The sequence below is a fragment of the Martes martes genome (genome assembly GCF_963455335.1).
Source record: "Martes martes genome assembly, chromosome: 10".
Taxonomy (NCBI): Eukaryota; Metazoa; Chordata; class Mammalia; order Carnivora; family Mustelidae; genus Martes; species Martes martes.
This window is the reverse complement of record NC_137898.1, coordinates 27,575,016-27,719,194: the sequence shown is the minus strand read 5'-3', so window position 1 is coordinate 27,719,194 and position 144,179 is coordinate 27,575,016. Positions and strand designations below refer to the sequence as shown.

The following is a 144,179-nucleotide window of genomic DNA, read 5'->3' as shown; positions in this document are numbered from 1 at the left end:
ATTTTGACAATTATTGCCAAATTCCTCTCCATAAAGACTGGGCTGATTTGTATTTCTTCCAGTCTCTGCTCTTCTGCTAATGGACATTTACGTTATTTTTAATGTTCATAAAAAAACTGCTGCAATGAACATCTTTTTAATTAGTTTTTCAAAAAAGACTTTAAAAAATAGTTTGTCTTACTAGTTAATAATTGTATACCTGATAAAAAGATAGTCAGATACTTGCTTTAATCAGAAACCCAAAAATGACCCAAATAAAAACAAAAATAAAAACAGGAACTGTTGGCTCTTATAACACAGGAAAGTTTGCAATTTTTATGTTGCCCACCAGTATTAAGAGAGGCTCTAAAGTTTCAAACAATTCATTCATTAAATTAAGCTTATGATGTTATCCCAAATTTCCAGGAAGCCAGGGTTTCTTAGAAGATTCACAATGGCAGAAGAAAAGATCTGCATGTGTATTAGTCAGGACTTGTTATGGTTTTGTGGGACAGAAATCCAATCAACTTAGCTTAAGGAGAAAATGGAATTTCTTGGCTTTTATAATGGAGAAGCCTCTGAGGTTGTAGCTTATTTCAGGCATAGTTGGATCCAGGAGTTTAAATGATGTCATCAGTTCTTTCTTACTGTCTCTTTCCTTCTCCTGCTTACTTGGGTTTCATTCCCATATAGATTTTGTCATAAGGTAACATGATGGCCTTGGCAGCTACAGACTTATGAAATCCGTTGGGCCCACAATCTTGGAGAGAGGAGGGTGGTCCCTCTCTCTCAGTTGTTCATATCCATCTCCCAGAAAGACTCTACCTTTGAGGGTCATGTGACTAACTCTGGCCAGCCACTGTATCTAAGGGATTGGGAAATTTGTTTGGAGCTGACCTTGGCTCGGTGAGGAAATCAGGGCTGTGAGACTGACCACCATGGTAGAGTCACTATAAGTGGGGGAAAGGCTGGCCTCAGTTGGACAGACAAAAGAACTGATATCAACTTTCTTATAGAAACTCAAATTATAGTCAGAATGTTGCTTGCTGAAAATCTAACCAGAGCAAAAGATTTAGTGGGATGATTCAAAAGGGTAATGATTTCAGGCAACGATAAGCTTGAGGTGTTCTTCCAGTGATAGGAAAGTGGCATTTTTGGGACTGACAGCCTCCTTTTTTGGTGAATATATGTGCATATTTGTAGGTCTTTCTGACTTCAACTTTCTAAGTTTCCATTAATGACTACATTTATTTTCTAGTGCTACCGTAACAAAGCACTATGGACTGAATGTTTTAAACACCAGAATTTACTTTCTCACAGTTCTAGAAGCTTGAAGTCTGAGATCAAAGAGTTGGCAGGGTTGGTTTCTTCTGAGTCTGGTTTGCCCTCTCCTTGTCTGGTAGATGGCCATCTGCTCCCTGTGTCTTCACATGATCTTTCCTCTGTGTGTGTCTGTGTTCTAATCTTTTCTTGAAAGGACACCAGTGCTTTTGGATTATGACCTTATTTTAATTTATCTCTTTAAAGACTCTGTCTCCAAATATAGTCAGTTCTGAGGTACTAGGCATTAGGAATTCAACATATGAATTTTGAAGTGACATAATTCAGCTCATAACAATGACCAGCCACCTCATTAAATTCTTTTCATATTCTAATATCTGTCCTCAAGTTTTGTTCAGCCTGGAAACTATTGTATTTTCTCCCTTTAAAAATTAAAAAAAAAATTTTTTTTTACAAACATATAATGTACTATTAGTCCCAGGGGTACGGGTCTGTGAATCACCAGGGTTACACACTTCACAGCACTCACCCTAGCACATACCCTCCCCAATGTCCATAACTCCACCACCCTCTCCCAACCCCCCTCTGCCCAGCAACCCTCAGTTTGTTTTGTGAGATTAAGAGTCTCTTATGGTTTGTCTCCCTCCCGATCCCATCTTGTTTCATTTATTCTTTTCCTACTCCCCAAACCCCCCATGTTGCATCTCCACTTCCTCATATCAGGGAGATCATATGATAGTTGTCTTTCTCCGATTGACTTATTTCGCGAAGCACAATACCCTCTAGTTCCATCCATGTTGTCTCAATGTGTTTTCTCCTCTTGATGTGACTTTCCACATCTTTGTTCTGATTTGTTGTGGATTAATTTTATAGTGTAACTCTAAGAAGGCAAACTTAATTCAAATTTTTTTAGGGGGTGGATATTTCTCCAATATACCCATGTAGCTCCCGATGTTTATTAAATGCCTGCGTAGCATCAGACTCTGATCCAGGCACTTCCTCTAATTATTTAATCCTCATAGGGATTCTAGAAAGTAGGTGTTACCCATTTTTACATAAGGCTAAACTGAGAAAGTGTCGTTACATGAATGGTTCAAGGTCACAGAGCTACAGAGTGACAAAGCAGAAAATATGTCTCATATCTCTCGACTCTTGATTCATAATCTCATAATCTACCAACAACTCTAGATTTGTTTATTTTAACTCCACATTAGATTGCATGTTCATAGAAGTCAGAGGCAGCTGTGATGTTTACTTTTATGTGTCAACTTGGCTAGATCCAAAGTGCTTAGATATTTGGCTAACCACTCTTTCCAGCTGTGTCTGTGAGGATGTTTCTGGATGATATTAGCATCTGAGTCAGTAGACTGAATGAATGAAGCAGATTGTCCTCTTCAGTGTGAATGGGCATCATGCAATCTGTTGAGGGCCTAAGTAGATCAAAAAGGTAGTGGAAGGGAGAATTCTCTCACTCTCTCTCTCCTTGACTGTTCCAACTGGGACATCAGTCTTCTCCTGTCCTTAGACTGGGTCTTACACCACTTGTTGGCCTGGGTCCTAGCTTACAAATGGCCGATCATGGGACTTCTCAGTTTCCACAATCATATGAGCTACTTCCTCATAATAAATTCCTCTTCTGGATCTCTAGAATAGAGATACCTCCTATTGGTTGTGTTTCTCTGGAGAATCCTGTCTAATACGGCAGTGTCTAATGTAATATTTCTGGTAGAGAGGATAGCAAGCAGAAATATATATGGACTTTCTGGAGAGCAGCATAAGGGTCAGTGTGACTGTAGTAAGTGGGGGAAAAAAGTAATGCTCCTTGTTTGTTCTTGTGAAGTCTTTGGCTTTTGCTCTCACCAAGATGGGGAACTACAGGAGGGTTTTGATCGGAGAAGTAAAATGATCTGACTTGTAATTTTAAGAGGACTAGAATTTGTTGACTTTGTTGTGAAGATTTGGAGAAAGATAAATGAAGGATGACTTTAGGCATTTACGTTGAACTAAGGAGTTATTTGCTTTTAAAGAAGATGAAAAAGACAGTGAGGAGAGAGGGTTTTGGGGGAGGATGGGGAGTTCTTGAGGCAACACTGTGTTTAACTGAGGGCTAAGCATCTTACATGTATTAGTTCATTTAATTCTCCTAAGAACATTACCAGGTACTACTATTTTTTTAAGTAATATTTATTTATTTATTTGACAGAGGGGTTGGGGAGATAACAGAAGGGAGAGTGAGAGGAAAAAGCAGACTCCCTACTGAGCAGAGCGACCAATGAGGGACTCAATGCCAGGAGCATGAGATCATGACCCGAGCCAAAGACTCACTGACTGAGCCACCTGGGTACCCCACTAGGAATTACTATTATTCTCATTTTCAAATAAGGAAATAGAGTCAGAGAGGTTAAGAAGTGTGCCCAAGATCCCACAGCTTTCAAGTGGTTAGAATTTAAACTTTGGTTTGTGTCAGTCCAAAGTCTGCAGTACCCAGTACCACAGCCCAACACCATACAGATAATAATGGCCATGATAGCCATATTTGCTCATGAAGACTGAGGCCTAATGAATATCCTTAGACTTGACCATCTAAGGAGCTTCCTCTTCCTTGGGTAGGTGGATAAGAAAAGTGTCCGTGATAAGAGACATGATCCGTACCATAAGAGTCTGCTTGGGTTGCCATAACCAAATACCACACAGTGGGTGGTTTATACAACAGAAATTTATTTTCTCACAGGTCTGGAGGCTAGAGGTCAGAGGTCAAGATGCCTCAGGTTTGGTTTCTTCGGCTTGCGGATGGCCCCCTTCTCTTTGTGTCCTCATGTGGCCTTCTCTGCTCCTGCATTTCTAGATGTGACCTCATTTCTTTTTGAAAGGATATCAGTCAGATTGGATTAGGGCTCACCCCAATGACTTCATTTTTTCTTAATCACCTCTTTAAAGACTCTCTCTCTAAATACAGTTGCACTGGGGTTACAATTTCATCACGTGAATTTTGGGAAACACAGTTCAGCCCATAACACCTTCAGATCAACATGCATAAAACACAAGTTATCTTAACACTTTATTATGTTACTAATTGTTACCAAGGAGAAATAGCTTTGTTGGAGAAAGGGAGTCATGAGTCCCCGCTGCCAAAAGGCCATTGAACCTGGAGTTGATTCCTGGTATCTTACACATAGTTTCTACATAACAGTTTGTGGGTAATGAGAAACAGAGAAGCCACAAGAAGACTTAGGAGGTCTAAGAACCCTTCATGATGTCATGTTATTGAGAACTTTTTTTTTTCTTTTCTTATATATGGCTAGTGAAAGATAATCAAGGGTTTTGTTATGGTTGGTGATTTTTGGGGAGGCAAGGGGTATTGAAGAGTTTGGAAATGTTAAGAGAGGTTGGAGGAGAATGATGATATATTCTTTTTTGCTAGAAGTACAAAGGACGGCAAATCTCAACTAAAGCTCAATTCAGCTAGTCCCTCCCTTCCTGTCACAAAGCAAAGATATTTTTTAAGATTGACATGAAGACAGGAAAGAGTAGAATCCAGATTGGTCTTTACAAAACTTATTTAATGAAGTAAATTTTTACTACCAATAGCCATCCCTAGATGTGGAAATAAAGATACAGACATTTCTCTTTTCTGTAATGATAATGGCAAAGTGAAATTTTACTTGCATTTCGAAACTGTGCTCTTTGTTTGAGTGGGAAGAATGTCCCAGGAAAAGTATATAACAAGATAAACATTTAACTCACATAGTAAATGATAAACTATTTTTTAAGAAACACATTACAGACAATTCAAGGGCAGATTTTTGCATGAAAATAATTAGGAGTTGATTCTACCTTTCCATCTCTCTCTAAAACCACTATTCATAAGTTGAAAAGAGCAGTTTTCATTAACATTTATTAAAAACATAGCAATTTTTCTCATTAAATAGAAAATCGAACCCCATAGTAACTATAGACAGAAAGACAGTTAATTTAAATTGTAGTTTAAGTCTCTTTGTTTAAAAGTATCTTTTTTTCACCCTCCAAAAATCATTGTGAAATTTTGGAAACCCCCAAATTGTAGAGCTTTTTGTTGTCCAGTGTGGCTTTTTGTAAAATTGTCAAATTGTCCTGTGAGTACTAATTTCAGGCTGTTATGTTTACTCTAGGCGGAGAAAGCTCATTCCTCAAACTTGAATTCTAGCTTTAAGAAATTTCGATCAAATTCATCCTACACTGATATTGTAACTCATCCTTAGACCCTGACAGCTAAATATGACAAGGAAGAAAGAAACAACTTCTTATATTTGGGGCTTGAAGATGGGTCAGATGCCTGCAAATCAGAAAGGATGTCTAGTAGAGTCCTAAATACTGGACATCATTCTCAGTTCCTCAAACTCCCTCATGAGGGCACGGTCTTCACATCTTTACTCGTTTGCAGAGGGAGGAGAAGGTATTTATTACATGTTTTCTGGGGCCAGTTAGCAGTGCTGAATTTCATGTTGGACCTCCCTTGACTTCAGGGGAAGACTGCAGTTAGCTAGGTGTGGGGTCTTGAAGAAGTTGATTGGATTGCCTAAACTTTTGGCATTGTTTCTTCGTCTATAGGAATTACGAGGGAATCCGACGGAGGTAGGGGGTGGTGGAGGGGAAGGTTAGGGAGGATAGAAGTTGGGGCGCCTGGGTGGCTCAGTGGGTTAAACCTCTGCCTTCAGCTCTGCCTTCAGCTCAGGTCATGATCTCAGGGTCCCGGGATCGAGCCCCGCATCGGGCTCTCTGCTCAGCGGGGAGCCTGTTTCCTCCCCTCTCTCTCTGCCTGCCTCTCTGCCTACTTGTGATCTCTGTCTGTCAAATAAATAAATAAAATCTTAAAAAAAAAAAAGAAGGTTCTTTGCTAAAAAAAGAAGAAGAAGAAGAAGAAGAAGAAGAAGAAGAAGAAGAAGAAGAAGAAGAAGAAGGAGTTGGGGATAAGGGGAGGAAAGAAGAGAACCAAACTTAATGACTCCTGGAATCGGTTCATGGATCCAATTTCAGACTTTTTTAGGCTTAAGAATGGCTTTTTCCTGAGGGACTTTTTTTGCCCACACGATGGCAGTGGTTGTTTAGAAACAGCCTCCCGGACATCAGAAAGCCCGCTGCGGCACTCTAGAATTTGTGGAGAATGAGCTGCAGCTGACGTTCAGAGCAATTAATAACACATTAGAAAATTTACTAACAGGGATAATCCACATTGAGTTAATTAGAAAGTAATTTCAAGACTGGGGAGGTGGGGGAGGAATGAGCATGTAGAGATGCTGGCTTTCGGCTCCCGGCACTGGGGCAAGTTCGCATTCTCACGGAAGGCTCTCATCTAGCAGTGACCTATTAAGACTCTGCTTCTTTGCCAACTCAAGTTCCTTTCCAGGCTAAGGGAAGTCAGATGGCATGGGGGCGGGAGAGGGAGGAATGCTCCCTTTCCAGCGCGTTGGAAAGAATCTTGTCCTGGGATCCTAGAGACCTGGTCTGTAATGCTATTTCTGCTTCTAATTCTGTCTTGTGACATTGAGCAAGACACTGCCCTTCGGGGACTGTTTCTCACCTATGAGATGTGTTCATCGGGTCCGATAACCTCCAAGTTCCCTTTCAGCTCTGGCGTTCGGGTTGGTGATGTTAGGAGGCAGGAGTTTTGCAAGCTGGAGATACACAGATACAAGCTTATACGTGTAATCACGATGTCAGTGAAGAGCATCTGGTGGATTATGATAAGAGCGCAAAACGCCGCCTTCACACACTCAGACCACGGCTGCGGGAGCAGATTTTGATTGGTATCAACAACTGGAGCTCATGGCTGTCTGGGAAGAAATTGAATTTGCAAAGTTCTCCTCAAAGAGCCTGCGGAGAGCCAAGGGGGGATAAATGGAGGCAACTTGCTGAAGAGAGTTGGGGGCTCAGATGGAGAGGCTGGGGAAAGGAGGGCCGGCCGGCCAGGTGCACGTGCCCAGAGGGAGCCAGGCCAGTGCAGGGCCTTTGGACACTTCCAGAATTAACCGCAGCTAATCACTCAGCGGGGAGTGCCGGGCTCAAGGCTGGAAACGGGCATCGAATCGTCCAAACGCCAGTTTGGCCTTTTTGTGCTTTTCCTCCTGCTAAATTAGGCCAAGATCTGTCAGCAGTGTTTTATTTTTAATTTGCTTGGAACAACGTGGCATCCTAGGCAGCTCTGACTTTGCTGTTTTATGACGGAAGTCCGAGTTTGCGCCAGGTGGGGTTTGTCACGTGGGAAATTGTCACGTGACCCACTGACACTGTTTGTTTGGACTTCAGGAAAGTTCCAGAAAATTGGGATGGTTGGCCACCTTAGTATCGCTTAACTTCTAGGTGAGTCTTTAGAACTGAAGGCTCCCTGATCCTTGGAAGCTGGGACTCCCTGCTTTTTCTAATTCTGTGATAATTTCCTATTTCCTTCAACATGAAGCAAGAACATCTGGCCCTTCCTCTTTCTGTGAGTCCAGGGAAGATGCAGGGTTTTGGACCATGGGAGGATGGATGGGAAGGGCATCGTCTTCCTGTCTGCTGCGTTGTCTCCTCTCTACCTGACCCCACTGAATGAAGGACTTAAAGACTATAAAGCCCACCCATCCTGCAGGTCCTACTTCCTGCTAATCTGAACACGGACACCGTCTTTAGGGAATTCTTAGCTCCCACCTGCCCTGTCTCAGTGTCATATGGACCTCAGGTGATGGGTCTATCCCTGTGAGCACAAACACACCAAAGCACGTAGAAGCCACAGGCCATCTCTCCCAATATGATTGCAGTGGCTCCTGATCTGTCTTTAGCTTAGGGAGCAGGAGCTGTGTGCCTAGGACTGCTGTGCGGTTAGATCGGCTCAAGTGCAAAATATTGGAGATATGGGGTGCCTGGGTGGCTCAGTGGGTTAAAGCCTCTGCCTTCAGCTCAGGTCATGATCTCAAAGTCCGGGGACTGAGCCCCGCATCGCGCTCTCTGCTCAGCAGGGAGCCTGCTTCCCCCTCTCCCTGTCTCTGCCTGCCTCTCTGTCTGCTTGTGATCTCTCTCTCTGTGTCAAATAAATAAATAAATTTAAAAAAATTACATTGGCTATAACTAAAAAAAAAAAAATACTGGCGATATAAGAGGAGTGTCTTAGAGGGCAGCACAGCACAGCACAGGTAAATCCTTGCACCTGCCCCTTTGACAGTTTTTGCTAAGAGAACATAGAAGTTTTTGCTAATGAGAAGCATAGAAGATCCCTCACATACTAGCTGGACAGAGACGTACTTTGGGAATAAACCTGGCGTAAGAACTAAGAATGGGGTTTGAAAGATATGGTGTTAAGTAAACAGAAGTATATTCTTTTTTAAATTTTTATTTATTTATTTATTTAAGATTTTATTTATTTATTTGACAGACAGAGATCACAAGCAGGCAGAGAGGCAGGCAGTGAGAGAGAGAGAGAGGGAAGCAGGCTCCCTGCTGAGCAGAGAGCCCGATGCGGGGCTCGATCCCAGTACCCTGGGATCATGCCCTGAGCCAAAGGCAGTGGCTTTAACCCACTGAGCCACCCAGGCACCCCCAGAAGTATAGTCTTGAGTCATCTCCCCCTACGACTACAGATTGGCTTTTATTATTCCTTTACAGGGAGTGGGGTGCTTAAGGAACCCGCATTCACCAGCTAGTAGCTGTGTGACCCTGGATGGGTTCTCCATTGCTGTAAACTTGTACTGCTCCTCTTTAGAGATAATAATGTCAAATGGATAGATTGCTGGGACAATTAAATAATGTGCAAAGCAGTCAGAAGCCTAGCCTATTGCTTAGGGCTAAAATGATCAATCCAATGTGTAGATGAGGAGATTCTGGCTCCCAAAATTTAAGTAACATATCGAAGACGTGAGGCATGATTCAAATCCAGGCCTGTTGACTTCAAAACACTAGTCATGTTTAAACCCAGTGTGGTTGCAAGGAGCACAACCTTCCCTGAGAATTGACCAGGTAGGAGGATTCTGGGATGGGTTTGGATCTTATTTCAAAATAAGAATAAAAATAATCACAGAGGGGCGCCTGGGTGGCACAGTGGGTTGAAGCCTCTGCCTTCGGCTGGGTCATGATCCCAGGGTCCTGGGATCGAGCCCCACATTGGGCTCTCTGCTCTGGCGGGAGCCTGCTTCCCCCACTCTCTCTGCCTGCCTCTCTGCCTACTTGTGATCTCTCTCTCTCTGTCAAATAAATAAATAAAATGTTTAAAAAAAAATAATCACAGAGTTAGTATGTGGTGAGTTTCTACTAAAGGCAGACACTGTCCCCCACATTTTCCTGTGATAACTCTCACTGTATAATGTTGCTGGCTCTGAGGTATATGCTATCAGCATTTCTATCTTACAGATGAGGAAACTGAGGCACAGGGCCATCGCATCTTTTGGCAGAAGCCAGAACTTCTGTTGACAAGTTCATGTCCAACCCAGACAGTCTTGGGGAGTGAACTGGCAGCTCTGGCCATGTTCCAGCACATGCCTATGACCCTCGGGTCCCCAGCGAAGCTCCCTGAAGGGCCAGGTGCCAGCTGGAGCTGGAGGCTCCTGGCCTGTGATTGGCTGCTGGCTTGTGTGGTTAGCCCTCTGTGGTGGGGGGAGGCTGGGAAGGGCAGTGGAAGCTGATAAATAATGCAGCTGTCTGCTCTGGGGGAGCTGAGAGAGCCAAGCGGGGGAGGAGGGCACACTTGGCCTTCTCTTCGGTTATCAAGTCATATCAACCGAATTACAGACATCCCAACCCTTTGTCCAGACAGCCCGCCGAGCAAGGTAACACTCATACTTTCATGCCCTGAGCCCCACAATATTTATTACATTTTTATGTTTCTAATCAGAAGGACTTGGGCTTCTTTTCTTTGCAGGGGATGAGGGGAGGGATCAAGGGAAGCTGACAACAATTTAATTTTTCTTTCTAATGTGTAAAAACTGGAAAGGGATAAGAAGCCAAGTTTAGGAAGACATTGTAGGTTCATAGAGAAGATACAGATCTCCAAATTGCTGTAAATGAATATGGTGGGCAGAGGAAACCTTTAAGGAGTGCTTCTCGCATAAATGAGTAAATAAATTATCAGAAGGAAAGGTGTGACTCTTGGAAAGAAATGTTGTGCTTGTCTAGGCATGGTAAGTAATCAGCAAACGAATTTCAGGGTGGGAGAAAATGTAGTTTCCCAGGTACTCCCAGTATTGCTAGCAATTTCCTGAACGCGACTGGAGTAAGTAGGACACCAGCTTTTCTCAAAGTGTGATCGTGGGCTACTCCTCACAGCAGAATCCCTGAAATGCTTAACAAATGCGATTTCTGGACTCCATGCTTGATAAACTGAATCAGAATCTCTGGAACCAGATGATCTGCATTATTATTTGTTATTTTACACAAGCTCCCCAGTGATTCTAATACATAATAATTTTTAGAATTGCCACTGTAGAGAAGCTACACAGAGATTATGTTCTTGAACTGGGATTCCAGACTAGGGTGTGTGAACGTGCCCTTCTGTTTCTGAAGTAGTTCAAGCAAGAAGTTGCCTGGAGGAAGGGAAAGAATCCGAGGATCATTTTGTGGATGCCTGAGACTTATAGAAAGGCTGCTATTGCTGCTGACTTTTTGATGACGGGTGTTGGGCAGAAAGTAGAGACCAGTATTTATGGAGTGAATGGTTGGGTGCATGAGTGCATGAGTGGGATAGGTGTGACAACGAGGGGTCACACTTGGGCATGCAGTGGTCACTTGGCCATTGTACACAGACCAGGTCGAAGATGTGAAGAGGGGAGATTGTGGGTCAAGGTCTTGGATGTAGGCGTGTGTAAGGTGGGGGCCAGGCTGGGAGTGGGAGGTGGTGCTGCCGTGTGACTCAGCCTCTGAAACCAGCTTGTCACGCACTCACCACACTGAAGCTTTTATCCGGGCCACACTATCCCAGCCTGGTTTGTCCAAATGAATCTGTGCCCTGTGTTGACAAAGACCCCACAGCTGTGATGGCAGGTGACAGCCACATTGAGATGGCAGTGCCTCATGGGAAGAGAGCTGAGCCTGCAAGCGAGACTGGTCTGCTGCTGAGATCTTTCGTTAGAAGAGAGATCTGGCATTTGTAAGATTCCCGAGTGTCAAACAATGACCACACAATAACTCTTACATAATCCCAACTTCGTGCTCTATTGAGGTCCATATTTTTGTTGCCTTTCTACTCATTTACTAGAAAAGAAAAATGAGGTTGCTGATCAGATCTGAGGCTTAGCCAGGTCTTAAAACTTTGCCGGGGGGGGGGGGGGGATTTAGGAAGAAATAAAGAAAAATGACAATGGGAACATATAAATCTAGTTTTAAAAACATTTTTTCCCTAAAGTAAATTGATCACAAAATTTAAAAAAATAATACATGTTTGTGATAAAAAATTAAAATGATGTAAGAATGAATAAAATGGAAAATTAAGGAGACCTTCTTACAGTATCTCTGTTTTTGGAGAATAAACATTGTTGAGATTTTAGGGTGTATCCTCCCAGAAAGTGTGTACTTGTAGATGTGGGCAAATGTGTGTAAATGGAATCCTGCTAGCTCTTGTTATCCTGTCTTCTGCATTGTCATGTGGGTATCTTTCCGCATCATTGATGCATAGAGAAATTGCACATATGCATTAAAGCATATGGCAATGTTAAATGTCTGTGTTGTTTTCCATTGTATTTCTGGACCAGAGTTTCCTTAATAATGTCCTATTGGTGATTATTTACGCTATTTCCTGTTTTTTTAAAAGTAACAAATTTTTTTTTATATAAATCTCTTTCTTTGTCTCCATCTCTCTCCATGCAATATTCACTGTGGGAATAACTTATGGAATATTTTTATTCCCACACAAGAAATAACCTGTGGGAATGTTTCTCTAGAATAACTTCCTAAAAGTAAGTTGATTGCATCAAAGACAAGATATAGTTAAACTTTTTAAAAAAATGGTTAAATTGTTCACTAGAGATATTATACCAATTTATAGTCCTCCCAAGAATATATGAAGACACTTGCATTTCCCCATACCTTCATTAATGTTGAGTAGTAGTGTTTTCAATCTTTGTTAACCAGATCGATAAAACATACCTCATTAGATCTAGTTATTAAAAGTTCTGTCTTCTAAAAGTAATACATGTTTATTTCAGAAAAGGTAGACATCATAGGTAAGATGAAAAATATAAAACATCTATAGCTGTGGTTGACTGTCTGGCTCAGTTGATGGAGTATATGACTCTTGATCTCGGGGTTGTGAGTTCGAGCCCCACGTTGGGTGTAGAGATTACTTAAAAATACAATCTTTAAAAAAAAAATCTATAACATCCACAGATAATCACGATTAGCATCTTGGTGTATATTTCCCTCAAAACAAGAATAACACATCCCTCCTACTCCCTTCTTGCTTCTAGTTTGGATAAAGTTTTAGCAGTAGAGTTAAAAACAACAAATACATTTGATTTGGATGTCAATGGCTAATAATTGGTTGGTGATGGTATGCTTTCTCTGGGAGTATTTAAATGAATGTATTTTGGCAGATTTGGACATAACAGTTCAGGCCGGTGGGAGTCAGGAGGGGAGTGGGTAGGGTGGGGAGAGAGTTCTAGAGATCCCTCCAACATGGTTGACTTACTCATTATGAAAGTTCATTATTTAGCTCCAGAGACGGTGATACAGTTTTTTAAAATAAAAACTCAGAAGACTATCTTGGAAATCCAGAGAACAAGCTTGATAGAAAAAGACCGGGTAGAAAAAGTCTAATGGAATGAAAGGCATTTGAGAAGGAGTTCTAGCCAATGGGGCAGGGGAGACCTGGGAGGTCTTCACACCTGACACAGGACAGAATTTAGGAACATAACTGAACCCTAAACAACAAGCCCAGTGTTTGCTGGGCTGCAGGTGAAATACTTTTGAGATTAATGAGACCTTGGAGATGGTTGAAACTGTTTAGATTTGACAGGGTCCTGCATATAGAACAATTTAACAGGATTTCCTTTTTAGCCATGTCTTGGAAATTGGCTTATAGTTTTCATGAAAAACATCAGCCTCTGAAGCCTAGAGCATGCACGATGGACCAAACTTCAGTAGTTTAAAGGGATGACTTGAAAAGAAGCTTTGGTAGAGCAGTCAGGATTGGCCGCTGAACCTCCCTCCCCCCAAGCCCCACCTACCTAACTGTTCATCTGAGGATTAGCCTCCATGACCACGTGACTCTATAAAAACATCATCAGCTGCACCTGGGTGGCTCAGTCGATGAGCGTCTGCCTTCGGCTCAGGTCATGATCCCAAGGTCCTGGGGTCTGGCCCCACATCGGGCTCTCTGCTCAGTGGGAAGCCTGCTTCTCCCACTCCCCCTGCTTGTGTTCCTTCTCTCACTGTGTCTCTCTCTGTCAAAATAAATAAAATCTTAAAAAAAAAACCCCATCAAGTTGGTTAGTTAATTTTTTAAAAAAGATTTTGTTTACTTATTTAGAGAGAGAAAGAGCCTGAGTCCGGGGTGGGGGTGGGGCAGAGGGGGAGAGAGAAACTCAAGCAGATTCTGTGCTAAGCACAAAGCCTGATGTGGGGCTCCATGCCATGACCCTGAGATCATGACCTAAGCCGAGATCAAGAGTCGGATGCCCAAGGGACTGTGCCACCCAGGCTCCCCAGTCTAGGTAGCTAATTAATTCAGGGGGAAAAAGTGTTGCTTCACATAATTTGTGGGTCAAGAGTGTTAACCCCAGCACATCTGGGAGAAATAGATTATGGATTGAAACACAGTTGCTGTTTTTCCAGTGATGTGTACTAAGGAATTTCGAAAATACTGGGCTAATAGGAGCAGGAGTGGACTCAAATGGCATTTGCAGATTTTTTTTCTGCAGCCCTACCCAGATTGGTAAGGTTTCCTAGCAGATCAATTGCTAACATTTTTTATCGGAAGAAAAATATTACTCCTACCTCTTCTTATTACAAACTATCAAGCTAATGACCATTGTCTAGTAATGACTTCCAGGATGGCCTGTGTGATTTTTTACCTGACACTACTTGAATTTTTCATCTTAAAAGTCCTTGGGGATCTTTGTAGGTTCATACTATGGTAGGTTTAGTTAGAGAGTTCTGTGGTATTTTGTTTCTAATGTAGACACAGCCTTATCATTTACAGCAGTGTTCACTAATTAAAATTGTAAGCATAATTACTATCTGTGATACTTATTATTAGTTAGCATTCATAAAGCCTCAAAATTCACTTCATCCTTTCAAATGGTGAGTAATTAGTTTCTTTGGGTTTGTAGCTTTATCATCCCTTTATGACCCACTCGGAAGAAATAAACAAACAACTTCCTGGGAGACTGCTTTAAAAAGCTGGAAATATATTGTCCAGCTAGTGCAATGAGGCTAATACAATGCAGGAAATATGACTTTTCCGTGGTTTTACTAGCCAGTTTTTCCTTGTATTTATTCCGCAAATAACTATTCAGCCCTAGTATGTACTAGGAATGTTGGAGAGATAGAGATGAATCACTTAGAGATTCTGTCCTCAAAGACCTTAAGGTTTTGGTGCAAGAAAATAAGATCATACAAATATACATAAAATGAACCACAGTGGTGTATGTTGGTAAAGATGACCATGGACACGGTCAAAGCAGAGGGTGACTGTTCTCTGCTGTATACTCAGCACCTAACAGAGTATATTAAAATAAGAGGTTTAATAAGTAACTTTTTGGATCAATGAATGAATGAATAATTGAATGTATTAATTTGTATTCCTTCCAAGATGCATCAGTGGGATATTGAATTTTTTCTTCATCTGACTTTTTTCATTGTTCTCAGGAATCTCAGCCAGCATGGCTGTCTCTTTGCCACCCACCCTGGGACTCGCTTCTGCCCCAGAGGAAATTCAGCACCCGTATATTAAATTTTCAGAATGGAAATTTAAACTATTCAGGGTGCGATCTTTTGAAAAGGCACCCGAAGAGGCTCAAATAGAAAAGAAAGTTTCCTCTGAGGGGAAACCCTGTCTGGAGCAATCTCCAACAGTCTCGGACAAGGCTGATGGTCAGAAGCCAGCTCTGAGTCAACCAGCAGTAAATCTTCACCCTAAGTTTCTGAAGAAATCCCATGATGACGGAAAAGCAAGAGACAAAGCCATCCACCGAGCCAACCTTCAACATCTCTGCCGTATCTGTGGGAATTCTTTTAAAACTGATGAGCACAATAGAAGATATCCAGTCCACGGGCCCGTGGACTGTAAAACCCAAGTCCTTTTACGAAAGAAGGAAAGGAGAGCTACATCCTGGCCAGACCTCATTGCCAAGGTCTTCCGGATGGATGTGAAAGCAGATGTTGACTCCATCCACCCCACTGAGTTCTGCCATAACTGCTGGCGCATCATGTACAAGAAGTTCAGCAGTGCCCCATGTGAGGTTTCCTTCCCAAGGAATGCAACCGTGGAGTGGCACCCCCACACACCATCCTGTGACATCTGCCGCGCTGCCCGCCAGGGACTCAAGAGGAAGAGCCATCAGCCAAACCTGCAGCTCAGCAAAAAACTCAAGACCGCGGTTCACCGAGCTAGAAGAGCCCGTCGGCACAAGAGAAGAGCTCAGGCAAGGATTAGCAGCAAGGAAGTGATGCAGAAGATTTCCAACTGCAGTCATATACATCTGAGTACCAAGCTTCTTGCCGTGGACTTCCCGGCACACTTTGTGAAATCGATCTCTTGCCAGATTTGTGAACACATCCTGGCTGACCCTGTGGAGACCACCTGTAAGCATGTGTTTTGCAGGATCTGCATTCTCAGATGCCTGAAAGTCATGGGCAGCTACTGTCCCTGTTGCCAATATCCCTGCTTCCCTACCGACCTGGAGAGCCCAGTGAGGTCCTTTCTGAGCATCTTGAATTCCCTGATGGTGAAATGTCCAGCCAAAGAGTGCAACGAGGAGGTCAGCTTGGAAAAATACAATCACCACGTGTCAAGCCACAAGGAATCCAAAGAGACTTTTGTGCATATCAACAAGGGGGGTCGGCCCCGCCAGCATCTCCTCTCCTTGACCCGAAGGGCTCAGAAGCACCGCCTGAAGGAGCTCAAGCTCCAAGTCAAGGCTTTCGCGGACAAAGAAGAAGGTGGAGATGTGAAATCGGTGTGTCTGACCCTGTTCCTGCTGGCGCTGAGGGCCAGGAACGAGCACAGGCAGGCTGATGAGCTGGAGGCCATCATGCAGGGACGGGGCTCTGGCCTGCAGCCAGCTGTCTGCCTGGCCATCCGTGTCAACACGTTCCTCAGCTGCAGTCAGTACCACAAGATGTACAGGACTGTGAAAGCCATCACCGGGAGGCAGATTTTTCAGCCTTTGCATGCCCTTCGGAACGCCGAGAAGGTCCTCCTGCCGGGCTACCACCACTTTGAGTGGCAGCCGCCTCTGAAGAACGTGTCCTCCAGCACCGACGTGGGCATTATTGACGGCCTGTCGGGGCTGTCCTCCTCTGTGGACGACTACCCCGTGGACACCATTGCGAAGCGGTTCCGCTACGATTCGGCTTTGGTGTCTGCTCTGATGGACATGGAAGAAGACATCCTGGAAGGCATGAGAGCCCAAGACCTTGATGACTACCTGAACGGCCCCTTCACCGTCGTGGTCAAGGAGTCTTGCGACGGAATGGGGGACGTGAGCGAGAAACACGGGAGCGGGCCCGCGGTTCCAGAAAAGGCGGTTCGGTTTTCCTTCACGGTCATGAAAATTACGATAGCACGTGGCTCAGAACATGTGAAGGTGTTTGAAGAAGTCAAACCCAACTCCGAACTGTGTTGTAAGCCCCTGTGTCTCATGCTGGCAGATGAGTCTGACCACGAGACCCTGACGGCCATCCTGAGCCCTCTCATTGCTGAGAGGGAGGCCATGAAGAGCAGCCAGTTAATGCTTGAGATGGGAGGCATCCTTCGGAATTTCAAGTTCATCTTCAGGGGCACCGGCTACGATGAGAAACTCGTCCGGGAAGTCGAAGGCCTCGAGGCTTCTGGCTCAGTCTACATTTGTACCCTTTGTGACGCCACACGCCTAGAAGCGTCTCAAAACCTCGTCTTCCACTCCATCACCAGAAGCCACTCCGAGAACCTGGAGCGCTATGAGGTCTGGCGTTCTAACCCGTACCACGAGTCCGTGGAAGAGCTGCGGGATCGGGTGAAAGGGGTCTCGTCAAAACCTTTCATCGAGACGGTCCCTTCCATAGATGCGCTCCACTGTGACATTGGCAATGCAGCCGAGTTCTACAAGATCTTCCAGCTAGAGATAGGGGAGGCGTATAAGAATCCCAACGCCTCCAAAGAGGAAAGGAAGAGATGGCAGGCTACACTGGACAAGCATCTCCGCAAGAAGATGAACCTGAAACCGATCATGAGGATGAATGGCAACTTTGCCAGGAAGCTCATGACCAAAGAAACAGTTGAAGCAGTCTGTGAGTTAATTCCCTCTGAGGAGAGGCACGAAGCTCTGAGGGAGCTGATGGACCTTTACCTTAAGATGAAGCCTGTGTGGCGATCGTCGTGTCCTGCCAAAGAGTGCCCAGAATCTCTCTGCCAGTATAGCTTCAATTCACAGCGTTTTGCTGAGCTCCTCTCTACCAAGTTCAAGTATAGATATGAGGGCAAAATCACCAATTATTTTCACAAAACCCTGGCACATGTCCCTGAAATTATTGAGAGAGATGGCTCCATTGGGGCATGGGCAAGCGAGGGAAATGAGTCTGGCAACAAACTGTTCAGGCGCTTCCGAAAAATGAACGCCAGACAGTCCAAGTGCTATGAGATGGAAGACGTCTTGAAACACCACTGGCTGTATACCTCCAAATACTTGCAGAAGTTTATGAACGCTCATAATGCGTATAAAAACTCCGGGTTTACCTTAAGCTCGCAGGCAGGCTTAGGGGACCCCTTAGGCTTAGAGGACTCTCCGGAAACTCAAGATTCGATGGAATTTTAAGGAGGGCAGCTGCTTTTGAGTTGGTTTTGCAAATCAGTTTTCCTCTGGGTTGCACTGAGACTCCCTCCTCACATGCTCCAGTCCTGTGTGTAGGGTTTCGCCACCCAGGCAGTGGTAGATGGGAGAGGCCCGCGGCGCTGCATGCATGTCAGGAATGGATAACTGATGAGCTGATTGCTGGAGCCGTTTAGGGAGTTCAGAAAAGCAACAGGAGAAATCAGTTATTTGAAAGCTCAGTAACTCAGAACAGGAGTAACTGCAGGGGACCAGAGATGAACAAAGATGTGCATTGTGTGTGACTGAGTGACATGGAAAATCATAGCCAAGGTTGTCAAAGAACAGCCCAGGAAGCCAGGAAAGGAATTTGTTTTGTGGTTTCCATTCTCTACCCCTTCAATTTATTATACTTTGTATTGAGACATACATTTTTTTTATACCATTTCTGGAGAATTCTTTATTTTGTAAATTTCGCAGATCTGGGCTTGTGCCACAAGATTAAAAAATCTTTAAAAGCTTTTCAGATTTCTCTAATAAGAACATCTCACACACTTGTATGACATGATGGCCTTCGCAAAGTGCCTCAGTGCATTTTCTCACTTGGCACATTTATGCAGAAATACCCTAAATCCAGGAAAATTTTGGGAAGTCAGCCCTTTTCTGGGTTTCAATGATGTCACCATGGAGTGACCTTAAGAGTTTAGGAGGTCATCTGTGACTATGAATTTTTTCAGTAATAAAGTTGGAAGAATAAAACTGTTATCTACAGTTATTTATTAAGTCTTCTGATAATTCATTTTTACTTAGCCGTCAGTAGCCAAGTATGATTTTTATTTTTGCTTTTTAATTTCAATTAATTTAGCATCTCCGATGCTCATATAGAATCTTAAAGCCACAGAGGCTTTTAAGATATGGGTTTACTCACTGTGTAAAAACAGGTTTAATGTCTTACCGAAAATTTCTTCCAGATTTTTCTCCATGTGAAACCTGGGTCAGCTTTACTAAATCCAGATTTCATGGAGTCTTTCCCTCTGAAGTGTGTTACTCTTTCTATTAAGATCAGTTTACTTTCAGCACATTCAGATTTTTGGAGCAGGATACCTTTGTACTTTTCTTACCTGCTAAATTTAGACGAAGCCTGTTCATAACACAAAGGAAGAGTTAACATTTGTAGAGTGTTTTTTTCCCTATTTTAAAATATTTTTACATTCATTTTGCTTTGTTTCTCCTCACAACAACTCTGGGAGGGTAGACATTGTTACTATTCCCACTTGAGGGAGGGTTAAATAATCTGTCCAAAGTTACAGTGATAATAAATGTCTAATCTGGAATTTGAACTCAGGCCTTTCGTCTCCAAATTCCATACTTTTTCTACTAAAAAAATTAACCACCGCCTTTTTTTTTTTTTTAATAAGGCAGTATCATAATTTGTTTAGGATCGCAAACTAATCACTGCAGTTTACAATTCTTGGGAGCGGGGATGGTGGGTTTGATAAGTCATGATTGTGCTTTGGGCCTTTTGATAGGAGAAAGTGATGGGAAAGCTCCCGAGAGCCCCCCAAAATCTGGGGTGGCTCCAGTTATTTGGAAACTATTATCTTCATCCTTAGAAATTTGGGAATTGCCAATTGCTGGCAATTTCGAGCCGGCATAGGATTTTATATGCTAGTGAGTCATAATGATATGTTAGTGTTAATTAGTTTTTTTTTCTTTCTTTGATTTTATTGGCCATAATTGCCACTATTCATACACAGTATATCAAAGAGCTGTGTAATTTAGTTGTCAAACGTGTGTCAGAGGCATTATCCTAAATGATATGCATTTGGTGCTTTTGCAGGGATTGAACCCCCCATTTTCCATTAAAAAATACAGCAGTTTTCCTTGCTTTTTATATACAACATATATAGAAATTACAAAGACATTTGTAATTTAGTTGTCAAAAATATATACACATTTTAATTGTATTTTTCTCGAAAATGTCAAGTTTTGTATTTGGCAAACTAATGGGCTTCTGGGCCACCCCTTCCCTTCCTCTCAGTTAATCCTTACAGCATGTCTCTGCACTAATAAACAGCTAAATTCATGTAATCACTCATTTCCTGAAGCATGCTGGTGCTGGTTATTTGTAGACACCGCCCCCCCCGCCCCCACCCCGTTTCCACTCTGTTGCCTGATTGGTAGCACTGTAAGTACTTTCCGGTATTAAATTCTCCTTTTCTAGCATTGTAGGAACTATTTTGAATGCATATGGCACACCGTATGATTTACAAAACAACCTTCGCAATAATCTCTTAATCAAATGCCGTTTTGATAACCCCCAGGAACATCTGGCCGCAGACATTTCAGGATGTAGAAATGCTGCCTATGGTTGTGTTAGCCCTCCTTGTTGAGATTGCAATATCCAAGGCCTGGTTTTATTCTCAGGTTTTATTTTTGACAATGCCCATTGTAAATGTGGTCACATACTCCAGGGAAATTAACCACACAGGATAGAGCTTTTTTTTTTTTTTTGAGTATAGACTGGGGCTTCAGAAGGGCAATGCATTTTCCTCCCGTGAAACCTGATTCTACAAGTTTTCCTGCCAACCCACGGAGGCACACTGCAGGGACCAGTATAATGGCTGATGAAAACTGAGGAATGGTCCAAGGGAGGTCAGAAAGTGCTCTGGGATTCATAAACAAGCACTGAGGTGCCAGAGCAGGAGAAAAGATACCTTTTTCCAGGTGAGCTGGAATTTAGTTTTGGCTCAATTTGTTTTCACACAATATAGACGAAGATAAAGATTTTGTTGGGGCACCTGGGTGGCTCAGTGGGTTGGGCCTCTGCCTTCGGCTCGGGTCATGATCCCGGGGTCTTGGGATCGAGCTCCGCATCGGGCTCTCTGCTCGGCGGGGAGCCTGCTTCTCCCTTCCTATCTGCCTGCCTCTCTGCCTACTTGTGATTTCTCTCTCTGTCAAATAAAAAATTAAATAACTTTAAAAAAAAGGGCAGAAGCAATAATATTAAAAAAAAAAGATTTTGTTGGTTGAGTATGCAGGTCTTGCATTATATCAAACAGAATTCAAATTCTGCACAACCAGGAGACGGCACCAGTGGTGTTTGGGAGGAGCAAATCACCAAGTGATGCAAGGGATTTCTGAGTGTGGATAATGTATGTCTCTTCAGTTTTTGTATAAGCGATGCTCCATTCTTGTACTGTTAAGACATTTTAAGTAAGGGTGGATATTTTGTTGTCTTTTATTTTATTTTTTTTCTTTAACCATAGTAATCTACATAAATACACCTTGGAAATCATTTTTGGTAAGATTTTTGTACAGAACCACCCTACGGTTTGTTTTCTTAACAAATAATTATAAAGTTTGTTTAATGGCTCCCGAGAGCCTTCTTTTTTGTGTTTTAGGGAAAGTTCAGGTGCCAGGATGCAATGGAATTTATTTGATGTTGGTGACCTGTGTTTCCATGTCAAATGTTTTGAAATTAAATAAAGTATGTGTTTCAATACTTACTTTTATATTTTAATATTTTTTCTTCTTATTAATATTATGGTTATTGTTAACAATTTTATGCTTAAGTATTTGAAATAAAGGTTTAAATTTTGGAAATGAGTGTGTATTGTGATTTATATTCAAATAATACTCTTGAGTGCAACGTTTGAAAAAATGAAGTAACGCGTATTTCCTGAGGGAAATACAAAATAAATTTGGTGGCCTTTAGAATAAAGGGCAACAGAATAGTGATTAATAGATATCAGCTGAGACCATTTGTTTCTGGATATTTGAAGTGAATAGTAAGCTTTTTGAAAATGTAGAATTTAGGGGCACCCAAGTGGCTCAGTCGTTAAGCATCTGCCTTTGGCTCAGGTCATGATCCCAGGGTCCTGGGACTGAGCCCCACATTGGGCTCCCTGCTCGGCAGGAAACCTGCTTCTCCCTCTCCACTCCCCCTGCTTATGTTCCCTTTGTCACTGTGTCTCTCTCTGTCAAATAAATAAAATCTTAAAAAAGAAAAAAAAAGAAAAGAAAATGTAGAATTTGAAAATCAATAGTTTTTTTTTAAAATATTCTATTTATTGGGGCACCTGGGTGGCTCAGATGGTTAAGTGTCTGCCTTTGGTTCAGACCCACATGGGGCTCCTTACTCAACAGGGAGCCTACCTCTCTCTCTGCCTGCTACTCCTCCTGCTTGTTCTCTCTCTCTCTCTCTCTGACAAATAAATAAATAAAATCTTAAAAAAAGAAAAAAATATCCTAGGATCATGACCGAAGACAGACGCTTAACCTAAAGAGCCACCCAGACACCCTGAAAATCAGTAGTTTCTGACTCTTTTTGAGAAGCTGATAAAAATATGGGCCTGTTCCCCAGAAAATTCACATTTTTCATATACTCAAAATTTTGATCGGAGTGGTTGACTTGTCCATGGTCACAGAGATAGTGGTAGCACAGAGCTGGATCCCATGTTCTTTTGTCCAGTGGTGTTCCTGATGGCAATGATGACGGTGATACTACTACTACTAAAACAACAACATCTGCCCCTTAGCGAACAGGGTGGAAGGAATTGCCATTGGTTTTCTCATGGATCCTCCCTGTTGTGTGCGTGGTCACTGAAGCTCATCTCAGCCTGTGTGGGGGCAGAGCCACTGCTCCGGTTTCCCCATCCAGTCCTGCCTGCCTTACCGTCACACGACTGGATGGCCTCCTTGTCATCTATGAGTGTTCAAGCATCTCAGCACCACCTTTGCTGGAGAGCTCTCAGCTCTCTCCTGCTCAGAACAGTGATTCAGGCTGGTGCTTCTATGCCACCGTGCCAGTTTTTAAAATACGGAAATATGTTTGTACTTGTAGGCAAATAGCTTGTGTCCCGAAGGCCCCAGGACCCTTCCCATTCTGGCAGCCTGCCCCATCCTCTAGGAACTCAAGATCCAGCAAGTAACGGGTTAATCCCAGCACCTCAGGGAGCCTTCAGGACTGCTCCTGCACTGTTTTCTTGGCTTGGTTTCTTTTTTAACTGTTATCCTTGCCTCGTTTTATTTTTTTTTTCCATTTTCATTGAGACGTAATTAACAAACAGAATTATATATCGCATGTATGACATAATGATTTGATATGCATTGTAAAATATTTACCATAATCGAACCAATACATCCTCTCACATCATTACCTCTTATTTGGGTGTGGCAAGGGTGTTTAAGATCTACTCTATTGAATGTCAAGTGTATAATACAGTATTATCAGCTGTAGTCACGACGCTGTTCTTAAGATCCTCAGAACTTACTCATCTTATCATTGAAAGTTTGTGTCCTTTCACCAAGTATTTGAATGTTACCGCCGCATTTGAGAAGGAGGCATCTCTTTGCCCTTTAAGGCCCAGCTAAGTTCTATATTGTTCCTGGTACCCTTTCTAACTACTTCAGCCTTTATTTTATTTTTATTTTTTTAGAGAGAGAGAGAGAGAGAGTGTGTGTGTGAGTGGGGGGGTAGGGCAGAGGGAGAGAGAGAATCTCAAGCAGGCTCCATGCCCAGTGCAGAGCCGACACGGAGCTCCGTCTCACGACCCTGAGATCATGATCTGAGCTCAAATCAAGAGTCAGACACTTAACCAACTGAGCTACCCAGGCACCCTTGAACCCCTCAGTCCATATTTTAAAGAAATATGTATAGGATGTCTTCTGCGACAGGCAGTGTGTGCTTGGCACTGGACATACAGTGGTGAACAACACAGTTTCTGCTCACAAAGAACTAGGTGGAAGTAGAAATTAAAACCACAGTAAGCCTAATAAATGCATCACAACACACTCTAGTAGGTGTTAGGAAGAAAAAGTACTGAGTACAATCTGAGTACAGTAGGACAATGGAATTTAAACTGGGGGATCAGAGAAAGTATCTTGGAAGAAGGAACCTTGAAGGAGAGATGGGTAGAGGGAGCGAGGTGGGGGCAGATGAGGAGGGATGGACCTAGAGCCGACTTAGCCTGTGGGAAGGCTCTGAGCTGGAGAGCAATCAGTGGGGTCTAGGAACAGAAGAAAGTTCCCTCTGGCAGGGGCAGAAGGAGCAAAGGCAGGAAAGAGGTTGAGTGTCTGGAGAATCAGGCAGAGGCCTCGTTATGCAGGACGCGTGGGCTGGGAGAAGACTTTGGACCCTACCCGGTGCAAATGGAAATCTTTGAAGAGTTTTAAGCAGACAATGGATGTCATCCATGCCAAGTCAGGGATGGGACACGAGTGAAATGCTTTCAGAAGGTCTAACTGTGAGGGGATTTATCCAAGATTGAGAAGGGTCACTCATATATATTTAAATGACAGAGTAGTAATTTCAAACTTTTTTTTTTTTAATGTCAATTATACATGGCCTGCTAATTCACATATCTCACTCCCTCAGACAACTGTGGCCAGCCCTAGGCAGGAGAACACGAAAGGAGGTTTGGCTGTACCATCATCTTTTCATGAATTTAGCATTTCTTCCCATGACAGTTTTCCTTCCTTCTTGTGGGAAGTTCCTTTTCTCCTTGGCTTCTATACAATCCTTTTCCTCCTCCTGATAGTGACAATGTATCTCTTCCCTTAGAAAATACACACTGAGTTACTTGCAGGCCAAGTATGTGTATTTTTATCCCAAGGTCTGATCGAGGTCTAAATAAATACCTTGAGGTCTGTCACGTATCTTTCCATTTTTGTCTTCAAGAAGTTCATTGATATGTTTTTCCCCACAGTAATCAATTCTTCAATTCTCTAATACCAACTGGATGTCCCATAAGTCCATTCAATTCTGACATTAACTATCCAAAGTTAGCCCAGACTCCACAGGTGAACGGCTCAGTCCCGTAAGACTGCCCCCCCACTTTGGTACCAGCCATCAATGAGGTACCCAGTCTGCCCACACTTCTGCCGGTCAGCTACAAATCTGGAGGACCCCACAACCCTTTTAAAAGGCTGATGAAGGGCACCTGGGTGGCTCAGTTGGTTAAGCGTCTGCCTTGGGCTCAGGTCATGATCCTGGAGGAAACAGGGGATCCATAGAGCCCACATTCTCCTTTTTATTCTAAAAATTATAATGTAAACCAATACACGTTTACTGGGTTAATATCTAGAGACAGAATGAGGTGTTAGCTCTCTTAGAAATAAATGTGCTTTATTAGATGTTTCCTGGCAGAACTAGGTTTGGGGAAATGTGACATCATTTATGATAAATTCCAAGTCCAAAGGCAATATTCTATACTACAGTGGAATTTGGTGGCATATACATAATGTGGAATTCTTGTCACTGTAGATTAGAATGGCTCCTTATTCAATCTAAATTTATCATGAAATGCTCAAGGGTGGTACAAAAACAGCCGAGTCCTAGGTGGCCTCACAGAGAGAACTGTGGCCACGCTTGGAGAGGAAGGGGCAGAATGATCTTATCATGTGAGCCCACTAGGGACCCAAAAGCAGCTAAGAGAGAACTAGATCTAATGATTTCTTGTGGTTAAGACTGATATACAACTCAGGAGTCATCATTAAGCTGATATCCTCAGGCCCCGTGGGAGCGTGAATGTTGTAGCGGAAGCTAGTGAGAAGGATGATGACCTTAAGAACCAGACGCTTCACCCCCACTCACTCCTATTCCTGGCAACCAGGCATTATGTTTCTCCCTGGAACTCAGAAAAAAAGTTGGGTGAAGAAGGAGGACCCTAATTTTATTGAAATTTAATTTCCAAATCACAATAAAAAGGATGCATAATACAATGTAAGTTACAGAAAAATACAGTTTTGTTTCTTATACTTCTCAGTATATAAGCAGAGATTTGCTAGAGCCATCAAGGAGGTGATGGGGTTCAGAGCAGTCTTCCTGGGGAGCAGGCATCTGAACTGAGATGTGGAGTGGGCAGGAATGGGCCAGCTGGGCTAAATATTAGCAGGAGTGATAAAGCACAAGGGGAAAAGGTATGTCCAGCAGAGAGGATGGGTTTGTCTAAAAGCCCTGGGTACCGAGACAACTAGGGGTTCTCACTAGAAATGTTATCAGTTTAGCATTTCTAGAGATTGAGCACGATGAAAGAAAGAAAGTAGTGAAAGAAGTAGTGAAACAGGAGGTACAGGGGACAGGGCAAATACTGTGAATGAAGTTGTATGTGACTTTGTTTTACTAAGGAAAACCACAGGGTGCTGGCCCTTGCTTCTCTCTTTAGGCTCAGGACATTCCATACTCCCCTTGTTTACTATGTTTTAGCCAGACTGACCTTTCAGTTCCTCAAAGGTGATGACCTTCACCTCACCCCAGGGCCTTTAGACTATTTCTTTTCCTTATACTTCCCTTCCTCCTGACACATTAAATTCTCTTGTACTTGTAGACTAAAATGATCACCTCGGAAAGCCCTATACTTATTTATTGATACTATTTTGTGTAAACCATTTCCAGACTTATCTTTAGAACTTATTTATGAGCGCTATCAGAAAGCCCATCTTGTAGCTTGTACTCAGGCTTTCTTTTTCTTTTTTTTTTTTTTACCTAAAGTGGTAATATAATATTGAGCATTAGACCCTACTAGGCTTTGGATGATGTTTGTCTGTTTCTAGAAACCAACTCCATCTCAAATGGTGGGAGAGGGACAGTTGTTAAATTTCTTCAAAGAAATGAACCAAGAGGGGGCACCTGGGTGGCTCAGTCGGCTAAGCGTCTGCCTTCCACTCAGGTCATGATCCCAGGGTCCTGGGATCAAGCCCCACACTGGGCTCCTTGCTTAGTGAAGAGTTTGCTTCTCTCTCTCCCTCTGCCTGCCGCTCTGCCTACTTGTGCTCTCTCTATCTCTCTGTCAAATAAAAAAGAGAAATCTTAAAAAAAAGAGAGAGAGAGAGAGAGAGAGAGAGAGAGAGAGAGATGAACCATAGGCCCTGAAGGTGACTGAAATGTGAGTCCTAGAAATGTTTTAAGTATGGGGCGCCTGGGTGGCTTAATTGGTTAAGCTCAACTTGGTTGAGCTTGGTTGAACTCTTGGTTTCGACTTAGGTGATGATCTCATGGCAGTCGTGGGACTGAACCCCGCATTGGTCTCTGTGCTCTGTGTGGAATATGCTTCAGATTCTTTCTCTCTCCTCTTTTACTCCTCCCACTCACTCTCACATGCTCACTCTCTCAAAGAAACAAACAAAATCTAAAAAAAATAGAGAAATGTTTTAAGCAAAAGCAGTACATCACTGAAGTGAGTACTCTTCTAATGTGATTCATTTGAATGTTTGCATGTGCTTATTAGAGCAGAGCCTCATTATCTTTAATGTCACATCTGATGGACTCACTGGTGAGGTGACTTAAAAAGACCTATTTTTACTCAAATATATGGTAAGCAAAACCAAAGTACTTGCTTTTGTAACATACATTCATATACCACACACACACACACACACACACACACACACACACACACACCCCACAGAAGAAGCTATGCTGGTGGGATCTGAGTTTAACTACAGAAGCCAGTGAGTTCAGAATTAAATCACTGGTTATCATATCTTCATCTCACTGCCTACAAAACAAATGTGGTAATAATTCTTTAGGCGCTTAGTCACTATAGACAAGTCAAGATAATAGAATGTATCTACCTCTTGAGGAAGTAACTCTTTTGAACTCTATGAGGGTTATTTCAGTTTTAACATCTACCACTTCCTATTAATGAAAAAAAGAAATCAAAGTAGAATGATCCTGAGAAAATGAAATAGTAAAATTTTGTCTCTAATTGGGAGAAGTAATAATTGGAGGAAATCAATACCAATGGAAGACATTTTAATGTTCTATTAGTTTTACATTGGTGATAAAAACAACAAAAAATCAAAACTGTGTTATAATAAATGGTTCAAAAGGAATATTCATTAAGCAACATTACTAAAATGAACTGAACGTGATTTAATTTATCCAAGTTACTTTTAGTATCCAACACACGGAACTGGTGCAGATGAACTTGTGTTCCGGGGGTTTATCTCCTATATGGTCACATATCCCCTATATCTGGCCATAGTAATTCACACATACGCTGTGGACTTTCAGTGAAGATTGATGAATAAGAAGCCATGGCTTAAGCTCTTAGGATAAGGTGAGAAGCTCTGCCAGAAAAATACTCCAAAAGGAACATTTCTCTAAGGTCATCTGATTATCAGTTGATGTCTTGGACCCTCAAAATGAAGTCTTTTTAATTTTGTTTCTAGAAAGTATCTAAATGAACCATTGTAAGCTCATTGATTTTATAATTTTCATTGGCAGCAAATTCCACATATCAATTAGACGCAACACACACAAATTTGTTTTTCCCCATTTAGAATCATCTACCTATTAACTTTAGAAAATCCTTCGAACTTTTTTTATTTGGGGGAGATAATACCGTTGTTCTTTATGAGATTTAATCAGTGGTCCTTTCTTAGTGTGCTCTCACTTTTATTCTCTTTTCCCAGAATTCTAAGTAGCAGTGGACTTCAGTTTTCATTAAATCTCTCAAAAAGAATTTGTTCAAGTGACGGGCATTGGTTCATCTTCCATGCACCAGATGGTGGGGGGATCCTCTGAAGAAAGTTCATGCAGGTAACTTGATAAAATGTAACAAACTTGCTGCAGATGCCTTTCTCTTCCTTCATGTCAATGGAGGCTGTCTGTCTTATAATTTACATAAGCTATAGGGACCTTCTTCTGTTCACAGGCATAACTAAGAGGCCAGTTTACAGTTAGAGGTATACAAAGAGCACTAGCGTGGGATATAAATGATCTTGGTTTTAATTTTTGGCCAACCACCAAATTGTTATATTGTGCAAAATAATTCATTCAATTCCTTTGGGTGTTAGTTTCTTGAACAGTTTAACTTCGTCTTAAGTACCCTATAGCTTACTTGTAACCAAAAATCCTGTGAGGGATATAAGTATATCTTGATTATTATTAATGCTTCTGATTTAAGGTTTCCTGGATGAAAAAATTCAGGTCAGAAATTCTCATTTAAGATATCTTTGAGTAAATGATTTTCAAGTATTTAGCATTGTATTATGAGCACGTTTCCTTGGCACTTAATTCATAAAACTAAAAAAACCCAAGACATTTTCAATTAAAAAAATAGAAATTTAATTTTCATCATTGTTATGATTCTTTAAAATAGGTTTAAAAATTTGATGCATGTGAATTTGAAAGGCTTTTGTGAAACTAATCAAACAGCCTTCTAAGAAAAGATTTCTTGGCAGGAGTAATAATTTTCCCAGAACCTTTTTTGTGGAGAGATTTCAGTGGGGGCTTTTTTAAGGGTAGGACTCTTTTGGGGGTTTGTAGTGCTCTTGCTATCTTCACATGCTCATTGCAGTAATATTTGTTGCTTCCTTCTGACAGTTGAATGAGTGTGCGTTCTGCCAGATCCATGCACTGGGCATGGACCCAGTGCCCATCTCCATGAGAGCAGTAGATCATGGCAGGTTTGTTGAGCTCAGTTGAATAAAATGGTACCCAAGTGTTGATATCCACATCACAAGTAGGGCAGCATGTAATCCAGTAGCCTGTCTCAGACTCATCTTCCTCATCGTCTTCATTATAGGTGTCAAACTCATCATCACCATCAAAACTACATGCTTCTGCACTGAAACAAAATTCTTCAGAGTCTTCAAAGGGAGTGGAGTCCCCTGGGTCTTCTGTTGATGTCTGACTATTTGTGAGTGTTTTCTGATCTTCATTCACATCATCTTCAGCACATTTCAACATATAGAAATAGAAAGCTTCTGAAGTAGCCTGTTTATTGTCTCCTGGTATGCCAAGGAATACAGTTCCATTTCCCATATTGCTCCCAAACCAGATCTTGCTGTGCTTAATATCTGGGGTCCAATCTGGGGTCTCCATCTCACGAATGTCTATCCTATTATCCTCGAAAGAGACGATGTTGCATACCATTCTTTTTTGATTTTCAAGCTGATAGCCACCAACAATAACAAATTCATCATTGTTTGTTTGAGTCAGGATTGCACTGGAGACAGAGATTCCTCCTGGCAAGACTGTGCAGTTCACAGCTGGGCTACCCAGTGGGAGATCAACCTTTATTCTGTATAGGTTGGCAGGGCGGATGTTATTGGCAAGTGAATGTCCTCCTAAAATATAAATGGTATCATTTCTGGCAATGGAAACATGAAAAGACAGCCCATCCTGAAGTTCTGGAAGTAGGTATGATGTAGAGCACCCAAATTCAAAATCCACCAAGAAAACATGGGGCAGACAGTCAGCTACACTATTCCATTTTTCTGTGGTTCTTTGGGCAGAAGGAATGTATGACCGTCCTCCAAAGAGAACACCCATACTTTTCCCTCGACTATACACCACATCAATGGAATGACCGTATCTGGCTTCAGGAACATCTCCCACCAAGTCTTTCTCTGTGCAGCGAAAAGTAACCTTCTTGTTATTCTTGCCAACAACGGACATGACATAAATCTTATCCGAAAGCTCATTGTTTGGTGTTTTCCCTCCATGGATGATGTACTGTTGCTTTTCAGACTCTACGCTGCTTCTGAATACACAAGTGGCCGGGTAACGAAGAGGAGGAAGGTAGCAGGAGTCCTTAGAGAAGACCACAGGCTTCAGTTTGAGATGGTTATGCTTTACATCAAAGTGGAAAACTCCAGTGGGGCAGGACCTCTTTGGCCAGCCTTTTTGGCCAAAGAAGAAAACTTGCCCATCAAAATTCATTAGTGAGAAGCCTGGTTGAATTAAGGCCATGTTATTACTGACTGTTACCATCTGTAGTGACATATTTTCTGGTCCTGTGTAGATTTCTTATCTGAAAGAATTAGAAAAAAAATGGCATATATCTCTTCAAACAAATCACTATGTTTGGATCACCTCATCTGTTAAGCTTGTTTAAAAAAAAAAAAAAAATTCTTCCACAAGCTTGCAGTGGGACTAGCAAAACCCAGGGAGCTAGAAGCACAGAGCCACAGAACCTCCCTTCCTAATAGGATCCAAGCAACTGGGACCTGTTTTAGACATGGACTGGTCTCCCTTAGATTTCTGGGAATTGTAGTCCTTTTTTCCTCACAGATTCACCGCTTGTTGGCAGAAAGAACTACGTTTCCCAGGAATCCGTTCTCCTTGGGCTACGTAGCTACGATTGTTTTTGTTGCTCCAGGAGGGGAGACTCTTAGGATGCCTCTCTGAATAAAGGCGCTCAAAGTGCGAAGTGACTAGATGGGAGCCAAAGCGGAACACTAGGGAATGGGAGGTGAGAGTGGCCGACGCAGACCCAACATCCGGGTTCTCGGAAGGCCGCAACCCCAGGAGGGGCGTCAGGCAGCCCGCTGCCGGGTGTTGCCGGGTCCTCTCCAGGGACTCTTAAACGGGTGACCCAGTAGGAGGCACAACAGCTTCTGGCTCCGGTGGTGTTGCCTGGAAACCGCAACCTGAAGGGACGCCCCGGCCGAGGCGTCTTTGCAGACTCCTCCCGCCGGGATTCTTTGGGGGACTGGATTCAGTTGCACCTCTGAGTGTCCCTAGGTTGCTGGGACGGGGGGTGGGGGAGGGCGTGGGACGAGGGGGGACACCGAGGTCACAAAAGTTGTGATTGTTTGACTATTTCACGGCAGCCAAGGATCAGCCTCTGAATACCTGGAGTGCAGGGTAGAAATTACCAGATAATGATTCAGTAATGGAAACACTGTAATTCGATTTCAGCAAGCGTCACGCCTTGCTAAGACTCCTTATTTTCCTCAGTCGCTCTTGCTCCGGTTTTTAGGATTCTTTTAGCGAAGCAGAGAAGATTCCTAAACGCCTCCCTCCCTCCTCCATTCTCTCTCTTCTTCCCTCTCCCATTCTCTCTCTTGGAAAAAAATAATGGCTGTTATTTCAGATTTCTCTCTCCAGCTCAAGACATTTGAAATAATTCTTAAGTAACTCTGTAGTAAGCAGGCGCCAAGCAAAGAGGTGCCAGAATTATTCAGGATTGATACTAGTATTAGTACTTTTTAGAAGGTATTTACTACATGAAGTAAACCTGATAAATTTTTATTTTATTACCGTTACTTACCTTAGAGAGATTCCAGGAGCTTAATAATATCCTCCCTGTTTGCAAAAGTGAAGTCCTAGACACCAAAGTTTAGAGGAAACAAAATAGTACAGATTCCTGACTGTTAAGAGTAAATTGTTAATATGCTTCAAAAACAGTTTGAAACAGTGTCTCTGAATATGGCTCTCAGTACTTAAGAGTCTGGACTCTGCAAGCTGATGGACTGTATTCAAATCCCGTCTCTCACTACTATCGCTATGAACTTGTGATTTTACATCTCACTGTCTCAATTTCCTCATCTGTAACATGAGATAATTACCTACGTCCTTGGTCGGGGTTAGTTATGGTTAGTAAATTAATACATGTAAAGCACTTAGAGCAGGGCTTTGCACACTGTGATAGTTTTTATAATTATGCTTTAACTTATCAAAAGTAAGGTTGTGGGGCGGGGTGGGAGGATGGGGGAACCAGGTGGTGGGTATTAGGGAGGGCACAGATTGCATGGAGCACTGGGTGTGGTGAAAAAACTATGAATACTGTTACGCTGAAAATAAATAAAAAATTGGAAAAAAAAAAAAAAGTAAGGTTGTTAGTACACAATTACCTGCAGTCACGGCAGATGATATTTATAACGTTGGAGATGGTTGGAAGGGAGTTTGGATCTGGGATCTGGTCCGTGGGTTTAGACTGATTAACTTTTTTGACTAATGAGAATTGGATAAGCATATCAGTGGAGGTGCTGCTGGTGAGTTCAATTTAAGTAATAGGAAATAATTCATTTATTCTTCTGTTACCCTTTCTCTAAACACTCATTAAATAGGCAGACTTTGAAGTCTGAGTCCAAATCTGGGCTCTGACACTTAGTTGCTGTGTAACCATCTTGGGCAAGTTATTTTTTCTCTGTACTTTCTTTCCTGTAAAATGGGAATCGTATTAGTACCTATTCATTGGATTGTTTTGAAGGCTAAATGGGATAACACGTGTAAGTCACAAAGCACAGTGCCTGGCATATAATGAGCATTTAATAAATGTTAGTTGACACTGTATTTTTATTCTCCCTGTAAAGATTTCTTGGACCATTTAGAATCTATGGTCAGTCTTAATGGCATCTTGGAGGGGGGTGTTTTTGCCTTGAAGCACTTCTGTAGATCAGATGTAATTAATTGCTAAATGTTCTCTTCTACTTAGTTTACTTAGGAGATTCCTCAAGATGTGATATTTTAATAATCATCTTGTGGGGTTTTTTTTTTTTTTTCATCTTGTGGGTTATTAAACCAAGTGAGGACATGGTGAGTGAGAAGCATTATTACTAAAGTAGCAAAAGCAAGCCTGTTTCTTCTTCAGACCACAGTGGTTTATAGGTTCAGCAACTTGGCCTACTTACAAAATAACAGGTGTTTTCTTTATTGGGGGCCTATCCAAGTATACATAAGAGAAGACTTCTGGGAACTAAGAAAATGCTCTCCATAGGAATTAAAAGGAAATATTGTTAACCCTCAATTCATTAAATGAAAATCATAAGTGATTATACTCAGCATGATATGTGATGATTGTCAGAGAGTTGTCCATTTTTCAGTGGAGTGAGCATTGAAGCCAAAGCCTGTTTATTTTAAGTACCTCTGAAGACTGTTACTGGGATGTAGAGCAAGCCATACAGGGATAATGCATTCTAGATCCCAAGGGATGAACATACACCAAGAGCACTTGCTTTTAAACAGCAAGCTTTTTTTTTTTTTTTTTTTTTAAGATTTTATTTATTTATTTGACAGAGAGAGGGATTACAAGTAGGCAGAGAAGCAGGCAGAGAGAGAGGGGGAAGCAGGCTCCCTGCTGAGCTGAGAGCCCGATGTGGGGCTCGATCCCAGGACCCTGGGATCATGACCTGAGCTGAAGGCAGAGGCTTAACCCACTGAGCCACCCAGGTGCCCCTAAACAGCAAGCTTTTTTTTAAAAAAAAGTTTTCATTGTGGCCTATTGGCTTCATTTTAAGGTGGTCATAGGGAATTTGGCTTCTCATAAGTGAAAACATGATTACTGTAGATTAACAGATACATTTTCTTAGGCAAGGCATAAAAAATACTACCCATTTTTTTGTAGCTTAGTTTGGGTCCCTAAAGATTTCTGACCTGTCCTTCTTTTGATGCCCCGCTCTTGGTACACCTCATGATTTCAGGGTCCTAAAAACAGTCGTGAGGCTTATTACTATTAGGATGAATTATGTCCTCTGGTGACACACTTCAAGTATTTGTGCATTTAATTTTTAGAATATCCATTTTAAACCATGACCAGATGACTTAGGTATTGAAAGAGTGAACAGGAATATTGAAACACTGAAAGTGTTTTCATATTATTTTGCCATATGTATTTAGTTTTTGAAATTTGCTTTATTAACTTAAATATGTTTTCACTGGAGTAGACTATTGTATATTTCCCATGGTCTTAATATGACTATATTAGTCACATCTTGGTTTTTAAGAGTTTTTGAAAGGTTATACTAGAGCTAAAATAATCTACTTTCTTTAAATAGGCTAGATAAAAAAGGTAGATTTTGAGAAAGAAGATACTGTTCTTCAACTGAAGGAAGTTTCAAAGTCAACACATGAAAGATTCTTTTTAAAAGACAGAAATAGAGGACCAATAAATTTATACAATTTCCCAACCCCATGCTAACATTCCTCAGCAGGGAGGTTTTCATTTATTCACTGTGAAGCTAGGGCATAGTTGAGAATCAAAAGAGAACTAATGGTGTGAGGTCTGGGTTTGTAGTTTCCTGTGTCTGAACTAACTCTTTTTTCCTTCCAAAGAAAGGTACTGTACTCAGAGGCGTTAAATCTTACTGATCAGTGTTGCCCATGTTTTCCCGATGACTCCAAAATAGCAGGTAACCTCATGTAACTGTAGTCATTCCATCCATGAATTAACACTATCTTGCACAGCTAATCAGGTTCCAGGCTTATATTATTTGATTTTTTTTTTTTTTTCTGGCACTGGAACCAGGATTAGGTCTTTTTTCTGACACTTATGCCAGAGAAACAGTTATGTACTAAGATTAGCACATGGGCTCTGATGCCACAGGAATTAAATCCTTGCAGTAGCCTGACACCAGAAAGCCCCATAGTTTCCAAATTTTACAGCATCCCCTCCCCATCTGGACACCCAGTCCATCTGTGACTAGCAGACTGTACAGGGAAGCATCACCCTTCCCTGAAAGTTGACAAACGTGGGTGCCCATCTTTTAGCTTTGGTAGAAATGAAGGTATTGGACCTACCTGAAGGCCAGAGGGGCTGCTCACCCCTCTCTGAATCTTTGCTGCTGCCAGGTATTAAATGTCAGCACTTGGGGAAGATTCACTGACTGCCCACTCTGACCGTGGCAAGCAGGAGGCTCACAGTAAAGAGAGTGTGTATATGCGCCTACAGATGTTCCAGTGAACACTGATCTAACGGGAGTAACTGACTGTGACTTTTTTTTTTCTTGTCTTTAGATGGTTGAGGGAGATATCCACCAGGGTATAAGCTCAAGATTTAACTATTTCCTTACTGAGCAACAATAGAAACACAATCCACTCTTTGTAAAGACCAAAAAAAAAAAAAAAAAAAAAACCACCAACTGCCTACAACCTGATTTATATTTTTATTAAAAACATCTTAGAAAAATATAGAAAAGAATGAATATAATTGCTGTGACTTAAATAATACTATTAGGAATACAGTGGTAAATTATTTTTCCTAAAGCAGAGACCACTAATACCAATGCCAATCAGTTTGATTTTGAACTGCTCTTCAGTAGTCTCATTTTGTTTAATGCAAAGCTCAGAAGTCATTCCAATTATTGGAGGCCTCCTTTGTACAATTTTATACAGGAGCTGTGGTGTAATATTGTACAGCAGAATGATTAAGAGAATGGGCTTTGGAATCAAAGTGATGTGGTTTTCTTTGCCAGCCTGCCATTTGCCAGTGGAGTCATCTTAATCTCAAAGCCTCTGTTTCTCTGTCTCTGAAATGGGGATAATAGAAGTAGTCACCTCAAAAGATTGTTACAAAAAGATTAAGTCAGATAATGTCTTTAAAGTGCTTAGTGCCCAGTAACAATGAATGGGAGTTCCTGTTGCTGTACATCCTTGTCAGCATTTGGTGTTGCCAGTGTTCTAGATTCTGGTCATCCTAACAGCTGTGTAGTGATATCTCATTGTTGTTTTAGTTTGTATTTCCCTGATAACGTATGATGTGGAGCATCTCTTCATGTCCCTTTTTTGTCATCTGTATATCTTCTTTGGTCAGCTGTCTGTTAAACTTCAGCTCATTTTTGTTTTGTTTTTTAAGATTTTTATTTATATATTTGACAGAGGAGGAAAGAGAGATCACCAGTAGGCAGAGAGGCCGGTAGAGAGAGGGGGGAAGCATACTCCCTGCTGAGCAGAGAGCCTGATGCCGGGCTGGATCTCAGGACCTGAGATCATGACCTGAGCCAAAGGCAGAGGCTTAACGCACTGAGCCACCCAGGCGCCCCTTCAGCTTATTTTTAAATCAGATTGTTTGTTTTCTTATTTTTGAATTTTAAGAGTTCTTTGCATATTTTAGATAATCAGATGGGTTTCTGGCAAATATTTCTGGCAAATATTTTCTCCCAGTCTATGGCTTTTCTTTTTATTCTCTTGTCAGTGTCTTTGGCAGAGCAGAAGTTTTTAATTTTAGTAAGACCATCTTATCAGTTATTTCTTTTATGAATTGTACCTTTGGTGTTGTATCTAAAAAGTTGTTGCCATTCCCATGAACTATGAACTTTATGGTTTTGCATTTTTTTGTTTATGTCTGTGGTCCATTTCAGCTAATTCTTATGAATGGTGTAGGTCTGTGGCTAGATTCATTTCTTACCTATGGAGATACAGTTATTCCAGAATCTTTGTTGAAAAGACTATCTATGTTGTACTGTATTGCCTTTGCTCTTTTTTTTTAAAGATAAGTTAATTGTATTTATGTGGGTCTATTTCAGTGTTCTCTGTTTCTATTGATCAGTTTGTCAATTCTTTCACTAAAACCACACTGTTTTGATTACTATAGCTGATTTAATTTTAAAACAATTCATTAAAAACAGTTACTTCAGAAAAAATCTATACCACTCATTAGCCCATCAACTAATCATAAAATTTTTTTATTGATTTGTTCTCTATTATAATGTTTATCTAAGTATATACACATTTTACCTGGTTATAATGAGGGTACATTTAAATTGTATTTTATCTTTTTAATGTAACATTTCACATACACTATAAAATGTATATTTTATTTTCACCTTTATAATTCTTAATAACTTCCTAGAATTCCATTAAGTAAATGGAATTGTTGGTCATTTAATCAGTTTCCATGTGGCTTAGATGATAGAATGCGTGATCAAAGGAAGACAGGTCTGACTTTGAGTCTCAGTTCTGCCACTTACTAGCTAAATGATCTTTTTGAGCTTCAGTTTTCTTATTTCTAAAACAGAGATGATACCTGCCTTATTGTAAGGATTAATGGATATAAAGTGTTTGGAGAGTGTACTCAATAAATCTTGTCTGATGATGATGATACTATAAATACATTTGAACAAGTGACTATTTTAATTCTTTGCAAAATATTAGGATATAGTGTCAAGGTTGACTTTTTAAAAACTGATCAGTAGCTCAGTTGTTTGGCTGGTTTTCATCATTTGAAGTGTTGGTCCATCCTTTAAAAAAGCCTCATCATCTCTCCTAGTTACTTCCATGATGATTTTTTTCTTTGTCTGCAAAAGAGTATTGGATTATTTCCCTAACCTGTTTATTGTGTTATATAATGATTGTAGTACTTGAAATTCCAGCATCAATGACAGCTGTCTTAAAATTGACATATTGGATATCTCCATAGTAAATGCAAAATAAGAAATGTAACACAGAAACCATGGGTATGTTTACGCAAGTATTTTTGCCTTTGTATTTTACTACTAACATAAAAAAACAGGCAGTTTGTTGCTGAATGGGTTATTTGTTTCCTGAAGCATCTGGAAATTAGCAACACGTTTGGAAATGGGTTTTAAAGCCCTCAGCCTTTGCCACACCATTAGGAGGGCATTGAACTTGCAGTGATCTTAGTCAAGATCCTAGTTTGCCAAAAGTGCTCAGCATAGAAACTAAATGTGAAATAATCAACAGTATTTACTGATCATCCACTATGTACAGAGGCATTGGAGAATTAGAAAAATTATCACAGACACAGGGCTTGCCTTTAAGGAACATACATGGTAGTAGGACGAAGCAACTTTACATCCTTCTTACACTCACCCTTAAAATTCTTAAAAGTTCACCAAGAAATCATAATTATAGGTTGCTCAGCTCATTCTTAAACCTTGAGGCAGAATCAAATTTAAACTTCTACTGAAATACATTGATTTGCCTACCTTACATCCAAAACCAGTGGGTAATTAAAGAATGCAAGTCAGTGCAATTACAGAATAAAATACTGTTTATTTAGCAGCAGGGAGATGAAAGTAACAAGCTGTACTGACATAGTAACTGAACAGTTAGGAAGCATAGTTGCAGAAAAACAGAATGCCAGTGATGGAAGACAGCTTCACCTCCAATCCCTCTAGTTTTGCATTCAAACAACTTAAGGCCAGAGAAGTTAAACCATGCGACAAGAATAACACAGCTGCAGGGGTGTTATACATGGTGGGTTGAGGGGAGGCAGGGGAGAAGCACTCTTGTGTGAACTCATGACTGTTTTGGTGCAGAGTGCCTCTCAAGCATTTCCATCCCCGTTTTATAAATGGGGAAACAAATTACATGGTTGCTTGATGAATTAGTAAGTGTTAGTGACAACTTTTCATAGCATTCCGATAGGAATAGATAATTTTTCCTCTTTAAATAAGTGGCTGATTTTTAAGGAAATAATATAAATAGCATAGGAAAAGAGATACTTGTAGCTCCCATAATGGGAGCTACAACTGAAACTGGCAAAGAGGAGAAAAGAGGAAGGAAGAGGAAATATATAGAAGGAAGCAATCTACAGTTAGTATGATGGATTGTCAAGAGAAGAACATGACAAGTGACTTGTCACTTTTTACTTAGGGCAATTAATTAAATATGGCCACCTGACTAGAATGACTGGTATTTTCCTATGTTTCATTGTTCTGTGATTTAAGGTGCACTCTTTGCCATAAAATAAAATGGAGAAAAATTTCAGAGGTGATTTACAACGTTGTACTAGAAAAAAAAATTCACTTCAAAAATTTTTATTTTTAGAGAAGGAGGGATTTTATGTTTCTTAGTTACTATCTTTGGGTATAGAAGCCATGTTGGTGTATATGTGTTACGCTGTATATATTGAGGTAAAATTACAAATAAAATAGTGAGATTAATTGGAATCTGGGAAAGCACTGTACTACCTCTTAAAGCTCATTTATTATTCCAGGCATAGGAATTTAGAATAAAAAATAGTTGGGAAATGCATCTTTAAAATCCTGTTTCTTTTAAGAGAATGTCAAATGAAAAGGTCGATTTTATTAGCAAGATCTGGCATTTTGAAACACTCAGAAATTAATTTCTGCAAGCAGGCTTGATTTAGTTGGGTTTGTCTACACCTGCTCCTGACTAGCTGTGTGGATTTTGCTTTAAAGCAAGCTTTCTGGTGTTATAAAAGTGTTGTGCAGTGTGCAGGTGGTTGACAGGAAGCTGGCTAGAAGGGGATAACTTTAATTAAGAGCGTATGCCTTTGTGTTACAGTTGTTCTGCGGTAGAGAAGACATAAGCATTAATGGGATATTAATGCCCCACATTAATGGGGCATCCCATGTGAAGATGGGATTACAACTGAGCTAAAAAATCTCCTATGATTGAAATACTAATGACTGATTATAGAGCTCTGAAGTTGACCCAGAAACTCTACTGCATCTACTGGATTCACAGCTTTGTTAGGATCCTTGTTCAGTGAAAGACTTAACTGTTTTCATTCGTAACTCACTGATGTAGTTGATTACATTTCTGAAGATAGGAGATCAGTTTTGAATGTGGTTGAAAGATGTGTATCGAACATTTTTCTTGATAAATGTGCTAGTCTAGAGTTAATGCACTTGTAGGAGGTTTATTAGGGGGTGAAGATAGGGTATTTACTTGGGATCATCCATAACTTGGAACTTTTTCAACAAATGGAATAAACAAACGTGATAGTGAAAAAGAAGTCTGATTTCCAAAATAGTAGATTTTCTGAATTTTGTCTTATGGGTATATCCTTCAGATACCATATCCACTGGCAGTCTGCTTTTTATAAAACAATAGGGGTTGAATGGGGAGAGGAAGTTTGAATGCTTAACGGTTTGCATTTTTTTTTTTTGTTTAATGGAATTAATAACTGTGTAATTGAAAACAGTCTAATACTCAGTTGACCTGCCTCGGTGAGTCAATGCAGACATTTGTGGATTGGCTTAAACAGCTTGAAGGAAGAGTATATTTTGGGGAAATAAAATTGATTTTATACAATCTGCTGATGAACAGCAAGGCTTAATGAATGATAGCCTCAAGAAATCTCATTACGGTAGCTTGGATGGATGAGCTGGAAAGGCAAGCAAATTTTTCAAGAGGAAAGTTCCTGCTTAAACATGTAATTTTATAGATTGGTGTTACTCCCATCCCCCCAGAGCTTTCTGCAGGGGGGGAAGACAATCAACATGCTTGAGTTCCAACATTCTTGGTAAACTTTTAGTGATGATTTTCTGAAGTCTTTTTTGCCTTAGTTGACTTAGCCGCCTTCTCCTGTTCCTCTTTCCCTGCCATCTGAACTTTTAACTTCAAGATAATTACAGATCACAGGATAGACTCATGTAAAGTGGCAAAAAAAAAATGCGCAGGGACATTTTATGCACCCTTGTTCCAGCCTTTTGCAGTGTTAACATCTTGTATATCTGTAGTACAGTATAAAAATCAGAAAACTGATATTGGTGCACAGCACAAACATATTCAGGCTTCACCAGTTACATATACACTAATGTGTGTGTGTGTCGTTGAACTATATCATATGTGTAGCCTTGTATAACCACCACCACAGTCAAGATACTCAGCTGTATTACCACTACCCCACTCATGTTACCCTCTTTATATCTGTATCCATCCCCTCCCCCATCCCTAATCCAGCCACCATTAGTCTCTCTCCGTCTTGATAATTATGTTGTTTCATGAATGTTACATAAATGGAATCATACAGTATGTATGTAGCCTTTCAAGATTGGCTTTTTTCACTAAGCACAATTTCTTTGAGGTTCATCCAAGTTGTTGCTAAAGTAATAGTTTGTTCTTTTTTATTGGTGAGTAGTATTCTGTGGTATGGATGCACCATGTTTGCTTGACTGTTCACCCATTAAAGAACTTTTGGGTAGTTTTCTGGCTTTACCTGTTATGAATAAAGCTGCTATGAACATTCATATACAAGTTCTTGCAAGGGAATAAGTCTTTATTTCTCTGGGATAAATACCGAGGAGTGAAATTGTTAGTTTGTATGGTATGTCCATTTTTAGTTTTGTATATGTGCTGCCGAAGCGAGCACCCATTTTTAGTTTTGAAAGGAGCTGCCAAATTATTGTCCAGAGTGGCTGAATCCTCACAATTTTTCTGAAGATTTTTCTCATCCATTTTGAGGAGTATGTAGTGATAGCTCATTGTGGTTTTAACTTGTATTTCTTTAATGGCTAATGATATTATCTTTTCATGAGATTATTTGTCATTTATATATCTTCTTTGGTAAAATGAGGATGTCTCTAGTTTTTTTAATTTGGATTTTTCTTGAATATTGGGTTTTGAGAGTTCTTTAAATGTTTTATGTGCTAGTCCTGTATTGTATTTGTAATTTATAAACATTTTCTTCTAGTCTGTGATTTTTCTTTTCCTCTTCTTCACAAGATCTTAAAAAGATCTTAAAGAGATCTTCTTAACAAGATCCTTCATAGAACAAAGTTTTGAATTTTGATGTGGTATAATCTATCACTTTTTTTCTTATAGAGCATGCTTTGAGTGTCAAGTCTAAGAACTCTTTGCCTAGTCCTATGTCCTAAAGATTGTCTATATTTTTTTGTGCTTCTCTTATAAAATCCACTATTTTACCTTGAGGTGTTTTTATTATTCTTACTCCTATTACAGCGTTCATTTAAAAATACTTTCACTCCATTCCATATTGCTCTAATGTAAAAATAATCACAACACGGGTCATCAGAGTCATTCCTGTTCCAAAAATGGAGTCCTGTATAGGATGCATAGGTTATAATCCTCTTTAGGATAAGGAACAAGATCTGTTCCTATCAAGGCAGCTTTTGTGGGATCTGTGTTCATGGTAAGCATGTACTTAGTCCACATTTTTTTTTTTTAATTGGATGAAGTTTTTAGAATGGGTGTCTCCTTTTTCTCTTTTCCTCACGGTGAGATTTTGTCAAGGAAAAAAATGTACCTGAAAATGCCTACTACTAAGGCCTTTGCATGGACGGCAGTACTGCTTCTGCCTTCATAAGCTCTGTAGTCAATAGTAATCTCCAAGCTTTTCCCAACTCCAAGTGTTTCCTTTAAAATTCACTGCAGAAGTGTACTTAGTGGAAGCGTTTTTTGTTGTTTTTTTTTTAGAGAGGGAGGGAGGGAGAGAGGAGAGAGAGAGGAAGTGGCTAGGGACAGAGGGAAGAGAGGAAGAATCTTAAGCAGGGCTCAATCTTACAACCTTGGGATCATGACCTGAGCCAAAATCAAGAGTCGGACACTTAATGGACTGAGCCACCCAGGTGCCCTGGGGAAGTCTTTATATAGAGGTCAAGGGGCGCCTGGGTGGCTCAGTTGGTTAAGTGTCTGCCTCCGGCTCAGGTCATGATCCCAGGGTCCTGGGATGAGCCCCACATTGGGCTCTCTGCTCAGCGGGGAGCCTGCTTCTCCTCCTCCCTCTGCATATCATTTCTTTTCCTGGTGTTCTCTGTCTCTGTCAAATTAAAAAAATAAAATAAAATCTATATAGAGGTCTAGATGCTTATGGCAACAACATTTTGGTGATAATGAAGAATTCTGTGCCTTTAAGTGTTAGGAAAGGGTCATAGGGAAAAGTTTATAACTTGAAGTGCAGCATATTCTTTGATGCTAGAATGGTATGTTTTTATCTCATGCTGATAAAACAAAGTAGAAGAGTTACTGTGCCCGTGCGTGCACGCGCGCACACACACACACACACACACACACACGCTCTTTGCCTTTCTTTTCCTCAAGGTGTTTTGCATGTTATTGGGTACAGAGTGTTGTTGGAGGCCTGGGTATACCCATCTGGGTGAGATTGCTGCCTTTTCCTTAATTTCCTGCCAACTTTATGTATGCCTGGAAATTCATAATCAGAAGAATGCTATTACTACTTTTGTTATGAGAACCACATTACTGTTTCTCATCAATAGTCATTACTTGACAAAAACCCTACCCAAAGTGTCTTTTTCAGATTTATTCTCTATCACTGGATTAGATGACCTTCAGGTTTCTCTCAGCCCTGAGAATCTGTGACAATTTCAGTCATTGGATTTCTTTCTCTCTTTTTAATACGATCTGAAAGACATGAAAAATATTAAAGGATGCAAAATGGGTGTCGTTCAGTCAAGGAAGAGGAAATCAGTTCATACTGGGTCTCTTCTATCCCATAAATAAATCTGTACACTTGCTATGTAATTTGGTCTTTTTGAGATTTGCCCATTTTCCAAAATATAAAAGGAGACCCATCCTGTGAAGTACCAAGGTTGTTGGTTTCATTTCCGTAGGCAAGGTGAATTCTTTTGATAATATTCCATCTTACCGTTCAGCACACCAGGAGATTCTTATTGAGCCGAACTATGAAAATTTGAGAAAGTGGATTTTGACAGCCTCTGCACAACTCTTTAAAAATGTGTTATTTATTATTTTAGAATATCAGCAGTAAACCTTGCAGTTTAAAAAAGACAGCCCTATTTTTACCAACACACAGCTGTCTGTGCTGTTAAAAAACAGGTTACACACTTTGAGAGGAGACTAGTTCATGGCGACTTGTTTCCAAAGATTTAACCACTCTGGGCTCTGAAAGTTGCATTTTCTTTAGGTGGGTTGCATTAAGCAGAGATCTGAAGATAAACATCAAAGATGCGTTAAATCTCAATGGTGAGAATTCCACATGCCGTATTTTCATAATGATGTCCTTTCAGAGAGCGCAGAACACAAACTGATTCGGGTGGTGGTTAGTTTCTTTATTCTGTGGTAGGACCAGGACTCCAGGAAGGTTAATGTGATTTTTCTCTCCATTTCTCAGTGACTGGAGAGGAAGAGAACCAAACCTGTGGTCTTTCTGTGAAATTTAGTAGTCCAAGCGGAGCAAAACATCCTCCCTGTGTCCCCTCCTAATAGCTGTGATTGTGAAAGTGTTATGTGTGATTTACTGGTCATTATTTCTACACATTTACTTATCTTCACAATATGTTCTGGGTCTTTCATGAAGAGCTCTAAGCCTCAAAACATAAAAATCAAACCAAAACAAAGAGCCCTACTATGGGCAAGTGTCTCTCTCTCTCTCCCTTTTTTTTTCCTTTAGAAAAAATACTTCACGATAAAAACACAAGCATACATGAATGGCAACTGAAAAAGCATTGCTTCCTTCTACAAAACCACTGGGATTTGCATAAACCACTTGGCTGTCTGGCAAATGATTATCTGCTCTGTCAGTCCCTGGGGACTTTCAACATTAGGTTATTTTTATTTTTATAGATAAGGACAGTTATGACTTTGCAGGTGGGTATTTGTTAAACTCTTCAAATAATGACAGTTTAGGAAACTGGATTTTCCAAAAGTCTTTAAAAAGTCAATAAAGACATTTCTTCTCCTGTATTGTGATAACCACATGAATAAAATTAAAGGCCTTGAAGGAGTTTGAATGTGCGCTGTGCATAGCTTGTTAATTATTTCCCTTTGGTAAAACTGAGATGTGTTAAGGCTAAAACCTCAAAATATACCACACTGAGAATTGGAAAGGAAGTTTGAAAGAATTTCTATTATCACTTTTAAAGCATCCACAAGGAGACATTTACAGCAATATAAAACACAACCTGGCTGCTTCTGTTTGGTATTTGCTCGCTGAAGTAGATTACCCAAGATGGTTTGAGGGAGAGATTGATGTCATTCAAGTTGGAATTTTGCTGGGGTCCAGCTCTGGAAAAGCAGATTGACATTAACATTCCTGTAATTAAGTACATATCCTACTGACAGTGAAATAATAGCCACCTTCAAATTTATTTATTGTTTTTTATCTAGCAACTGCAGTGTAATTTATTGAACTTTGGCTTGCCAAAGCCTGGCAGTGTTACAGGTAAATTTACATAAACCCCAAGTGATGCTTTTTCCTATATTTAATTTTCAGGTACAAATAGTTTGAGACAGTTTCTTTGGTTTTGAGTTCATCTACAGCTCTGTAGAAAATTTTCATTTTATTTATTTTATTATTATTTTTTTAAAGATTTATGTATTTGACAGACAGAGATCACAAGTAGGCAGAGAGGCAGGCAGAGAGAGAGGGGGAAGCAGACTCTCCGCTGAACAGAGAGCCCAATGTGGGGCTCGATCCCAGGACCCTGGGGTCATGACCTGAGCGGAAGGCAGAGGCTTTAACCCACTGAACCACCCAGGTGCCCCAATTATTTCCATATTATTTTGGGGGGTTTTGCAACACCACATTTTTATCTAGAGGTGTAAACCATGAGGGCTTATCTTATTTTAGGTGACATCAGTGCCCTCAGAGGCAGAGGGGTCACAGTCAAAGCAGGTCAAGGACAGAGTATAATACTAAGTCTGATCTGTTACCATCACGATCATGGTGGCTGGCAGTTCTGAAGGGCCGTGTGTGCCCATTTGATCCTCAGAGCAATCCTGTGAGGGGTGTTTGGAGTCACAGTTGCTTATTAAAAACCCTTATGGTCAGATGTGTTTCAGAATTCAGAATTTTTTGGAGTTTAGAAAAGTAATCAGGGATAATACCACATATGACACAAAATCTACAGTGGGGTCTGGGAAAGCACCTCAAAAACAAGCCCATTAATATTTCTTCAGGAGAATGTATGAGTAGTCCCCCTGAGTAGAAGAAATAAAAGCCGTAAATACTTTCATGTTAATTCGAATCAGGTCTTGCCCCCAGATGAGGTTGGACATCATCTTATGAGAACACTTTTGTGTCTTTCTGAACTTTTGGTAAATACCAAATAAAATGAGTAACAAATAACAAAGTTTTGCTCTTGTTTTAGAGAAACAGAAGAAGCTTGGCCCTTTTTCCTCCTGCTGTATACTGTTGGAGAACCCCCTCTTTTTATTATCCCCCATGAATTACACTGACTGTGTAGGCAGTAATGACTCTTCTGCTTTCTGTAGATAGTAAATTTCTCAAAGCTATGCAAGAATGGTATTTCATACAGAATGAATGGAATTTAACAACATGAAATATCACAAGGAAAAACTAAGTTCAAACTGCAAGGATGGAAGCATTGTGTCTCAGCTGACAGGCATTTAGCGGTGTGTTAAACGAACTGACAGTGTGAAGAGGCTACTGGCAGTGTGGGTGCGCGTCGGCTACACAGTGCAGTGTTTGGAATGTGAGAGTTAGTCCGGTTTCACTGGATCCAGACCATATCTGGGACCTTGGCTTCATTTTTGGATGGCACATATTTTTTTAAAGATTTTATTTATTTATTTGAGAGAGAGTGAGAGAGAGCATGAGAAGGGGAGAAGGTCAGAGGGAGAGGCAGACTCCCCGTGGAGCTGGGAGTCCCATGTGGATCCTGGGACTCTGGGATCATGACCTGAGCCAAAGGCAGTTGCTTAACCAACTGAGTCACCCAGGTGCCCCAAGAATGGTATATTTTATTTTTTATTTATTTATTTTTTTTTTTTTAAAGATTTTATTTATTTATTTGACAGACAGAGATCACAAGTAGGCAGAGAGGCAGGTAGAGAGAGAGGGGGGAAAGCAGGCTCCCCGTGGAGCAGAGAGCCCAATGCGGGGCTTGATCCCAGGACCCTGAGATCGTGACCTGAGCCGAAGGCAGAGGCTTTAACCCACTGAGCCACCCAGGCGCCCCAAGAATGGTATATTTTAAAGGGAGATGCAGACAGTATTAAATCTTTTCCAGGTAGATTGAGCAGGAGGGTGGAAACACTTGAAGCTATGTCATGTTAGGCACAGGTGAAATAATTGGGCAAGTTTAGTTGAAAGCTTTGCCAGCTTCTAGCAGTATTTGACTACCGTACCTGCTTAAATGAGTAATTTTAGCTTCATATTGATTGGCTGCCAGCTGTATGCTCCATCCTAAGCTGTTAACATTTGGGGTGCAAAAATGAAAAGATGGGGGCCCTGCCTTTCATGGGCTTTGTGTCTAATTGGACACAGAAATGTACACAGCTATTTCTAATACAACGTAAGTCGCAGTCCAGAAGCAGCACAGAGAAATTATGATCAGCTCTCCGTGGTGATGGGAGATGGAAGGCTAAAGCCTTCAGAGAGAAACCGAATTCTGAGCTGGGTTTTGAAAAAGAAATTTAAGCGAGTAAAATAAAATTGAGGAGGGACAGCATAGGCTTGTTCAAATATTTGGAAAGCTGTCCTGTAGAAGAAGGATTGAAATTATTCAGTATGATCTCAGGGGCTCAGGGACCGGTTGGGGAAATGTACAGGGAGAGAGATTTAAAAGAGGTCTTCAATAGAGCTGTCCAAAGGTTTCTTTGGAATGTTCAGAGTTCCTAGTCGCTGGGTATGTTAAAGCACGGACAAGTCAATTGTTTGGCAGCCACAGTACAATAGTACATGGTGGGGGCAGAGTGTCACGGAACAGATAGAATGAAAAACATCATGAAGTAGGTAAAAGGGCATGCGTTCTAAGGATCCGGCTCTAGAACCCATTACTGCTACCTACTGGCTCTGTGACCTGAGCTCAGATTGTTACAAAGTTAACATTATTATGCTCAGAACAGCCCTTCATACATAGTAAGTGCTAAATAAGTAGCTTATGAATATAAGGTGTTATCATTGTCATTGGATGCGTGGTTGACATACCCTTTGAAATCCATCTCACCTTGAAAAACTGAATTTTTCCAGGTTTCTAAAGCATTTTCAAGGAGGCTGGTCCTGCACAACTCTCTAGCTCATGTTTTTCTTTGTCTCCTAGATAAAGTGGCCTTGTGAGAAGGAATGCCTGCCCAAGTATCAGAATTGGAGATCATGGATGAAGATCAATTAATTGAAGAAGTCTTGGATAAGTTTGTAAATTGCCATGAACAAACATATGAAGAATTCCTGAGCACTTTTACTCATCTTTCAAAAGGTAAAATGGAGAAGTAAACTTTCTACAGCAGTAGAGATAGATTTTTATTATAATCTTATGTCTTTGCTGCCTTTTCAAAAAGACTGTGCAGTAAGCATCCATTCCTTTCTTTCTTTTAATCAGGTGTTTGAGACAGATGGATATAAATACCAACATTTTTATACAACCAAGAGTTGTATTATGGAGTCAGAGCCATTGCATTTGAAAATCAAAAGGGACCTGAGAAATAATTTTGTATAATTCCTTTATTTTTGAAGAAATGTAACTGCAAAGAGTGGAGGTTTTTTAAAGTGTATTTAAAACTTTTAAGACATACAGCATAGTATAGGCAATGGAGTTACACTGTATCCATTTGGATCCTGGTGTTGCCATTTTCTGGGCACGTGACCTTGGGGGAGGGGTTTTAGTTGGGATGGGGGTAAAAACGGTACCTTAAAGGATGACGGTTAATTGAGGTAATTTCAAGTCAAACTCTGAGCCTAGTGGAAAGCAGGTAAATACTTAATGAATGCTAGGTATTGTGTTGTTGTCTTCGTTATGATGATGATGCTAGGGTTTCTAGAGAATGGAAACAATCCTTTAGATCGGAAGTGATAAAGCCTAAAGGCCACGCCCATGTTGCCTGTTTCATTATGTCTTGTGTTTTTTCTGTTGAGCTAACATTTAAAAGTTGGGAAATTTTACATAAAAATATTGACTTGTTTTGTTTATTTCCAATTAAGAGAGGAGACCTGTTACCTCTTATTTCCCTGATGGCAATAGCAGCTAGAGTTTGGGAGCCCTTGCTGTATGAGCTCCCTGTTTGTCACACCCTCTGGCTTTCACACATGGTAAAAATGTGTGCATATGCCTTGCCTGCTTCATTCACCCAAGTGGCGCCTGTAGGCATTTGAGTTTGTCATCTTTGTTCTGGGTTTTGCTTCAGCCCGCCTGCTACTGACTTGCGCTCAGTCTGGTCCTTTGTGGGTCATTGATCCACATTTGTGAGGCAGTAGGTTCCCCGCCTTGCTGCACTATGGACTCAGCGGAGGGTATTGTAGAGCGCGGTGATTCTGGGGCTCCCTCTGAGTCTTAACTGGGGCCCAGAAATCCGCACTTGGTAAAAATTCCCCTGGGGGAAAAAAAGATTCCCCTGGGGATTCTAATGTGTACCTGATTGAGAACAGAGAGTTTCAGAATCTCCCAAGGTGGTGACATTTGTCAGGATACTTGACTTCATGATTTTAAATCATGACTTATGTGTCCTTAACAAATGTGTGGAAAGGTATTTACAATGAAGAAAAGGAAAAGTGATTGTACCTTGCTTCTTTTTTTTTTTTTAAGATTTTATTTATTTATTTGTCAGAGGGAGAACACAAGCAGGGGGAGTGGCAGGCAGAGGCAGAGGGAGAAGCAGGCTCCCCAACGACGAGCAAGGAACCTAATGCAGGACTCTATCCCAGGACCCTGGGGTCATCACCCAAGCCGAAGGCAGACGCTCAACCAACTGAGCCACCCAGGCGTCCCTCTACCTTGCTTCTTTTGCAAGATAGTTGTGATGAAGTTTAGAATGTAGGTGAGGTTCAGTGGGGTGGAGTCTGGAGCCGATGACCAAGAAAGAATTCTTGAGACATCTTTGGTGCAAAATGATGGTTTATTAAAGCACAGGGACAGGACCCACGGGCAGAAAGAGCTGCTGCCCCAGGATTGTGAGGGGTGACAGGTTATATATGATGGGGTTGGGGGAGGTAAGGAAAAAGGGAGATTTCAAAAGAACTTTCATATGCTAAAGAGGACCTACAGGATACTGGAGGCCATGAGGCCTTGTCATTGTCAAGGTCCTTTTCCGCCTCTTAACAAGGTATTAACATTAACATAGTTGGGAAATTCCTAAAGAATGTCACACTTGTCCCACCCAGGAGTGGGGGGAGGAGTAGGGTGTCAGCTTTTGCTTTGCCCTCTGCCAGACTTCTGTTCCCTCATCCGCTGGAATATCGATATTTGTTTTGTTTACAATTTTAAACTGCGGACTGTGTTTTTGTTTACACTTAATGGAAAAATTAGGTAATATCTAGTTTACTTTGGGGTTGTGAATGATCTCCTTTGACAGGATATGTGGATCCAACTACTCTTGATTAATGGCCAAATCATCTTTTGGTCTGTGACCTTGGGTTTGGGAAGATCTTTGCCTTCTCTGAGCCTAATGATTTTGTTTTATGCTCTCTGTACCTAACAGAGCAGTGTGAATGGTTGGGGTAGGGTCCTGGGAACAAGTAACACTAGCAGGATTAATACATTCTGAATGCCAGTGGCATTTTGATAATCCAAATTATTTTTGGAAATTAGTTGTAAAGCTGACTTTATTTTCATACTCTGAAAAAGTAAGAACTTCTTGCAAGCACTTGGATATTTTGAAGAGGTTATAATGTTTTTGTTTTGAGGCTAAGAGGTATATTCTGTTCTCAGATTTCTGTTAGATCATTGCATGCTGAGAAAGAAACTGTTGCAGATGTGGTGACTACATTGCAAGTTCAGTTTTGGGCCCCAAACCGAACTGAAATAAATGATGACGCAAGTCACATAAACTGCATCCCCAAGCGCACTTTTTTTTTCTCCTTTCAAAATATCCCTAAGGCACCAGTTCACATTATAAACTAATGACCTGAAAAAATTCTTCTTAAAGCACAAAGAATCGTGAGTGCAAAAATGTGTCTTCAATCAGTAAGCGTCCTTGTCCCCCCTGAAACATTTAAGTACCTTCTGAAAAACCAAACAGCCCTTAGGGACAGCCGGAGCATTGAGTGACAGCCCGCAGAATTGATCGAAGTGATTGTGGTTCTGTTTTAAGGAAGATAGGAAAGCTGTTTCTTCAGACTTTACCCCTTTTTTCCAGCCCTTCGTCTGTCTTCATGTGCTCGGTTTTGCTAATGTGTAGAATCTTCTCCCTGTGAAAGTGGTTATCACCATACACGCTCATGTACATTTCTTTAGAGTTTGGTTTCTCAAGTCTATTACGATTTTCCCTGAGTGACTGTTTTATTTATTTTTATAATAGTTATATGCCAGAATGCTTATAGGATTCATTTTCTTTCCAAGAGTGTTAAAATGGTCAGTAATCCTATTAAAATATTTCCCTGGAAAAAATTTAACTATAGCTTGATTGAAAGAAACTCACATCACTGCTTCAGACTGTTGGAAAATCATTGGAAACTGTAAATATTGTAGCAAAATCCTTGCTCCAGTATGTTGATGTTGATCACATTTGGCAGGGTTTTTTTTTTTTTTAAAGCAACTCTGTTTTTTTTAGATCATGGTACATACGTGATAATAAATACAATGTTCTATCAAAATGTTTAAAGAGACACATTAATTATTTGTTTTAAATAAACAGTTATAATTGAATTCTCAGTAGTGTCATCAGTTCAAGAGAGTAAGACCAAGTCGCGAGATTTGTATTAGAAAATCAGTGCGCAGAATTTGGTTTTATTCATTATTGGTGAAGATGTTATTATGTTGTTGATATTATTGTGGGTAAAGATAAGAGGCTAAGTTTCAATCTTTGGCATCTCAGTTTCTTTGTGAATGTGATTAATTTACAGGTTTAAAAAAATTTTTTTTAATTTATTTGTCAGAAAGAGAGAGAGAGAGAGTGCACAAGCGGAAAGAAGGGATAAAGGCAGAGGGAGAAGCAGGCTCCCCACTGAGCAAGGAGCCCTATGAAGGGCTCAATCCCAGGACTCTGGGAACATGACCTGAGCTGAATGAAGGCAGAGGCTTAACCAACTGAGCCACCCAGGCATCCCTAATTTACAGGTCTTTCTAAACTATCCATCTAAAGGAAAAACATGCTCTTCCCTCCTTGTCTGACATATCTCTGTCATTTGCTTAAGTTATAAAAACACAGATGTGAAAATGTATTTGATTTTCTGTTAATGCATTTATTCACTTATTCATTCATTAATCTGTGTGTCCTAATGGTCTATGTATTTTTTAGGTGATGAGGATCCAAAAATAAGACATAGGTTATGTTTTCAAGCTCATAGGCTAGGAGGGAAGATGAATAAGTAGACAAAAAGTTACACGAGTGTATGATAGGTACCAGAATGGAGGAAAACACAGAGTTCTGTGAGAGCTCATAAGATCATAAGAGGGACATACAGCCCCTACTTGGATGGGGAGGACAGTATAATCTACCCATTGAAGAGGGTGCCCATAGTGGGTCTGCAGTAACTGCTGAACCAAAAATTGCCTTGGGTCCTAAGACATATGTAAAATAGAATGCAGGAAGTTTTGGCAGATAAGAGCCAAATTGAAAGATGTTAAAAGTGCCTCCATTGTTGATTGTCCTTTAGATCATGTTTCCATTTGTTTTAGTACTAATATATATATTCTTTAAATAATATATGGTGGAGGTGGAGATGTAGCCTTGTTTTAGTAAGGGTGAGAGTTATTTCTAACTTCCTTTCACACCAAGATTACCACACGATCTGATTTGGGAGCCATCTGCTCCCAGTTTTTAGAGTGTTAGTTACTACTCATGTTGTGGTCACACAGAAATTATATATTTAAGAAGCCAGTGACTTAGAAATGGACATTCAATCTTTTTTTTTTTTTTAAAGATTTTATTTATTTATTTGACAGACAGGGATCACAAGTAGGCAGACAGGCAGGCAGAGAAAGAGAGAGGAGGTAGCAGGCTCCCTGCAGAGCAGAGAGGCCGATGCGGGGCTCGATCCCAGGACCCTGGGACCATGACCCGAGCCGAAGGCAGAGGCTTCAACCCACTGAGCCACCCAGGCGCCCCCATTCAATCTTTTCAAGTCCATTTGTTACATATAGTAGAAACCTTGGGGGGAGGGTTATAGTAGTTACATCCAGATCTCAACGTGTGTCTCTCTGTCTCTCTCTCAGACACACACACACACACGCGCGTGCACACACACACACACACACACACACAGTCATTGTTCTGATTTTGTTCTTCAGGCTGCATGATTAATTTTCATTAAAGTTACCCACTTTGCCAACTGTTTAACTTAAAATAGTTTGGAAATTGAAATGAATCTACTGTGATTTTATGATTAACTGTTAACTAATTCTTTGTTTTTCATTCTCTCCTTTTAATCTTAGAACATGTAGGACCCTTCCCCAGTGATTCTACCAGTTTCTATATTACCACATAACAGCTCTCTATGCACTGCTATATTTTATCTACTCTAACCTGTTTTCCTATGTCTAGATCAAAGATTTTGTTTCTGATTTTGATGTGTGATTTCATTTCTAGTTCTCTTGATGCTCTTCTCGTTTCACTTGCAATACTTTGTGATTTTAGTGTTTTATTATTCTTTCAACATGTCTTTGAAAAAAAAAGCCCATTGACTCAACCTCCCTCTTCCTTCATACTTGTTAATATAAGAATTAAATTCCTCCTGAGGGTAGAACATTCAGGACAAATAGCCAATGCCTGTGGCTTTATAAACTGGTGGTGGTCTGGCCTTTGATTGTTCCAAACTCTTAGGGTTTCAAAACCTCTAAACAGGTTTCAATTTTTCTTAGATTTTAGTAATCTTACATAATCATAAGAGAGTATAATCCATATTTTTTACTTATTCACATTTAGTTCTATAAGGAGCTATGCCAGTGCTCTGTCACCATTGCAAATTTCAGGAAGGTACAGTTACCATATGATGTGATCACTAGGTCCGCATTGTCTAGTACGGACCACTAGCCCATGTGGCAGGCAGTTGAGTACTTGAAGTGTGGCTAGTGCTGCTCACTGAGTTTTAAATTTCACTTAATTTTAATTAGTTTAAGCTTAAATAAAAATATTGCTACTCAGTTCAGTTATTGGAAAACTTTTAAATGTGTTTTGGACAACTTAGATGTGTGAATCAATTTTTTCAAATGTAAATTTTGTGAAATACACGGTAGTTCCTCCCTACCCCCCATCCGTGGTTTCACTTTGTATGGTTTTAGTTACCTGTGGTCAACCAGGCTTTGGAAGCAGATGGTCCTCCTTCTGACTTATCATCAGAAGGTCCTAGTAGCCCAGCGCTACATCTCAGTTGCTGCCTCGTTCATATCACTCCGTCTCTTCCAATAGGCATTTTGTCATCTCACATCATCACAAGAAGAAAAAGGGTAAATATGGTATAATAAGATATTTTAGAGAGACCACATTCACATAACTTCTACTATACTATGTTGTTGTAATTATTCTACTTTATTGTTACTAATCTTTTACTGTACCTAATTTATAAATCAAACTTTATCATAGATATATATGTACTGTATAGATAGGGTTTGGTACTATATGCAGTTTCAGACTTCCACTGAAGGTCTTGGAGCAAATTCCTCATGAAAGAGGGGTTGACTACTACCAATACAGATCAAGTATTTCTGATGAGAAATTCACATCTGAATTGAGATACGCTATAAATGCAAAATATGCACAGGGGTTTAAAGTCTTAGTATGAGAACAGAATGTAAAATACCTCAATAACATTTTTATTTTAACTACATTTAAAATGACAATATTTTGGAAAATAGGCTTAAATAAAATACATTATTCATATTAACTTCACTTTCAAAACTTTTGAAAATGTGGTTGCTTAAAAATTTAAAACCACACCTGTGGCTTATGTTCTGTTTCTACTGGGCAGCACTGCTAGAGACCAGTGGTTCTTAAAGTTGGCTGAGTATCAAAAAGACTTTTACAATGTCAAATCTATATAAGACTAAAGATTTCAAAAAAAAAAAAAAAAAGAAAAGAACGAAAAGAAAGACTAAAGATTTCTAGACAATATCCTGAGCTTATTAAATGAGAGGCTCTATAGTGAGGGGTCTAGGAATTTTTACATTCATAAGGCTCTTAACTAGTAATTTGGCTTCACTACTTTTGAGACTACAGTTCTGGCAGTGCAGTCCCCCACAAAAAGAAGCAGACATTGCAAGTGATTTTGCAAAGGAGGGGAGAAACATTGGAGTTAGGGAGCCCTGCAAGGACCCTGAAGAGAAAAACATCTTTAGGGATATGGACCAGGAGACGGGGACAAGGAAAGCAGGGAAGGCTAGTGAGACCCTGAGGGCACTTGGCAACAAGTGAGTCACAGAGGACGAGGGAGGGAGAAGAAAGGGAGAGGCTGAGCCCACAGAGGCAGAGGGACCTGTTCAAAGGTCCACAGTTCTCGTTTTCAGGAGGCTTTTGTTTCTTTTTTTATTGGGCGTCACTTCTGTCAAGAGCTTAGAATCCTGGGCTGGGATTTGCTTCACTCCTCTGGACTGATAAGTTTTGAGTTGTCAGTTCAGGCAAAGGAATATTGCTACGCGTACTTGACAACCTCTAGAAAATGTAATTAAAAATGAAAGTGGTGACAGCGCATAAAACAACACACTTCCAAAGCTGACATATCATTTTGGTCCCCAAAGCTGTTTTGAATTGGAACGTTAGGAAACCCATCTTTAAACTTCCATAGGGGTACAGAGAGTCTTTTCCCCGTCTGAAGAATGCATTTAAGATAGGCTGTAGAAAAATACCACAGAGGAAAAAAATAGCGAAAGCAGCTGGCCCTCTTACCAATCTCAGAGCAGGAAAGAAATTTCAGTGGAGCATAAAAACAGCTTTCTCTCATTCGTAAAAGAAAACACCACAACAAAAAATAATCCTTGCTGGGTAGCCTTTTGCGGTTGTTTTCAGTGGGTATTAGACAGAGACCAGCGGGCTTAACATTGTTTTGATACCCTTGCAACTGGCAGATCGCCGGCTAGAGGAAGCTGGAGCGAACGGCCCGGCTTTCTGCTTCCAGGTGGCACGCACGCCCCAGTTTCTGGGCGGTTGTTATCAGGCACTTTTAATTCCCTACTGAATATTGAGTGGTGTTTTCAGTTCACAGGCCATTTGCGGTGTCTTTCTGTTTTTCCTTTTTTTTTTTAAATTTTCCGTTAGTCACACCGCGGGGTGGGGAAAAAAAGGCTGCTTGGGAGGCACGTTTGGAAATGTGAGTTTAACAGCGAAGCCCACGGTGGAAACAGCCCAGCAAATAGCAGCCACCTTCCTTTGACTGAAGACATAGGCCACTGTGATGTTAACCTCAAGGGAAAGTTGTAGGAGGCATCCTAGGAGGACTTGCTAATGAAAGCAACCAGGTGATTAAAAAACCCCACTAATTAGTCTGGCATCCCAAGGGAGAGAATAAGGAAGCCCTGTCGAAGCTTCTCATTGACTCTTTTTTTTTTTTTTTTTGTATTGCTAAAAAGAGTGGGAAAAAAAAAAGAACATGGTTTTATATTGATATAAATCAAACTTATATAAGACTACAGATTTCCAAAGGAAAAAAAAGGAAAAAGGAAAAGAAAAGAAAGAAATGACTGAAGATTTCTAGACACTATCCTGGGTTTATTAAATGAGAGGCTCTATAGTGAGGGGTCCAGGAATGTTTACATTCATAAGGCTCTTAACTAGTAATTTGGCTCCACTAGTTTTGAGACTACAGTTCTGGTAATGCAGTCCCCCACACAGAGAAGCAGACATTGCAAGTGATTTTGCAAAGGAGGGGAGAAACAACTGGCATTAGGGAGCCCTGCAAGGACCCTGAACAGAAATACGGTTTATATTGGTTTTATATCAGTAGCCATATATATGTGACTTCTTCATCAAAATACAGTACCAAATACCACCTAGAAGGCTGAAGGAGGAAAAAGTGTTGAACGAAGTGAAATCATTACTAGCAGAGCCAAGCCTGGTGGAAGAAACAGCCCCAGCAGCATTATCCTACTCTTTCTCTCTGGGGGAACATCTGTAAACTGTAATTAAGCAATTTTCATTTTTTTCTCTATTCCTTTTGTCATTACTAAATCAGTACATTTAGGGAACAAATTGACAAATTAGGAAACACAGAAAACCACTGGTTCGTGGTAGAAGGAAATTTCTCCCCTCAAATTACGATGCATTTTGAGCTGATTAAGCTATTTTGTTTTAGATATATTAGCGTAAATGTTCAGCTGTGGTTGTTACGATTCATATTCTACCCATGAATATTTGGCCCATAGATAATCGTTTGTTTTCTGTGCCTGCTATAGCTCAGGTGTAATTGCATAAAGGAGAGAAAATGTGTTTAAGTATTTACAACATTTTGAATTATAAGCATTAAATTTATTTTTGGCAGCATTTTTAACACATAGTATTTTGTTGCAATAAATTTGTTTCTCAGTGAAATAAAATATTATGAGCTTTTTAATTTGGTTGGCCTACAAATAAAGAATAATTTTCTTTGATTCTCTGTATATGTTTTCAACATGTATATATTATATATATTTTGTGTGTGGATAGAAATGAGAGAGGTAAATTTTCTTAGGCAAATGGAATCTTTTTTTAAAGATTTTATTTATTTATTTATTAGAGTGAGAGAGAGAGCACAGGCAGGCGGAGTGGCAGGCAGAGGCAGAGGGAGAAGCAGGCTCCCTGCAGAGCAAGGAGCCTGATGCAGGACTCCATCCAAGACCCTGGGATCATGACCTGAGCTGAAGGCAGCCGCTTAACCGACTGAGCCACCCAGGTGTCCCAGGCAAATGGAATCTTGAACTTCTACAAAATACAAGCAGAAAACTGCTAGTGGCCAAAGAAACTTTAAAGATGGTCACAGTCAGCCTTTAAGCGGCTGATGAAAACAATATTGAGTGAGTGCACAGTTGTTTTGTATGCATTGGTCTTTAACTTGAGACTTTATTTTTATTAGTCATTGTTAAATGTACTGTTACGCTTGAAGAGAAAGAGTAAATTATGTAGCTTGAAACTGAGGTAGTTTTAAGACTGTATCCTTTGATTCAGTTGAATGGGTCTGTATTCAAATGTGTGTGGCTTTCAAATCTGGAATCTCTCAGCCGTAGACCAATAATATTTTCTTTGAAATGGTCAGCTAAACCCAAAGGGATACAAACAGGAAACTTTATCGCAGCCAAACTCACATCTTCTTTGTATGACAATCAAACCACAGTCTGTGTAGTTTGAGATTGTTAGTGTCTTTTTTCTTCCCCCTCCTACTTGGATTCCCTCCAGATGAGATAGATTTAAGTGGCACCAGTTAACTCGTTCTCCTTGAAGCCCACTGCTTCTTTAACACAGAGAAGAATCGTACCATTTTCATGTGTTTTTTGAGCTTAGCCTGACTTTGCCTTAAGTTTTATAGTGTATGGATTGCTGATTAGAAAAAAGGGATTGTGGATCAAGTGCCACATTTTCCTCCTCTCCTCCATCAATTATGCTTTGTGGGACTTGTAGCCAGTCATCTAATTTCTGGGTATTAGGCTCAGTCCCCAATTAAAGTGTCATTGCAGTTTTTCTTGCAAATGTTGAAATCATTTCCATATTGACTGTGTTCCTGCTGTATTTTAGGCATTGAGCTAAAATCTGGGAATATAAAATGAATGAGGCAGAGTCCCTAGTCGGATATGTCATTCTTACTTATTTCTGTGTGCTCTGTGTTTCAAATGCTCTAGATGTGTGAAGGCACACTAGCCGTCAAGCACACTGTATTGTTAGAGGTCAGTTGGTAAGCTAATATTAACCACTCTTTACATAGTGCTGATAAAACAATATGCAAAATATGGCCTTTGGTCTGGGGGACTTAGTTTTAGATTAGAATAAACCCTCTATATGAGTTTAAAAAAGAGCAATCAGAATGATTAGAACAGTAGACTTTTCAGACTGCTTTTTCTCCTTTTTTGATTTTAAGCCTTTTTTTTTTTTTTTTAAAGGAGGGACACCCTGAAGTGCACTGAAAAAAAAAATGAGGGACCGTGAAAGACATGTACAATTTAAGTGTGTTCTTGCATTGCCCCAATGCTTTATGCCAATGAATGGATCCTGGATTATTACAAATTTGTGCAGTTTGAAAACTCCTAAAAAGCATTTATTTGTAAAAGGGTAGAAAAACCTCGCATTCCCTGACTTTCTCCAACCTGTGTGAATAAAAGAGGTTGTCTTAAGTTGATGCATCATTGTGTAGGCAGGCAGAAGGAGGGCATGATCTCAGGGTGAAGGAAGATTTTTTAGGTAGATGGGATTTGGTTTTATGAAGAGTTTAGTGGACTGTGCTTTTATTTCTCATTTTGTTGCGAGCAGGGCCAGTGTTATGGAAGGGGTTCTCTTTGAGCTTAGGATTCAGAAGACCTGGTCCAGGCATTTATTAATTCTTTGACACTGCAGGCCTGCCACTTAATCTCTCTGAATCTGTAAATCAGGGATAATTCTGCCTGCTCAGTGTCTCTCATATGGTTGTGAGGTGAAGCCGATGAAATATACATGAAGGTACTTGGTAGGTTTTAAAGAGATGTACTCCGGTGTGGTTTTATTTGTGGAGACTATTTATGATTTAAAAGAGAAACATCAAGGTTAAATAGTAAAAAAAAAATCTTGAATCTACAGTATAAAGAAGGTAAAAGTATTGTTTACAGTGTTAGCTGTCCACACCCTTGGTGGAGTCAAAACGAACTCTGTATGGTATATATTGTGTAGTATCTATGTATAGAGTCTCATATAGTGTAAGACTACACAGTTCAGGGAATAATCCTACACTGGCCTCTGGTGGATAGACTAAACAGTATGTCTACACAGAACCTTGAAGCAAAGGTATTTATATACTTTGACAAAGATATCAGATACTATATCTTTTTTTAAAAATGGAAGTATAATTGACACACAATGTTACATAGTTTCAGTTGTACAACATAGTGATTCAGCAACTCTGTGCATTGTAATATGCTCACCACATGTGTAGCTACCATCTGTCACCATATAACACTATTAAAATTCCATTGGCTCTACTCCCTGTGCTATCCCTTTCATCCCCGTGACTTCTTCATTCTATAATGAGAAGCCTGTACCTCCCTCTCTTTTTAATTCTCAATTTTTGAGTTCTACTCCAAGGAACCTTTACTCTGGATCTTACCTTAAGTATCATTTAATAACTTTATTAAAATGTGGATTCTTGGGGAATTGGTCCCCAAATTTTGGTTCAGCAGTGCTAGTGTATGGATGGACCAGGAGCCTTGACTTCTAGACCTACTTTCAGAAATATGCTCTGAATGAGATCAAGGAGAGGTAGGGGGAAATGTGTGTGTTCCATAAAATTCTCTGCTTTTGGGGCGCCTGGGTGGCTCAATCGGTTAAAGCCTCTGCCTTCGGTTCGGGTCATGATCCCAGGGTCCTGGGATCGAGCCCCGCATCGAGCCCCGCATCGGGCTCTCTCTCTGCTCAGCAGGGAGCCTGCTTCCTCAAAAAAAAAAAAAAAAAAATTCTCTGCCTTTTTATGTACTGCGTTTTCCTAGGAATAAGGTCCATGGCTTTCATGAAATCGTCTACATGCTCTGCCCAGGGGGTAAGAACTATTATTTTACTTTAACCATAATTTTTTGTTGTTGTTGTTTAATGTCACCATTTTATATTATTTAAAAAGGAACTTTGACAGTAAACAAAGAATGATGGGTTATAGGAATAATTTTACTGTGATCTTGCTGATCTCTGATAGGGAGAACAAGGTATACTTGCTTACAGAGTTTTAGGGTGGGCTTTGGATTAGTGTATATTCTGTCCCAAGTCTGAAGGATTGTAGAGCATGTGTGAACAGGCCAGAGTTATTCCATCACAGGGAAAATCTCGCTACTTGTGTTATTGCTGGAAGAACTATGTTCTTTATGAGCATTTTGCCATTGGCAAGTGCACAGGCAACAGTGTTGGGAGACCGTATGGGTGTGGAGGTATGTTGTCGCCTGTACTTCCAGGAAATGTTCCTCCAGTAATTTTGGTGCCTTTGGTACCTTTTTTGCTGTGTATTTTATACATGAAGGTACTTTTAAAACTTACTGAGGTGTAAAATTTTATGATTAGGTAACTAGGATTTAAAAGAGGGACATCAAAGTTGAATGTTAAAAGAATCTTGTGTCTACAATATAAAGAAATGTAAATGTGAAATATTATGTATGTATATGTATTCTTTTCTTAGTATTTCTAGGAATAACTTTTTAAGAAGGAAGGAGATGCTTATAGGTATTCTCCCTAGATTAAAGATTAGAAGAGATTTGGTTAGATAAAATGCTTTTCACCTCTACAGATAAGTTTATTTTTTTGTTCATGGTAGGAAAGTAAGAAAATAAAGAAGCATGAACACAGACACCCTCACACACAAACAAAAAATACACTTTTTCTATAGCAGTAACATTTTTAGCTGCTGCATGGCCCCTCAGAATAAAGATGACATTCCTGAATCTCCTTGCAGGTGGGTATAACTGTTTGCCCAAGTTTGTGCCAGTAAGAAGGGAGGGAAACTGATATGTGTAACTTCTGGGGTGATATCTTCAAGAAACATGGCCTAGACTCCTTTAATCCTTTCCCCGAGCTGGAAATAGGCAATTGTGGGAGTGATCCTTAGACACAGAGATGGAAGCCATGTGCCAAGGATGGCACAGCATCCCGCCAGCCTGTGTCCTTGGACCATCTCATGGAACATAGCTGCCCACTTGCCCTAAACTATTACCTGAGAGAGAAATGAAATTCCTGTTTGAGCTGCTCTGTTTTGGTGCCTCCTTGATATAATAGCTTAAACTATGCCTTTGCTAATGACAGAAAGCAACAGAGGTACACACTTTCTCCTCTTTATCCTCTTGCATAGAGCAAGAGTGTGTCGTGCACCGTTGTGGACCATGTTGGAGAAGGGTGGTGCCCTAGGGATGGCAGAAAGGAAGAAGTAGCCCGGGTTCTAGAATAATTCTGGGAAGCAGAATAACCATGTTATTATGGATTCTCTGCATCTCTATATTAATGCATGAGAGAGAAATAAACTTCTGTTCCATTTAAGCCATGCTTACTTGAGGTGTCCGTTTCATATAACTAAAGCAGTATCCAGTTAACTAATTTAATAAAACTGTAATCCTGTATCTTAGAGATAAACCATGGGTGTATACTTCCTTGCTGAATTATTCTATTAGTTTGTGTATAGATGCAATTATTGGCTATGAACATGGGACTTAGAGACAACCAGAATTTGAATCTGAGCTCTGCTGTTTCCTAATGAGGTAGTCTTGGGAAAGTTTTTAAAATCTCTGAATTTCAGTGTTATCATCTGTAAAATGGGTATAATAACCTCTACTTCACAGATGTGTTATTAGGATTAAATAATCATATATACAAAAACCACACATACATTTTTATATTTATTTATATTAACAGTTCCTAAATTATAGTAAGTCTCAACCTAATATTTTCATTCATTTATATATTCAGCAAATTTATTATAATTATTTTATAAAAGTGATATCATACTATGCATACTTTTTGTACCTTGCTTTTTCACATAATGCATTATGAACTTCCTAATTAATAAATATGATAATTTAATAGAATTGTTAAAGACTGCATAGTATTCAATCGTGTGGATATGCTATAATTTATTTAGCCATTCTCTTTTTTGTTGGACATTTAGTTATTTCCAATTTTTGGCTATTACAGTTGATGTTGCATTATCTATCCTCATTCATTCAGTAAATGTTTATTGAATACCTACTGTGTGCCAAGTAATGCTCACATAAGTGACCAAAAGAGACAAAGGTCATTACCCTTCAGGGAATTTGAATCCTAGCAGGGGGAGAGAGCAACGAACAGTAAACATAATAAGTAAGAAAAATATTTGTGTTAGAAGATAGTAACTGCTCTGGTAAAGACAAAAAAATATACTGAGCAGGATATGAAGGTCATGAGTGCTGGTGGGGAGGTATAGGGTTGCATTTTTATGTAGAATGATGCTGTTAGGCCTCTTTGGGAAGGTAAAATGTGAGTGAAGATTGGAAGGAGCTGATGGAGGAAAGCCCGCGGATTCTTGAAGGAAAGGCATTTGAGGCCAAGGGAACAACGGGTGTGGAGGCCCAGTGACAGCAGCGCTGGGCCTTGTTGAGGAGCAGGGAAGAGGTCAGTGTGGCCTGAGTGGCCAGAACAAGGGTGAGAGGGGGGGCTGAGGTCAGAGGGTATAGAGGGCAGATGAGGCGTGGACATGGCTAGCCTCGTAGGTTCCTAGTAATGCTTTTGGCCTTATTTATTTATTTTTTCAGTAGCTACATCTTTGTATGCTTTTTTTTTTCTTTGTACCCTTCTTATTTATGGCCTTTGGATACATTTTTACACATGGAAATTCAAAGATATGCAAAAATTTGAGGCCTTGATTAAGTAAAAAATTTCAAGGGAAAATATTAGACATTTTTGGCTTTGTAGTGAAATCTTTGCCCACACACTTAATTATTTCTTTTGGATAAATTCTTAGACATGGAAATGCTGGCTGAAAGATATGCAAAATGTTGTGCCTTTGAGTGAGTACAAGTTTTAAGAGAATAAATTATATGTTTCTCATAGACAAAGGCCATGTCTTATAACTTTCTTTCCTTTTTTTTTAAAGATTTTATTTATTTATTTATTTATTTATTTATTTATTTATTTATTTTAAGATTTATTTATTTATTTGACAGAGAGAGAGATCACAAGTAGGCAGAGCAGCAGGCAGAGAGAGGGGGAAACGATGCTCCCTGCTGAGAGCAGAGAGCCCAGTGCAGGGCTCTGAGATCGTGACCTGAGCCGAGCTGACCATCTTATAACTTTCTTAACTCTTCCTTGAATCTTCCAGCTCAGCTCACACAGTGAACTCCCTGGTTGAAGGGGTGAGCATCACTCTATGCTCAGTCTTAAATGTTACATGCCCTTTGGAGTGGAGAATGAATATTTTCCTTTTCAGGAACTGTGAGTAATTTCCTGACCAAGAGGTCCCTGCTTTCCTTAGGCTTACGTTACTGGGAAGAGGTAGACAATGAATAATAAGAAAGGTAGTTTCAGGTGACTTCAGATAAATTTGAAGAGAACAGGACCACGTAATAGAGTGGCCTCATTCTAAGGCTGTGACCATGTGAAGAGAGATGATGAGAGAATTTTAGCTTCACTGAGTATGTGCATTCTTCCCATTGTCTGGGTGTGGAGGGAGGCTGGAACTCTGTCCTTGTCTTTTGTTTTGGCTTCATCCTGTAGTGGCGCAGCACAGAATTGGGTTAGCAGTAGTGGTCCTTGATCAAACTCAGCCTCGGAATCAAGGGGGTACAAGATGTGGAAACCCCCAATTGTCCATTCACTGGTGAATGGAAAAAACAGAATGGTATCTCTCCAGACAGTAGATAAAAAGGAGCGAAGTACTGATATATGCTACCACGGGTGAAGCTCAAAGATGTGATGCTAGGTGAAAAAGTCAGGCTCAAAGACCACATATTGTATGATTACATTTATATGGAAGGTCTAGAAAAGGCAGATCTATAGCTATAAAAAGTAGATTAGTGGTATGGTTTGCCTGCAGTTAGATGTGGGAACAGGGAGTGACTATAGATGCGCCCCAGAGACCTTTTTGGGGTGAAGGAAGTGACCTAAAGATTTAATTGTGGTGATGGTTGCACAACTCTGTATTGACTAAAAATCATTGAATTGTACATTTAAAATAAGTGGATTTTGTAAATTATATGTCAGTAATAGAGAAGTAGAGCTACTCTTCATGGATACTTAGATGTTTATTGTAAGTTTTTCACTAGGTGAGTATATGGCCTTGTGACTCTGGATTTGGCTCAAGAATGAGGAGAGACCTGTTTGTTTGTCCTAATATTTCCGACTAAGAAAATAAAGTGTGTGTGCATAGACTTGGAAGTTTTAAGTAGGTAAGGATTGTGATAGAAAAAGAAAGGAACTTCTTGGATGTAACAAGATCCTACCTTGTGTAGACAGTGTCAGCAGCAGCGGTCACCCTGTTAAGGATTCTGGGAGCTAAGGAAAGCTCTGTTCAAATGTGCCATATCTGCTACCGCGGGCCACCTCACTTCCGTGGCTGAATCCACTGGGAAGGTGAGCTTTTCTTGTGGGGTGACATGTATAGCCTCTTTTGCACCAAAGTGTAATCCATTTCACAGGTTGCAAGCATGCTGTATTGTCTACTTCCATCTTCACAGAGATTGTTTAAAAAAAAAAAAAGTTACTTAGGGTGTGCCAAATTAGAAGAATAGTACAGATTACAGTGGGAAGATAAGGTGAATATTCTGAGTTATCTACAGGGAGGAAATATAACCACTTGGAGATAATGTCTTCATTTCTGTCTCAGAGACCAAAAAAGAACTCACAAAGGGAGTTCTTTCTTAAATCTTTTGCTCAGGGTCCCTTTAGTTCTTACCTGATTACTACCTCGACTTTCTACTGCTCACTCCCGTGTCTGGTCTACAATGCTCCATTCTACCCATTTCCTCTCCTTAGAGCATAGCTCTAATTGTGACTCTCCAGGGTCTAGATAAACTACAGAGTTTTTGTCAGGCCCTCCAAATATCAGCCCTTCCATGTGTCACAGCACATGTGCTCCCATCTTCCTGGAATACTTTGTGACTCTTCCTCCGGGGCTTTGCTTTCCCATTTTGGGGGCTTTGTTCATGCCATTTTCCCTCTGTGGGATAACCTCAGCAGTGCTTGCCTGTTGAAATTTGTTGTGGTCTCTCAAAGCCCAACTCAGGTGCTCCATGCCTATGTGAAGCCTCTTGGGATTCTCCCAAACCTGTTGTGATTTTGCCAGTCTCTTACTTTGGACTCTCTTCCATTGTCTTCCATGGTTGTATTCTCTTCTGGTGGTTGGCATACTTGGGTTAATTTCTTAGTGTGTAAACTCTGTAAGGGCAGGGACTGGGGCTCCCCATCTTTGTCACCTTGCATATAGTTGATGCCTAGAGTATAATTTTCCAGATTGAATGGATTGTATAACTCAATTGCCACTCGGATTTTCTTCCCATAAATCAACTTTCAACCACTTTACACTCTCTTCACATTTTTCTCTCTATGAGTACCTAAAACTGGATGTTTCAACAATTTTAACTTACTGCTGTTGTGCCCCTCATCTTGGGCTTTGACACACGTTTTTTTTTTTTCCGGGCCAGGGTTGTGCATTTGTGTCTTGGCAGCTTGAGAGCTATGACTGTGAATAATGAGTCAATTATCATCCAGCCTCGGGGAAAGCACAATTATTCCTGACTGGCCAGGCTGAGGTAATCCTCTCCTCCCTGTGCCCTTTCAAATGAAGAACATAAAACAGTTGGAATTCAGAACACTGCGAAGGGAATTTAGACAAAACATTTGTCTGCTGAATTTAGCTTCTTTGGGTTTATTCTGATTTATGATTGATTGGTTTTTAAATTGCTTATTTAATCCTAACGACTATCGCTCCAGGGGAGGCCGGATACCAAGGAGCATGTGATCAAGAAGCAGTGGAGTGAAGTAGTTTGGCTGGACAAATCAAGAGCAAATATTATTTTCCAGAGAAACATTGCTCTAGGCTAGGAATATAATGTGAAAATCACCCCCTGACTTTCAAAGTACCCAACCTTGTTATAAGCATGATTGCTTAGCCCCTATTCTCTTTGCAGAAGGCTTTTTGCAAATATCCAGTGTTACATAGAATTTCCCCCCAAGAATTTTTCTTTCCTTCTAGCCACATGGTCAATATCTCTTCATGACTGAGAACATGCTCTTGATTTATATTGCCACTGACCCTGGTGCAGAAGTAAAGACACTCGAGGTTGTTGTCAGGATTTGGTCATGAATTCTGATAATGGTTGTGTTGATTTGTGAAAACTCTCCTGCCAGTGCAGTGATGTTTCTCCGCACCTGGGGTCTAGTCTAATCTGACTTTTGTATGGATGGATTTGAATTTTTAAAACTTTTTTTTTTTTTTCTTTCAAAATGGAGTTCTCTGAAAGCGGTCACGTTCATCCGGAAGCTATACAATCAATATGTGATCAGTGTTTAATTTATTGAGGCATCTGTGGTTTCGACCTTTTCAAGAAGTGAAATCTTTTTCCTTGGCCTGAAATTAGACACGGTGGGTCTAGTTGGTGGCCTTGAAAGGGAGATCTGTTGGAAGCTTGTCTGTTTGGTATCAAAAGAAAATTGAAATTCCATTGCTTCAGAATAATGCAACCTTTAGGAGAGGAAAAAACAAAACAAAACAAAACAACAAAAAGCCTTTGTTTCATCTGTATTGAAGTTTTGACTCAGAAATACCCAAAGAAACTCTCTTTCAGGTCTCGGTAACCTACTTGTGCTCTGAAATATTGCTGCTAGATTTCTAAAGTGCATTATGTGTGACACTTATTTCAAAGCAAGGAACATTAGGGATAAGATGAAAGGGGGAAAAGGGCTCAATGGAACACAGAAACAGAAGGAGATGAGACGGACACTTGGGTGGCACGTTTGGAATGCCACCAGGATAACTCCAGGAGGCAGCAGCTGGCTCTCTGATCAGGCTTTAGGCCACTTTGGATTCTGGGCTGTGCCAACATCTGCCATTTTGACATTATCATATTGAAAAAAAGAACTTTTTTTCCTATTTTATTTTGCCAAGAGATTTATATTTTTCTGCTTTTTCAAAAAAATGATAAAAGCCTTTATGAGACGCTCTTCTGGGTCTTTGGAGTGATCGAGTATGTATTCTTGTGAAACGATTTTCAAGGTTCAGGAAGGAGGCCTCAACTATAGGTTCTGTCAGAGAGAGAACACATTCTTTTCTGAATCTTGTGGTATTTTTTAAATGAAAGCTTTATGTTTACGAAATAAAGTTTGAAAGGATGAGCCAAATATTTTGTTAGATCTGAGACCCCAACAATAGTCCAACATCGGCATCAGAACCTGGGACTTTGTGATACATTGCTTTTTATTTTGAAGGAGTTTCATCGGGTTATCTGTCAAATAACCTGCGTGTTTTATTGGAAATGGCAGAGGTGTACATTGAGTGATTATGAGAATAAATAGAGCTTGTTCTTACAGAGCATCTGTTCTTCCCAGACATTGCTGTGCTTTTCAAGTTCTTAAGTCAATAGACTATTACGACAGTGTGCTGGGACATAGTGTTTTCTTAGTCAATACTAGATTGAGGTTGTGCTAGACGGAAAGGATAAGCAGGGAGAAGGGAAACTCTTCCACCTCCTACGAGAACAGTGCGCTGAGGAAGAATGACAGGTAGTCACGGGAAGTCTTCTTGCCTCTAACTTTGATGGAGTTTGAGGAACTCGTCCTGCTTCTACCCTTATCTCCCTCCACCCTGCTACCATCGCTTATCTTGGCCCTAGGACTGATGTAGGATCCCTCTGTGGCTGTAAAAGAAGTAGTCCGGGAGGAGAAGTCCCATGACCATCTCTACCTCACTTCTCTGGTCTTTTGTAGTACCTCAAGCATGCAGCCTATGGATTTTGAAGAACATTTTTTGTTGTCGATTATTCTAGCAGTATTCTCGGCAACCCACCCACTACCTCACTCACTCTCCCCCTTCCTACCCCTCTGTCCGCCGCTGCCCCCTGCCAAGACTAGTGCTTTACATTAGAGTTTCTACTGTGCCAGTGGAAAGCATTAGGAGTCACAGATGTTGGTGCCCGAGTCAGTAGGGAGAGCTGGCCTGAACTTGTGTTATTTCTTAATCCTTTTTAAAGAGAAAGTGGTGCAGTTAGTATTTGCATTTTCCCTCACTGGCTTATAGACCAGGTTACCTTACCTCTGTGCTCCAACAGTATCTCTGTGTCCATGTCCTATAGATACTCCCGCATGTCTTAACTCAGCCGGTGATGGGGTAGAAGGAAGCAAACAAAGGACTCTGGAGTTGCACCAGGCTGTGAACAAGAATCTCACTGACTCTGAAGCCGTGCAATTAACAGCTCAAGAGAAATAAGCATGGCCACTGGATGGGGTTAGGCTGTCTTGTAACCCCTTTAGTTAGATACCTGCCTACAAAGCTCACAGATCAGACAGTCCTTGTGACCCTGGAGCTTTTTCATGGTGGAGTACCATAAGGAGATGGAACAGGGTTCTCCAATCTGCCTGTTGCTTGATTTCTGCCACTTGACCTCTTTTGAATCTCTTTATCACTCTTCTGTTGATCACTACATAGATTCCTGCATTTGCTCTGGTCATTTTGCAGGAAGCCACTTCTGGTTTTGGAATGTACTAGGCACCCTTGGTTCTTCTGGTGCTATTGTAAACTTTTCTTCTTTGTCTCTTTTCCAGGATTTTTTCTTTGTCTTTTTTCTGCTTTATTCTTCTGTTTTCTAAGGACTCTTTGCCTTTATTTGCTATATTACTCTAGTTGGCATAACACTGTGGTTGGGAGTGTGGATTCTGAGTCTAAAGGCCTGACTTCAAATCCCCACTGTGCTATTTGCTAGCCATGTAACTTTTTTTTTTTTTTTTAAGATTTTATTTATTTATTTGACAGAGATCACAGGTAGGCAGAGAGGCAGGCAGAGAGAGAGGAAGGGAAGCAGGCTCCCCGCTGAGCAGAGAGCCCAATGCGGGGCTCGATCCCAGGACCCTGGGATCATGACCTGAGCCGAAGGCAGAGGCTTTAACCCAGGTGCCCCACTAGCCATGTAACTTTGAGTAAGTTACTTGACCTCTCTGTAGGCCTTGGTTTCCTCATCTGTAAAATGGGGATACTAATGGTAACTACCTATAGGGTTGTTGGGGGCTTTAAATGAGATATATGAGTGCTCATAAAAGAGTATCTGACACTCAATAAATGTTAACCCTAATTATTAATTCTAATGTAGGAAGCAGCATTATCTCAGTGTGATTTTTAGCAGATATTTACCTATTGCTGTGATATCTCTCCCACATTTTAGCCTACATTTGCAGCTACCTCTGGGACATTTCCCTCACAATTTCTACTGGCACTTCAAATGAACATGATCAAAGCTTCATTATCTCTCATCCGAATTTATCCCCCACATTTCTGTTAATGGCATCATGTTATCATAATTTTCTCAATCTCTTAATTTAGGATTAATCTTAGACTTTCTTTATCCTAAGAAGATAATCATGAATATGCATAGATTTAGTACAAAAGTATTAATTGTTTATAGTTTTAAATAGTCAAGGATGGTCAAACATTGCTTTTTAGAAGTATATGGATCCACAGATAAAATACGAGAAAAATAGCCATTGAAAAAAATTGTTATAGCTTTTCTGTTTTGTAGAATTATTTCTAATTTTAATTTTTTCTCTTAAAAACTTTCTAAAATCACCCATACATTGCTTCCATATAAGGAAAACCTCCCTTCAAATTTAGGGAAAAAATGAGATAATTAATGCCTAAGAGTTTTTCAAATACCGTACTTCATTGACCTTTTAACAATGGCTGAGAACCGTGCTGGGTATTATAGTAAGCACTTAGTATTTGTTGAAAAGTGAATGAAATAGTGTTATCTTTCTATGCATTTTTAGAAAAAATTTTATAAAGTTTAGAGTGCTCAGTATCAAGCATTCTGCTTGTAGATTTTAAAGAGCATTTGTTGTTGTTATTGTTTGGGAGAAAGATTCAGGAAATGCAAAATAAGCAAGACTGGGTGTGGTGTATATTTTCTAATGTGTAACTTATCATTTCAGAGGATAATGTGACCAAACGAGGAGCATTTGGAACTGATTCTTCAGAAAACATATTTCCTTCAGTAAAATTTGCTCATGAAAATGAACCAAATGATCATCATCTTAGAAACAAAGCCGTCTTTCTTCATACTTCATCACAATGTTCAGAAGACGAACAGGTAATGTCATAGCACATTTATAGAAACAGGAAAAAGAGCATTCTTTATGAATTAAAAAGAGAAAGAAACTGTAAAAACATAAGAAACATTGGACAGTTATTGGATCAGTAACTCAGATTCTTAATTCTGGAAGGAGTGCCATTGGGAAACTTTATTAAGAATCATTATTATATTTCTTTTTCCTTTTTAAAAAAGATTTATTTATTTATTTATTCGAGAGAGTGTGTAAGTGTGAGAGTTGGGGGAGGGGCAGAGGGAGAGAATCTCATGCAGGCTCCCTACAAAGTGCAGAGCCCAATGTGGAGCCCAGTCCCAGGACCCATGAGATCATGACCTGAGCTGAAACCAAGAGTTGGACACTTAACTGGCTGAGCCACCCAGGCACCCCCAAAAATCATCATTACATTTTATGATTTCAGCAGCCAGTATTTATGAGGGTAACTTGGTTAGCCCCAAGTTTTAAGTTTCTTTAAGGAACTGCCATCTAAAAATTCTTGTAATTATTTACATATTTTAGCTTGTCCTCTATTTGGGACAAAAGAATTCCTTTTTATAATTCTCTGTGTGAAATGGGAGTTTCTATTATCTGCTCTGGATTCATCTCTTAAAGTAAAATCTGTTATCTTATTTTTTCCAAGATTTAGTCATTAAATATTGGATGCTCTCTTCCTAATCTTTCAGACTTAATAGACAATATTTATATTCTCCTTAGCTATGGTTTTTTTTAACTCTCAAGGAACCCTAGTGGAAGCTGTTGTACTTTTTACAACATTTGAGTTTCTACTTTCTTTTTTTCTTTTTTTAAGATTTTATTTATATTTGATAGAAGACACAGCGAGAGAGGGAACACAAGCAGGGAGAGTGGGAGAGGGGGAAGCAGGCTTCCTGCTGAGCAGGGAGCCCAATGTGGGGCTCGATCCCAGGACCCTGGGATCATGACCTGAGCTGAAGGCAGACGCTTAAGGACTGAGCCATCCAGGTGCCCCAGTTTCTACTTTCTAGCTCATCATGTCTTCCTGTGTTATCTTGGACAAAATTGTATGTGAAATGTGGTTTCATATGAGGGAACAAAAGTCTCTGTGTTAAAAAAGTGTTTCTGTATGGCAGAGGCCTACAGTTTTTTAATTCCAGAACTTACATCCAATGAGATGGTTATGGGACCAGAACTTTTTCTTTTTTTAAAAGATTTTATTTATTTATTTGACAGAGAGAGCGAGCACAAGTAGGGGGAGCAGTAGAGAGAGAGGGAGAGCAGGCTTTCAGCTGAGCAGGGAGCCTGATGCAGGGCTCGATCCCAGGACCTCAGGACCATGACCTGAGCCAAAGGCAGATGTTTAACCAACTGAGCCACCCAGGTGTTGTCAGAACATTTTTTTTCCCCTAGAGGATTCACTTTATACTGGCTATCGCTGGCAGTTGGAATGGCATTTTCTGTTGAGTCTTTAACCAGCATGTGGAGAGGCAATGAATTGTTCAATGATATTGTTTCCCAATAACTTGAAAATGTTGTATGAGCATTCTTTGGTTTGTCCTTGAGAGGTTCATTGGGGTGGGATGGGAGGTGGGGTAATGAGGTGGGGAGTGTTCCTATTTTACACATGAGAAAACTGAGGTTAAGTAATTTACTCTAGGTTATTCTGTGGATGAGTCTAGAGGCACAAGTAGAAGTCAGACCTCCTGAAAACTATTCCCTGACCACTACTATGCTTTAGTGGATCTGGTCCATCATGCATAGCTAATTAACAAAAACCGGAAGGGGAGTTTTATTGCCTGAAGGGCTACAAGATCAGCTCCTTTATTTTTGGTTGTTTCATTTTCTCATCAAGATGTCCTCACTGGTTTTTTTTTTCAGATAGTGATAGATGAAGGCCAAAAAGTTGGCAGTTGCTTTCAAGGTGATCTGAATCGGGCTGGAAAGGTGAAGGTAAGGGATGATTCAGTTTTCTTCCATGGCAAAGAATACAAAAAATTGAAAACAAAACAAAAAATCCCAAAGGACCCATTTGCTATCTCTCATACAAAATTGGAAAATTTAGCAGATTTTGTCTCTCTCTCTCTCATATATATATATATATATGAGAATATGATTTTTAATTGGTGTTTAAATATCTTAAACTATGCTTGGTTGGCTGGGTTCCAGATCTTTCTTCCTCAAAGCTTAGCAAATGGAATGGGTTCTTTAGTACAGAAACATGACTCCAGTCACCCTGAACATACACCATCAAGAGAAATGACAATCTAGCAGTTTTGGCACTAAAACCATCGTGGGGAAGATAAATTTTTGCTGTCACTTGGATGCCAGGAGAGAACTGCAGTTATGTACGTGCGAGCAATGGAAGCTACCATTTGTAATTCATATGTAGGAGCCATGGTCTGGGGTGTAGAGCTAGGGAAGAAAGACCTAGGCTGTGTTTTGAATTCCACTTAGGAGATCTAAATTTGTAATTTTATGGTATTTTGTGATGAACATGTTTTAGGTCATGAGCATAAAAGGCATTTCGACCTTACGCCTTTACTCTGCTAGGTCTCCTTTGTGCCGGTGGTGAAATCATTTTCTTATTTACACTCTTTGATATTCACCTGAGATGAATTAGTTCGTGTCTGAAATGTTACCATTTTGTTAATATGAAATGTCTCATTGTCAGCTTGCTGTGGAAAGCAGTATTCCACATGGAATAGTCTTTCATTGATATTTGCTGCTATTGTGGCTGTAAAGGTCATTTGCTCTGCTTTTTACCTTTGAAGTAATTTTCAGTTTTATTTGCTCGAAAGAGAGAACACTTGATTTTTGGCCCCGCTCACCTCTTTTGTGATTTACCTGGGGCAGGATGATTTTTGTTTCGAATGAACCTTTCTCTTTTGCTTTCTTTAGTTTCTTCTGACTCTGTAGAGTGAAAAGCCCATTATGGTAATAGCCAGACCCACCACCATCGTTTGCTTGAGAAGCAAAAGCAATAAAACGAAAACAAAAAGCAGAGACTGTTTTGGACTGTCTCGGCGGTGGTATATATCCTGGGAGAGAATCTGGGAACAAAGTCCCTTTTCAAAAACTCCTCAGACTGTTCTTTCCCTTTCAGTGTAGAGATCTTACTATGGTGCCTACAAAATCCAGGCCAACTTCCAAATTTACTGCTTCTTTCAGATGTCTCTGGGAAAACACAGTGAATGCAAAGACCTTTAGCTGGGACTCAAAAGTTAATGAGAAAAGTGGATTCAGTTGCTCACTTTGAATGCTGTGGAAGTGGATTCATTGATTCTTAATTGCACTTTTTCATTAGGTCTAATATACATAACAATGATGTTAATCCTTTTCTAGGTAGACAATTTCCTAAATTTAGAAGATTTGGACGTCGATGAAGAGACTCAGCCCCAAATGAGTAAGGGTATGCTTTCTGTTTCCTCTCTATACTGCTTGACCTCTTTCCAGAAACTACAAGACTTTTAGACAGCTTTTTCTTTTTTCTTTTTGGCAAGCCCTACTTGCGTCTTCCCTGACTTAGGGAAAACTACAGTCCTGCGATTTCTTTTTCAGTAACAAAGATTTCAGCTGAAAGGTCAAAGCCTGATGAAGGTTGTGAAGTCTTTGGTCTAAAATGAAATAAAGGTGCCCCCCCCACATGCCTCCACATGGTTGAATTTTGGATAATTTTCTCAAGGAGCGCCATTTGAGTCATACTCTTATATCTTAGAAGTGCCATGTAAATTGAGTCATTTTTGAGTGATAGCATCATATAGCAATTGATCATAAAAATAGCAGAATTCATCATAAAATAAAAAATAAAATCAAAATCTTGACTTTCGTAAGTATTCATTAAATAGATAAGCCAAACACTAAAGACTAAAGACATGTTGTAAATGTTTCTTCGGGGCATTTTTTCCAGTTGAGTTGGGCTGGGAGAGGCTTAATGCCAGTCCAATGATGTTTATGCAGATGAGGCCTTTTTCCTTTCCTGCTTGACATTACTGTGTAAACATAGGTATCCTTTGTTGCTCAAAAGACCTTTGAAATATGTTCAAAATTAGAGTTGTTTATTTTGAAAATTCTCATTCCTAATTTAATATGCAAGAATATCTCAAAGTTGATATTGAATATTAGGGAAGGGGCTATTTTCCTTGGGGGTTTGGTTGCTGGTGTTGAATTGTTGGTTATAGGCTTTAGGTAATCATAAACATGGGTGCTGGTGTTGATGATTGGGGAAGGTGGTTTGTTTATAATCACACAGAAGTGACAGTGCTGGGTGGTGGTGGTTCGGGGATGGCTCTGGCTTCTCTGGTTGCCCATATTTGAGAGGCTTTCGAGATTGGAAGCAGTTAACATTTTTATTCGGCTTCCAAACATCACATTACTCCATTGAAGGTATTGTTTCTTCTGCCCTCTATTAACCACTAGACTTTGCGCGGAATTTTTCCTTACTTAACTTGGTTCAAGTGAGATCAGAGATCTAAAGGAATCACAAGCTCCAGGGAGAGGTTCTCTTAACTATAAAACCCCAGGCAGCTCTCAATTTCTCTATGTGAGCATCTTAGGGGGTCTGATTGGATCAGAAGGGATAGCTAAGGACTTATCAGGAAGCTGGGTTTGCAGAGCAAGCACACTATTTGGGGGGGGAACAGGAGATGTTGAAAATGCAGATTCCTGGGTCCTGTTCCTAAGAGAGAGTCTAATTCAGAAGGTGTTTGGTGACAGCATTTTTTGCCACTACCCCATGGGATTCTGATATAGCTGTCTGTGTCCAAGGAAGACACTTGGAGACAAATGGTTCCGGTCTGCATGTAGTACATTTGCAATATAAGTTTAATTTTATAGGAAGGCACCAAAGTGTACAGGTTAGGTATTTTTTCATGGCTTACATTTCTTGCTTCCTGGCATTAATGAGAAAATCTGTATACGGGCATAAACCTACATAGGCAACAAATCTGATTATGGTTATATTAGTCTTTCAGGTTAGCCTTTTTACCTTTTTCATTATTTCCACATTGTTTTTTTTTTTAAATATTTTTCAAGCTGTGTGTTTTTTTTTGTTTGTTTTGTTTTGTTTTGTTTTATTACCAGATCTATTTAGTAGCATAAAAACCTCTCACTACTACGATTTTCACAGCAATCAGATAACAGGCAGTGTTGCAGTGGTGTTGTATAAGAGGTTGCTGAGGCTGAACCAGGTCTCTGTAGAGAGAATGAGCTAGTCAAGCCCATCCCACGTGTAAAATAATGTGGAGAGGCCAGGCTGAAAAGCAACCCAGGCTTCAGTGATCTATTCCAATTACTGAAAAGACCACCAGGGCTTCACAATTTTTATAATGCAAGATCTAGGTCATTTGAAAGGGAAAAAAAATTAGTTTGTGCCAAGGTAGATTTTAGTTTGGGCCTAATTTGTATTACACTTTAGGAATGTGAGCAGACGGCAGATATTTATATCAGATGGGGAAATGTGACATTTTAAATAGGCAAGTTGCTTGTATAATTTTGGCAGCCGAGAGGTTTACTGATTAGATCCTGTTGTTATTGTTTAAGCAACAGATTTGCCCAGGGCAACGTGGAAGAGAGCTGGGTATTGTTTTTCTATCAGTGAATTTATTTGTTCCCTGTATTTGCTTTCATAAATATTCCCCAAGATTCAGGAGCATGATTCTTTCACAGGATTTGGCTTATCATTTGGGCGGCCCAGGCAGAGACGGTTTTTCAGAAGAGCCAAGGCAGTGCAACTGAATCGAGCAGTTGTTTGAGGGTAGCATTTACCAGGGAGTTTGGTGCCCTATGTTTATTTGACATCGAGTTAACCACATTTTCCTCCTTTGAATTCAAGGTCGGGTAGTTAACCTCATGGTTACTGTCATGCCCCAGACTGTTATCCAGAAAAATGATTATTTGGAATAGGTGTTGGTTATTATGCTGAGGCGTTAGAGCAGGAATAATCTTCTGGACATCTTTATTTATTTTTCCCCTTGTTCAACCGAGCAGGTGCCCTGGCTGAGTGCAGTTGACTGGAGATGGTCTTTTGAGGTCTTATTCTAGAATCATCTTGTCTTATATAGGTCTCTCTCTTTTTTTGTTTTCCAAGATTTTATTTATTTACTTACCAGAGAGATAGAGAGATCACAAGTAGGCAGAGAGGTAGACAGAGAGAGGGAGAAACAGGCTCCCGCTTAGCAGAGAGCCCGATGCGGGGCTCGATCCCAGGACCCTGAGATCATGACCTGAGTTGAAGGCAGAGGCCTAACCCACTGAGCCACCCAGGCGCCCCTTATACAGGTCACTTGACTGGTGGTGGGTGTGCTTACGCTGTGGCCGATTGTGTTGGGTGAGAACAGGCAACTCAGCCCTGTGCAAAGGCTGGCAACCTTATTTGATTTTCATTTTCAAGCTGTCTGGTACTCCCGATTCTAACGAAGTCACCAGCCACCTCTTTTTTAAAAAAATTCTTTCCTTATTTGCAACTTCGAGCAGCTTTTGCTGCCAGTGAATGGCCTGGAACTGTTATTTGGCAGACCTGGAACAACAATGACCGGGGCCTGGAATCTAATGAAGAATAAGCAGATCCGGCTTCTGTCCTCATTGAATTCATTAACCAGACATTAACCAGATAATCACTAATACAGGATTCTAAATTGTTCTGGGTCTCATGAGAATATATGGCAGGGGAACTTAAATTTGTAGGATCGGAGAATGCTGAGAGCCTGCGATCTAAAGGATGAGTTGCTGAAGGTCCTGAGCTCAGAAAGACATATTTCAGCCAACTTGTAATTTAGGTATTTTGTTTATTTTATACTTAGTACTGTTAAAAATCATTCTTTCAGGGATGCCTGGGTGGCTTAGTCTGTTAAGAATCCGACTCTTGATTTCAGCTCAGGTCTTGATCTCAGGGTTTTGAGTTTAAGCCCCATGTTGGGATCCATGTTGGGTGTGGAGTCTACTTAAAAAAAAAAAAAAAAAAAAAAAAAAAAATCATTCTTTCATTGCCCAGAAGATCACTGAAAACATTGAGAGAGAAAAAAAATCCTTCCTTCCAAATTCTCTTTTATCCCTCTTCCTCCATTTTTTTTTCCTGTTCCTCCAATTTTTTTATGTGCAAATTTCTCTATGAAGGCCCAGCTTGAAAGTCATATCAAGTACAAGGGCAAACCTGTTGCGTGATCCTCACAATTATACAAGGAAACTTTAACTCCATTCCTGAGAAGAGCACAGAACTGGGAAGATAATTCTGCCCTTTCCAAATCCTCTGTCTGTTTCTCCCCAAGGGAAATGTAAGACTTTATCTATGTAGAGAAATTGAGAAAAGAAACTATGTATTTATGGATCAGCCTCTTTGTTTCTTCTTTTAGGTTCATGCTCTTTGGAAGATGTATGTCTTCTCCTCTGTGTCTGTGCCATCTTTCTTTTTTTTTTTTTTTTAAGAATTTATTTATTTATTTGAGAGACAGAGATAAGCAGAGAGGCAGGCAGAGAGAGAGGAGAAAGCAGGCTCCCTGCTGAGCAGAGAGCCCTATGTGGGGCTCTATCCCAGGATCCTGGGATCATGACCTGAGCTGAAGGCAGAGGCTTAACCCGCTGAGCCACCCAGGCGCCCCCTGTGCCATCTTTCTTATAGTAGACACACCTCAGGTGGGCCCCATGCCTCCCTTATTCAGTGGTTTTCAACCTTAGAGACACAGTAGAATCACTTAAAAAAAAATTAGATACCTAGGTCCTGCCTTTGCAGATTCTTTTTCAGTAGTCTGATAGCTAAAGCTTCTCAGGTCATTCTCCTATGCAGCCGAGGCTGGGAACCATCTCTAGGCAGACATCTGGAGGCATTACTCTCTGAAGCCCAACTTGAAGAGCTCTAGTGAAGCTCTTTTTATACCTGGATGGATCCATGTCAGCTGTGTGGACTTCCTGTTAAATGGGATCCCAAGGTCTAGACTTACAGGAAAGGTTGATACATAAGAAGCCCAAATGTGACTGCTGGACAAGCTCTGTTTTCAGATTCACTCTATTAGTTGTAAAGCTCATGTTTTAATCTTCATCTATCTGACTTCGGTGTTTATTCCTCTTTCGTTTCTATACTTGAAGATAGAGGGCTATGATTTATTGTCACTGTCCAATGCCAGCCCCACCCAGTGAAGTAAGTCTTCCTTCATCATCCCTATCTTCTCCTCCTTTTCACTTCCATTTTTATTTATTGTGCATTTTTTTCTCAAAATAGATGTTAATGTGTCCCTTGAAAGCAGTGTATGGTTTATATGTATGCATCTATACACACACATTCTAAAATTTTGTCTTTTATTGGGAGTATTTAGTTCATTTACACTTATTGTAGTTGCTGATACCTTTGGCTTTAAACCTAGTATCTTATACTTTTGTTTTCTATTTGTCCTGCCAGTTTTATGCCTTCCCCTCCCCTCATTTCAGATTAATCAGCTATTATTGTATTATTTCATTGCCCACTATTTTTGCTCAGTTGGGAATTCTAGGTTTGTAATTGTTTTCTTTCAGTATTTTACAGATAAAATTCTGTTCTTTTTGGTGTTAATTGTTGAAAACCAGATGTCTATCTGGTGGTTGTTCCTTTGATGATAATATATTTTTCCTCTCATTTCGCTGCTTTTATAAGTTTCTCTTTTGTTTTTCCAGTAATTTCACTGTGCCTTGGTGTTATTTAATTTAAATTTATTTTGTGTGGGGTTTCTAGAGATTCTTATACATATTGGGAAATTCTCAGCACTTGTCTTTTCATATATTTCTTGTGCCTTGATCTTTTCACCATATCCCATACAGCTATCTTTTATGTTCTTTTCTGCATTTTCCATCCTTTTTAATTTCCTTTCTTGTTTCAGTTAAAATATTTTCTACCATCGGGATGCCTGGGTGGCTCAGTCAATTAACCATCTTACCTTCAGCTCAAGTCATGATCTCAGGGTCCTGAGATGGAAACCCCACATCAGGCTGCCTGGTCAGTTGGGAGTCTGCTTCTCTCTCACTCCATCTGTCCCTCCCCCCAACTTGTATGTACTCTCTCTCAAGTAAATAAATAAAATCTTAAAAAAAAAAAAGTATTTTCTACCATCTGTATTCTAATTTTACTAATTCTTTTTTCAATTGTGTCTTTCTTCTGTTAACAGCCATGAATATTTCAGTTATTTTAGCTTTTTTTTTTTTTTTTTTTGAGAGACAGACTGGGGGCAGGGAGGGGCAGATGGAGAGGGAGAGAATCCTAAGCTGAGTGCAGAGCCCAGTGTGGGGCTTGATCTCTTGATCCTGAGATTGTGACCTGAGCCAAAATCAGGAGTCCAACGTCTAACCCACTGAGCCACCCAGATGCCCCTCAGTTATCTTAGCTTTTAAAAATGATCTAGAATATCTGTTTTGAGAGATTTCAGTTCTGTGGTGAAATTCTCCATTTGTAATGTATTTTGGGGGGAACATATTAGTCAGTTATTTTAAAATTCATGTCTTTTTTTTTTTTTTAAGATTTTATTTATTTAGGGGCGCCTAGGTGGCTCAGTGGGTTAAGCCGCTGCCTTCCACTCAGGTCATGATCTCAGGGACCTCGGATCGAGTCCCGCATCAGGCTCTCTGTTCAGCAGGGAGCCTGCTTCCTTCTCTTTCTCTCTGCCTGCCTCTCTATCTACTGTGATCTCTCTCTGTCAAATAAATAAATAAAATCTTAAAAAAAAATTTATTTATTTATTTGCCTCAGAGAGAGCTAGAGAGAGAACAAGCAAGAGGAACACCAGGCAGAGGGAGAAGCAGGCTCCCCACTGATCAGGGAGCCCAATGCAGGACTTGATCCCAGGACCCTGGGATCATGACCTGAACCAAAGGCAGATGCTTAAATGTTGGAGCCACCCAGGTGTCCCTAAAGTTCATGTCTTATAATGCTAATACCTGGGATCTCCTGTGGGTCTATTTATATTATTCATTTTCTTTTTGATTTCATGTCTTTGTATACATGGTAATTTTTGTTTAAATGCTGAACATAGCATATAAAATATGTAGGGACTGGATGATGTTATCTTTTTCTAGCATAGCTTTTGTTCAACATTTTGCAATTAGCAATTAGAGTAGTAAAAGGTCACCTTCATCCAGTCTGGGGTTGGGCTGATTTAGGACTGGGTTCACGGCCTTGTAGGGGCTGCTCTACTTCTAGTTCTTGCTTACTTCTAGGTTGTGGCCCTTCAAGGTAAATCATAACATCGCCTTCTTGGAGACCCTGAACTCTAATTTTTGTCTTCATAACACTGTGATTTCTGTTGGTAATTCTGCTAAGCTTATCAGCCTCTTAGCTTCTCTCATCTTTATTTTGGCTTCTCAGTTTCTCCTTGCAAATCAGTAAATGCCACGAGTTGAAAAGCATCTTAGACTCTTGGACTCACTTCTCGGTACTTTCCATCTTTCTGCGATCTTGCCGCTCAAGTCCTAGGCTGCCCTGGTAGCTCACCAATGCCTTTATTAATTAATTAATTTATTTATTTTTAAAGATTTTATTTATTTATTTGACAGACAGAGATCACAAGTAGTCAGAGAAGCAGGCAGAGAAGGAGGAGGAAGCAGGCTCCCCACTGAGCAGAGAGCCTGATGCTGGGTCCGATCCCAGGATCCTGGGATCATGACCTGAGTCGGAGGCAGAGCCCTTAACCCACTGAGCCACCCAGGTGCCCCTCACCAATGCCTTTAAATAGTTGATTTTTTGGTAACTTATCTAGCTTTATTATTGTTATTGATTGGAGGGTTAGATGGTATTAGGCAGACCAGCAGACCCCTGGGGATGTGGTCTAGGAACTCCTAGGGAAACCCTGTTTTCCTAGGGAAACTCCTAGGGAAAGCTCTGTGCTCAGCAGGGAGTGTGTTTCTCCCTCTCCCTCTGTCCTACCCCTCACTGGTGCTCTCTCTCTCTCTCTCAAACAAATAGAATCTTAAAAAAATAAAATGAGTGCTATTTTCCATTGAAAATGTTCTTGATGAATTGGTAAAATTATTAATTTTATTAAATCTTGATTCTTGAATACACCTTTTTTACTGTTTTCTGGGCTGAAACCATAGGTATGCACAAAGCACTTCTGGGGCATTCTGACATACTTGGTTGTCTCATGGAAAAACACTTGTGTGATTGTATGGTATGCTGAACTAGTTCTTTTTTGCCCCTTACTTACATGGAATAACATTTTTACTTAAAAGAATGACTGACAGACAAACTATAGTTCTCAGAATGAATGAAGCAAGCCTGTCTCTTCAAGAGAAACACTGGTAATGTTCATTACCTATGATAAATTTGGCAATGGATCAAGTGAAAATTCATTTTTGGAAAACTTGTGTCCAGTACTATGAGCTTGACAGCTTCCCAATATATGATGACTATTCTGATAAAATTGGTGATGTTAACTAATGTGATCCTTATACTGTATAATGAAATGTGTCAACATTTGGAAGATCTACATAAAACAGTGAACCAGTATTTTCCAAATGACCAATTTATGATGTTACAAAATTATGCATAGGAGAAAGATCTATTCAGTGTATAAGATAGACCAATGAATTTTAATGTAATAGTATGAAAAATTCACTGAAATAGTTTCAGATTGCACACTGAAACTATTTTTTAAAACTTTATCATTTGTTAAGATCTGGTATAGCATCAAAGAAAAATATCCACAATTATATAAAAAGACTATCAAAGCACTCCTTTCTTTTCCAACTACATTTCTAGATTTTCTTCATTTACTTCAACTGAAACAGCATATTCCAAAATTGAATGCAGAAGCAAATATAAAACCTAGATTTTTTTCTCCTAAGGCAGACATTTACAAAATTTTTAAAATGTAAAACAGTGTTTCTTCCCCATTATTTTCTTTGTTTTTGAGAAAGAGAGTTTTCATAAAAATATGTATTTTAACATATAATGGTATTATTGTCAGTAATTCAATAAATAAATATTTGCAAATTTGTCAGTTTTAATTTCTAATATGATGATTATTGATTGATATAACCCACATAAACAAAAGCTCTTTGAGTTCCTCAAAAATGTTGAAGGAAAAGAACCAGTGAGATGGACTATCATAGCAAAAAACCATGTGCTGAAGAGGCCTTATTACTAATACAGTTCTTATCTATATTCTTTTTAGTTTTGGGGAGGGCCCAAAATTTCAGAAAATTTTGGCCATTTCTACATGGCAACAAAGGAACAGATTGGTTAATTTTTATAAATATGCCACGCAGATTAAATATTGTTATCCAAATTATGAGATATCAGGTAGATTGCTTACTTTTTAATGTTATATTAGATTATCTGATTATAGCTTTTGACTGTTGATTATTGACTTCATACAGAAATACAAATGGCATAAACACATAGTTTGTAAATGTTGAAATTCTTATCATGTAGTGAGAAAGAAGAGATGGGAGTGTTTTCAACCAGGCTTGCCATCGAACATGAACATTCGCTTCTGAGAGAGGGCTTGACTGTGCAATGCACATCAACCAAAATAATGGTATTTAGTTAAAATGAAAACAAGGCCTTTGGTTGTTTCAGAAACAGCAGTTAATAAGATCGGTTAAGGGGCGCCTGGGTGGCTCAGTGGGTTAAAGCCTCTGCTTTTGGCTCAGATCATGATCCCACCCTGGGATCAAGCCCCGCATCAGGCTCTCTGCTCAGCGGAGAGCCTGCTTCCTCCTCCCTCTCTGCCTACTTGTGATCTCTATCTGTCAAATAACTAAATAAAATCTTTCAAAAAAAATTAAAAAATTTAAAAAATAAGATCAGGTTAAGTTTAATAAAATATTTCAGTTTTGGAGAATTTTACAAAGGACTTCAGACATTCCATTTCCCCTTCCCCCACCAATGAATAGAGTAATTTTTCTCTCTGAGACAATGTGAGTGTATAAATAAATCTATGGGTGATTTTAAAATGGCTGAAATATAAGGTAGCCTTCTTCATAAAGTACATCTTACCAGACTGTCCCTGTACATATTAGTTTCACTCTTTTATAAATCCATCCTCTGTAGGGCTAATGCTGTTCAATTTTACTCTTGATTACTCTCGGATTGATTGTGTGTGTGAAAATCTTACCCCTATAACAGAATTTAGTGTTTGAGGGTAAGGACTCTATATAGACATCTACAGTGTCTTCCTGGTAGGTAACTCTTGGTACTTACTGTTCAGTTTAGAAGGTGAGATGCGGGAATTCATTTCCCATCTCAAGTATCTGTTGAGAATTTGCTATGTGTCAGGTGCTGTGTCAGGCGTCGGTGAATACGCATTTGTGCATTTTGCCTTTACACTGAAGAAACAAACGGCAAGAATTTAAAGTGTAGGGGAAACTGAATCTTGTTGTTTTGAGGGAATTGTTTCCATGGCAGTAAAATCTTTATGAAAGAAACCATTTTTGTTGAAAATCCTCCCTTCTCTGCAAACATATCAGGGAGGCAAAGAGTTTCAGCATAGGAATTAGAGAGTTGTCCTCCTCGCTGCATAATATTGTCAGTCAGATTTTAAATAGCTCTGAAAGCAGAATTGATTTTGATTCACATCTGAACTGATGTTTTGCGCTCTCAGCCGGTCATCTCAGAGGTACCGGTTTTCCCATGAAGAGGTTTTCTCTTCTTGCCTTTGTTGTTGGCAGGTCCCTGACCACGCTTGTATCAGTCCTAGGCAGTTACACCAGGGAGCTCAATGAGGGAGGTGCATTGGAGCTCATGAATAGATATCTTAGAAAGCCAATCTCTCCATCAGCCTTACTGAGTTTAAAAACATTGCTTCTCTGGGTATAAAGTGTTTACGTGTACTTAATACTGACTAACCGTGCTAATGTGCTATAGTAGTGACATTCCTTGGCTCTGAGTTTGGTTGTATAATCTGATAAATTTAAATAATTTATGTAATGAAATTGCTTGTTTAAAAGAAGTTCATGGGGGCGCGCCTGGGTGGCTCAGTGGGTTAAGCCTCTGCCTTCAGTTCAGGTCATGATCTCAGGGTCCTGGGATCGAGATCCGCATCGGGCTTTCTGCTCAGCAGGGAGCCTACTTCCTCCTCTCACTCTGCCTGCCTCTCTGCCTACTTGTGATCTCTGTCTGTCAAATAAATAAATAAAATCTTTAAAAATAAATAAATAAATAAAAATAAAAAGAAGTTCATGGGGACGCCTGGGTGGCTCAGTTGGTTAAGCAACTGCTTTTGGCTCAGGTCCTGATCCTGGAGTTCCGGGATCCAGTCCCGCATCGCCCTCCCTGCTCAGTGGGGCATCTGCTTCTCCCTCTGACCTCTCTCCTCTCAGGTACTCTCTCTCTTTCTCTCTCTCTCAAATAAGTAAATAAAAATAAAATCCTAAAAAAAAAAAAAAAGTTCATCATGTGACATGGTGGGCAGAGTATGGGCTCTGCTGGCAGACTTCCCGGCTCTGACACTTTCTAGCTGTGGCCCCTTGAATGAGGTTACTCTCCTTGCTCAGAGCTCCTTGCCTATGAAACGGGAAGTAATAGCATCCTTGGGAGGATGAGCTCAACTGAAGCCTGTAAAATGTCAGCTCCTATAAGTGTTGACTGTTGTTTTTATTTCTTCTAATTAGGCCATATTTTAAGGTTCCAATAATGAATCGAAGTAGAAGTATCTTCACGATACCCCTACCCACCCACAGGTTCAGTTTCTAGGCTGACGATGTTCTATTGCTGGAGTCCTAAGAATTTTGTAATTAACATGTTTTTGTGCTGGTGTTATCCGCAGTTGTGGGAGACATATTTCAAGTAAGTTTCAGTTTTTGAAAATCAATACCTGCTTAATTATCTCCCTATACATGCTGCCATTGGCAACCGCCAAGGCACGCCTGTTGTTAATTAATCACTTCCACTGAGAACTTAATTAGTGTCTTCATTAGGATCATCATTGAGTAGCAGGCAGCATGGTCCTGAGCCAGCTGCAAGTTCCTGGCTAGCTCCAGCAGCCCTTCTGGTTCTATGAAAGCTCGGATCGACGAGGAGGCCTATTGTGCTTCTATTTGTTTTTATTTTTTGTCCCCCTTAAAGAAAGCTGTGGAAGATCTGATGGTGATGCCCCGTGTTCTGTCACACATGCAAAAATAAGGCAACGGATCCACTTACAGCGGACAGCTCAGAAAACCCAGATTGGTTATTGAATTCTTGTCATGGTGCTAAACAAGCTGGAAACGAGTTGTTTGCGGTATCGAACATCAGACCGTGAATTCAGCATATGACAGAGTACTTCATTTTTCTGCTGAAAGTTAAAGTCCTTTCCTTCTGGCATCACTGTTTTTATATATATATATATGTATATATTTTTATATATTGCCATAGTGTTACAGGATGAATTCAGCACTTCATTTCCTTTCTTTCCATCCCTCGGGAAAATGTGGGAAAATGAGGCAAAGGTAGCATCTTGCCTTATTTTCCTACAGAGGTAGAAATTGGGTTAGGGGTGAGAGGTGTGATCAAGTCAGTCCCTAAACGAGCCTTCTCTCAAACCTTTGGATCGAATGTGACCTTGAGACAGTAAGATAAAATAAATGCACAAATGACTTCTATTTTATGGAAAAGGGAATCTCTTGGGTAAATCCCCAAATGAGGACAGGCATTGTCTCAAACGAACCTACTTTATTTGAGCATTTTTGCTTCATTCTTTTGACTATTGTAGGCTTTTAGGTGATTTAGGTCAATTGTGAACTTGATGAAAGCATCAAGTGAAATATTTTGTATCCAACAGATTTGCTGCTGCTTCCAGGAGAAGTGGAGGAGGACGTCGGCCCGCGTGTCCCTTCGTACATTCCTTCTGCCGCCCAGCCCTTCACCCCTGGGGTAAAGCCAGGGCCTGCTGGGAGAAGAGCCGACAAGCAAACAGAAGAGGTACTCCATAGGGAGTTCAATCAGTTTTGAAATTGCCTTGATTTTGTAACTTGTCCTTTCAGGTGAAATGCTGCTTTATCTTTGTGCTTTTTTATTTTTCTTAGATTTGGAAAAATTTATGTTGCTTAATCTAGTCCCTCTGACTGCCATCTATCTCTAATGTGCAGATTTCTCTTCTTTTTTTTTTAAAGATTTTATTCATTTATTTGACAGAGAGAGAGAGATTACAAGTAGGCCAAGAGGCAGGCGGCAGCGGGGGTGGGGGTGGGAAGCAGGCTCCCCGCCGAACAGAGAGCCCAATGCGGGGCTCGATCCCAGGACCCTGAGATCATGACCTGAGCCGAAGGCAGAGGCTTAACCCACTGAGCCACCCAGGCGCCCCTGCAGATTTCTTTTAAACACGGAGAGCAGTTATGTCTTCTTTATGTGGAAACTATTTTTGTTTCATGATGTAGGCCATGCTGCAGGACAGTGTTATCTGGGGACTATGCAATGGATGCTCTCTTTTTGTCTGGACTGGCCATTTGCTTTTTACTCTTGTTTCCAAGGTCCTATAAACATCTTGTATTGGTTAAGGTAAGGCCAAGCTGTTGCTGTAGAGAATCCCAACAATAAGTCAGTGGCCAAAAGGAGATAAAACTTTGTTTCCCTCATATAACAGTCTATGGAAAACTTCTTTTTTTTTTTTTTAAAGATTTTATTTATTTATTTGAGAGAGAGAGAGAGAGAGCGCGCGCGTGCGAGCGCACACATAAGCAGGGAGTGGGGGAGGGGCAGAGGGAGAGGGAGAAGCAGACTCCCCACTGAGTGGGAGCCCAACATGGGGCTCAATCCTGGGACCCTGAGCTCATGACTTGGGCCAAAATCAGATTCTTAACTGACTGAGCCATCCACACACCCTATGGAAAGCCTTTTAAGTAAGTGTTTTCTCTGTTCCCTGGGGTCACCAGGGGCCCAGATTCCTTCTCTCTGGATCTCCTCTGTGCCTCAGGACATTGTCCTCCTATGAATGTTCCAGCTCAGGTCACCGTCCTACTATAGGGGCAGCAGGGAAGAGTGTGGGAGCTGCACGTTTCCCCAAGGCTTAGGACTCAGGACTTCATTTCTGCTCACATTCCACTGGCAACCACTTCATCATATGTTCCTGTCCAGCCACCGGGGGCACTGGGAAGTGTCATCTAGCCAAGCGCTTCACAGTCAGGGGGCACAGAATCTCTGCCAAGCCTTTCCTGTCCCACTGGCACACCTAGAAAGTCATCATTTGTCATTGTTTGTAACTCTTCTGCATATATTTTAGAAACACGCACTAACCAAGGCTGCTGGTGGTGTTGGGTGTGACCTTGATCACCATGTTTACTCCCAACAGAACAATGTTATCAGGCACAAGAAATTGTGAAGGGTTCTTTATTATTGCTTCCTAATAAAACTCCTAGGGATTGCCTATTTGATCATTCAGGTACTACAGATCTTATCATTTAAAGATATTCTGTTACCGGGGGAGGGGGTTGGGGGGGTGGCTCAGTCGTTAAGCATCTGCCTTTGGCTCAGGTCATGATCCTAGTGTCCTGGGGTGGAGCCCCATATCGAGCTCCCTACTCAGTGGGGAGCCTGCTTTTCCCTCTCCAGCTCCCCAGTGTTTGTGTGCTTGTGTTCCCTCTCTCCCTATCTCTTTCTGTCATAAATAAATAAAATCCTTAAAAGAAAAAAAAGCCATTCTGTTATGGAAGCAGTTGTTCAGTCAAAGGTAATCCATATGTTCCCATTTTAAATTGCCTCTTTGTCATAGAACTTTTGTTTACAGACATCACAGAAGTGTGTCTAGGAGGCTTGCAGGCTTGTATTAAACCCCTGAATTGGTTACCAGATAAACTGGTAGGGGGAACAGCCACTCTCCAATGTGCTTTTTGAATTACAGATTGCTTTCTCCAAGTAGTAAGAAACTAAAATTGCAGTGTTATTTCTAGCAGGAATCCGTTTCTTTTAAAGACTTGTTCATGCTCTTGACTTTAGTTGTGACCATACAAATTGCTAGGCCAGCCAGTGGTCATGGCACCTAGTGCCATTATAGGAATTGTTATAAAATCGTTTCCATTGGTGAGTTAAAAAAAACTGAATGATTCCTAGAATCCATCAAGTAGCCAGTAAAAAATGCAGGTTAAAACCTTGGATATGATTGTATCTTGAAAAGGAATATCAGTTTCTTCCCAGAAAATGTGAACATTTTTAAAATGTTGGAATCAAAATGATATGAACAAATTTTGTATTGGCAAACTTAGAAAACATAGATGAAGAACTTTTGCTGTTTTTCAAATACCTAGAATATCTTGGCTGGGATTTTTATTTCTGACCACAATTTGTTAGAGAAACTTTTCAAAACTGTCTAGAATCCTAATACTTTACCAACTATGCCTTGGTTAATCTTATTTGAAAGCACTCACTGCCAGTAAAAGATCATAATAATCAATTTCTAGCAAATATGTCCTGTAAGGACCAACCAAGGGACAATTTGGGGCTAAATATGGTAACTTGTTTCTGTGATATCAGTCTCAAAGATGAAAATGAATCCTGGATGTCTTGACCTCCTCTAAGAAGAGGCTGTGACTTCCTGATACAGATTAGAACAATTTAATTTTTTTCCTAAATTTTGTCACTGGGGTTTTATATCTGTGCATCTCCCCCTCAGAGTTAGACATTTCCCAAGGACCTTCCGTCTTTCCATTTGTGAATAACTTCTTGCCTTAGTAATTCTGTCTCGATGAATTTAGTAACAGCTTTATAGAGCAAATAGAAACATTGGGAAGGTGAAAAATTGTGTGTTCCTCCTCCACCCTTTTCCCCCAACCCCAAATCATAGAAGGAACTTTTGTGGTATTTCAATAGGAGATCTCCTATTTTTCTGGTTCGTAATGGGACTCTAAATTTTTTCACCTATAAGGATGGTTTATTTACTATATTACTTTGTAAGATAGCCTACAGCTAAATGCTGCTCTTATTGATCTGAGCATTAGTTCTGTTTTCTCTAATTTGCCTGTGTGGTACTATGAATGAAAATGATTTCTCTGGTAACAGGGTCTCTCTTTGAATGAGTCACATGAGCAATTTTAAGGAAACTAGCCGTTTTTTTAACAGTGTGCAAATTCTATTCCCTGAGAGGCTACGAAAAGATTTCAATTAGATTTGAAATGAGACCCCTCAAATTCACATATTTCTCTCAGCTCCTTAGGCAAAAATAACAAGTTAATAACTTAATTCACAGTTGTTTTCTTTTTAGTAGCAGGGGATTTGGTTTTCCATTGCATAAATTCTCCTCTTTGAAATAAATCAGAATTTCAGTTTGTAATCCCAAGGCCTTGGAGTCCTACAGCTTAGAACCCTGAAACAAACCTAACCCGAAGGAAGAGAATTCCCAGCGTGGGCCGCAGTAGCCAAGAGCTGAAATACATAAGTAGAATTGCAACTTGACTGCATTTTAAAAGCTGCCTTTTCGAAGATCACAGTGATGTCTTCTGAATTGCCGTTTACATCTGCTTTGGATTACATATGTGGCCCTTGTCTTGGAGGACTCTGAATTCACTGATGAGTGTCTTCATAAGCTTAATTAAAAAGCAAAAAAAGTAGGAAGTAGTGCCGAGTTCAGTGCTATCTGCATATGGTAGTCATGCAATAAATATTGAATGAACAAATAAATAAAAGAAAAACCTCATTACCCACCGAGAGTGTTTTTCTGATATAACAACACGGTCAGGATCATTCTCTCTCTCCTTCTCTATTGCTTCATTCTCCTCAACATGTAAACATGTTCAAGTCTCTCCCATCCTTAATGAAATGAAGCAAAACAAAAGGAATGGGAAAACAGCTTCTCTCTACCTCAGGCCCTTTTGGGCTACGGTCTATTCCTTTCCCTCTGTTCTCATCTAGACTTCAGAAACTATGAGACTTGACCCTACCAGTTGACTCTGCTTTTTTCCCCCTCATTCCTCATTCAGTGTCCTGCAGAATGTCCCTGGCTCTAGTCACCTGCCTGGATGTAATCAGAATAAAGGTACTGTTAGGTCCCCCCAAAAATGGGTACCCCAATAATGGGTCCGTGATTAAAGGAGCGAGACTGATACAAAGCAAAGGTCAAGCAAAGCTTTATTTTGCGCCAAGCATCAAGAATCAGACCGACCTTCAAACAGACGGCTCGGGGACGCCCCTTTTAGAGGACGACCCCTCCCTGCTTTTCAGACTAACTTATAGAGCAAAGGCCATGTGGTTGGGCCTGGCCACACACAGGTGGCTAACTGAATTACAATTCACCCCACAGTAGCCATGGAAACTAGCCCATCACCTTGGTAGCTGGGAGACAGTATGTGCCCCCCACTGATCGGATGTCTCCACCTGGCCTGACCCACCTTTGTACCTGGGCTTTGTTACCTGGAGCTGGTTTCCGGGACTTGTTTTTAAGTCCCCTGGGGGAAGGGGAGCAGGGACTGTTTAAGGGTTAAACAACAAAGTTATTGTTTAACCTCAATGGAAGCCTCTGGCTAAAATAAAAATATAAAATAGGTCCTTACAGGTACCACTTACTCTGTAACTGCCAGATCCCAGTGGACACTTTCCAGTCCTCTTTTTTTTTTTTTTTTTTAATAAAGAGAGAGAGTGAAGGGAGGGGCAGAGGGAGAAAGAATCTTGGGGCTCGATCTTACACCAATAAGATCACGACCTGAGCTGAAATCAAGAGTCAGTTGCTTAGCCGACTGAGCTACCCAGGCACCCATCCCGCCTATATTTTAAGGAATTGCTCTACTGTGCTTGACCCTCATGGTCCTCTGGTTCTCACTTTACTGCTCTCCCCAGATTCTTTGTACGTTTCTCTCTTTGTTCTTTCCCTGCCTCCTTTGGGGCCTTCCCTCCATCCATCCCTGAATTGGTACTGCTCAGGGTTCCGTGCTAAACCTCTTCCCACTTAACATACTTGGATCCATTTTCATCTCTAGGTTTTACCTTTCGGGCTTCTGTCCCCAAATCCACATCTCTAGCTTCAGACCTTTCTCGGAGCTTCAGGTTCCGGTTTTCAGTGTCCTGTTATTACCTCTATCGAGATTCCTTTGAGTGCCTTCAAATCAACATGTCTAAAACCACGCTTATCTCTCTTTACCTGCTTCACTTGGTGCATTCTTGCCTTTCCAAATTCAAATTAGTCCTCAAGTGGTGCCAGTTTTGCTTTCCTATATTTTCACATCTCTGCTGTCAGCCTCCTGTTCTCATTATCTCTTGCCTGGACTGTTCTATCAGGCTCCTAACTGGTCTCCCTGACTCCAAATCTACCCTCTTTTTGTTCTTTAAAGTAACAAATCTGGATGTAATCTCCATGAGGGTAGGGCGTCTTTCTGGTTTTCACAAAGCTACCTGTCCAGTGCTTGCCTCATTGTAGGTGCTCAGTTAAAATTTGAAGGAATGAAGGAATTTACCTGAAATGCATGGATGACCAAGTATCTACCTTCCTTTCAAGAAATCCTACAAATCCAATGGGAAATCAAAGAGAAGAAGAGCAACAATTCTAGAAACAGAAAATCGACCACTTTCTGAAAGGTAGTGATGAAGTTCTAGAACCTGGGTGAGGTTCGGTGGGCTGAGGTCCGGAGCCGATGACCAAGAAAGAATTCTTGAGACATCTTTGGTGCAAAATGGTGGTTTATTAAAGCACGGGGACAGGACCCGTGGGCAGGAAGAGCTGCTGTCCCAGGTTGTGAGGGATGGCAGGTTATGTACCCTGCGGTTGGGGGAAGGTGAGGGAAAGGGAGGTTTCAATGGAGCTTTCATATGCTAAAGAGGTCTACAAGGTTGGGGAAGGCAGGGAAACGGAGGTTTGAACGGAGTTTTCATATGTCAAAGGAGGCCTCCAAGGTGCAGGGAGGAGGCTTGATCAATGTTGTCTTTTGGCAAGCCATTAACATCAAGATAGTTGGGAGATTCCTGGTGGGATGTCACAATCCTGCTATCAAGCGTCTTTGTTAGTGAGATTTAGGTATAGAAGAAACTTAACTTCACTTACATTTCCTTCTTTCTCGTTTTGGCAGTTAGGAGTACCTGAGGAATGTCACATACATCACCCAGGGGAGCAGATGGAGAGGGGGTGCAAGGTGCCAGCTTCCGCTTTGTCCTCAGCCAGCCTCCTGCTCCCTCATCAGTAGGACCTGCGGAGAAGTGAATCCAAAGCGACGGGAAGATAGACCGCGGTGGGGAGGGGCCGGCTCCCGGCAAGCGGTGGAGCAACGGAGCACAAAATCGGGACTTTTAAAAGTCTGCTCCACGGAGGGACATCACTCCAGAGGCTAAACCAGGGGGGAAACCCAGGCGGGGTCAGCATAACCCCAGGTCCCGCGGGCTCACAGAAGGACCGGGGGTGTCTGAGTGCCGCAGAGCTCACAGGTATTAGAGCGGGGAAGCCGGCTACAGCGACAAAGCCGAGGAGTGAGCTCTCAGCCCCAGGGTTACCTTGTGCCGGTCGCAGGCTGGGTGGGCTCGGAGCGAGGCTGGAGGCCGCGGAGACGGAAGCGACCGGGCGCATTTCTCCAAGTGCCAGCAATTGACTGCTTTCCTACCAGCGCAACCGCAGGCCAGGGAGGTGGGGCGGTTGGGCGCTTTTCTCTGAGGAATGGAACCCCAAGCTCTCGGCTCCTCCGGGCCGAGAGATTGGGAGGCCGCCATCTTCATTCCCGTCCTCCGGAACTCTACGGAAAGCGCTCAGGGAACAAAAGCTCCTGAAAGCAAACCTGAGCGGATTACTTAGCCCAGCCCCTGGCAAGGGCGGTGCAATTCCGCCTGTGGCAAAGACACTTGAGAATCACAACAACAGGCCCCTCCCCCAGAAGATCAACAAGAAGCCCAGCCAAGACCAACTTCACTCACCAAGAACAGCAGAATTCTATAGGAGGAGAAAGCAAATCTTATCTGGACAAAATGACAAGGCGAAAAAACTCACCACAAAAAAAAGAACAAGAGGCAGTACCGAAGGCTGGAGACCTAATCAATACGGATATTGGTAACATGACAGATCTAGAGTTCAGAATGACGATTCTCAAGGTTCTAGCCGGGCTCAAAAAAGGCATAGAATATATTAGAGAAACCCTCTCCGGAGAGATAAAAGCCCTTTCTGGAGAAATAAAAGAACTAAAGTCTAACCAAGTGGAAATCAAAAAAGCTATTCATGAGGTGCAATCAAAAATGGAAGCTCTCACTGCTAGGATAAATGAGGCAGAAGAAAGAATTAGTGACATAGAAGACCAAATGACAGAGAATAAAGAAGCTGAGCAAAAGAGAGACAAACAAATACTGGACCACGAGGAGAGAATTCGAGAGATAAGCGACACCATAAGACGACACAACGTTAGAATAATTGGGATTCCAGAAGAAGAAGAAAGAGAGAGGGGAGCAGAAGGTATATTGGAGACAATTATTGGAGAGAATTTCCCTAATATGGCAAAGGGAACAAACATCAAAATCCAGGAGATGCTAAGAACGCCCCTCAAAATCAATAAAAATAGGTCCACACCTTGTCACCTGATAGTAAAATTTACAAGTCTTAGCGACAAAGAGAAAATCCTGAAAGCAGCCCGGGAAAAGAAGTCTGTAACATACAAGGGTAAAAACATTAGATTGGCAGCGGACCTATCCACAGAGACCTGGCAGGCCAGAAAGAACTGGCATGATATATTCAGAGCACTAAAGGAGAAAAACATGCAGCCAAGAATACTATATCCGGCTAGGCTATCATTGAAAATAGAAGGGGAGATAAAGAGCTTCCAGGACAAACAAAAGCTGAAAGACTTTGCAAACACCAAACCAGCTCTACAGGAAATATTGGAAGGGGTCCTCTACGCAAAGAGAGACCCTAAAAGTAGTAGATCAGAAAGGAACAGAGACAATATACAGTAACAGTCACCTTACAGGCAATACAATGGCAATAAATTCATATCTCTCAATAGTTACCCTGAATGTTAATGGGCTAAATGCCCCAATCAAAAGACACAGGGTATCAGAATGGATAAAAAAACAAAACCCATCAATATGCTGCCTACAAGAAATTCATTTTGGACCCAAAGACACCTCCAGATTTAAAGTGAGGGGGGTGGAAAACAATGTACCATGCTAATGGACATCAGAAGAAAGCTGGGGTGGCAATCCTTATATCAGATCAATTAGATTTTAAGCCAAAGACTATAATAAGAGATGAGGAAGGACACTATATCATACTCAAAGGGTCTGTCCAACAAGAAGACCTAACAATCTTAAATATCTATGCCCCTAACATGGGAGCAGCCAACTATATAAACCAGTTAATAACAAAATCAAAGAAATACATTGACAGTAATACAATCATAGCAGGGGACTTTAACACTCCCCTCACTGAAATGGACAGATCATCTAAGCAAAAGATCAATAAGGAAATAAAGGCCTTAAATGACACTGGACCAGATGGACATCACAGATATATTCAGAACATTCCATCCCAAAGCAACAGAATATACATTCTTCTCTAGTGCACATGGAACATTCTCCAGAATAGGCCACATCCTGGGTCATAAATCAGGTCTCAACCGGTATCAAAAGATTCAGATCATTCCCTGAATATTTACAGACCACAATGCTCTGAAGGTAGAACTCAATCACAAGAGGAAATACATGGAGACTAAACAGCATCCTTCTAAAAAATGAATGGGTCAACCAGGAAATTAAAGAAGAATTGAAAAAATTCGTGGAAACAAATGATAATGAAAACACAACAGTTCAAAATCTGTGGGACACAACAAAGGCAGTCCTGAGAGGAAAATATATAGCGGTGCAAGCCTTTCTCAAGAAACAAGAAAGGTCTCAAATACACAACCTAACCCTACACCTAAAGGAGCTGGAGAAAGAACGACAAAGAAAGCCTAAACCCAGCAGGAGAAGAGAAATCGTAAAGATCAGAGCAGAAATCAATGAAATAGAAACTAAAAAAACAATAGAACAAATAACAAAACTAGGAGCTGGTTCTTTGAAAGAATTAATAAGATTGACAAACCCCTGGCCAGACTTATCAAAAAGAAAAGAGAAAGGACGCAAATAAATAAAATCATGAATGAAAGAGGAGAGATCACAACCAACACCAAAAAAATACAAACAATTATAAGAAGATACTATGAGCAACTCTATGCCAACAAATTTGACAACCTGGAAGAAATGGATACATTTCTAGAGACATATGAACTACCACAACTGAACCAGGAAGAAATAGATAACCTGAACAGACCCATAACCAGTAAGGAGATTGAAACAGTCATCAAAAATCTCCAAACAAACAAAAGTCCAGGACCAGACGGCTTCCCAGGGGAATTCTACCAAACATTTAAAGAAGAATTAATTCCTATTCTCCTGAAACTGTTCCAAAAAATAGAAATGGAAGGAAAACTTCCAAACTCATTTTATGAGGCCAGCATCACCTTGATCCCCAAACCAGACAAGGATCCCACCAAAAAAAGAGAATTACAGACCAATATCCTTGATGAACACAGATGTGAAAATTCTCACCAAAATACTGGCCAATAGGATCCAACAATACATTAAAAGGATTATTCACCACGACCAAGTGGGATTTATTCCAGGGCTGCAAGGTTGGTTCAACATCCGCAAATCCATCAATGTGATACAATACATTAATAGAAGAAAGAATAAGAACCATATGATACTCTCAGTAGACGCTGAATAAGCATTTGACAACGTGCAGCATCCCTTCCTGATTAAAACTCTTCAAAGTGTAGGGATAGAAGGCACATACCTCAATATTATCAAAGCCATCTATGAAAAACCCACCGCAAATATCATTCTCAATGGAGAAAAACTGAAAGCTTTTCCGCTAAGGTCAGGAACACGGCAAGGATGTCCGTTATCACCACTGCTGTTCCACATTGTACTAGAAGTCCTAGCCTTAGCAATCAGACAACAAAAAGAAATTAAAGGCATCCAAATTGGCAAAGAAGAAGTCAAACTATCGCTCTTTGCAGGTGATATGATACTGTATGTGGAAAACCCAAAAGGCTCCACTCCAAAACTGCTAGAACTTGTACAGGAATTTAGTAAAGTGTCAGGATATAAAGTCAATGCACAGAAATCAGTCGCATTTCTTTACACTAACAACAAGACAGAGGAAAGAGAAATTGAGGAATCAGTCCCATTTACAATCGCACCCAAAACCACAAGATACCTAGGAATAAATCTAACCAAAGAGGCAAAGAATCTGTACTCAGAAAAGTATAAAGTACTCATGAAAGAAATTGAGGAAGACACAAAGAAATGGAAAAATATTCCCTGCTCATGGATTGGAAGAACAAATATTGTGAAAATGTCTATTCTACCTAAAGCAATCTACACATTTAATGCAATCCCTATCAAAATCCCATCCACTTTTTTTAAAGAAATAGAACAAATAATCCTAAAATTTATATGGAACCAGAAAAGACCTCGAATAGCGAAAGGAATATTGAAAAAGAAAGCCAAAGTCGGTGTCATCACAATTCCAGACTTCAAGCTCTATTACAAAGCTGTCATCATCAAGACAGTATGGTACTGGCACAAAAACAGACATATAGATCAATGGAACAGAATAGAGAGCCCAGAAATAGACCCTCAACTCTATGGTCAACTAATCTTCGACAAAGCAGGAAAGAATATCCAATGGAAAAAAGACAGCCTCTTCAACAAATGGTGCTGGGAAAATTGGACAGCCACATGCAGAAAAATGAAATTGGACTATTTCCTTACACCACACATGAAAATAGACTCAAAATGGATGAAGGACCTCAATGCGAGAAAGGAATCCATCAAAATCCTTGAGGAGAACGCAGGCAGCATCCTCTTTGACCTCAACCACAGCAACTTCTTCCTAGGAACATCGCCAAAGGCAACAGAAGCAAAGGCAAAAATGAACGATTGGGATTTCATCAAGATCAAAAGCTTTTGCACAGCAAAGGAAACAGTGAACAAAACCAAAAGACAACTGACAGAATGGGAGAAGATATTTGCAAATGACATATCAGATAAAGGGATAGTGTCCAAAATCTATAAAGAACTTAGCAAACTCAACACCCAAAGAATAAATAATCCAATCAAGAAATGGGCAGAGGACATGAACAGGCATTTCTGCAAAGAAGACATCCAGATGGCCGACAGACACATGAAAAAATGCTCCACATCACTCGGCATCAGGGAAATACAAATCAAAACCACAATGAGATACCACCTCACACCAGTCAGAATGGCTAAAATTAACAAGTCAAGAAATGACAGATGCTGGCGAGGATGCGGAGAGAAGGGAACCCTCCTACACTGCTGGTGGGAATGCAAGCTGGTGCAACCACTCTGGAAAACATTGTGGAGGTTCCTCAAAAAACTGAAAATAGAGCTACCCTATGACCCAGCAATTGCACTACTGTGTATATATCCTAAAGATACAAACATGGTGCTCCAAAGGGGCACGTGCACCCAAATGTTTATAGCAGCAATGTCCACTATCAAAAGAAAAGAAATGCAGCCATCAAAAGAAATGAAATCTTGCCATTTGCGACAACGTGGATGGAACTAGAGGGTATTATGCTTAGCGAAATAAGGCAATCGGAGAAAGACAACTATCATATATACTCTTTGATATGAGGAAGTGGAGATGCAATGTGGGGGGATCGGGGAGAGCTAGGAAGAGAAAAAATGAAAAGATGGTATTGGGAGGGAGACAAACCATAAAAGACTCAATCTCAAAAAAGAGACTGAGGGGGGCACCTGGGTGGCTCAGTGGGTTAAGCCTCTGCCTTCGGCTCAGGTCGTGATCTCGGGGTCCTGGGATCGAGCCCCACATCGGGCTCTCTGCTCTGCAGGGAGCCTGCTTCCTCCTCTCTCTCTCTGCCTGCCTCTCTGCCTACTCATGATCTCTGTCTATCAAGTGAATAAATAATAAAAATCTTTAAAAAAAAAGAGACTGAGGGTTACTGGGGGGAGGGGGGATGGGAGAGGGTGGTGGGGATATGGACATTGGGGAGGGTATGTGCTATGATGAATGCTGTGAAATGTGTTAACCTAGCGATTCACAGACCTGTATCCCTGGGGATAAAAATACATTATATGTTTATTAAAATTAAAAAAAAACTTAAAGGAAAATAAGATTTTTCTACTTAAGGATAAATTTCTACATCTCTAGTACCACAGTGTTGGATATTATGGCTGCAAGTTATGTTGGGACCTCAGACAAGGCAGAGGAATAAGGATGTGATGGATTGGGGCATTTGTAGAGCTAAGTTGGCCATGGGAGTGAGCCCTTAGCAGAGTCTAGAAGTCCTGGCCATGGGAGTGAGCCCTTAGCAGAGAGTCTAGAAGTATGGCACACAAGCTGTTCTCTCTCTGAGTTGCTAATACCAGGTGGGTCATAAGTGGGGTGTTGAGTGAGGAGGCAAGTGGGATTTTCTGGAGAGTAGCAATGCCCAGCTGCAGGTAAGGTAAGCTTTGGCAGTTTCCCTCTGTGCTTTTGCAACCCCATTTTGCATTTCTCTGTTGGAGAGCATGGCACACGATGTAGAAATTGTTCATTTACTCTGTCTTCTCCCTGAAGGGAGGATACCTGGTGGACACAGATTTTGCTATTTTCATCCTGTGTTCCCTATATCTAACACATATTAAACATTCAATACACGTTTATGGAGTGAACAAGTAAAGGGTAGGGGGGTGGGCATGTGAGGGTTGTTTGTGTTGTATAGAGAGAATGTGAGGAAGATGGTCTGGTATCACTGGGGTTTTAGCACAGCAAAGAGATTTGTCTCCTATTAAATGCATTCCAGCCTCAGAGGGATGTGGGTGAAAACAAAGTGGCTGCATCTAGACAGTGGCTGGTAAGGGGCAGGTAAGGTTTTAGAGGCTGGGGGTGGGGTGATGGTTCAAATTCCTAGTGCGATGGACCCACGTGGGTACTTGCAGCCTGAAAGTTGGCCGATAAGTGGATGCCAGGCCTTGAACCAGCCATAAAAGCGCAGCAAGAATCCCATCAGGCTGGATGCACTGGTAGAGAGGGGACTCTTTCTGGTCCTCTCCCAGGATCTGTTGGAATCTTCTCAGGATGGGGTGTGGCCAGGCCTGCCGGCCACAGTGCTCCCTACTGAGTAGAGATGGAGACGGCAAGGATGCTTACGTTCAGGAAATGTACATATGGTGTCACTGTTTGTGTTTCCTCATTTGAGCTCTTCTTAGCCGTATTACCACTCTGTCACTTCCACTGTGGAGATAATTGTAATCTTAGAGGGTGACCAAAACGGACAGATCGGTCACTCTGCAGACGGATTGGCTTCCTGTGCACACACGCTCTTTTCAAGACAGTCATGGTGTTACATGGAGCCTTGGATATGGATTTTATGATAAACTGTGGGAGTTGCTTAGCTTATTTGGAGAAGGTCTTTTCTCCCCAAGAGCCGTCTATGACTTGGCTTAGTGAGAAGTTCAAGGTTGATTTTTGCTGGTGTTTTTGTTGCGAGGGTAAGCTTCATCTAAAACCGATTGCCCTGGGTTCCAGTCTTGCTTCTTTCCCTTACTAACGATCCAGCCTCAGGCCAGTCACTTAAACTTTCAGCGCTTCAGAAGAGGGGTTGTTTGAAGATTACTGCTGATACTCACCCCGTTCCTTGTACTGGGGCTGACACGAGGTGGGAACTCAGTCAGTGGCAGCTCCCGTCATTGCCTTTGTCAGGAAAGCATGCAGACAGTTTCAAAAACAGAGGAAATGAACAAGTCTCTGAAGTCTGTTCTCTTGCTGCTTTTACTTAGAAAGGATGGTAGATGGCTACGTGTTTGCTATTAGCACTGCACACCTAACTACAAGATGCAACTTGCCAAACAGATAGGAGATACTGACTTTTCGTGTTTTTTCCCCCACCTTGAATAACAGCACGTAGTTTCTCAGCTACATGGTCTATTTTTAAGAACGTTGCAAAATCCACTCAATGAGATAATCTTGAATGCAAGAGTATTTAAAGCTGATTATTGCTTCAGGGCTTTTTTTCCCCTTTCTTCCATAAACCATAGTTTTCAATTATTTTAGCATCACCATACATATCATAGAGCTACATAGAACTGCCAGATAATTTCATTGTATCACAAAGCATTTGCTTTCAGAGCGGCTCTTTAAGAGGTGAATACAATACGATTTAAGGGATTCTCTTTTTGTTTATTGGAAAATATCTGCCTTCCTTTAGGAAGTCTTTAAACTCACAGATTATGAATAAATAGGTATGGAATTATTGTGCCGCTTTGTAGCTACTCTGACTTGTAGATAAATTCTGTAATATTTTTTAAAATTCTTGAGAGAAGAAAGAGATCCTGGAATTTTTGAGGCGATGCTGTGTGTTTTAATTCCCACTGTTATTGGCCGCGGAGTTATAAGTATTATCTGAAGAAGTAAGTACGGTAAGTGTAGAGTATTTTTATCTTTGAAAATTGTTGTATTGATACAAGTCTTTTTTAGTAAATAGTGAAGGTGTGTTGAAGGTTGATCCAAATCTCAAGGTATATTTTCTCACATTTTAATGTAACTCTTAGTTTTTCCATATGCCTCGAGCCCTAACACTGCAAGTGGTAAAAATGTAATGAATGTGTGCAAGAGAAACTCTCTGATTCTTGCCGTGGGTGGAATTAGTTAATGATATTCATTCTGATGCAGGATGGTACAAATGGGGCATATTAAGAGACCTAAATTAGGTCAAATTGAATAATTGAATTTATTCCTTTACTTAAAAACAGCTTAATCAGCGGAGAGTACTGAAGTTCTAAAAAAAGTTGAATTAAATATTAATAGGGAGTTTATGTTTTCAACTTTTTCCTCATTTACAACGATCGTAGGATTTTTCTCCTTCTGCCTTTTACAGATCCTCGGAGATGAAGTCCAGCCCTTCTCACTTGACGAAGAATTTGATTATGACGCTGTGATGCTAACCCCCAAGTTCACTCCTGCAGAGATAGATGCGATCTCAGAGCTATCCAAGCAAGAGAGATCACCGACACAGACTTAGAGGAACCCCACGGCTGATTCACGGAGACATCTTTGTGTTCGTGTTTATTTTGTTGTTATACAAGCAACATTAGAATAAAAGGTAAACCTACTATGATTCCCTTTGTCGAAATTTCCTTGTGCATTAATTGATCAGAGTTTTTGTCAGGAGGGAGCCATGACTAACACGACCAAGGAGATCTGTGCACTTGCAGGATTCTCCTCTGTCACGTGTTGCTGAATCCCGTGGCAGGCGAGGGGAGATGGAGGTGGCGAATGGGGACAAGAAGCAATACCCACAGAAGGGTCCATTTTTTTAATTAATTTTTTTTTTATTTGAGTGTAGTTGACACAGAATGTTACATTAATTTCAGGTGTACAGCATAGTGATTCGACAAGTTTATACCTCATGCTATGCTTTCCACAAGCGTACCAGCCATCTGTCCACATATGACACTATTACGCTATCGTTGACTATATTCCCTAGGTGGTGCCTTTTATTTCCCTGACTGGAAGCCTGTATCTCCCACTCTCCTTCACCTGTTTTTGCCTGTCCCCTCAGCCTCCTCCCCTCTGGCACCCCACTTTAGTTTCAGCTGTCCTGCCAGGACCTCCTCTGCTTGGAGAGCCCAGGGACCTGCTGTCTGACACGTTGCCTCAGCTCCAGCCCTCCTGCCAGGGCACCCCTTGCACAGAGCACCCTGGGACTCCCTGGCCTGTGCCCGCTTCAGCATCACTCGTCCTGCCAGGGTGCCCACAGTGCACAGAACAGGAAGGTCCATTCTGATGATAGCACAGCAGATAGGTAATGTGGGCAACACAGACGGCAACAAAGACGGGAAGCATCATCCCACCTCCTTGCGAGTAAAACACTGCAGCACACAGAGACAAACTGACACAGTGGGGAGGTCACTGGTCCCAGCTCTCCGGAGACTGGGGTGTGAATGTGCGTGCTGAGAGGTTGGGCTCCTAGGATCGATCAGGAAAGGCTTCACTGAAAAGGAGGCATCTGAGAATTGATTATATGTCATATATTAAATTCTTGTATTTTGGCATTGCCATTAAGCCTTGTGTGATGATAGTTACAAAGTACAAGGAATGGTGTCTGTATCCAGAAGCTTAGAATAATTTAAGAAGGTAAGACATAGGTAGAGAAAGTAACTGGAGGGTGTGGAGCATATTATGAAGTGCTCATTGGGAAGGATACCCATAAATGTGTTCACGGAAGGAGAAAAGAACAGGGAGGGCGCAGGAAAAGGGAGAATAGTATGTATGAAGTAATTTTCAGTATTAAAGGAATCGGTAACAAGTCCAATGTGCGTGGGCTTCATGAGTTTTCCTGCATGCCTGTGCTTGTGGGTGCCACTGATATTCCTTACAAAGGACATTCTTGTTGTATGTGATAGAGTCAAGTGATTTCCACATCTATTTTTCTTTATCTAGCCAACAAACTTTCATAAGACACTGTTTTCGTGCCAGACCTTAAACCAGGCAATGGGGAAGAGGCGGTAAATTAGACGTGGTCTGATTTAGTTCGGAAGATAGATGCGTACACTAATTACAGCAGAGCTGCGCTGTCCGACGGAATAGCCACGAGCTATTGACGCTGCGTGAGGCTGCGGAGGCTGCTGAGCACAGGAAATGTAGCTAGGATGACCGTGGGACGGATTTGTAAATGTTAATTTCACTTTGATGTGAAATAAAAAGGTAATGTAATGTTCAGCATGGGGCATATAGTCAGAAACATTCTATTAACTTTGTAAGGTGACAAGTGGTAGGTGATTAGACTTATTGTGGTAACCATTCTGCAGTGTGTATGAATGTCAAATCCCCATTTTATACACCTGAATCTAATACACTGTATGCCAATGACAAAGAAAGACAGGGCCCCAGTCTTTTTTTTTTTTTTTAAAGTTGGTATTTGATAGAGTTATTATAAAACTTTCAGGTATACATTTGAAACAATGTAGGTATGGGAATCTATTTTTTTGATCTTTAAATTTTATGACAGGTAAATAAAGATCAGTTATTTTAGATGACAACTTTAGTACCCAATTTAAAATATGCTATAAATGTGAAATGCACATTGGATTTTTAAAGAATTAATATGAAAAATTGTAGACTCTCTTCTTTTTTTTGTGTGTGTGTGGATGACATGTTAGAATGATATGGGTCAATGATATAGATCTCTCTGGTTAAATAAAATATTTAATTCACTGATCTCTCTTTCCCTTTTTAGTGAGGCTCCTAGAACATTTAACATTCTACACACATCGTGCATATTTCTATTTGCCAGCCCTGCTATAGGGGGCAGCCTCTGTTGGAAGAGTGGTGTGCACTGAAAGCTACTGGGGCAAAGTGAGTGCAGTTATTTACTCATGAACGGAGAGCTGGGGAATCTTCATCAAGGGGTGACATCTGAGTTTGTTTGGGAGTAATCAGGACGAGTTTTTGGTTGGATGCTGTTGGAATAGTTTGTGTAGGAGATGATAAGAGCTCGAATTAAGGCGCGGGAGGTAGAGGTGGAGAGCATGGATGTGTTTAGAGGTTTGGAAGTAGAACAAGCAAGGATTATTGATTGATACGGTGTGGGAATGAGAGAGCGTCTGCGAGGTTAAGACAAGATTTTAACACACGATTTATATACACACTGCCTTGAAGACAACACATCGTAATCTAATTGTTCACAAGACCGGACTCCCTTGTCTCAGCATATATGCAGCATTTTGGTGTCATGAATAAAGAAAAGACTTCACCATTTTTAAAAAAAATATTTATTTATTTGATAGGGAGAAAGACAGTGAGAGAAGGAACACAAGCAGGGGGAGGGGAAGAGGGGGAAGCAGGCTCTCTGCTGAGCAGGAAGCCTGATGTGGGGCTCAATCCCAGGACCCTAGGATCGTGACCTGAGCTGAAGGCAGACGCTTAACGCCTGAGCCACCCAGATGCCCCAAGATTTCACCATTTTTAAGACATCTCAATTTTATGGGCTTAAATAGTTTTATAATAGAAAAAAAAACCCCACAACTATCATTCTAAGTGTTTAAGAAGAATTACGTTTTAGTGGAGTATTTCATGAACCAGCCAGGCTGAATGGCGGGGGATGACGTTATTGCAGAGCTTTCTATCTGTTGAGCTGTAGCACTAGGTTTTGGCTTTATTCCTTTTGGCATTTTGATTCCTGTATTATTTGGGGCAATTGTGCATTACAGCAAATGTGACACTGGAAAATGGGCTCCTTAAAGCCTTTGGGTGGACTAGTTGTGTCTCAGTTGTATCGTTAGTCTTCCCCTAATTAGCAAATGCTCCTCGGTTGCTTTCAGCTCCATGGTTCCCTTGAATCGATGTCAGTGGCTTGTCTTACATTGGCTGGCAAGCCCTGCCCTAGTGCCTTTAGAAGAAGCCTGCACCTATACATATATAGGTGCAGGCTTCTTCTAAATATATAGATATAGATATAGATATAGATATATTTATATATATATATATATTTATATATATAGATATATTTATATCTATATTTATATCTATATATATATATTTTTAAAGATTTTATTTATTTATTTGGCAGAGAGAGATCACAAGTAGGCAGAGAGGGAGGCAGAGAGAGAGGAGGAAGCAGGCTCCCCGCTGAGCAGAGAGCCTGATGCAGGGCTTAATCCCAGGACCCTGGGATCACGACCTGAGCCAAAGGCAGAGGCTTTAACCCACTGAGCCACCCAGGCACCTCGCACCTGTACTGATGGAGAATGTTAACCTGGATTAGGTAGTGGCATCAGAGGTAAGATTGATAAAGAGCAAAAGAGAAGGAGAAGCGCCTGCTGGAATGGGAGGGAAGAAGGTGAACATTTTGAGAGTGTCTTGCAATGATGGAGCAGTGGCAACACAAACTAGCTTGAAGAGAGAAAGTTTCACCTTGGGCCTGCAGCGCTGGTCTGGGGTCTTCAGTACGGTGGCAGGCTGAGCGATCTTACCTCTCAAGATCCATCTGATGTGGAGTTACACAAGGAGAAAAAAATAATCTCGAATTTCCTTGACTCCATCAAGAATTCTCTTTTCTTTTGCCATGAAGGGGCTAGAATTGTATCCTCGTTTAGTAAAGGAAATTTTCCTTATGTGTTCAGTGACTGTAAGGTTAACTTAACATGGAAAAAAATAGTTGAAAAAATTTTCACTTTATTTGTTTCTTGGCAGTTGATGGTGAGTGAATACAATAGGATTTTATTAAATCTTATTATTATTATTTTTTTAAGATTTTATTTATTTATTTGACACATATCACAAGTAGGCAGAGAGGCAGGCAGAGAGAGAGGAGGAAGCAGGCTCCCTGCTGAGCAGAGAGCCAGATGTGGGGCTCGATCCCAGGACCCTGGGATCATGACCTGAGTGGAAGGCAGACGCTTTAACCCACTGAGCCACCCAGGTGCCCCTATTAAATCTTATTATTAAGTTCTTACCAAGAATTTTCTAGAAAACCATTTCTCCATAGGTGAATGGAAATCCATATTCTTCACCATAGTCTCCCCAGCCCTTACATAGTATGACCCTTGCTTCCTTCTCCGATCCCATCTTGAACTATCTTCTTCATTTTTTGTGATGTTATGACCAGTTGCTATTCTTTTTTATTTTTCAAACATACCACCTTGTTTCCACCTCTAGCCTTTTACTCTTGTTCTTCTTTCTGCCTGGTCTCCCCTGGTCTTTGTGTGGTTGGATCCTCTCATTGTTATTTTTTTAAAAGATTTTATTTATTTATTTGATGGACAGAGATCACAAGTAAGGTAGAGAGTCAGGCAGAGAGAGTGAGGGGGAAGCAGGCTCCCTACCGAGCAGAGAGCCCGATGTGGGGCTCGATCTCAGGACCCTGGTTATTCAAACTAATAAACTTACCCTTTCAGGCTTGATTCATCCAATAATTGTTTATTGGACACCCACTTTACTCCAGGCCCTTTCCATCAATAAAAAGAGTAAGTCCATGCCCGCTTGCAGCTTGTGTCCTCCTGGGAGCATCCGATAATAAACAAGGCAAGGTGAGGGGATGCACAGTGACAGTGTGGAGGTTGTGAGACAGGAATTACTTTAGATAGGGTGATCAGAGATAGACCCTAGGGAGACACAGTTCACCTGAGACCTGAATAATGAGAGAATCCAGGGGCGCCTGGGTGGCTCAGTGGGTTAAAGCTTCTGCCTTCAGCTCGGGTCATGATCCCAGGGTCCTGGGATGGAGCCCCGCATCAGGCTCTCTGCTCAGCAGGGAGCCTTCCCCCCACCTCCCCGCCCGCCTCTCTGCCTACTTGTGATCTCTGTCTGTCAAATAAATAAATAAAATCTTAAAAAAAAAAAAAAGAAAAGAAAAGAAAAGAAAACTACATCCATAGTTCTGAGAAATTGTCTTGAGTAAATTTTTTGATTATTCTCTTCCTTCAAGTCTCTTCCTCTTTTCTTTCTTCCTAGAATGTCCACATTTCAGATGTTGAACTTCTTAGATTGCTCCTGTAATGCACTCCCTCGTCTCCTATCTTATGCTCCCTTCTCTCCTGTTTTCCTCTTTTTGTTCTCTTTTCTGAGATCCTTTTCAACTTTATCATCCACATCTTTCATCGCAGTGGGTATATTATCTTCTTTTTGCATTTTAGACTATTTTTGCATTTTAGACTATTTTTAAATCCATAAAACAATAAAACCATTTCCATGAACAACAAAACAAAAGACAAACACCAACAAAACACATCCCGTTCTGCCAGGAGTTGCACCGGGACACGACCATCAGAACCGTGAAGGTGAAGGCGGTGGGTGTTACCCTCGATCGTGTTGAGGGGAAGCACTTGTGCTTACCACGTTGAATGAATGATCAACAGGAAGTGGGGTGAGAGGTCAAGAGGGTCATGGATGGACATTCCTGTCGTGTGTAGAAAGCACCAGGCATGGACGTGTGGTGGCTAGAATCCCTGTTCTAGGATCCTTGATCGGAGGGAGGGGAGAGACAGCCCAGGTGGTGGATCTCTGGCTGCTGGCCTTCAACATGTACAAGGCATTCGCGTGTTACCCTCTCAAGTGGCTCCTTTTCCCCTTTCTGATGTTCTTGTTCCTGTTTATGGCACCACATTGGTTGCCAAAGTTTGTTGCTTTTGCCTCTGCGCTACCTTTTCACTCCATTCCCTCCCCTGTATCCTGCCTGCTGTTATTCAGACCTTCGTTTTAACTCCCTTCTCCTGGAAGCCTTCTTCCTTCCCAGTCAGACCCTACTTGCCCCTGTTCTCGCCGCTCTGGCTTGTATTGCTTTCATATCAGTCTTCGTGGCTCTTATCTTGTTTCAAAACTACCTGTAGCAGCTCATTGTCTATTTATTTAAAAACTCCCCAAATTAGCATTCCAGCCCTGAGTCTGTGCATGCCCACGAAGCAGGTGAAACAGACCCCACGCAGCCGCCAAAGTTTCCTTCCACCTTCACGCTTTTTTTCCTACTGTTCTTTCTTTCTGGATGATCACCCTTCATTTCTGCCGACTGCATTTCTGCTCGGCCTTGAAGAGGGACCCCAGAGTTCACCTCCTTCACGAAGACTTCATTCTCTCACCCAGATATAATTTCATCTCTCCCGAACCCCGATATCATCCGTCACACCGTTAACACTTGCCTCATTCTGCCTTGAATTAGTTGTGTACACGTATCCCTCCCATTCCCGACGGCAAGCACCAGATCCCACCGTTCTTGCAGCTTTAGGAAGCACTGTTTCTTGAACATCTTGGTTCTCACCACGGGCGTCATTGACTTACAAAATCCAGGTTGAGTGCCCTAAACATGGATCAATGAAGAGTTACTCATTCAACTAATATTTTTCTAGTGTCTGCTTCCTTTGCTGCAGTCTGCTATAGAAACAAATAACTAATGTCATGATTTATTAGTCCATTGAATTTATGGTAAAGAAATGAATGCAAAATATCTGTACAAGCAAGGCCAGAATGTTGAGGTACTGAGAGAACAATTAGAAAAAGTAATTCCATCCAGTACGAAAGTTGGGGGGAAAAGCCCACGACAATATAATTCTAATGTAAGTAAATTTTGCCTGAACAAGTCTAAGAGGACAGTTTAGTATCAAAATAATGGCAAGTCAGTACTAATGGCTATGGCACATGATACGTAATTATAATACTTTTCATGTCTATAAAAATGGCCAGTCTTTCCAGAGTTTTGTTGTTGTTGGTTCTACTTCAGATGCCAGTGGATTATCTTCGTTTTGTGCACTTAGAATATGGACATCCCTGTTAAGATTCAAAAAGTAAATCCAGTAACTCTCCAAATTGTGTTAATATTTGCTATATTCTCAGAAGAAATTAGCATCAATTTTAGTTTAGATTGAAAAGTCTTTTCAGAGGACGGCTTATGCGCAAGTGGCGGTAATGATGCTTGAAGTAATTAGGGTGTTTAACAACCAGGCAGAAAAAAATCACTAATTATTCTCTTCTTCCCCCTCCACTCCCGCCCCCACGAGGATGGGCAAAACCTGGGAAGGATTTGAATCCTACACAGACTGGGGCATTTTTTATTTGAAACCCTGGTCTCAGATGCCTTTGCAAAAATGATTTCCTAAATCCTTAGGTTTAAGAAGGTCAGTGTCTTGGAAAATAAAGGTCCGCTGATTCCTGAAGAGGCTTGTTTATGCCTCTCTTTAAATCAGTTGGATAAAGTGTCATCCTGTAATTGATGCAGATTTGCATATATTTTCTATGTCTGTGTATATATGTTATTTTGCAGTGAATCTGACTTAACGTTCGTATGTCGACCAATTTCACAGGTTAGTCTGTGTTGCTGAAATGGAGTTTGTTAACCTTTTTCAGGAAAAAAAAAAAACCATGCAGCATTTCTTTTTACTTGACTCTCTTCCTTTCTATTGTTCTGGGCTGTGGCTTTGCCTGTAGCATCTGTGTCTGCTTACCCCAGTCCACCGAGTGTAAGTGTAACATAGAGAGGCACATGTTGCTCGTTGTGTTGTGTTTAAATGACTGAACACCTGGCTGCCCGTGTGCAGGTGCATAGAGCTCTGGAGAAGGGGGTGCAGTTTAAGAAAACAGAAGAATGTATGCAAGTTGCAGAGGAGGTCTGGGGTGCTGGCCTTGAGATGCTGCTGTGTGCAGAAGCACTAAGGACATGTGAGCTGCTTACATGTCAGGGCCTGCGTAAATTGCTGGTCATAGTACTTCTGGAACGTGTCTTCGCTTACATAATGGCTTCCGCATTTGTCACCCCGAACAAGTCTATTGTATCCTATTTAGTCCTTGTCTTGAATTTGCAAGGATCACAGAGAGTTTTACCCAGATGGCACCTGAAGGGGTCCCTTCTCCTCATCCTGAAACTAAACTCTAATATGCTACGTAACAGATAAATACCCAGTCTAATGCCGTCACAATAGTTCAGACTGAGAAATGAAATACATTTTGCAGAAAGTGTGCTCCCTTGTTCATGTTCCCAAAATATGACAGTTAACTGCATTTTAAACAATAATTGATCAAAATAGAAAGTATGAAGAAAATACAAAGTATCACTTGAGTGTTTACTGCATGTCCAGCATCATCTTAGGTGAGATGTCAGAGAAGGAAAAAAAAAACAACAAATATATACTTTATGACATTACAGAGTGGCCCATTTTGACAGGAAAGAGAAGTCAATGCAGTATCCCAGGAAATCCAGGGGTGACCAAGTGCTATGCTAGCTAGACCCATTGCTTCGAATCCTGGTTTTTTGCAGCAAAGAGCAGAAGTGAAACAACTTGCTTTATAACTTTCTACAAGTTGAGCTCGACGTTCCTTTTGGGGAAAGATGGCTCATCTCGATTATGTATCATCAATGGCAAATAGCATTTGTATTCTGCCTTCTGCCTGTGTTATGGTTATATTTTCTTAGCCTGTCCTGATTCCCTGTTGGATACTTTGTCCCTGTTGGACACTTTGCTAGACCTCAGATGGCACATGTTCATCATGTGGTAGTGAAGGGTTGACCTCAAAGGCAAAGAAACCCTTGAAATCCGTCCCTCTCAGCCCACAAGAGCAGCTTCTTTCTGCCACAGCGATGAAAGCCCAAGATAACAGGGGCATTCCCACCGCTGCGCCCTCTCTTGTGGGTAGCTGGCAGTTAACACAGGTGGGCGTAAGGTGCTGCCCGTCTTTTGGAGGTTGTCTGTTGCGGGGAACGCCACCCCTTTGGGACCAGTGCCCTGCTTTGGCACATGGAGCTGCTTCTGAGAAGTCACCAGGTGGTGAATACCTGCCCGACTTTTCAGAAAAGCACAGGTGGCTGTCAGGAGACCCATGATCGTTCAAAGGCTGGCAGGCAAGGTGGTGAGTCTTTGACGAGTGGCCGTTTGGGGGGCCACCTTGATTCTTGCATTTTTCAGGGGTCAGATTAGATTGCTGAGCAGCTGGCTTGTCTACCTCCTCCCATAAGTAGATGGGAGGGAGGCTGGGTCTGTTCAACTTGGGGAGTGCATGGCTGATGTGCAGAAAGAAGGAAGCAAATGTTAAATGAGTCTGCCATTCGCCAAGCAAACATCGTTTCGTTTAAATTACACTCTGCTATTTTATCTTGACCCACAACCAAATGGAACTCATTGTAATACATTATCACATACAAGAGAATGGCTCATTAATAAAGCCCCAGGATGGAGACAGGGGTAAACACTGGAAACTCCCACACGTTAGTGCCATAATGTACTACAATATTTTTCCTTCTTTTCATCAAAATCCTCCGTGTAATTAAATCTCAAGTAAGTCAGCAAACAAATCCCTTAGTTTCTTTTACTGCACTTTTTTTTTAAGTGAATTCATTGTTCTTCATACTAAGTAGCAACTCAGATAATAAATATGTATTGAGTGCTTATTATAGGCAAGGCACTGGCATTCCGCAGCGAAAGCAGGGAAAAAGACATAATGCCTATTACTGACAGATGCTAGGAGGAGCATCCGTTCAGGTGAAGCGGCGGAGAGCATTTAGGTGGGAAGGGCGTGCCTCGTGAAGGAGGTTTCAGGGGGGCTGGGAGTGGGACAGTAGGATGGGGCCAGCTTGCAGGGACCTGGAGAAAGCGTCTTCCTGGTTGGCCCAGTCTTCAGGCTAAAACCCTCAAAGGGGAACAGACTCCGTGGTCAGCGGAGCAAGAGGAAAGCCCATGTGCCTGGGGTGTAAAGAGGGGATGCAGAGGATCCAGAGACTGTGGGTTAGGGTGGGGGCTTGGGTTTCCATCTCAGTGCTGTGGGAAGCCACTGGGTTGCTTGTTAAACCTTTGAGGTGATTTCTAGCTTAAGAGATCCATTCTGCCTGATGGGGTTGTCTTGGTTTTGGGAGAAGAAGCACAGAGACCAGCCAAGTGGCTGGCATTGCAGTCATCTGGGTGGGAGGTGATGGTGGCGGGGGGAGGCAGAGTGGATGGGGACTCCATGAGGGCTTAGCTATAGGCAGGGTGAGTGGACAAGAGGGCCTGAGGCCAAATCTTAGATTTTTACTGTACAGGTTTCTCTTTTAACCGCCCAGGGTTAAAGCCAGGATAAAGAGAAACGTGTTGATAGCAGTTTGGGATTTGTCTAGAACTTCCAAACACAGCATTGCATAATACTATAGGAGGTTTTGTTCTCTCCTAAACATCATCTTCTGACTTGGATGTGATATTTCTCAAGCCACATGCAATCTTCCTTCTTTTTGAGTTAAAACCTATGGATTATTTAATAACACTCTCACTTTGAATTGGCCCAGCCTCATTCAGATTCATCTCAGCATCTGAAAGAGGTTTTAAGCCAGTCATCTAAATATCATTGGTGCCCACAGCACCTAGCACAGACATTGGAATGGCCTAATAAATGTCTGGAATTGAATTGAAAAGGGATTTAGGGCAGTACCGCTCTGTGTGGGCTGCCGTCCTGTGTGGTTCTGTGAACTGTTTGTTCTGAGCCGTTTGCCGGAGGTCCACGGCAAGACAAATTGGGAAATGAAGAGTCAACATTTAGAAACTTTGATTGCAATTCGAAATTGCCGTGACACCCGGGCAGCACTTCATTTTTTTTCTCCTCAGTAATTCGCTTTTATTCTATTTTATAAAATATCTATCTGAGATGGATGGGAAATCAAACAGACAAACAAAACTGCCCCCCCCGCCCCCCCGCCGATAGTTTAAGAAGCACTGGTCAAGGCCAATAGACAATGTCATTGTGCTTCCAGGTGTGGAAGTACAGGGAGCAACATGACATGACGTGACAGGTGGAAGGCGTTGCAGGGAAATAGAGCCGGGCTTGCTTCTTCCTCCTTCGGCTTGTCCCCCATCACAAGTGGGTTATGGGGAGTCCAGGGCTCCTGTCTTGTGTGTAACATTTGTGGGTCCCAAAAAAGCAAAAATGACTGGGAATTCCAGGAGTCCCCATTACAGGGAAGAAGGAAGCTGAGCTTGAACAGATAATGGAAAACCCACGTGTGGAGAGGACCGATTTTATCTACATCTCCTTCCAAGAAATGTTCTATAAGCTGCTCCCCGTGGGCCATTTAAAACTGTTTTTGCCATTTCAGAGACACATAAAAGTTGGAGTTGGAAGGCACTTGGAGACTGTTTAGTTCCATTCTCTCATTTTACAGATGAAGTTACTGATATCCTAAGGATATCTTTTGAGAGGAAAAAGGCCTGTAGGGTCTCGAAGCCCAGGATAAAGGAGCCTCGATGGTCTTTTTCACTCCAAACTGGGCTGAGGCTCTGTGCGTGGTTTTCCACAGTCCCCATTTTTCAGTGTTGTGATTTGATGAGCTTTCTTTACAAATCCATGTCTCTTGTGAAATTGGAGTTTGTGCACCCACTTTTAGCCTCTTGTTTTGACATAAACCAAAGTCCCACTTAGTGGTAAATTTGGCTGGAAAAATACAAATGTGTGTTATAGCAGCCTTCCTCGGTTTGCACATCTGTCGTTGGAAATATTTGCCAAGAAAACTTCATGAGGTGCCTTTGACGAGGAAAGCAAGCAACACACCTGATTTTTCTGTGCCCCCTCTTTAATCCACTTCCAGTAGCGTTCTCTGAGCATATCACTGTTTGATCAAGGGTCTTCAGGACTTAGTGGGGCAAGAGGAGGAGTTGTGGGATCAGGAGGAGCAGAGTTTGACATCGGCAAGTATTAGGGGATTGTGTGAATAATGTACCCTTTTTGCGCTTACTTGACTCTTCCTTGAATGGGGGTAATACCACTTCATGGTGCGTTAAGCTTGTAAGAGGTACTTGTAAGCCCTTAGCAGGGCGCCTGGTACAGAATAATTACTCAGTAGTGGGATGTTGTACAGATGTTACTTCTGATGGGGGGAGGGGTAATGAACGTAGAGGATCAGGTGACAAGATAAGCTGCCCAGTCAAGTCCAGTGTGAGGACGGCCTGTTTCTCCACTATGACACAGATGCCAAATCTCCAGAGTTTACTCAGTACTGAGTGAGGTAAGGGGACACCCCAGACGGGAGCTGTCCATCCGCCAATGCCTTCATCTGCTGGGTGGTTGTCCTCTCAAGCCGGAAGTGCTGACATAATCCACCTGGGAAATCTGAGAGTGAGCCTGAGCTTCCAGGCAGTGGGTCTCCATCCCAGGGGCTCATTTGTGGGAAAGAGGGAGATGGGCGAGCCTGTAAAAGGTTGAGGGAGATGTGGGTTAGAAATCCGGACAGAGGCCAGGCCATTTGTTAGCAGAGAAGTTGGGGCTTCGAGGAGAACAGATGTCTATAGCCTGGATTTGAATCTGGTGGGGGGCTCTTGGTTTTTACCTCTGTGCCATGGAACATAATGTTCCATCAAATGGAGCTGGATTAGCTTCACTAACATGCGTGGATCTGAGCAATTTTCTCAGTGTCTCCATGCCTTATTTTTCCTATGGTGTAAATTGATTAATTCCTGCCTTGCAGGGTTGCTGTGATGACGAGAAAAAAATGCGTATCAGTTTCTATCACAGTGTCTTGTAGGTGCTTGATAAAAATGGTAACTGTTATTTTTATTATTAGTGTCTCTTCTGATTCCTAAGGAGTACAAAGTACCTAGGAGTTGAGTGGTCCAGGAAGAGGACATGGCAGTCCTTTCCTTGCTCAGGTAAATAGAATGGTTTATTTAGACCAGCATGTCCAAAGGTGAGTTCCTCAAGTACTTGACGTACTCTACAGTGAAAAGCTTCTATGGTCAAATGTTTAAAACATATTCATTGGAATGTCAAATCACACATTAGAACATTAAAGGCTCTGAGAAGTCCTGCAGTAAAGAAAACTTTTTTTGTTTAATCTTGTGTGGGGCATCTCCTAAACCCTGAGGTCTCATTTTCTTTTCCTTCCTCCTTTCTTTCTTCCTCCCTCTATCCCTACCTTTCCTTTTTCTCTCTCTTTCTTTTCCTACTTCTCTCTCCTTCTTTCTTTTATTTTCTCCTTCCTCCCTTGTTTCCTTTTTCCCCTTCTTTCCTTCCTTGCCTCTCTCTCCTTCTCTCTTCCCTCTCAGTTTCCCAGGATGCCCCTACAATCCGGGGTGGAGGGGAGCTTTGACTAAGCCTTACTCTGAATGTCTGAATAACCCAACACAGGGACTCATCTCATGAGATGCCCACAGTTCTCCATCAGATTTAAATGAAAGAAAAATCGCCTGGAGAATAAGGTTCAATCTTACTCTTTGTCAATGTCTGAAAAATAGCTTTCTCTTTGGTGGATGAGTATGAATCTGATTAGATTTTTTTCGAGCAATGTTTCTCAAACTCTCTTGTGCAAGCAAGTCCTCTAGAGAAACTGTGACAATACGGATGCTGAGCCAACAGATCTGGGGTGGAACTTGAGATTATCCTAACAAGCTCTCCGGTGATGCTTGTTAGGAAAGCAGACTCTCAGGCCTCACCCTAAATCTCTGGAGTCAAACTATATACTTTAATGAGATCTCCAGGTAATTTGTATGTACAGAAACGTTTGAGAAGCATTGGTTCAAATCAGGGTTTCTCAAATCTTAGCTCTATTGACATTTTGGGGCTGTCTGATGCATTGTATGTCGGATGTTTAGCAGCATCTCTGGCTTTTATCCACTAGATGCCAGGAGCGCTCCCCTTCCAATTACGACAGGCACCATTCCTCTGAAAACTGACAAGAGTGCCCTGGCTGGGCGGGGTGGGGGTGGGCAAAGCTGATCTCAGTTTAGAACTGCAGGTCTAGATCCATCAAACTGTCTCATATTTCTGTTTCTGGGCCATTGGGAGATATTTTTTTTCCTTCTTCCTGTTAAATGTCTTGTTTCTTTAAAAATTTTTAATTGAGGTAAAATGGACATATATCATTAGTTTCAGGTATAGAAAGTAATGATTTGATATTTGTATATATTGTGAAATGACCACCTCAGTAAGTCTAGTTAATATCCATCACCATACAGAGTTACAATGTTTTTCTTGGGATGAGAACTTTTAAGATCTACTGTCTCAGCAAATTTCAAATAGCAACACAGTATTATTTGCTATAGTCACTATGCTGTACGTTACATTCCCATGACTTACTTATTTTACAACTGGAAGTTTGTAACTTTTGACCTGTTTAGAGATATTTTATTTTTTAAAAGATTTTTGAAATCTATTTATGTGACAGAGAGAGAGAGAGAGAGAGAGAGAGAGAGAGAGAAAGTGAGCACAAGCAGGGGGAGTGGGAGAGGAAGAAGCAGGATCCCTGCTGAGTAGGGAGCCTGATGTGGGACTCACTCCCAGGACCCTGGGATCATGACCTGAGCCAAAGGCAACCACTTAATGGACTCAGCGACCCAGGCATCCCCATTTGGAGATATTTTAAATGAAATAACCAAATGATACTTTCATTTAAAATAATAATAAAGTTGCCAATCTGTAGTTCCCAAAGCTGTTCCACATCAGAATCACTCAGGGGAGAATGACAGATTCAGATTCACTAGAACTGAAATCTAGGAATTTGTTTTTTGTTTTTTGTTTTTTTTTAAATAAATGTAATAGTTTAGACTTAGATAATGCAATCTGTGTCAGGCACTGTTCTAGGAGCTTTACATACATTAAGTCATTTAATCCTTATAAAATCCTATAAAGTAGGTGTAGGTATTATCTCTAATTTAAAAATGAGGAAATCACGCCAAAGAGTGGCTTCTTAAGATTAAAGAGCCAGGAAAAAAAAGAAAAAAAAAATCACAGAGCCAGTATTGGAAACTGATGGAAGCAGGGGGTGTCTGTCTACAGAGTCTGTTCCCAAGTGCTTGTGGCCCTAAGGATGGCTGGCATGGGGATTGCACAGCCCAGCTGTCTCATCCTCTGGATACTCATCCATATCAGCACTTAGAAAGATCGGGCCACTGTCGTTTTCGGTGATCTTTTTTTATGCCAAGATTACTCGATACTTCATTTTCTCTGGGCATAGTAATATAGTTTACCAGTTAGGACATTTTGACCTATTTCCCCCAGAAATCTGATGGAACCAATGGACTTTTCCTGACCTTTTATTACTGTTCCCTCTTCCAACTGCTTGTCTTCTATCAGACAAAAGGTCATATCTTGAGTTTCCAAATAAAACAGGGGGAACAGAAACAATGGGTATATCCTAGTAACATTTATTGAATGAAGAAATAGTCATTTTAAAAGATCTAGATCAGTGTTACTGAAACAGTCTGCTGCAGATAACTTGCATTTATTTTCATCTCACCTGGGGCAGAGAGATGGTGTTAATGGTATGATTAATTACATCGGTGAGAGTCATGTGAAAACAAGATGAATTACTATTTTTTAAAAGTGTTTAAAAGATGCATTTGTTTATTTGGGAGAGAAAGTGAGTCCACATGCTCGAGCAGCGGGGCGGAGGAAGAGGGAGAGAGAAACTCAAGCAGAGTCCATGCTAAGTGCTGAGCCTGTCACAGGATTTGATCTCACAACCTTGATCTCACAACCTTAATCTCAGAACACTGAGATCACAACCCTGAGCTGACATTAAGAGTCTGACACCTAACCGGCTGTGCCATCCAGGTACCCCCAGGTGAATTTTTAAAAGGCCTCTATGTAAAGTCCTTCACTTAGGTCTAAATATGCAGGAACACAAGTTTCTAGGAGTATTTCCTGGAGATATTTCGAGAAATAAATTTGTTAAAAAAAAACCTTAGAGCTAGCATAAATTAGGATTTACTATATTTCAATGTTTTAAGTTCTTCATATTAACACATTTAGTCTAACAACCTTATTGGTTGGTACTGTTATTACTAGCAGCTTACAGATGAGAAAATTGAGGCACAGGGAGGTTGCGTAACTTTCCCAAAGTCACACAGTTGTCAAGTGGCAGAACTGGGATTCTAGTCCAGGTGCTCTGGCTCTGGAGTTTGGTCTCTGAACCACTCTTCCTGGGTTTTGGTTGTGATTACATCAAATCACTGTAGTGATGTTGGTAGCTCTGTGCTGACCATAGCTTACACTGCCATTTTCTTTGTCCTGTATTAATTAAAAAACATAGGGAACAGAGGATTGTTAATAAATGCTATTCGTTTGATTGGCAAACTCCTTCAATACATGGACTCCACAGATGTGTGTAGAAGCTATAATAAAAGGGATCCTTAGTTGTCAAGATATCGGGCAAACATGCATGATGACTGTTCATGGTCCTGTAATGTTGCCCTCCTACAAAATTTGGGTCAGAGGGGGCTTCCCTAGAGTGACTCAGAAGTAAATTTAAGGGGTTATGGAAATGCTAGCTAGGGATTTTGGACCAGGAAAACCTTTTCAAATCCCCATTGTCATGACAGTTGTGTCTGCTGTCTAAATAAAGCTCTTATTTGGCTCTCGGCAGAGGGTACCAATCCTCCTGATAATTGCAGGTGAACAGTTTTGTTTTTCTGCCCCTGAAAATCAGAGATGAGCGAACACGGCTAGCATCTTTCATCCCTGGCTCTTCTCCCATTCTAAGAGCTGCTAAGGGTCTCGCCCCCACCTGGGCAGTTCAGATGTCTTGCTTCAAGCTTTTCTGAGAGGATATGTTTTCATTGTTCTTCCCGCCCCTTTCGGCATGTTCAGAAGGAATTCTGACCAGGAGTTCCAGGAACCCTGAATGTAGCAGCAGGTCTGTGACAAATACACTAAGTGCCCCAGTGGCCTCCATAGCCTGGGAGCTCTTTTTGGCAAAAAGTATGATCTCCTTTGGAGAAGTATTTCAAAACTCCGCTGAGTTGAGACATTTTAGAAAACCCAGTCTTTCAGAAACCTTATTGGAAACATTAAAAAAATATGAAAATCAATTAACGTCATACATGAAAAAATTCCTCATATGGTTAATTTTCCTTTACATAATTTCTTGATTATGTTTGGAAGTAAATTGCCTTGATTATACCTTGGATGGAAAGAAATGTCTTTTAATTAATTTGAAACATGCTATCGTGATGCTGATTTGTCCCACAGAATGATGAATTGGGTGAAAGCAGTAAGCCTCTCTGATAGGAGCGAGCTGCTGTTGAGTTTTTATTTTATTTTTGGCTGCGTGGTGGATCCAGAATTCTGATTTCTCTCTTCTTCTTCTTCTTCTTCTTTTTTTTAAAGATTAATTTGTTTATTTGAGAGAGAGACAGGGAGAGAACATAAGCAGAGAGGAGTGGAAAAACCAGAGGGAGAAGGAGCCCTGCCCCATACGGGGCTCAATCCAAGGATCCCAGAATCATGACCTGAGCAGAAGGTGTCAGCTTAACCGACTGAGCCACCCAGGCGCCCCAGAATTCTCATTTCTTAAAGGGACAGCCCAAAAGGTCTGTTTCTTATCTGGAAGCCAGGATGAGTTTTATTGGCTTTCGGTTGTATGATCATTTGTGAGGGCACTTTGGCAACTTCTGTTTTGTTGCTTTAAAAAGACAAATTACGAAGGTCATGAACAGAGACACTGGTGACTGTGCAGCTAAGAACTCTGATCCCTTTGAATGACAGAGCTGGATGGGGCAGTTATGTAGTACGAGACGTGACTCCTCACTGACGGTAGTAGCTTCTCTGATTTTAACTCACTTTCTCCTAGGGAACCTCTGCAGCGAGGTTAAATAACCTGACCAAATTCCCACTGTTAATGGCTTATCCTGGTTTTTTTTTTTTTTTAAAGATTTTATTTATTTATTTGACAGAGAGAGATCACAAGTAGGCAGAGAGGCAGGCAGAGAGAGAGAGAGGAGGAAGCAGGCTCTCCGCTGAGCAGAGAGCCCGATGCGGGACTCGATCCCAGGACCCTGAGATCATGACCTGAGCTGAAGGCAGAGGCTTAACCCACTGAGCCATCCAGGTGCCCCTTATCCCGGTTTTAAAACCAGATCTGTTTGGTTCCAAATCAATGGTCTTTTTGTTTATTTAATTATTATATTATATTTTATTTTATTTTTGAAAGAAAAAAAAACTTTACAGATAGGAAGGCCTACCTATAGTTGGTGTGTGATTAAACCAGATGTTTACTGTACTTTGGAACATACTGAGAAGATGTTTAAACATCTTCTGAAACCTGTAATTGATTAACATACGTTACATAATCCTCCTTGTTCTGATGGAGAAACCAAGGTCTATGATAATCAGTTGTGTTGAAGATTATCAGAATATTCCAGAATTACCCATCCTTCCTGATTTAACTCCTGTTTGTTTAATCCAGGACAACTAAATAGCATTCAGTTGTGTTTAATTTTTACACTGATTCCATGGTATAATATTAAAATATTATAAAAGCACAAACATGGTAAGTATTCAAAACAGAGAGTTTGGAACATTAAAAAAAAGAAAGGAAGAAAAACAAAGCCTCCTGGCAATCCAGTAACATCTCCACAAAGATAAAAGAGAAAACAGTTTTTTTAAATTGAGTAAGTATTAAACTAGAATGTGATGTGCATCATAGGCAATCTGCTAAGAAATTACAAAGACAGAAAGAAAACTCACGCTTTTAATTTTTTTTTAAAGATTTTTTATTTATTTGAGAGGGAGAGAGCAGAGTGTGTGAGAGAGAGAACACAAGTAGGGGGAGGGGCAAGGAGAGAGGGAGAAGCAGCAGCGTGGGACTCGATCTCAGGACGCTGGGGTCATGACCTGAGTTGAAGGCGGCCGCTTAACTGACTGAGCCACCCAGGTGCCCTGAGAACACACCCTTTAATATAGCCAAGCAGATACAACCCATTACATACATGTTCTCAAGATAAATGATAACTAGTCCTCAAGTAAGAGGATGTGATAGCACTTTTTGCCACACATAGTTCATCCCAAATCCACCCGGTAATTGGAATGACCATTTGTGTTTGCTAGGTGTCTTTATTCCAAGGAAAAGTAAATTTCTAATATCTTTATGACAGAAGGTGGATTTGCAATACAGATCCATGAAGTTAGGCTCTCACCCTTCCAGGAAACTGAGATGGGACCCCATCTTTCTTGATGATTATGTCTCAAAGAAATGACTCCTTTGTCCTTGAGGAAACATTTCTGGGTTGTAAAATTGGCAAGAACCTTGCTTAGCTTTTAAAAAGATTTACATGTATTTCAAAGAGGCAGAGAAAGAGCCTACAATGACTACTTTTTAAAGGTAAACTCAAAGAACAAGGGAGTGGGGAAAGGTCTTTTTCCATTTTCCTTACCTCAAGGAGAATTAATTTTTTTTTTAAGATTTTATTTGTTCATTCGACAGAGAGAGAGAGAGACAGAGAGAGACAGAGAGCAAGTGACCACAAGTCGCAGAGGGAGAGGGAGAAGCAGGCTTCCGACCCAGCAGGGAACCCAATGCGGGGCTCGATCCCAGCACCCTGGGATCTCGACCTGAGCCAAAGGCAGACATTCAACTGACTGAGCCACCTAGGTGCCCCGAGAATTAATTTTTTTAAAAATTTCAAATTCATATTTACCCTTACAACAAGAACATCAGCATCACTTAGGAACTTGAGCTGGAGATGCAAATTCTCAGATCCCAACCCAGACCTCCTGAGCCAGCAACTCTGGGGACAGACACCCAGCAATCTGTTTTCGTGACCTCCTGCGGTTCCTTGAAGCCTGAGGATCTTCACAGAGAACTGTCGACAGCAGGTCATGGGAAAAGGATGTGGGGATGGTGAAGGATCTTATCTTACTTGAATTATAATTCGAGTAAAATATATTTCAAGAAAAATTCAGCTGCCCTTTGCATTAGACAGTCACCTGTTCTGCTAGCACGTTACCCTCCATTACTTGGCAAGAAATTAAGACATCTGACGCAAAGATGTTAGATGAACTTGAACCAAGAGAGTCAGATATTAACAACTTGCAAAGTAGAGGGGGAACAAAAGCAAAAACATTATGAAAAAACACCAACAACCAACATTTATGTTCTTTTGTCTGTAGCATGCATTCTCTAATTTAATATATGAAGAGTTGCCTGATTTTCTGGCAAATCACAAAATACTTAAATGAAGCCGTAAAAGCTGAGCTCAAGAGAAATGAGACAACTATGTAAGTTTTTTATATACACCCCCCTCTTCAATTCACCTGCCTCTCTCCTGGGGACCAAATCTATTCTTCATCGGTCTTTGCAATTTTGGATGCAAACTGGAATCTCCCGAGGATATATTTAAAGCCAAAATAGCAGTGGAGACTAGAAGAGCAGCCAGGGAGGTGGGAAGTGAATTTTTCTGGCTCCTGAATTCCCGGGAGCAGTCTGGGCAGTGAGCTGGTGTCTCCCCTTCTCAGCAAGGGCCAGCGCCTCCGTGGACCTCAAAGAGAAGACTTTCAGAGGCTTTGTTGATATTCTAGGCACAGGACTCAGGAGGACTATTTGGAGCAGTTTAGAACTTTCTCATTTAAAGAATCTTCCCTGAGCAAATATTTTTGTTTGTTTGTTTGTTTGTTTTTCCTGAGCAAATAGTTTTTATGCCTCAAAGTTGACCCATTCCTGAAAGACAGCCCTCATAAATGGGCTCCTGTGGCTCCTGAGACGAAATAGGGTTGCAGACCAGCCTCCCACTGGAAATGAAGCTGATGGAGCTTGATTTCGTAGGAGTGGACATTGCTCATGTGGCGGACCTTTCCTGGGTGCCCTGAGGCCAGAGTCCAGCCCTGCCGGGTGGCCCCCATGCAAGGACATGCTGCCGAACAGCCAGAGGCCCTAGATGCTCGGGGGGAAAGTCCTGCAAAGGGAGAACTTGGAATGGAAAAGCAAGTATGAGCAGCGTTGGGAGAGATGCCTGGTGATGGGAAAAGATCGCCGATGGGTTTACAGGGATCCTAACCACATGATGGAGGAGACACCGGGACAGGAGGAGCTTGACAAAGTCAAAATTCTTTGAAAGAAAAAGGTCCGCTTACTGCAGATGGGAGCTCCATGGATAAATCAGTCTCTGATTTTTCAAAGGAAACAGAAGGAGGTGATCAAAGGCTATCCCATGAGTGCAGAACCGCTAGAACAGTGTGTAGAGGGTTACCTCCTCCGAGGGCACCGACTCCACTCAGGAGGACCCCGCCCTCCTCCAATTCTAATCACCTCCCAAATGTCCCACTTCCTAATAGCATGCCACTGTGGGGTAGGGACCCGGCCCCGAGACCATTGCAGGATCTGTTTGCTGGAGAAGGTCACTGAGCAAAAGGATAAAGAAGACCAGGGGAGCCTGTGATGATCAGAGTTTGGGGATAGAAAAGCTTCTTTGGAAGTCCCTGATCAGTGACCTTCCCTTCCTCCTGTCTGTCATCTGTCCTTGGGAACCTGCCAGCATGTCTCCTGTTCTTCTCGTGGTGTCGTCATCGTCGTTTTCCTTTTGGTGGAAATCTAAGTGATCCTCAAAACAACTCTGGAAAATTCAGTAAAGATATCTTGGCTTCCGAATGTGACTTTCCATGCTCTCTTTGGCTTCTTACGTGTTGTGGCTAATCCTAAACAAGGCACGAAGGAAAACACACACACACACACACACACACACACACACACACACTCATGAGCCAAGGTAACTCCTGGAAACATTTGGTCCTGTCCTTTTAAGTCTTCGGTCTACCAAAGTTGACTTAAAAAAAAATCGACCTCTACCATTCTCTGAAGGGTCTTGCTGAAATTAAAGCAGACAGGTCAAAATCCTCGATGTAAGACTTCCCTTTTCGTGGACTCCATGTCGCATATAGAAGACTGCACGGGAAGGAGACATTTTGCATAATATTTCATTAGTGGCTGTTTGCTTGGTAAAGCCATATGTGACCCGTGAAGTCATCAAAATAATTATAGGCACAAACTGCATATGCAGACCTGACACGGGGTGGGGGGTCGGGGTCCTTCGAGGCTCGGCTTCTACTCCGGGGAATTGCTCTTCCCGACAATGGGGCTGTCTGCAGACATGCGCGAGCAGTCTGGCTTTCTCTTTGCTTCAGTGCTTTGCTTTCAAGCAGCGGAGAGATTAAAAACATAAAGAACTTCACAATAGCAGAAATGGAAGGGAAATCGGGGGTCGGGAGAGTGCCTGTTGAACTGCCAGTTAGAGCTTTTATTGACTTTACCACTCGTTCAGGCAAGTCAGCTCTTACCTTTTATAACTATTCGAGAGGGTTTCTTACTATTAGATTGAAGTTTCCTTGAGGTTGGCACCATGCCTTCTGTTTCTTCTGGGCTTCCTGTAGTACTTTTTCTCTTCTTGAGGAAGGTAGCAGGTGCTCGGGAAAGATCTGGAGAATTTAACTGACGCGCTGGGGGAATATCACAGGGTGATGTTTTGAAATTTGTTTTGACTTACTTTTGCACTCCTCTATGCATCGTCTTCTCCCTAGATTACTGAGGCGTCCTCTTAACTTCTTAGAGGGGTTACCAGAGCCATGCAAAGGGAAAAAGTTCATATTCTGGATTTGGTATTTAAAGTAGTATTTTTTGATTCTGCAGCAAGATAAGACCTCTGTCGAGCGAGGAGAAGGTTTCCTGAGCCCCTCACCACCACCCCACCCCACCCCACCCCCCATCCAGAGGAGGCCTCAGTGGATTAAAGCACAGAGATTTCCACACCCAGAGGCTCTTCCCTCTGCCTTGGACAGGTAGGGCCGACTTGATGTCCAGGAAGATAATAATTTGCAGGGAAAGTGGAAAATCCACAGTCTACCCCTCAGGCATAGGGTAGAAACACACGGTTTTGAATTTCTCTTTTCTGGGCCTGAGACCAGGAGACCTGGAGAAAGAGAGAGAGAGAGTATAACACTTGCAGTGGGTTTGGGATTCTGGGTCTATCTGGGCCATCCTGGGTTTGCAGGATCCTGTGGGTATCGTCACTAGAGGGCACTGGTGAGCACATCCCGGTTAGGTCGAGGAGGGCCTGGCTCTTCTAAACCAGCCGGAATTCTCAAGTGGCCTAAAGGGACCTAAGAATTCCTCATGTCCCCAAAGCGAGCCACTCAGTTGGCCCTGGAGTACAGAGCCTGACTCAGGAGCTTGGCAGAAAGGGGTTGCTTCAGTGGGCAGGGGAGCCGGTGTTGCTGAGGACAGCAGGTCAAGGCTCTCCGGCCAGGCCTCAGGGATATGTGTGCCACGCCAGCAAGAACTGAGTGTAGATGGTCAGGCCAGCCACAGACATCAGAGGCATCAGCAGAATGTCCAGGGAATGGGGTTAGGCCTCAGTGGTCTCCATCCAGGGGTCAGCCCAGCCTGAGCCCGCGGCTGCAGAGGTCAACCCACATCTTAAGGACCCCAGCCACCTGCCCTCTGTCCCTGGAGGTCACAGAAGTCACATGGATCTTCCCATCCTCAAAGGAGCCATCCTAGGAGGAAAAGGGGATCAGACTCTGAAACACTGAGCATATTATCCAAGTCATCCAAGTAGAGACGTGCTACCCACAAAAACGAGATTACTAGGCTGGACAAACATTTCATTTTTTGTCCCCCTCCTACTGTCAACTGGGTGCAGGCCTGTGAAGGAAGCCAGATCAATTACAGAGGAATAAAAAGGCTATTTGTTTTTGTACATGTGAGTATAGTGTAAGTGAATATTGATCATGCTACAGTGTGTGTTTTGTGTTTCTTAGAATTCTGTAGGAATGAATATCTCCCAGCTTTCTCTGTAAGCTCCCAACTCAGACCTCTGTTTACAAAAGTGTCAGCAGGAGGCAGTGCCTCCCAAGGTGGAGGGAATGTGGGAGAAAAGCTCCCCAGCTGCTTCAGAGCGTCTGGGAGCCCGAAACAACTGGCATGAGGTTTGACTAGAGCTGTTAGCAAACAAACAAAACATGCTTATTCCCATAGAACAGTCCCCTACACTGCCTTCTCCTGGTCAGCCCAAATGTCTCAATTTACATTCAATGCCAACTCATCTCCAGACATGAGGATAAAAGCCACTTTGAATTTAACTTTTAATTTTTTTTTTTAAAGATTTTATTTATTATTTGAGAGTGAGAAAGAGAGCATGAGAGGAGAGAAGTCAACGGGAAAGCAGACTCCCTTTCAAGCAGGGAGCCCGATGTGGGACTCGATCCCGGGAATCCAGGATCTTGACCTGAGCCGAAGGCAGTCGCTTAACCAACTGAGCCACCCAGGCGTCCCTAATTATTTTTTTAAAAATATTTTATTTATTTGACAGAGAGAGAGATTACAAGTAGGCAGAGAGGCAGGCAGAGAGAGAGGGGGAAGCAGGCTTCCTGCTGACCAGAAAGCCCGATGTGGGGCTCAATCCCAGGACCCTGAGATCATGACCTGAGCTGAAGGCAGAGGCTTAACCCACTGAGCCACACAGGCACCCCTGAATTTAACTTTTAAAAATAAGAAACACTAAAGCTGTCAGCCACAGTATGGGAGTGAAAGAGATTCTTCATCTCCCTTTGCAAATAGTGCACTTTTCCAGACACTAAGAGTGTGTGTGGGGGGGGTGTGTGTGTGTGCGTGTATTTAGCTTTGAAAGCAAATATTTTGAGAATTAGAAATAGCCAATTTTGAGAATGAGAAATAGCACGGGCAAGGAGGACCTAGCCAGGTCCTGACAGGCAATAGGGTTATTAATAATATAGGGTAACTGTAAAAATATGGGATGACCAGATTTTTCTTGGATATTCAGTTAGCCTTCGGTCTTTACATCCACACCAGACCCAAGGTCGAATTGCATGAGCAGGTGCTATGAAGGGACTCCTGTTATTAGAAGTATGCTGGTTGAAGTGGGGGAGGGGGCTACCATTCATCATCCTGTGCCAAGAACTTGTGCATGCTTTCATGAGATATCACCTTTTATCCTTTTACTATCCCCCACGAAGTAGAGATTTATGAACTGATTGTATTGCTAGGAAAACGGAGCCTTCAAGAATTGAAGCGACCTGCCCAGGTCCCCAGCTTGATGGGTGGGAAGGTTTGAACTCAAATCTAGATCTGATTTAAAAGCCTTGCTCTTCTGGCGATCCTGTACTGCCTCCTCTTGGGAGAGATGAGAAAATCCCCTAGGGGGAGCTAACCATTGTATTTTGTACTTCTTTGTCGAACGGATCTCATCTACCATCTTTTAAATTAGGGGCATCTGGGTGGCTCAGTTGGTTAAGCCTCTGCCTTCAGCTCAGGTCATGATCCCAGGGTCCTGGAATCGAGTCCGCATCGGGCTCCCAGCTCAGTGAGGTGTCCGCTTCTCCCTCTGCCTGCCACTCCCCCTGCTTGTGCTAGCCCTCCTTTTCTCTCCCTCTCTGTGAAATAAATAACCAAAACCTTTAAAAAAATTAAAATAAATGAAATACGTGTCTTCCCTTCTGAACGGGGAGCAACGTGAGAGCTGGCGCCGTGTCTGTTTTGGTTATTACCTGTAAGACGTACGTGGCACATGGTTCATGCTCAAGGTTTTCGCTGGCTGATTGTAAGTCATCATGTGATATTGGAACCCTAATGCAAGTCTTGGGAATTCTTCTTTACAGATAAATAAGCTTACCCATATAGGTCTTTGATTCATCTGGAAAAATAATTCTTTTTCTCCTAAAGTTACAGGTGGCTCTTGAGATTCTTTGATATTTATTCTAACTCAAAACTCCCACATGATTCATAAAAAGGTAAGAAGTGTCGAAGAACGGGCAGGCTAACTGCCGGGGGGTCACTGTTAAAGTTTTCCACTTTTTCCTCCTCCTCCTTCCCTCCTACAGACCAGGGTGAGATTTGGTTCCCAATCATTGGGCACAGACTTTGTGCAGCCTGGAACATCAGAATGGTGGTGGGGCCCATGATTTGAGCTGGGTGTGTGTGTTTGTCGGGGTTGAGGGGGGAGTCTATAGGGGAGAGGGCACTGAGTAACCAGCAGCTGAGATTCAGGAACGGCGCGGAGGCCGATTCAGCTGGAGTCCTATACTAGCTACTAAGGAGAAACGAACAGGGGAGGGAAAGAACGGAATATATTGAACAAGAGGTGCAAATGGGAGTTCCTAAGGGTAAGATGATTACCTGGTACTATTGCACTGTCTGACTAATGCCTTGTGTCCATCTGGAAATAAGTCTCGTCTCTCCTCATCCAGCTGATTTCTGAGCGGCAAGCACAAAGATGAAGCACGTAGGGAGGGCTGGGAAGCAGGCCGTCTATTGTAATGGGGGTGGATCTTCTTTCTGCCGCTGACATTTTTAGCCAGGGACCACATGGTGGCAATGTTGCATCATTCCTTACAAAACCTTCACCCACAGCTGGGCTCCAGGTAAATTCAATTGCTAAGCAATAAATTGGGAGACACAGGACCGTGTTGGTTTAACCGGCGAACATTATACTTGTATTTGGTACCGCTGATTGTGTTTTCCATGATAAAATATAGCATACTCCAAGGAAAGTAATACATTTTCACCCCTTGTTAGAACATTCTTGTAATTCAAGCAAATAACAAATGCAGAGTCTGAATTCCAGCATATAGGCTCAGTTTTCCCCAAGATTGAACTAATTAGTTTTATTCCATCCAGCCAACACCTGTTTGAGAAGAACATTTAGTGTCATAAAACAAACCACCCACCAAGAAATAAGGAAACTGTGAAAGGCCCACATACCAACATCATGTTGCCAAGCTCAGCTCCGAAGCAGAGTCTCACAACCTACCCTGCTGGTTTTCTTGGAGGAAACTCTATTTTCTAATATAAGCTCCTCCATAAAAAAAATAAAAATAAAAAAAAAATTGGAGTTGTAAAATGTTTCTAAGCAAATGATATTGTTGGGCATTTTTTCCCTCTTTAGTAGGAAGCGATCTCTGAGGACAATTTCGGAGTTGAGTTCTTTGAACCATTCTCGAGCCTTGTGAGTTCTGAGTGTGCCTGGGGGAAAGGGGCCAAATGAATTATGAGGCACAATCAAATGCTGTGGTTTGGATTCCTGCCAAGTTTGAGGGACTTGGAGTACATACTGAACGCCTTGCCACGGTTCCTAAGCTGAAGTTTCAGGTGTTAGAATTGTTCTAGAAAAGGTTCAAGTGTAAATGAGTTTCTTTTATGCAGGGCGTGGAGGGAAAGTATGCCACTGGCTAAGTGGGTCTTAAACCGCCTGGACAATTTGTTCAAACAGCGTTTGGTGCCACACCACGGAGTTTCTGATTCCTAGGTCAGGGGCAGGCCCTGGAGCTGCCATTCTAACAAACTCGCGGGTGTGGTGAATGCCGCTGGTCTCTGACAGTCCCTGCTCAAGACCCGTGTTTCTCAAAGAATGGGCAACTGGGTGACTCTCATTTTCGTGCCCTGCTTACTCTGTTGAGACCCGTGGACCCCATGGAATTAACAGCTTGCTGTAGGACATAAAGACTCGAGTTTTCAGGCTCCAAAATTCAGGAGCCGCATGAACGAGGGCAGCAACTTCACCTTCTAGAATCTAAATCTTTCATCTATAAAATATGGTTTTACTCAGATATCAGGATTTGAATTCTGATCATTGCTCTGTGGCTTTGTACATTACTTAACTACTCCGAGTCTGATTCTTCGTGGGTTAAAAAAAGAGGTCTTTGTTTCAGAGTTGTTTTAGAAGTAAAACATTTACTATTAAGGATTTGCTGCTCCTTCCCTCCCTTTTATTTTTCCTTCTTCGGTTGATTTCTGTACCTGAGAGCACTTTATGAAATATAAAATCTCAAAGACACATTAGTTCATGTTTTACAGAGGAATGGCTTGAGGGGAAGCCTCCCTGGGTTCCTTAGATGGTCGGTTCTCATGGACCAGCCTGGTCAGTTCAGAAAAATTGGCTATTTTCCTTCCATAATCTCACATCTGTTTGACTGAAATCACTGTGCAAACCCAAAGTTTGTATCATGTGTCGCTCAGGTTGCTGTTGGGGGAAGCTCTGGTGATTCCTGGGTCCCTCTCCAGACTGGTTTGGCCCACTCTGCTTCCCTCCTTCAGCGGCCCTTTTAAAATATATGAATGAAGACTCAGGAATTGGATGACTACATGGGGGTTGGCTGGGTGAGGAGATCTTTCCAGGGCCAAGGACAGGCTGGTGCACAAGCAGAATGGACTGACTTCTTTCTGCGGATGACTGTGTCTACTGGATGTCAACAAGCCTCATTATAAAGTGAAAAAAATATTCGGTCCTACGAATGTTGATTGGAAGACGTTAAAGACCTCATTCTGTGTCTGCCTGTAACGAGTTGTATAATCCTTGAATTAGTTATTTCCTTTCACTGAGCCTCAGTTTCCCCATCTACAAAATGAAGGGTTTGCATGAGATCAGGCTTCTTAAGTAGCAGTCTATAGATGGGATCGGTGGGCCACCCCCAAACTCCAAATCTTGTGATTGTGCATTTCAGTGGAGAGAGGGCCCGCAGCTTTTCTCAGATTCTTAAAGGAGTCCGTGGCACTAGAAAAGCTTAAGATTTGGTGTTTCTAAAAATCATGAAGTCTGGTCTCACATCTCTGCACTGCTACATAACCATTTCGAATAGGTTTTTAATCGCACGATTAAAAGGGATCAACTAGCTCTTTCGGTATGGGATAGATACCGTATATGCGTCCTACCATTGAAGGAAATTAGCCTTTCAAACAACAGTGGGAAAATGGAAAAAGATCAGTGGGAAAGGAAAGGATAGAGACACAGAAAGTCTCCATGGTAAAATGCAGCAGCCGCTTTCACTGTCCGTGGACTGCAGGGACTGGGCTTTATCAGTATACTTAGAATTGATCGGATTTAAAGCAGTGAATACTCACCTGTCAATTCACATGAGATTCGCAGATAAACTCGGATGCCAACGTGATTGTTTACAAGAGAAAACTCCTGCATGTGCTTGGGTGGCCCCTTTTGTGGGTGTCGAGCAATATTATTAATCAGTAGATGGCTGAGTGAAGATTCAAAGCAAAAGGAGGCAGATTCCTTTTGAGGAGTATTTGCTTGGGGGTCCAGGTGAGGTCCCAATGTGCCAACATCATTGATTATGTTTCTGGAAAGGCCTGGTAGACTTTTTCCTTTCTCCTATCCAGTGATCCCTTTCTTTGGTTTGTCTGTTAGTGGGCACCCTTGTTTCCAAGTTCTTTGTTCACTCCTGGTACTGTTTTAAGCCAATTATTTTTGTTATTGAAAATATTCTTAGGGATCATCATGTGCAAACCAAGTTATGTTGTTGAGATATAAGGTGTGCTTTTCTATTTACAACAATCTTTACCTTGTTGACCTGTGTTGGAAGAATCTTGAGTGTCTAACCTTATGTAACACAATGGTAGACAACATGATTTTTGAGTTTCCGTCAACTATTTCAATGAAACTGAGGCTTTTTATACCTTTTTATCAGTTGTTCTTATGATAAGAGCCTGTAGCTATAAGGAGTCTCTTACCTAGTTCCAGGCATCCTCTGGGTTTCCCAAGAGAAGAGTCTGTCTGCTTGTTTCTCTACCAACTTGTCAGGTGAGCAAATCTCTTATCGGTTTGGGGATGATCATATTTATTCTGTGCATTCCACACAGACATCTTGAGATCACCAGGACTCTCCTGCAGAACCTTGCCCACCCAAGCAGGCATTTTGTAAATTAAATCAGAAGTTGCCATAGAGTTCTAAATATTCTGCCTTCCAGAGGGAAAGGCAGCATACACTGAGTGTACCTCTTAGCAAGCAAGCCTGATGTAAAAAAGCATGCACTTATACAAAATAGTCAAGACATATTCACTGTTCAAGATGATCTCACAAATTCTCTCCTGGAGTACGTATATTGTGATTTGACTTATGAAAAGTTATTGACCCAGAGCTTGTCAGAATCAAATACACCGTAAACAGTGAAACACAAGCTGGATTCACGCTGCCACATTCTTTGAATGCCAGTGATGCGAAATTAGAGGCAGCAAATCTCAGTAACTCAGTTCTACAGAATAGGATTTGAGCTGCAGTCAGACCCTTCAACCTCTTATTGCCATACAATTGTCTACGTACACTTTTATCAATGCCAAGCAGGAAGTACATGTGTGAACTGAGTAAAGATTGCTCTCAGACCCTCATTCCTCTTTATTCTTGTTTTCCATACAGGATGATAGGCCTGCCCCAGTTACTCAAGTCACTGCTTCCCCATATTCCCTCTCTATCCTCTGTAACCACCAATGCCCTAGAAAAGTGGCTAAATTTATTTACATTTTTCTTAGGCATAAATGATTGACCATGGTTTGATAAGTGATCTACCTATATGGTCTTTGCATTTTAACAGAAAAACAAACAAACAAACAAACCAACCCCAGAGGAATACATTTCTGGTTCCAGAATTTCAGACCATAGCAAAATGGTAAGTTGAGTTTTGGGGAGTAGTATTGGGGCGGGGGCAGGCAGCACATCACATTAACTCAGACTTTGTGCCATATTTCTGGGCCTGAATTCTCTTTACTTGATTCTAGCTGTGAAGTTGATATTAATAACATAATGGTTACTGCCACTCCTTTGAGATCAAGCATGCATTAACCTGTGGGGTTGTTCTATAGTAATTAAACGATAAAACCTTTCTGAGGTTGGTGTGCGTACCGAAGGCGTTTGTAGTTGATTAGCAAGGGAGTGAAGAGGAAGAGTTTAATCAACCACCAGAGTTGTTATGTTCACGTTTATACCAGCATCTTTGCTATTCTCCATGAAAAGAAGGAAGCGGAAATGCAGGCAGGCAGGGAGGGAGGGGATCTTCCACCCACTGAGATAGAGCACACACGCTTCTTCAGTTTCATTGCAGGTTGGAGAAGATGTGTCCTTCCGTTTCTCAACCCCACTGTCAGACTGTGCTGTGAGCTAACTTCATGCAAGGGCCCGGGTTCAGCTGGCGACTGGGTGACACTGATAGAGACCGAGATTAGAATTTTCCTCAAGGGTAGAGCCTAGTTTTGTCCCTAGTCCTTTGTGCCTAGTTGAAGGCTCTCACTCAGCCATTCTGTCATCCTTGGGCCCACAGTACCAAGGATGAGGGCATAGGGACCTATCCATATAATCCATGCCAATGTTAGGAAACGGGGACAGCAGTGAAGTCCGTTGGTAGGGTTGTGGTGATGTCATCTTTGTATGTAGAGAATAGCACCCTCCTCCTCCCTCGTTCATTCATTCATCACATCTTTCTAACAGCTCCTACTCTCCTCTGGACTTGATGCTGAGGGAGGTACCAAAATTGATAGAACATGATTCCTGACTTCAAAGAACTTATGGTAAAGTGGGGAGGAAGCTTGATACTGTTTCCGTAATGGCTGTACCAGTTTACATTTCCACCAACACAGTACCTGGATTCCTTTTTCTCCATATCCTCGCCAACACTTGTTATCTTTTTTTTTTTTTTTTTAAGATTTTGTTTATTTATTTGACAGACAGAGATCACGAGTAGGCAGAGAGGCAGGCAGAGAGAGAGGAGGAAGCAGGCTTCCCGCCGAGCAAAGTCAGATGCGGGGCTCGATCCCGGGACCCTGGGATCATGACCTGGCTGAAGGCAGAGGCTTTAACCCACTGAGCCACTCAGGCGCCCCTCTTTTGTTGTTTTTAATGATAGGCATCCTAACAGGTGTGAGGTGATAGCTCATTTTGGTTTTGAGCTGCATTTTCCTGATGGTTAGTGATGTTGAGCATCTTTTCGAATGCCTGTTGGCCGTGTTTTTTTTGAAGAAATGTCTATTCAGGTCCTTTGCCCTTTTAGATCCTTTTTGCCTTTTAGGTCCTTTTAGATGGGCTCTTTGTTTTTTGCTACTGAGTTGTAGGAATTCTTTATACTTTTTGTATGTCAGTCATATTTCAATAGAGTAGGTTTTTTTGTGTGTTTTTTTTTTTTTAAAGGTGGAAGAGAGTCTAGAAAACCAATATTAGGGCACTTTGTCATATATGCTATATGAAGTGAATAGAGAGGAGGGCATTATTGATTATTTCTGGGGAGATACATGGACGGTTTTTAGAGGAGATGTTTGCTGAGTGGCAGCTTGAAAAATAAGTAAGAGTTAGCTAGGTGGAGGAGTAGAAGGCTGGAATATTCCTGCTGGAAGAAACATATGATTTACACAAAATGGCTTCTGATTTTCACTGGCTAAAGTGGAGGGTGATGGGGAAGTGGGGTGGTAGGAAACTAGACTGAAAATATAGGTTGGGGCTGGAAGCAGGCTTCTGCGCCATGCCAAGAATTTTTGGAACATACCTCTTAAGTAATAGGGATCTTTAAATGTTTTTTAATCTGGAAATATTTACTTTGTGATTAAATGTTTAGGAAGAGCCTATGCTAGGACTATCTTTGCAGGATTTCTTGGTCATGCCACTTGGAAGAATGAAGAGGTTGACCAGACGAGTGGTGGGCACCACCAGAGTGGTGGGCAGCAAAGCAAACTTTATTTAGCAAGAGTGTAGAGTTCTCAGAGAGGGAGGGGACCCAAGAGGGTTGCCCTTGGAGTTTCTAAGTTTAGTGGTTTTGAGGATCTCTTTTGCAGAACTATCTTAAGCAACCAGGGTGTGCTGAGTTGTGCCCATCAGGGCTTTGGTCACACATCTGTGTACCTATTAGGTTAATGTCTATGTGCTGATGGTCTTTTTTGCTGACATCTGGAGACTTAAGTCTTAACTGCCCCTTGCCCGTGATGGTGACAAACGCTTTGTGGTTAATGGTCTTATTTTAGGATGTTTTGCAGAAGTCATTTCTGCAAAGGCTGCAAAGCAGAATGCTAGTGTGGTCCTGTCTAAGCTGCAAAACAGGATGTCAGTGGTGTTTTATCTTAACTGTCCTGACTCCATATTTTCTTGTTGGAGACCCTGACCCTGACTGCCTAACTGTCCACCTCACTCCTAACACTATGGGCAGTGGATTGGCTGAAGTATTGATAGTGTGACCAAGTAGGAAGGCTGATGTCATGGTCCAGTGAGAGAGGAGGGGCTCCAAACTCAGCTGCAGTGAGTATGGGGGGGCAGAGACAGCTTGAGGACATCAGCATCTTACTACTCCTTTGTACAATTGGCGTAACTCCGTTGGCTATAGATGCATGCACGCTATGGGAGAAAAAGTAGAAAAAAAAATCTAAAAAAAGGAAACAAGATAGTGAAGGTATTTTTCTCAGAGGAAATGGAACTGCCTCTTAGTGCTCTCAGAGAGGGCTGCTACCTTGGGAGTGAGTTTCAGGTGGGTATTGATGGGGAAGGTTGCAGGAGGCTCCCAGATGCTCAGGTGCTGGGGAGGATGAAAAAAAAAAAAAAAAGGAGGCAGGAGAGCAGAGCGCCCTGAATGGGGAATGGAGAGGGAGTGCCGCTGTGTCTGTCAGAGACCAACCCTCCTTAGCCCGTCAGGCCAGATTTGGTATTATAACAGTAGTAACAGCAATAAATTGCATAACTCTAAACACCTCAGGTACAGTAGCTTGTTTAATAATCCCAACACCTCTGTGAGGAAAGCAAAGCTCCGAGAGGTTAATAACTTGTCTAAGGTAGAGCTAGTAAGTGGTGAGCATGGCTTTGAACCTTGGCAGCCTTGCCCCGGGTTCCACGTGCTCCTCACGGAGCTGTCTCCCAAACTATTGGTAAGAGGAAGAGCTGAGCTCTTAAAACCCCACATTATGTCTGTTTCTTTATCTCAACAATTCCCAAAGTGAGTCATTCCAATTCTATATTTAGTTTAGAAGAGAGAAAGAGAGGGAAAGATATTGTTCTTGTGTCTGTGAGTTCCAGGTGAGAGGCAGTTAATGAAGAGGGAGATCATCCCAGGTTCTGGGACGCCTAGCAGGCTGGATGGTCCTTCGGGGGATGAACTGGCCACATCTGAAGGAATGTTGTCTTTTTAGATCCAAGGGTGGTGTCATTAAACCTGGGTCGTTGCCTGTCAGCCCGCTTCTGGAAACGGTGGGCAGCTGAAGCCAAGATAACAAAAAAGATTAGAGGCAACGGAGACCTAGCCAAGTCACAGACCCGGAAGATGAAAAGGTGAGTCTTGTTTGAAATTGCATCTCCTGGGTCTACTTCAATGCCCAAGCTTTCAGACAGAATTGTGGCACACACACTTTTCTTTATTTTTAAAAGGTAAAACATTGATTGTTCTGGAGACAAGAAACTCACCTTAGCTGTGAACAAGTGCCCTGGTCGAACGTAGGGATCAGTTTCTCCATGGTTTTCCAACCCCTGGGCAATGTTTTATAGCAATTACTTGTACAACCAGTTGCTATAGTTACCTCTTGTCTACACGTCAAGAGGAGAAATATCTAGGTAGGCTCATGAGCAGGGGAGCAATATCCTGGGGTCTGAAAAAAAAGAGTGGGACATGCGAACATCCTTACCCATACGAGTGTTAGAGCATCTGCCCTCTTCGCAGGCCCATGATCATGTATCTCTACCTCCCCCCACTCCTTTCCTATAGAGATCTCTCCAGTTCACGGGGAAGCCCAGGACAGCCACGATGGAAACAGATGACCACATCACCTTGTTGTAATGGGACCATGGTGAACACCTGACCCAAGCTGGGACAGTCAGAGTCTCTTCCCTGGAAGTCAGGGCTGGTTTTTTTAGCTGGTTCATCTGGATAAATAGTAAAATTTGTCCCGTGTGGGCTTGGAAGCCTACGGACCATTTTCTATCCTGTGAAATGGGGAATAGGAAAAGGAGGTAGGTGGACAGAGAAGAAACCTATTAGCAGAAGGAGTAGAGGGGGAGAAGTTCTGGGAGTTTTTCGGTTTTTGGTTCCTGTCCCTTCTTGGGTCATGGGAGTTTTTTCTTTCTCTCTGTTGCTGTTGCCGCTGCTTCGTACTTACCAGCAGGAATTAGTTTCTATTGCTTGTCACTAAACACACACTCTGCTCTAATGTACGTTATCCTCAGGGTCACCATTATGGGTTGAATTGTGTGGCCCCCCCCCCCCCGCCCCTGGCCGCCAAATTCACGTGTGGAAGTTCTGATTCTCAGCACATCACAACGTGACAGTATTTGGAGATAGGGTCCTTATTATTTTTTTTTTTAAGATTTTATTTATTTATTTGACACAGAGAGAGAGAGAGAGAGAGAGAGATCACAGGTAGGCAGAGAGGCAGGCAGAGAGAGAGGAGGAAGCAGGCTCCCTGCTGAGCAGAGAGCCCAATGCGGGGCTTGATCCCAGAACCCTGGGACCATGACCTGAGCTGAAGGCAGAGGCTTTAACCCGCTGAGCCACCCAGGGGCCCCGGAGATAGGGTCTTTAAAGACATAATTCGGTTAAAATGGAATCGTTTGGGTGGGCCCCACTCCACGACATCGGGTGGCCTTGTGAGTAGAAGGGATTAGGACAGACGTACACAGAGGGGAGACGGTGTAAAGACGCAGGGAGAAGGCAGCCATCTACAAGCCGAAGAGAAAGGCCCTTAGGAGAAACCGAATCTCCTGATATTTTGATCTTGAACCTCCAGCCTCTAGAACGGTGAGAAAACAAACTTCTGTTGCGTAAGCTATCTGGGATGCTTTGTTATGGTGGCCCCAGCGAACTAACGCCAGTGCAATCCAACGTCTGAGACCCTTAATTCCTGCTCCCTCTTCCCCTGACAAAGAAAACTCAATAATGCGGTAACTGCTGCTGCTTTTCTTAATGGTGATCCTTAAAGACAGCAGCAAAAAGATCTTTTACTCGGGCTAAAAAGTAAGCCAATAACTGGCATTCAAGGACCCTGAAGGACTACAGCTCTAGAGAAATACATCTTCTTAATGCGCTTGTTTGGCTTAAATTAAAAGTGTTCAGCTTCATGTCTTCCCAAAGAGAGGTGTCTGCTAAGCTTTAATTTTGCATGAGAAAATGATTATTTTTTTAACTAATTGGAATGAATGGGGACTCTTTCTTCCATTTATTGAAACGCAGGTGAAAACAAAGCGAGTGGCTTTGCAGGAAGTAAAAGGCCTTGCAGATTCTTCTCACTGCGCTTGAGTTCTGAGGTCAGCGTATGAAAAGGCTTTTCTGTCAGTTATCATCACATTAGAGAATCAGAGAAAACTGTCCAGGTCTTGCTTTTAATCAAGCAAAATTAGGTGTTTAGGGAAACGCTGTAGAGATTTCAAAAAAAAAAAAAAAAAAAAAAAAGTTTCGAGGAGACGGGAAGGCCAGGCATGAACAGAAAAAGAAAAAGATGTTGACTTCGCTGAGCTACGGTGGCATTTAAAAGGCCATGCATAGAGACAGGCTGTAGAAGAAATGGGAATACATCGTTTGTAGGCTCAGGAAACACGATATGCACTAATAGAAACAGGCACCAAAGAGTTTTGGCATTTGTGTGTGCATGCCCCAAGGCAATTTCTCCTGAAGGGAGGGGAGGAATTGAGGGCATTTTGTGTCATCTTCACGTTTTTGTGGAGCAACATTGGTTACCGCCAGAAAATACAGGGCAGATAAATTTCAACTCCCATAGCTCTGAATACTGTGGAACAGCATCTTCCTTGGAGGGTTGTGTGGAGATGGATTCTGACGGTGCATTCAGACTCAGTGGGAAAGGCTATCAGTTAGGGAGGATTAACACAGGGATACATGAGTTCTATGCAGGTGCCACCCCTGAGATAAAGTCACAAACTAGTGGCCCATGGGGTGAGTGTGAACTGTGAGAGATTTTGTTTGGCCCAGATGGCCTTCTAAAAAAAAAAGCAATATGAACAAAACATTTAGAGATTTAAATTAAGGGGTGCCTGGGTGGCTCAGTCGGTTAAGTGTCTGCCTTTGGCTCAGGTCATGATCCCAGCGTCCAGGGATCGAGCCCCGCATTGGGCTCCCTGCTTAGTGGGGAGTCTGCTTCTACCTCTCCCTCTGAACCTCCACCGGCTTATGTGTTTTCTCTCAAAGAAATAAAATCTTAAAAAAAAAAAAAATAAAGCCCTCACATTTTCAGCTTCTCTTAAAAACTTCCAATTTCAGCAATACTAGTTATTCCTATGTAACAACAGGATGGAACTGGGTAGTGGTCCAGTTCACGCCTGACCCCTGTGGACTCTGGAGCACGTCACGCAGGACGGGCAAGTGTGGTGAAGGCAGGTGGTCATTGGACAGAGTGTGTGAGGACTTGACCATGTTTGCAGCATTTCCAAAATGAATTTGAGTGCAGTCTTTTCTGGAGGGGTTGGTGGTCGGAAGTTCTACAGGGATGGAGCTGTGGAGTCCTCCTTGGTCTATTTAAGCACTTATGTGACTTCTGGGCATCATCTTTTTTTTTTTTCAAAGATTTTATTTATTTATTTGACAGACAGAGATCACAAGTAGGCAGAGAGATAGGAGGAAGCAGGCTCCCTGCTGAGCAGAGAGCCCAATGCGGGGCTCGATCCCAGGACCCTGGGATCATGACCTGAGCCGAAGGCAGAGGCTTTAACCCACTGAGCCACCCAGGTGCCCCTGGGCATCATCTTTTATGAGCTGAAAAATTAGACATCTCATCAAACTACCAGCTTATCTTAAAAAAAAAAAAAAAGGGATAGAGGTAGGGACTAAACTGTTCCTTTGGTCTCTAAGGTCCCATGTCCTAACTGTCTACTTGCCATCCTAATGGTGTTAAAGATACTGCAGAGACAAGTGTCCGAAATGAAACTTATGTCCTCCCTCAAATCCAGTCCTTTCCAACATCTACCTCAGGGGAAAGGCTCTCCCTCCATTCAGCTGTGAAAACCAGGAACCTCTTGCTCATTACTTGCTTCCTTTCTCCCCTGTGTCAGTCATTAGGAAGCCCTGGTAATTTTGCTTCCAACTCCCTGTTGACCATGTCCCTTTCTCTTAGGCTCTGCCGCCCGCAGTCCTCAGTTCTATCACTTATTTGTTTGTTTATTACTTTATTTAATTTCCATCTCTTTTTGCCATAACAATGGCAAAGACCTCCTAACTGGTCCCTTACACCACGTTGCCCCACTCCAAACTCTCTTACACACATCAGCCGCCCGCCGCCATCTTTACAGATCCCAGGGTGGATCGTGTCTCCTCCCTGCTCCACGCAGTCCAGTGACTTCCGGCTGTTCTCAATATCCACGCCCCACATACCTTTGCACACACTTGGCTTCTCACAAAGCCTTGGCATTTCCTCTTTTCCTGCCTTGTGTAGTTTGCCACCCTCCTCTCTTCCTTAGCAAATTGATCTTCATAGGAAGGCAAGTCACTGCAGTTCCCAGGCCGACACGTGGCTGGGGATACGTTTCTGTGAGGGAGAAAGAATAGAGACAAATTAGTTGGCTTTTCTTTGGCTGATACTTGATTTTTAATTTCTTCTTTCAGGACTTGCTGTGATTGCCAACAGTCCATTCTGGACTTTTCCTGCCACTGAAATGTTCATCTTTCTGTAAAACTGATAGAATAATTATTTTCCGTGCTTGTACTGAATAATGATAAGGTGGCAGGGCCAGTTTGAGGGTCAGGCCTTCTAGTTCTTCTGAAAGCTAATTTTAGAAATACTTGGTTTTGGGCTATAGCTCTATATGTTATCATGTCTTCAGAGGACAGGCCTCCTCCAAGTTGACTTTTTTTGGTCTTATGAGGTCAGATCCTTAATTTTGAGTGGCCGCACTGATTAGTACAAGTGTGGAGTTGCCCTGTCCAATATGGTAGGCACTCCCTAAATTGACTATTTAAATTTATTAAAAGTAAATTAAATTAAAAAATCTCTTTCTTTAGTTGCAGTAGGCATATTTCAAAAGCCCAGTATGTACATGTGGCTAGTGGCTGTCATTAGACAGTGAAGATAATGACCTTGCTGAAAGTTCTATTGGACAGCATGCCGTAGAACTTTCCAGAAAGGGAGATCTTCACTTGACATAGATGATATGCTTATAGCAACAAGGTTTCTTCTAATTAATCTGCTATTGTAAGGGATAATTGTTGTTAATTGGCTTTCAGTAAAACCATGAGGAAGGGAAGTGAATCCATGTGGTCTCGAGGGGAGAAAATTGGTCAAATAGTAAAACACAGAAGACAGTTGAATTTGAAGAAGGAGTCCAATTTAGGGGTTCTAAGGGAATGGAGTGAGGAAGGCTGGATTTGGGAGGGGTTACCTGTATCATGCTGGTTCCCGTGTGGACACAGACAAGATTATCATGTGAATTGTTTCCACAGGAAAATACAGTGTAGGGCCCTATTCACTTTTCCATAGGATTGGGCTGGTTGTCCAGGAGGAAAATGAGCAGTCCCCATACTGGGAACAGGACAATTAAATGCCAGTGTTGTGTCACCCTTCCAAAAATTCCTGCCTCTGTCACAGCACCTCCATTCATTTCTGAAGTACATTTGACTTGTAAGTTGCCTTCATATATATACTCTTATTTTGTTGCTACTTCTACTCCCCTCTTTGTTTCCCTACTGAGACTATAAGAGAAGTGGATAATTCTATTTTGGTGCTTGGTGTAGGCAGGTGATTAGATTACATTAGAGTTGAGTTGAAGGATTGCTATTGTCCTCCCAGCTAATAAGAATAGGAACAGCCAATGTTTATTAAAGATTTACTGTGTGCCAGTATTTTACTGAGGGCTGCATATACTTGATCTCTTTTAGTACTTAGGGTAAAATCTCTGAGGTGGTTTCCATGGTGGGTAAGAATACTGGTCTCCATCCTGGCCTTACCATTTACTAGCTGTGCCTCAGTTCCCTAATTAAAGGCGGTTCATGGTATTTATTTCACTTCTTATGCAATTAAATGAATTATGTGGAAATTATTTAGAATAGTGTTTGCCTATAAGAAACACAATGAGATATCATCTCGTGCTTCTTAGAGTGCCTGTTATCAAAAGGGAAGTGTTGGTGAGGGTGTGGAGAAAAGGAACCCCTTAAACACTGCTGCTGAGCATGTAGATTGGTTCAACCATTATGGAAAACAGAATGGAAGCTCCTCAAAAGATTTAAAACAGAATTACTATATGATCCAACAATCCCATGTCCAAAGGAAGTATTCGTCCCAAGGAAATAATATCAGGATCTTGAAAAGATACTTCACTCCCATGTTCATTGCAGCATTATTCACAGTAACAAAGATGTGGGAACAATCTAAGTGTCCATTGATGGATAAATGGACAAAGAAAATGTGGTATATATTCAATGGAATATTATTGAGCCTTAAAAAAAGAAGGAAAGCCACCTTTTGGGACAATATGGATGAAGCTGGGGGACATTATGCAAAGTGAAATAAGTCAGGCACAGACAAATACTGCCTGTGCTCACTTACACATGTGGTCTAAAAGTCACGAAAACCTGAAACTAATGTAACAATCCTTTGACCAAAAAGGTTAAACTCCTGGAAGCAGAGAGTAGAATGATGATTGTTTGGGGTTGGGGATAGGGAGAAATGGGGACATGTCAGCCAAAGGGTACAAAGTTTCAGTTATATAAGATGAGTAAGTTCTGGAGATCTGATGTGCAGCATGTTGACTGTGACAACACTGTGTCATGTACTTGAACTTTGCTAAGTGGTTAGATGTTAAGGGTTCTCACCACACACACACACACACACATACACACACACAAATGGTAACCATGTGAAGTAATGGGCATGGTAATTAGCTTGATTATGGTGATTATTTCACAATGTACATGTATATCCAAACATCAAGTTGTATACCTTAAATATATGCAATTTTGTAAAAAAACAAAAAACAAAAAACAAAAAACAACAAAAGAAACTTCCTTGAAAAAAACACCAATTACTTTTACTGTCATTATCTTTATTTTTGCTGGCAAGGAAACACAGGTTTGAGGAGGCTTAAGGAGGTTGAATAATGTTCCCAAGGCCAAGTATTTTAGTAGGAGGAGGAGCTGGGGCTAGATTTTGTTGTTTTGTTGCCAAAGTCCAAATGACTACTTGCTAATGAATTTGACCATTACCTGACCATGTCAATATGTTATCAGGTAAGATAATGTATATAGAAGTGATTTGAAAATTATTTAGTCAGATGAGATTATCATAATCATCTTTAGCAAAAAGGACTACCTATGTGCTATCTCAGGTTTATCACACCAACTATTTTTTGTCAAATAAGTAAATCCACTTTCTTCAGCTACTTAAAAAGGAACGTTATCATGTCTGTGATTTTGAGCAGAGGTCCTGAAGGGTTTCCAGTATGTAATAAAATCATACGTTTGGGGAGCCATCCTGTAAAGCAGGAAAGCAGGAAGTGAAGATATCAATTAGGATTTCAGAATACTAACGACTCCCAGATACTGGTTGGCAATTACTCTTCACAAAGATTTGTTGATGCCAATGGTGTCAGAAACCGTATTAGGCACCAGGAGCACAATAATAAATTAGACCCGGTCCCTACCTTTGAGAGGCAGAAACTTTAGTGGAAGAACAGGATCTCTAGGTGTTGATGGATGAGTAGGAGCTTTCTGAGGAGAGTACAAAAGGCACTTTAAATGGAAAAGGAGAAAGAACAAACCCAGAGCCCTAATGGAATATTTCTTGATTGACTAATGAGTTGTTTGGAATGGCTCGAGCTTAGGATACATGGTGGGCAAGTCTCTGGAAATGAACTTGGGCAGGGAAGCTGTGTTGAAAATTATGCTTAGAAATTTGGACCCTATATCAGTTGCTAGGGAACTACTGAAAGTATTAGACAAAAGGATAATTAGATTAGACTTGTGTTGGAGAATGATAACTTGGCATCTCTGTGGGAGGGCGGGTAGAAGAGGGGGTGAGCCTGGACTCAGAATAATCAAGGGAAGATTCTGGATAGTTCAAGTGAGAGTGACAGGGGTGTAGATATTGGGGGAGAGGACAGAATCAGGAGACATTTTTGGTGACCAAAAATAAAGAGCTAGGGAAGAGGAAGAACTGAAATTCATTTACGTGGTGTGGACTCTGTGTGAGCATCACATAAGCACTAGAGATCCAAAAACAAGTAAGGGTTCCTGTGTTTAAGTAGCTGGAAGGAGAAGCAAGTAATAATAAATACATA

General features: G+C 41.4%; 3 protein-coding genes across 8 annotated transcripts; 2 read left to right on the top strand and 1 right to left on the bottom strand.

Annotated features, from left to right (window-relative positions):
- The first annotated feature begins 9,919 nt into the window (after window positions 1-9,919).
- Window positions 9,920-21,799, top strand: RAG1 (recombination activating 1). Its single transcript, XM_080816806.1, has 2 exons — window positions 9,920-10,031; window positions 15,064-21,799. Exon 2 carries the CDS (start codon window positions 15,078-15,080, stop codon window positions 18,207-18,209), a length of 3,132 nt encoding a protein of 1,043 aa, XP_080672932.1. The 5' UTR covers window positions 9,920-10,031; window positions 15,064-15,077; the 3' UTR covers window positions 18,210-21,799.
- A 6,145-nt stretch (window positions 21,800-27,944) lies between these two features.
- On the bottom strand, window positions 27,945-35,625 carry RAG2 (recombination activating 2). The gene is made up of 2 exons (XM_080816807.1): window positions 35,458-35,625; window positions 27,945-30,967 (listed from the first exon to the last, which is right to left on the bottom strand). Exon 2 carries the CDS (start codon window positions 30,937-30,939, stop codon window positions 29,356-29,358), a length of 1,584 nt encoding a protein of 527 aa, XP_080672933.1. The 5' UTR covers window positions 30,940-30,967; window positions 35,458-35,625; the 3' UTR covers window positions 27,945-29,355.
- On the top strand, window positions 29,358-102,135 carry IFTAP (intraflagellar transport associated protein). Of its 6 annotated transcripts, none has more exons than XM_080816812.1 (8): window positions 31,281-31,408; window positions 48,375-48,530; window positions 70,984-71,141; window positions 72,994-73,065; window positions 74,458-74,524; window positions 85,299-85,389; window positions 86,829-86,968; window positions 101,884-102,122. In XM_080816812.1, the coding sequence occupies exons 2-8, from the start codon at window positions 48,398-48,400 to the stop codon at window positions 101,895-101,897; spliced, it is 675 nt and encodes a 224-aa protein (XP_080672938.1). In that variant the 5' UTR covers window positions 31,281-31,408; window positions 48,375-48,397; the 3' UTR covers window positions 101,898-102,122. The 6 variants fall into 6 exon arrangements, with proteins under 6 accessions (XP_080672936.1, XP_080672938.1, XP_080672939.1 ...); XM_080816813.1 differs by having other exon boundaries at window positions 74,458-74,518; window positions 101,884-102,121; XM_080816810.1 differs by lacking the exons at window positions 31,281-31,408; window positions 85,299-85,389 and adding an exon at window positions 29,358-29,851 and having other exon boundaries at window positions 101,884-102,135.
- Window positions 102,136-144,179: the final 42,044 nt, after the last annotated feature.

Coding starts and splice junctions, on each gene's coding strand:
- IFTAP (XM_080816810.1), top strand. CDS start 48,398: ATGCCTGCCCAAGTATCAGAATTGGAGATCATGGATGAAGATCAATTA. Junction 71,142..72,993: donor AATGTTCAGAAGACGAACAG/GTAATGTCATAG, acceptor TTTTTTTTTCAG/ATAGTGATAGATGAAGGCCA. Junction 74,525..86,828: donor TCAGCCCCAAATGAGTAAGG/GTATGCTTTCTG, acceptor TGTATCCAACAG/ATTTGCTGCTGCTTCCAGGA.
- RAG1 (XM_080816806.1), top strand. CDS start 15,078: ATGGCTGTCTCTTTGCCACCCACCCTGGGACTCGCTTCTGCCCCAGAG.
- RAG2 (XM_080816807.1), bottom strand. CDS start 30,939: ATGTCACTACAGATGGTAACAGTCAGTAATAACATGGCCTTAATTCAA.